This window comes from Akebia trifoliata, chromosome 12 (genome assembly GCF_017979445.1).
Source record: "Akebia trifoliata isolate Shusen 1 chromosome 12, ASM1797944v1, whole genome shotgun sequence".
Taxonomy (NCBI): domain Eukaryota; kingdom Viridiplantae; phylum Streptophyta; class Magnoliopsida; order Ranunculales; family Lardizabalaceae; genus Akebia; species Akebia trifoliata.
Window position 1 is genome coordinate 6,897,103 of NC_141386.1, and position 144,179 is coordinate 7,041,281.

A 144,179-nucleotide genomic window follows, 5' to 3' on the forward strand; every position below is an offset into this window, starting at 1 on the left:
TCAAAGTTTCGAAATTTCCGTATCCAAATACGGCTGATTTTTGACGATATTGGATGAAAAAGAAATTGAAATGGAAAGAGGTTGGGTGGGTTTTGTAGAGAACGCAGCTGCGGATCTTTTTCTCTTTTACGGCGATCATCGAAAATGGACCGTTTGCGAGGGATCTGAGGTGGAAGATCGAAAGAAAAAACGATTTTTTTTTTCGTTTATTATGTCGCGTGGCTGTATTGACGAGTTGGGGAAGATGACATATAAAAAAATTTAAAAATATTATTTAAATAAAATGTGGGACGAATTCCGTATTTTGTCAATTGTTTCGATCGATGATAACTTGATCATCCGGACTCCAAAAATGACAAATGAATACTCTATTTCGCCTAATTTTTCGTTCCGGATCTAATGATATAGTCAATTTCTACAAATTATGTCTCCATAAAAAATTTACACTTTTAGCCTGATGTGACCTCTGAATTTTACGTCGTTTTCATTTTTGACGATAATTCGACTTCCTGATCTCCAAAAATGGCATATAAATAGTCCATATTGAATAATTTTTCGTTATGAACCCAATGGTATAATCAAATTTTAAAAATTATTGCTCTAAGAAAAAGTCACTATTTTAACCTGGTCCGACCCGGTAATCGAGGATTTTGCAACTTTTATATTCGGACTCGCATTTGAGCGTGCTTACAGGCTAAACTATGTTTTTCGATCATTTTGAATCTAATGATGAGGTCATATTCCATTAAAAATGATCAGAAACATCCTAAAGTTTTACCCCTAAATCCCACTTTCAAGATTTTCTTAAAATTCCACTATTTATTTTTTCCTCGAGATACGAATTAAAAATTCGGGGTGTTACATGTAAAGTGCAATTAATGTATTTGAAGATTTTATTTCAAATATTTCTGTTTGAAAGTATTGTCTTGTTGGAATAACGTCTTAATATTATGCTCGTATTGATTTTTTAATTTTAAGAATATATAAATAGTAGTGAATGCTTGATTGGTTATATAATATGATTTTTTTTTTTTAACATTAGACCCACTTGAATCAATTTTCACAGTGAAGACTAGAAAATCAACAAGAAGGATGAAATATGCATTATGCAATTGAATAATGTTAAAATAACTTCAAGGTTTGACCTCACAACATACACCCTGACATGAAAGTATATGGGAACCATAGATGTTTTTTCTCGAGATACGAGTGAAAATATCTATGGTTCATATCTACTTTCACGTCAAGAAGTGCGATATGAAATCCAATCTTGAGGTCACTCCAGCACGACTCTATGCAATTACTTGTAAATAAAATGTTTAATTTTTATATTGGAAAGTCAAAATTTATTATAAATTGGGTTAATATGTTTTGTGATGTTTTTTATTTATTTATCAACTTCCTTTTTTAACCAGATGTCTCTTTGAACTTCAATTGCCATTAGATTTAGAATAGAGGAAATTGCTACTCTTGCGCATTTGAGAAATAGAAAAATTAAGTGGTTGTCGTAAGTTTTGATATAATACATAATACAATAGCTATCGTTCTTCAAGCTCCACTTTATTTTAACTCATGAGTTATATGAATCCCCCTTCTCTATCATTCTTTAAATTTCACCTTATTTTACATTATGAGTTATATGCATCCTCTCTCTTTCTCTCTCCAATCAAACAACTTCAACTTTGTGTAAAAATCCCTTGATTTTTATTTCTAAAATCTATTGCCTTTTATTTCTTCGTAAAAATTCTTGAATCAAAATTTTTAATAAAAATACCAAATTTTTTTATTTTTTTATTTAGTAATATATTTTTCACATTTTAAATTAGGATTCTGTTAATTGGATTTCTCTGCTCTTTAATGGTGATAAAATCATGATTCATGAATGAACAAGTCATGGTTTTTGATGGTTACAAAAATGACCCTTAGAAAATAAAAAGCTTCATCTCTAGCATATCAAAAACTCTCTGGTTCGTTTAGAGGTTCAACTAATAGAGTTAAGGATGTTGTCGAAGTTTAGTTTTCTCACGGCTCTACTTGAAATTGAAATTTGTGGATTTTCGTTTAGTGAGCCTCTCTGATTCGTTTGTAAAATAGTATACTCTATAACAAATTGGTCTACACAAGTAAGCTTTTTCTAAAAAACTATTACACTTTTTTTTTTCGTATATTGGATTAACACTACTCTTTTTTTCTTAAACTAATTTAGTTGGGTATCTAAACTTGAACTCTTGCGCCTGAAAAAGATTTTATAATTTATACAGATGATGTGACTCTAAAACGACTATGAAACTTTTTCTCAATTGGTCCCCCCATTATAACAATTTTGTTTGGAAAATATATGAATGTATGATTATTGATTTATAAGTCTTTTTTTATAGTTTAATCATACGAATTTTATATCTACATAAACATCTTTCTTACCAACATCATCTAAGGGCAATTTGTATCTCAATATGTTAGGATTTTAAATTAGTAGGAGTCCTTTGTAACAAATTTATGCATGTTTAACTCAAGGGAATTTCATTATTTTATATGTAGAAAATATTTATTCAATGTACTCATTTGATAGAAATTGATGATTCAAAAGTTTGTAAATTGATGTCATTGAAAAGAATGGGTAATATTTTTTATTGAATTTTATTTCAAGATTTTGATGCTTGGTTGAATACCTTGTTACAATTTTTTTCCTTTTTCTTTAAGAGGTCTGTTGAATCTTATTTAGATAGTCATTGATTATCGATTGTTAATTTATTTTTATTTTTTATCCCTGCATATCATTTCTTGTCTCTCTAAACCTTAAAGTGTTTCTATGAATAATTTGATATAGGATTAACATTTAGATGGAAGCATTGGAAGTATTACAAGGAGATGATGACCTAAATAAAAATACCCGAGGATGTTTCTTGAGTGAAATTTGCTTGTGTAACCTATGTTGTGTTTTGCTTACTTTCTAATAGCATAACGATTTTTCAATTATTATTTGAGGGATATTTGGGTAGTATATGTGAATATAGGAAGATGGGCCATCCTTCATTTTTGTGCAAAGGTTCTGTAATACAGAATTGCTACCAACTTATAATGGGTCATGCTATCCCTTTGGGTGTTCTTAACCATCATAATCAGTTATATTGAAAGTTGGTTGATGGGCAAAAGTAAATTGTATAGGTTAGATGCCTAAGATCCCCCCTCTATCAAATTAAGTATTGGTTAAAAAACTATCATAATTAATCCTTACTGAGTAGATTGATATGAACCATGTATAACACGTTCGGTGATGATGCTCTTTCATCATTGTATGGGGCGGTCATGGGACAACAATTATGACAACATCTATGACAATGATTTTTGTCTTATATGGGTTAGAAGTTTCGGAATGGGCTGATTTTTTGTCATATATTGTTGGTCGCCGATGAAACACATGTGCAGGTTGTAACCCTCAATGATACATAACTACGTATTGTGCGTGTGTAGATACGTGGATTTCGTAATTACGACAGTCACATCTACTAAGGATTGGAGTCGCCACCATTCATGTTGTAAGTGGGTGTGAATGATCACCCGATGTACATTTTTTGGTATAGTGACTCGCGATGGATAAAGGTCAACCAAACCTTGAGATTCGGGATAAACGACTCAATTGGAGAAAATGAAAGGTGTTAGACACCCTTTTCTCCCCGTCACGTGACGGTAACCTCAAAGAACTCGGTCATTTTAATTTTAAAAAAAATGAAAAATAAAGTGTCACGTGTCGTGTATCTGTACCCTAAGTAAGGATTTATTTTCGACTTGATCATATGGTCATTTCATTGATAGAAATGATCCTTATAGATCTTTAGCTTTGGAGTCCATTCACCCTAAGTTATCTAAAATAAAATGAAGATGAAGGGGATAATAGAAGAAGGAAGAGGAGAAGGCAGGAAGAGAGGGGGAGTGTAGTTTGAACCCACCTTGAAGCTTCAAAGTCACTTTTCTTTCTTTCTTTCCTTCCTCTTCTTCTTCTATGCTTCTTAGGTTCTTAATGAATTATGATAGTGAAATTCCTTTTTGGAAAGATAATATGTGAAGGTAGTGAAGATAAGTAGAGAAAATAGATTTTTTCTTAGTGAAACTTGGTAGAGAGAATTGGTAGGATTTTTCTTGGTGATAATGGGTGGTTGATGGTATTAGAGAATGATGATAGGTTAGGGGGTGCAGGGTATGGGTTGTGATGTGGGTGGTTGTTGATGTTAGAGAATGGAGATAGATTAGGTTAGGGTAGAGTATGGGTTGAGATGATTTTGGAGGGAAATAATGTGGGTTAGATGAATTGTTTAGAGAATGGTGATGGGGGTAAGTGATTAGATGAGGAAAGTGGAAGGGGATGATGACATGTGTCACCTTTTGATGTTGAGGGGTTGATTGGTTGATGTGGGTAGTTGTTAATGGGTTAGGGTTGTGAGTTGGATAATGATTTGGATAATATCTTGTGGGCTTTCAGTGTATTGGGCTTGGTTGTGGGTTATGTTGGTTTGGGTAGGGTTTATTTTTGGGTTGGATTTTTGAGGATGGGTTCACTTTAGAGCTTAGGTGATATGGGATCGATTTTAGGTTGAGGGTAAGGTGAGAAATTATTTTAGGAAAGAGTTGGTGGTTCGTGGGCTTTCAACGGGCTTAGGGTGTTTGCGGATTCGGAGGCAGAGCGGTGGAAAGTAGAGGAAGGGTAGGTATCCCAAGTCTCACATTTTTTAGTTTATTAATTTTTTTGAGATTTTTTGCAATCGTTGATTTGATCAAAAATATCACGTGTTGGCAAATCGGGCCTTTTTGGGCCCGTTGGAGAATTTTACCGATTTTTTGGATACAAGCGTGAAATGGTGAAGGTTGGGACAACGTAGGATAAGTCCGATCCCTTTGATGGATCCCTTAGACCATTGGATAGTCTTAGGAGCATTGATTCAATCAAAAACTACCATTTTTAATGTTTTGGGCCTTAGAGGCCCGTTGGCCTATCTTATTGGAAAATCGATATTTTGAATGGAGCGGGGTAGATGGGAGCTTGCTGGGTCCCTTTAGTGCGGGCCCATTAGACTTTCAGGGGTCTTAGGAGCCTTGATTTTGACAAAAGTGCCACATTTCAATGATTCGGACTTTTGAGACCTGTTGGCCAAATTTATTAGAAAATTACTGTTTTTGGGCCCTTTCGAGTGAGGGCCCGTTCAAATTGGGGTGTCTACAGCGTGCAGTGTGTTTTTTAGTTTTGAATTTTGCACACTTCTGTAGAATGTCTTCCAAAAAAGAGATTTTATTGAAACCAATTACTTAACCAAAGAAGATTTCCAAAATAAGAAGTTAAAAATGAGCAATTTATCAACAAGGTATGTATTTGTTTCATTTTTTTAACTGAACCTTATGATTGTTTGGGTTAATGAATTTTCTTTGTCTGTGTTGTTTTGCTTTCATATTATATTTCTGATTTTTCATCATTTGGGTTAGTATCGTTAGGTTTTCATTGAGTTATTTTTTATATGGTTGTTTCCAAGTATCTGGGTATCTAGATTAATAAGTTTTCTTCACTTGGGTTGCCTTTATCTTGTATTTCAGGTATCTTCTCACTTGGGTTAATTAATTTATTAGGTATTTTTTGAAAATTTTAAATATTTGTTGAGGTTTTCATCTGAGTATTTAAATTAAAGGGCTTTCTTCATTTGAACCGCCTTCATCTTATATTTCAGGTTTTATATCTTTTTTATTAGTAGATTTATTTGGATTTTATTGTTATTTTCATTATTATTTGTTAGGTTATTTCAATTTTTGAGCATTTTGTTAATGATTTTTCTTCATTTGGACTAATTTTGTCTTGTTTTTCATTATTTTTTATCACTTGAGTGATTAAACTCACTTTTTTTTTTTTTAATAATTTAAGAAATTTATTTTTTGTTTGTTATTTTGGTGAATCATCTATTGGGGATTTTCTGGTTGAGCGTACTTTACTTCTTGTTGGGGTCATGTGAGTAAAACGAACATCTTTTTAATTTATTTGAAACGCTCATTCAAAGGAAAATATGTTTTTGTATTTCTTTGTTAATTTCTTCTGATTTTCAAGATCACAAGATTTCCACGTGAATTGTTTGTTTTATGCCATATTCATTCCACTCCAATGGATATACTATCGGTTCAAGAAATGACATACAATCTCTTAAGCATTTTGTGTATGTGTTAAATTTATTTATCCATTTATTTTAAATCCTATCTATCGTCTATCATCCCTCAATAACTTTCATCCCTCTTTCTTCTTTGATACACATTATTTAATATACCACATTCTTTCATCTTCATCTTCATTAATAATCAACATCTTAGTTCTAATCGTTGGTTTCACAAGCATGAAGTGTTTGCAATTCGATTTCTTCATAGGAAGATATGAAAAAAAAATGTGGTTGTATTATCACCCTAAATAATGTAATTATACACCACTCCAAAAAAAAATTAAAATTTTATAGGTAGTGAAAATAAAAACTAAGAATATACCTAGACTATACAACCATAATGGATGATTTTGACATGTCTCATTGATGACTAAAATCAAGGAAATCTATCATGAGTTTGAAAACATGGGAGATGACATCTCAAATTTTCATCGAAACTTGAGGGATGTTTCAAATTGTCAAACTTTAGTTAATTACATGTTGTATAAACTTTTTAAAATAAATAAATTCACTTATAGTGTGATTTGGCAATAATTATTATAAATTTACAGGTGGTCACCATATAATGGTATTATAGTATCACAATTTAAAGAGTACTTAGATTTTGGAATATAATGTATGAACAAAGATCATCCTCACCAAAAATCAGTCCATTCCGAAACTTCTAATCTCATCAAAAGTGGTTTACAAAAAAATTGTTGTTATAAATGTTATCACAATTGTTGTCCCATGAACCGTCCCCATATATATAGTAATTTATTTTGTTCTTCTAAAGTACCATCACCATTATGGGTCTGATACTATTTTTGTAGGGAGGGCTACCTTGTTTAGATTACATTTGTAATATGAGTACTGATGGTTTTCGTCATAATATGACCTTTTTGATGAATTTCACATATTTCTTTATTTATAGTAGTAGAATGTGTTGCCCTTACAAATGTGTATTGGATGGTTATGATATAAATGAAAAGTTTCAACCAATTGTACAAGTCTATTATATGATTCGCACCATTATCCATTTCTATAGTTTGTCTAATGAGGTGAAGTCCTCTGTGGCGTCCTGTTAAAGACACAAATCCCAAGGTCAAATCTCGAGATAGTAAGTGGCATATCAAAATTTGGACATGGCTCCCTCTATTTATGTTAGTGTTTCACGGTACTCGAAAACCTGATAATCCAATATACAACAAATCTTGTATATACAAATGCAAACACGAAATAATAGTGGAAGATTAAATACATCTAACATGCAAATAGATCAGAGTGTGGAAGTTCAACAATATACATGATTACAAAAAATACTCACTCTAACATGAGCCTAACTGTGGCGCCCCGCCGAACACTAACACAAATCCCCATGTCAGATTTCAAGGTACGAGGTGGCACCTCGAAATTTCGGCATGGTCTCCTCTGTTTATGTTAGCATTCCAAGGCGATTCAACCTGCACCTGATAAACGACATACAATCCTGCATATAACAAACAAAATATAATACTAGCGGAAGCCTATATACGTCTAATAATGTTCGATAGATCAGAGTGCGGAAGAAGAAAAATTATATACAGGATTATACAAAATTCCTCACTCTAACAGAATTCCTAACACTCAAGACAAATCCATAAGACTACTTGGAGAAACTGACACCACTAGAGGGTATAGTCCAAGTACTTACCAGGTGACGGACTCTAGTTGTCTATCTGACCAACCAGATGATCCTCATTCATTTTCTACACTTGTTTCGCCAAGCTTCAGATCTGAAACTAAAAAAATGGAGAAGGAAAGGGTGAGTAACAATGGTTACCCAGTAAGGAAGCAACAATTTCTGCCAATAACCTCTCCTAACATGAACGAATAAACATACTGAATCATTTTAAAGTAAACAAAATTTTACAGAATAAACTACGATTAACTGGTACATATAGTCAGGGATGAGCAACTAAACATTGTAAAACTGACATCACATCAATCAGCATTACTCACTATAACATTCTCTTTTTATACAAATCTAATTGATCAAATGGAAACATAAACATGCATTTCATTTTATATCAAAATCAAAACAACAGATACATAATACACAATGGTGGAGTATTGGAATTAGAGAGTTGGGATTCACGACTGGATCGCTCCCAGTCGGGACATGATGTTACAATTTCTCTCTAGTTTTTAGTTCCTGATTTTGTGGCTGGTCGCTGTTTACCACGTTTGGTTGACCATTTATCCGGCTCAGACTGGTCGTTTGACGTGACCGTAAGCAATGGGTCTCTTTTCGATGTGTCAGAACGTTCGACTACTATAGATTGTTAGTGATCACTGACTAATCATCTTCGTCTATGCCTATCAGGCGTACATGTGATTCCCAAAGATACAAACCATTCGTATACGACCACCTTTACATTACAAGTTCACTGGTAAAGATAGAGAGGAATAAACCCGGATTCCAGTTGTGACTCCACTCTCATACGTGTCCCATACCACGTATGAGTTTGGTGGTCCCTACCGTACATCCCAGGATAGTACACCACTCCGGATGATATGATGCACTATCCTTCAGGCATTCACAAACTCTTTAACAACTCACAAAATAGCTACTTATATATATTATTTTCATTTGAAAACAAAAGAGAAATTAACAATACAAGGTTGAGAATAGATATCCAGTTTCCTACCATGCAAGTGTGGCCACCCGGCCTAAAATAAATAACATAACAGAGCGCCTCGCGCTAACAGAAAGTAAATAAACATGCAACCAGTAACATTATCCCTGGATATTCGTTCACAAACCTGCATACAACACAACAACGTAAAATGCAGACATCACCCCTCGGGTGTGACTCTGACATTTTACCGTTTCATACCCTTTTTCCCTTTTTTCGACTTTTACAGTTTTCAATCTCTTCATAAAATATCCATTTTTTGATATTCTTCAACTCAATATGAGTTCATTGAATATTAAATCACATTTTTCAACTATAGAATTTATTTCTATCAATAATATTGAAAAAAAATACAAATTTCATATCAAAACGGGGTCCGAGCAGTGCAAGACCCAATTTATGGCAATAACCCGTTAAAATACCCTACCCACGTATAATTTATTAAAAATACAATTAAACATATCAAACATGCAATTTCTGGCGTAAATTTTTGAAATAACAAAATAATTCTATATTTTAAAAATACATCCAAATTTTTCGATAAAATCCTAAATGCAATTTTCACAATCTAGATTACTAATAGAAATTGAGAGTTCCTTACAATCACTAGGCGACGGAATTGAAGCACGTGCGCGGAAATCGAGACGATTGGCGCGAAAATTGAGACTGACCGAACTTCGAAGCGGCTGATTTTCGAAACTAGCTTGGTGGTTTCGAAGATCTCGATGTACTCGTCTCTTCTCCCTCTACGGCGAAAGACGGTTTGACCCCGAAATCGATGAAAACCGAGGTCGAAGTTACGAAAATCTCCGTATAAAATACGGCTGATTTTTGACTATACGGGGTGAAAAAGACGAGAAAACGGAAGGAACTTGGTTGGGTTATGTAAAGAATGAGGCTGCGGACGTTTCTCCCTTCTGCGTCGGAAAGCGATTTGACCCCGAAACGGACGAAATCTGAGGTCAAAGTTTCGAAATTTCCGTATCTAAATACGGCTGATTTTTGACGATATCGGGTGAAATAGAAAGTGAAATGAAGAAAGGTTGGGTGGGTTTTGTAGAGAATGAAGCTGCGGACCTTTTTCTCTTCTGCGACGATCGTCGAAAGTGGACCGTTTGCGAGAGATCTGAGGTGGAAGGTCGAAGAGAAAAAAAAAATGTCATTTCGTATTGGTCTCGGCTGTTTAGACGCGTTGGGGAAGATGAGATTAAAAAAAAAAATTTAATATTATTTATATAATATTTGGGACGAATTCGGTATTTCGCCTATTGTTTTGATCGACGATAACTTTGTCATTCGGTCTCCAAAACTGGCAAACGAATACTCTATTTCGCCTAATTTTTCATTCCGGATCTAATGGTGTAGTCAATTTCTACAAATTATGTCTCCAGAAAAAATTTACATTTTTGGCCTGACGTGACCCATAAACTTGATGTCGTTTTCGTTTTTTGCGATAATTCAACTTCCTGATCTCCAAAAATGACAAATAAATAGTCTATGTTGAATAATTTTTCGTTATGAACCCTATGGTATGATCGAATTTTAAAAATTATTGCTCAAATAAAAAGTCACTGTTTTAGCCTAGTCCGACCCGGTAATCGAGGATGTTGCAACTTTTATATTCGGACTCGCATTTGAGCGTGCTTACAGGCTAACCTATGTTTTTCGATCATTTTGAATCTAATGGTGAGGTCAGATTCCATTAAAAATGATTAAAAACATCCTAAAGTTTTACTCCTAAATCCCACTTTCAAGATTTTCTTAAAATTTTACTATTTATTTTTTCCTCGAGATACGAATTAAAAATTCGGGGTGTTACACTAACACTTAACCCCAAAATCTATATACATCTTTGACGAAATTGACCCTACTAATGGGTGTAGCCCTAGTGCTCACCATGCAACAGACTCTAGTTGTTGATCTGATCAATCATATACTTTTCACTTGTCGATTTTGTACCTGTCTCGGTAACTACAAGTTCTGAAACTAAAAAAATATAAAGGAATGGATGAGTAACAATGGTTACCCAGTAAGTTCACAAGCAATTCCTACTAATAATCCCACCTAATGTGATCGAGTAATTATAGTGAGTTATTTCAAAACATGCAAAGTTTTTACAAATTAAACAATGATTAACTGGTACATATAATCAGGGATGAGCAATTAAACAGTTTAAAAGTCCACATAACATCAGTCATCAATACTCACTATACATTTCCATTTTTATACAAATATAATTGACAACATTAAAGTAGTAAACATGCTTTGTAGTTTATAATTCAAAATAGAACAACAGGTATATATTACACAATGGTAGAGTAGTGGAATTAGAGAATTGAGATTCACAACTGGATCGTTCCCAATCGGGACATGATATTTCAAAATAAAGTATATTTGTTCTTGAGTTTGTGGCTGATCGTTGTTTACCATACTTGCAGGACTATTTATTCGACTTAGGCTAACCGTTTGACGTGACCGTAAGCAATTGATTTCTTTTTGATGTGTCAGAACGTTTGATTACTACTAGATTGTTAGTGATCACTAACTAATTATCTTCGTTTATGTCTATTAGGCGTGTATGAGATTATCAAATTATACAACTCCATTCATACATAACCACCTTTATAATACATGTTCATTGGTAAATATAGAAATGAATGGACCTGATTCCAGTTGTGACTCCACTCTCATATGCGTCCTGTACCACATATGAGCTTGGTAATCCCTACTGTATATCCTAAGATAGTACATTGCTCTGGATGGTATGACACACTATCCCTTCAGGCATTCACAAGCTTTTTAACAGCTCATAAAATAGTTACATATATATAAATCATTTTTCTTTAAAAACAAACGAGAAATTAACAATACAAGGTTGAGAACGGATATCCAATTTCCTACCATACAACTATGACCACCTGGCCTAAAATAAATAACAGAACTCAGAGTCTTTACACTAACAAAATTTAAATAAACATGCAACCAATCATTATCCCTGAATATACCTTCACCAACCTACACATAACACATCATTAAAATGCAGACATCACCCTCGGTGTGAACATCACCCTCGGTGTGATTCTGACATTTTACCGTTTTATCCTCTTTTCCTATTTTTTTAATGTTTTCACTTCTCAACTTTTAAAATCCAACATTTCTCTTTTCAAGGTCTCCATTTCATTTTGATCATTCGATTGAAAAACTATCCATTTTTTGTTAAAACGGGATCCCAATAAGTATGCGAAGTCAAACTGTCCAAAACTGAAAAAGTTTGTGAAAATTTGACTATGTGTCGAAAACTCGATTTTTCAAAGTTCTTGAAATCAAAAATAGGTTTTTGGAAATGAAAGCCTTGAACACGAGATTCGACACCATGTAATTTTTATAGTTTAATTCAAAGTAACGCGAAAGATATTAAATTTTGAAAATTTATCGAAAACGTTGAAATTTACGTTTTGTTCTTGAAACCCAAAATTCGAATTTTGATCATTGGATATTTGGATCTTGAAACCATTTCTATTATTCCAAAATTGGGGGTAAAACCTTAATTTCATTAAAGAACTTAAAGTAAATAGAATGTTTTTAATGAAATAAAGGTAGGAAAACATGTATAAATCATGAGGAGAGCAACCCAAAAGTCAGAAGTCAGTTTTGATTAAAAATTTCTGACGGTAGCACCGCCAGAATAACCTGCGACAGGTAGCAGTGGCATCGTCAATTCCTGCCAATAACACTGAACAATTGCACGAACTTTTGGTTTTCCAATCATTTTTTTCGCATCTCTCTTCCATTCTTCGAATCTTTCGACCCACTCATTAAATACATGTTCAAACTTGATAAAAAAAAAACACATCAAAACTCTATTTCTAACATGGATTACAAATCAAATAAAGATTTCTACGATTTATGAACTCGACACATGTTCGATAAAATTTTCTAAATGCATATTTCAAAAATTATGGTTACCAATAGGAAGTGATAGTCTCATACTGAAGTTCATGGACACCAAGGGTGATGAGCTAGCACTACAAATCAAGGTTGGATGGCATGAGAGTCGATGTTGAGTTGACTTGGATACAAAATAAACGAGGGTTTACAAAACATCCAACGACGATGCTCTCCTTATCTTCTACAATGAATATGGACCTAACTCTTAACTCGATGAAGCCTTTGGAGTGAATGTGTTGAGGTTCACTCGAACTACACGACTGATTTTTTATGGAGGATGGGGAAGACGAATGAGAATGGACAAACAAAAATGGTGAGGTTGTAACTCTCGTTGTAGCCGACAACTTTACTTTCTTCGTCGAGGTTCAATTTGACCTCGTTTGCACTAGAACTTGACGGGAATGGGTCAAAATCCTTGGGTTGAGAGTGGGCTGGTGTTTGGTTCTTTGGAGAAAAAGAAAAAGAATTAAAAGAAAGCCAACTTTCTTTTAAATAGAAAAGGGTTGAAGGCATCTTTGTAATTTTCCCATTATTTTTAGTTTTGGCGATAACTTAACTATTCGGAATCGGAAAATGACGAATGAGTATTCCATTTTGAGTATTTTTTCGTTCCGGACCTAATGGTGTAGTCGAATTATTCTGATTCTTGCTTTAGCAAAATTTTGCTATTTTATGTGCCACTCAACATAAAATTTGAGGATTTTATAATTTTTTCATCCGAACACGAATTCGAACTTGCTTATAGGCTAAAATATATATTTCGACCTTTTTGGATCCAATGGCGAAGTCGATTTTCATTGAAAATGAATACATCAATATTTGAGTGTTTTACTCTGTAGACATCTCAATTTGAATGGGCCCTCACTTGAAAGGGCCCAAAACCAGTAATGTTCCAATAAAGTGGGCCAACGGACCTCGAAGGCCCGAAGCATTAAAATCTGACATGTTTGCCAAAATTAAAGCCTCTAACACCTCTCAATGTGTTAGTAGGACTACCAAAAGGATTCGGCATGCTCCCATCTACCCCGCTCCATTCAAAATACCGATTTTCCAACAAAATAAGCCAACGGGCCTCTAAGGCCCAAAACGATAAAAAGTGGCAATTTTGAGTAAATCAAGGCCCTAAGACCTCCCAATGGTCTAAGGGACCTATAAGAAGGGTTGCGACCCATCCTACACATGTTCAACCCCACCACATCTATTTTATATCCAAGAGAAACCGAACGATCGATAAAACTCTCCAACGGGCCTAAAAAGCCCAATTTGCCAACACGTGGCATTTTTGATCAAATCGACTATTACAAAAATCTAAAAAAAATTAATAAATTAAAAATGTGAGACTTGGGACGCCTACCACCTCCTATACCTTCCACCGCTCCACCTCCGAATTCGTAAACACCCTAAGCCCATTCAAAACTCATGAACCATCGAATCTACAAAAACCAATTTCCCACCTTACACCCTAACCTAAAGTTAACCCCATGTCTCCTAAACCCTAAAATGAATCTACCCTAAAAAACCCAATCCAAAACTAACCCTATCCAAGCCAAAATAACCTACAACCCTCTAAAAGTCAAAGTCCAATACATCCACAAATCACTATCCATACCCAATTCACTATCCAACCCACAACCCTAACCCATCAACCTTTACCCACATCAACCAATCACCTCCCTCAACATCAAAAGGTGACACATGTCACAACCCCCTTTCACCTCCCTCATCTAACCACCTACCACATCACTATTCTCTAAACAATCCATCTAACCCACATCACCTCCCTCTAAAATCACCTCAACCCATACCCTACCCTAACCTAACCTATCTCTATTCTCTAACATCAACAACCACCTACATCACAACCCATACCCTATACCACCTAACCTATCATCATTCTCTAATATCATCAACCACCCACATCACAACCCATATCTCTACCCATCACCTTCCTTAAAACACTCTCACAAAATCACATCAACCCATACCTCCATCATCATCAACTAACCAACCCATACTCTTCTTTCTAATCAAATAACCACCATCAACCAATCAACCAATCTCATTACCTCACCCTCTTATCATGATTGCCACATGCCATCATCCCCTTTCTCCTCCCCAAAACCAATCTACCCACCTCTTACACAACCCATTCTCCTAAATCTAAACACCTTACCTCTTCAATCAACCTAACACTCCTTCTCCAAACAACCCTCTTACACCCCTACTCCCCTCATCAATCATCACTCACCTCATCCTACCAAACACTCTACCCAAATGGATTTGGGTAGGATCCAAACCATTTGGATTAAAACCTCACCCATTTTCATTATTTACAAAATTACCATCAATCTCACCCCAAATTTCATACCTCTCACCCCTAAAACCTATGTCATTATCCTCCATTTCAAATTTTCACCCCATTATACCTCCAAACCCCCTATAAACATCTATAAATACCTCTCCCCTCATCCCAAAAATAGTTATCAAGTTTACACCAAGTCTTACTAGAAAAAAAAAAGAAAATCTAATCTCTACTCATGTCTCTTCCACTCTACTACGCTCTCATACCACTTTCTAAAAAGTAACTTCACTCTCATACATTCTACTAAGGACTCAAGAGGACATAGAAGTTAAAAGAAGAAGAAGAAGAAGAAAAAAAAAAGAGATTAAGGATACAAGGTGGGTTCAAAGCGCACCTCCCCCCTCTCTCTCTACCCTCTCCTCTTCCCTCTTCTACCATCCCATCATCTTCATTTTATTTTAAATGGTTTAGGATGAATGGACATCAAGGCTAAAGAAAAGGGTCATTTCCATTAATGAATGACCCTATGATGAAATCGAAATCAACCCCTATCTAGGGTACAAATGCACCCACGTGGCACATCTTTTTTATTTATTTTAAATCAAAATGACCGAGTTATTCGAGGTTACCGCCACGTGGCGGGGAGAAAGGGGTGCCTAACACCTTCCCTTTTCTCTAACCGAGCCGTTTACCCGAATCCCTAGGTTTGATTAGTTCTTTATCCATCGCGAGTCATTAATGCCAAAAATATCATTTCTTGGAAAATGTCTATCGGGTGACCATTCACACCCACTTAGTACATGAATGGTGACGACTCCAATTCATCGTAGATGTGATCCTCATAATGACGAAAATCACGTATCTACATACTCTAAGTCCCTTTTTCAGAATTTTTCTTAAAATATCACCATTTGGTTTCTTCGAGATAGAATTTGAAAATTCATGGTATTACACTCTCTATGTTTACAATTTGCTATAATTTTGATATTTTACCTGTCACCTTTCCTGTTAGGTACAATTATACATTTTCTTTTAAATATTGAATGCTGTTTTGGGATGAAACGTTTCAACTATCCTAAACAGTTGAACCATAAAGTGAAAAAAAATAAATTAAATGCACAATATGTGCTTGTACTATCCTAATGATACAACTTCTCTTTTTTTATGATGCAATTCTTGATAACCCATTTAAATGATTTTCAACTCACTTATCTAGAAAATAAAAGTTTTGTATTATACCTTGTTATGAATGAAATAGGATAACTTAGATGCAAATTGTTGACAAATTTTTCTAACATTGTATTATGTATTTCTCCCAAATCTTTTAATTTTGATTTTATTTATTTATTTATTATTTAGTTGATTTGTTTTTTGACAAGTTTAAAGAATTTTACCATAGTTTTCATGGGAAAATAATGATTTTGATGAAATACATCTAGTATTGAAAAAAGAAAGGAAGAGAAGAAATAATGGTGGATTATTGGATGCTTTATTGCAGGAGGTTGAAGCCATGGTGTGTCGATGGGGGAGGGGGAGGGGGGGTGTGAGGAGTGAATGGCCACTATCACCTCTGAAGAAAAAGTTAAATTAGATGGGCTCATTGGTTTGCTCTCATCTTACATGTCATTTTTCAGTGAATGCTTCATCATACTACCATATGATTTACAATCGAGTGGGATGCTTAAAGCTATTTGCCCTTTGGTTTGTTGTAAATGTTTGCCTCTACACAAAAATTCCCATAATCATTTTTTTTTATTCTTGGTTACATCTTTTTGTGGGGCTCTACGTTTCTTTAAATTGTAATAAAGAGAGTTGTAAGGGACTGTAATGAGTCTGATTTGATTTCAATAATTTTACTTATAAGCTTTGTTTATACTTCTTAATTTGTTTGTATTGAGAATCATTTAAGTTCTATGTAGTACTTGTATCATTTGCTTCTTCCGGATATACTTGATCTTATTTTGTTTAACGTCTCAACTCCCCCTCCCCCTAACCAAATTTGTTTATTTGGTTTGGAGCAGTTGCTTCATGTTCAATTTATAAATATCTTCCAACATTCTAATATATACAAAATGATGTGTCGTGGCACATTATATATGTATTTTGTAATTAACAAGGGCACACAATACAAGAATGCAAAGAAATATTATACGTATTTTGTAATTAACAAGGGCACACAATACAATTATTGGTAATTATATTGAGGCTTTGTGTGTAGTTTTCCTCGGGCGGATTTACAGTGGGGGCAATTACCCCCACAAGAATTTTTGAAACTTGAAGGAGCTACTTAAAATAATTTTTTTTTAAAGACTTTGCACCACAAATTTTTTTAAACATTGATGGAGTTATTCATAAATTAATTTTTTTAAAGATCTTTAAATGACATTGCCCACACAAAATTTTGTAAACTTTGAAAGACATACTTATAAATGAAAATATTGAAAAAGTTAATAATAATTTAAAAAAAATTATATCAATAATGTCTCACATTAGAATTTTTTCCTCACGAAGAAAAAATCCTGGCTCCACCCCTAGTTTTCCTTGACGTGATTTTGCATAGTGAAGTAAGATGTGATTAATTAATTAACAATTACTATAAAGTAAATGAAATTAATTTATAATAATTTATTTTAAGGAAAATAAATATATTTAATTTCTCTTTTACATATAAAGTATTTGTAAATTATGATAATTGAAAATTATATAGATGGGTCCTGTTCGGCACCAAACATTTTGGCAAACATTTTGACAAACGTGTTTCGTGCATTGGATAACAAGCACATGAGCGGACGAGATTCAAACAAATTTAAGTGAGAGATTATATGTTTATTTACAACGCCATCCCTCCAAAATATGTAAATTAGTGCCACCTCCCTGGGCAATTATAAAACAACCGAACATAGAAGAGTTATTTATCGAATCGATAGAACTGAACCCTCTCTCTCTCACGAAACCCTCTCTCTCTCTCCCTCTCGCCTGAAACACTCAAATGAGCGATCTCTCTCGTTCTCACTTTCTTTCTCGCACGAAACACGAACGACATTTCGTGAGAAGTCTTGAAGAAATGCAAGGTTGCATCAAGACCAAGTCGTTTTTGGTAGAAATCAAAGTGAAGCATTTCGTTGCTCACATTCCAATATACGAATTCCTCCCTATATTTATTCATGAGACTTTGAATTCGTGAGTTAACGGCCAATCGTAGCTCATCACTTGTGAGATTATGCACCCATGCGAGGGTGTAAATTGGGTCCTCCCAAAAAATGTTGTGGCCCCTAGTGATAATTTTGTTGGCTCGAATGAATTCCAACATCTGGTCAGCTAAGGTGTAGTTGATTTTGCTTGGGTGGGGTTCTGTCGCATACCATTTTAGCTCATTTTCAAAATAACAGAGAGTGAAAGACGATGGAGAGGGTTCCACAGAAATAACAGAGAGTGAGAGAGAGGGTTTGAGAGAGTGAGAGATAGTGAAAAAGAGTGAGAGAGAGGGGTTCTATCGATCGAGAGAGGGTTTGAGAGAGTGAGAGAGTGAGAGAGAAGCGTCTGTCGAGAGAGAGAATGAGAGAGTTCTCACTCTCTGTAAAAATAACTTATGATTTTGAAGAGATAAGGATGGGGCACTAAATATAGGAAAGAAGAAGGGTGGCGTTGTAAATATTACATAACTTACGATTTATATGTTAAATTGAATCTGATCCATCCGATTACACTATATTCGATGGCTTAAAAATGTTTGTCAAAATGTTTGGTGCCGAACATTTCCCATATATATATATATATATATGGGAAATGTTCAACAACAAACATTTTGGCAAAACATGGGTTAGAGGTTTTGGAATGGGCTGATTTTTGGTGAGGATGATCTCTACGGTGAGGAGATCATCATCACCAAAAATCAGCCGATTCCAAAACTTCTAACCCCATCAAAAATGATTTACAAAAAATGGACGGTCCACTATTTTTTAACTTGTAAACTGGGACTAGAAGTTTTGGAATCGGCTGATTTTTGGTGAGGATGATCTCCTCACCGTAGAGATCATCCTCACCAAAAATCAGCCCATTCCAAAACCTCTAACCCATGTTTTGAAAAATGTTTTGCCAAAATGTTTGTTGCTGAACGGGACCATATATATATATTTTTTGTATGTTATGATAATCTCTCACGTGCAACGCACGTGCATTTTACTAGTAATTATAAAACGAAGTTGGGCGTTTATATTGTTGATTAGAGTTGACTCGTCTGAGACAGTTCGGTCTTTTTCATGAACGAGACGAGACGAGAGTTAAAAAAAAAAAACATGTCACTGACGATAACTTCCCCTATTAAACCTTCGATTCTCAAAATCTCAAGTCGCGTCGAGAGAACTCTGCGACCATTTTTAGGCGTTAAAAGCCCGAAGGAGACTCAACCGAAACAACGAGACACCATGAACAATTATTTCTACTAACTTCAGAGATTTTCATCTCTGCAGAGCATCGATCCTTACATCAATGGAGAAAGAAATTGAGTTGCTCTCTAAAGTAACTGTAAACCATCTCTTCCTCGCACAGTTCGAACCCTTCAGAGCTTGTCTGCTAAGCTTACGTAAGAGAAACCCATCTCTTGCCCGAGTGATCCTCCAGACCATCGTATCTCAAGGTGGAAGATTTAATGGAGTACTCTGGTCGGATTCCTGCTCATCTCCATCTTTACTCGCTTGGCTATCAGCTCTCGAGTTACTCGATTTCGAGGACTCTTCATCGATCTGGAATCTCGACCCGGAATTATTTAGGTTAAAAGTCGAATTCCTTCTTTTATTACAGCTAATCTCTTCTAAGGGATCAGAAAGTATTCGAAGACTTGTAGATTTAGAGAGTATCGAGAAAGAAGAATTTCCGAGTTCGAGCGAGAATTTTGAGTATCGGCCTGAGGATTTTGTGAATTTGAAGGGATCAGGAAGTGATTTGAGTGATTCTTTGAATGTTTTAGATCGGATTTCTGATTTAGGTTTGAGGCGATTAAGGGGAGATATAATTGAGGATGAAATTAAGTCTGTTGGTGTATTTGAGGATGGAGAATTCAAGTGTTTGCAGAAGTTGGTTTTGGATCAAGCGGAGTTGTTTAATGCGATATGTTGGAATATTCAGAAACAAGTTTGTTGGTCAAATCCGTATGATTTGGGTTTGGCTATTACTGTTCATAATGAAGTGAGGGTGAAGGAGGAGGAGGATAACGAGAAGGAGAAGGAGAAGGAGAAGGAAGGTTCATTGGAGGAAGAATTGAAAGTTCTCACTTCGATACAGAAGAATGTTCAGATGGCACATTTGGAAGCTTTGAAGGAATGCCTTGAAGAGGATGACAAAGATGGAGCGATTTCTCATATTCGGTTTCTTCATCAAGAATATGGTGTTATGGAGCCCGAATATTGGTAAATTCATTTATTTTTCTGGTGAACCTGATTGAAAAGACTATATGTTATTTCATTTTCACTTTGGCCGATATTAATCTCTACAAATTTGAAAAAAAAATAGTGTCAATGGTATCGGCATGTACCATGCTCTTCTAGCTATGATTAAGAAAATTGGTGGGATTGAAGTTGTTGGACATGGATTTATTTTCTTTGAATAATTATAGATTCGATGACACTTGAGTGCTTTGCAAGATTTGTGTCTTTCCTTGAATAGGAAAAATCATTCTAGAATGACCCTTGAACAAGGATCAGCCTTTCCGCTTGATTCCATTTTCTTACACCCAAAATCTCCCAATTTCATATGATCCATTAGTGTGGATCTTGGGTAGGGCTGTGAGTTTTCATACAGTCATTATATGGAAATATATTATTTTCTGGTAGAGTGGGTAGTGGTTCTACAGTTGGGTTCTTTTGTTGAAACTTGTGGAGAAATTAACTAAATTTTATGTGTGCCCAATTTCAATCATTGACATAGGCGAACTCTTTATATATTTTGATTTTTTAGAAGTAAATTATTTGCATTAAAACAGGAGAAAGCACATAAAAAGTGAAGTGAGTAAGAAACTCACTCTTTCCCTAAAAACAGGGACCCTAGAGCTAATCAGACCTTAGCTCCTTATCCAGCCATCAAAATCTTCAAACTGAAGTCCTTTGAAGTCATCTAAAATGGATGTCCGAGTAAAAAGAAACCCTTTATCTTCAGATAAGTTGAATGCAGGTTTTCTTCCTTTCCTTGAAAAACTGATTGATTCCTTTCCTCCCTTATGGCCCAATAAGCCATAAAAGGCAATACTCTAAAAAAGTCATTCCTCGTCTAGGACTTTTCCAATCCCATCCAATGAAATATCAATAATGCCATTTTAGACAATCCAAAACTATTTGGACTCACATTCTCAAATTACAAACCGTATTCCAGTTCTATGTAAAATCCCCGTTGGAACATTTTGAAAATGTTTACACCGAAAGAGAAGAAAATGTGAGATAAGGATGATGATCTCTTGCAATGGCCTGGAAGCATTTTTGGAGACATGAGCATTCCTCCCCTCCCATAACTCCACGGCAGAAGGCAACAAACTTCTTAAGGTTCTTTTCATTCCCGAGGAAGCCACTCCAAACACATACTTCACCTTAAACAACGACAACAACAATCTTAAAAAAGTCCACAATAAACAACATAAAATTAGACCAAACCTCGCGTGGCAGATTGCAATGCATGAGAATATGATCTGTGGATTCTCCATCACCCTTGCACAATGAAGATCTTCTTTTGAACAACTGCCCAAAAGAAAAAATAAACCTTCAAAAAGAACTTTTGGATCCCAAATTGATGATTCAAGAAACGAGGATCAATCCATCTAATCTACGGAGTGTTAAAGGGATCTAGCTGAGAAACTCCCATCCCGACTGACCTCCCATCTCCATAAATCATATTTCTCTTTACTCAAGGACAGATGGGAGAGAATATTAGAGAGCCTTGAGACTGACGTAATCCCCCAATCGTTGCAGGCTCTTCTAAAGCAAAGTCCCACTAAATAACTGCAGACGATCTCACAATGAAATTTGTTACTAGCAATGACGTATGATAAAGTGTAAACAAAGATGGAAATTGGTCCCTTGAGCTCCTTGGACTACACCACCTGTCTTCCCAAAAATGGACACGTTCCTTTTGCCAACCTTGAAACCAATTGTATTTCAAAATTCAGGGAGCACCTTAGAAATGCACTTCCACATGTCACAACAAAAGGGCAGACTGACTCCCACTTCCCAATCGAACTCCAACTTGCCATACCTTGCTTAGATAACACGGCTCCTCAAACTCTTTAACTTTGCATCAAGGCGTTAAAACCACTTCCCCAAAGGTGCCTTGTTCATGAGCTTCATGTTACAAAGCCCAAGCACCCTTGCTTTTTGGATTTGCAGGTAAACTTCCAGCTAACAATGTGATTAACTACTTTCACACTCCTTGACATTAAGAATAGGAATACCTGAATAAGAAATAAATGGGATAGAATATATTGTACTCTTAATCAAATCATCTTGCTTCCTTTGGATAAATTCCTCGCCTTCCAAGAACTAGGCTACTCACCCTTTCAAGCACATGACCCATTATCCAATTAAATCATAAAAAATTCCTATTCTCTGTTATTTTTTTGTGGCCATTCTTGGCCATCCACATGAATTAAGGTAAGTAATAATAATCTGGATGGGAGCCTCATATGATAATAATAGATTCATTGGTTGTTTGGATGGCTGATTTCCCCCAAGATTGACTTCCTTAAAGAGAGCGCTCAATAAGCCCACTTTATTTCCAACCTTGGGAAGCTTTTGCTGACCACATTTGTTTGATATGCTGAGACAACATCTAGTGGCGTGGTTCTTCTCCGGCTTTTTGTTCTTCTTGTTCACTTTTTCATTTACCTATTAACAAATCTCATTTGTGAACATTAGGAATGCAGTTTCCAAAAATTTACTATTGAATTTTGTCTCTTCAGTTCTCCAATTCTTTATCAACTTTTTGTTTGTCATGTTTTTCCTAGGATGGCTTTACAAGATCTCACTAAGAAGATTTGGTCGCGAATAAATGGTTTTGGAAATACATGGCATGCTATACGAGAAGAAATGCTGTTGATATATGGAGAAGCTCTTTCTTCAAACTGCATACAACTTGTGCAAATGATTCAGGTTGTAGAAGTCTTGGTTAAACTACTCTTTGTAGTAATTTTGATTACTTTAAGATTTTCTGTTATAGCTTTGCTTGTTTCTAGTATAATCCTTTTATAGTGGGGTACATCATTATGTTCCCCCTTGATATGGTTAAATATTTTAACGTTTGGTTTGATCGGAGGGTTTTGAGTATGCTATTGCCCTTCACATAAGAATACAATCTTTTGTAGTCCAATGCTTTCAATGAGATCATCTTCAGTTTTTGTGCAACAAATGTAGTATAACATTGACTTGCAGCTGCAATTAACCTTGGCTCACGTATCTAAAGAAAACAATAGTGACATACCTATGAAGATATTTCAGTTGTGGAATTACTTGATTGAGACTAAAATTTTTTGTCGGAAGAGTTCTTTTTTAATTTAATTTAGTTCTATTGGGAGATGCTGTGTACACTTTTATTCTGACAATTGTCGATTTTATTAAAGTGCAAAATGAAAAAGATGCAGTTTAGGAAGTTGAGGAAACCTACTAAGGGAAGGGAGAAAGCGATATCAATCATAACCCTCTCTCCCACACAATATGATTTCATGTAAAGAAAAGTTATTCAAGGTATAACGAGCAAGGTTTACTATCTCAACTCGATGCAATGTCTTTTTTGTTTTGATGGGTAAGCTGGACTTGAGCCTACGACCTCAAAGCTGCTTTGCGATATGTCAAACCAACTGAGCTGTGGGCCTAAGCCTAATCGATGCAATGCCTTGGTCAGGAGGAAAACTGAGATTGTCTCGACTGAGCATAATCACCAAAGTTGCGACTTTTTCAAAAAGTTATGATTAAATCGTGATTTTAAAGACTCATGATTAAATCACGACTTTTTGAAAAAGTCGCGATTTAAACAAAAAAATGTGATTTCATGGTCACTTTTTAAAGTGTTTTTTCACAGACCATTTATTCTTATAGTTTAAAGTAGGATTTGACGATATAAATGATAACACTACTTTGTAGAAAAAAATAAATTAGCCTAACACTATTTCGATTTTTGTCGTTTTTTCTGACTTTTTCCCTTGCCGACTTATTACCGAACCCCAACTTGGTGACTATGGACTGAGACATATCGAAACATCCGAGATAATAGTCATTCTGTTCTTGACGGAAACATTATGAGACAATATGGAACTTTAAACCATTATAACGTGGACCACATGACCATGTGAGCTTTGATTTTCATGGTACTAGCTTGAGTTTCTTCTTGTTAGGTTTTCAACAATCCGTCAATTCCTTGTCTTCAAAAGGTCCTGGCAAATTGCTGACAGAAGAAGCCTCCATAATGAACACCCACAAGAATAGAAAGAATGAACTGGCCTCAAAAAACATCCAGTCGATAATGTTTTTTTTTTGGGTTCTCAAATGGCCAACCACTAAAATCTTGTTCAAAGAAGTGGTCTAGGCAAAAAAATTCACCTTAGAAGGATTTTAAAATATATTTACTTGCCATCTCTATTCATATCAATATATTGTTTACTTGAAATAACATCCTAGTAGTAGCTGTTTTCATTAGTTTTACCATTCTATTTGGCAGTGTACAGAGTAAAACATGTCTTTTTTTTATTCCTACATTGTTTGAAATTTTATTTACATAAGCAACAATGACAATGCAAAAGATTGGGTAGAGTTCTTGGTATGTAATGTTATATCAATTATTGATAAGAGGGCGAATTGAAAATTGCACTGCTCAAAGGGAATTTACTAGCGGATGGGTCGGCTAGATGATAAAAAAAGGATAAAGGTTGTGATGTTTGACAACTACCCTAAAAGAGATCAAACCTATCCATAATTTCTGTTTTATATCTAAGGGGCATAGGAAAATAGTTTGATGGGCTAAGAAAGTCAATTAGGATATCAGAGAGGGGATGAAAGGCAAGTGTCTGAATGGCTTCCGCAAAAGATATTTGGCTTTCAACAAACTTTTGCGGGTCTCATATGTGGACCACAAAAACCAGTTGAAAGGTCTCGTCAAGGCAATTGGTAGGACTCACAAGGAAGGGATTCAATAGGGAGGTGCCGATTTCGAGAGGTTTATATTGAGGGATTGCTGTGCAGATCTCAAGAGGTTGACATTGAAGGATTGCTGTGCAGATGGGACTAATTCTACCACCCTCAAGGATCAATTGACAAGAACTAAATCAAAATGTCTAGAGGAAATACATAACATGATCTTTATTTTAATTTCATGCGTGGGTGGGAGAGGGAAGTTGTAGTGGGGGAAAATGTTCTCTATTATGGATCTAAAAATTATGTTGTGAAATGCGAGAAGTTTGGGAAGCAGGGATGCATAAAATATTTACAAAGAACACGATTCATGGTAATGCAAGAAAATTGAGAAGATGAAGGGAAGTTCAATAGCTTTTGATTTTGTGTTTCTTTGACCATCTGTTTGTGGGGGAATTTCGGGTATATTGTAGAGGTGAAGGATGGATGTCGTAGATAATTTTGATAAGTGCTTGTTTGGTCTGTTTCATGGTAGGTAAGTAGTTTCTTGATTGCTGATAGGTGTATAGACCTACACATACGAGTTTGAGGTCGGAGTTTTGGGAGGAATTGGATAACATCTATGGTCTTTAGAACATGCCTTGGTGCATTGGGGGATATTTATGCATTTTTTTGTGAAAAGTGTATTTTAGATTCAATTAATAGTAAAGAGAGGTCGGTGGTCGAGATGACCAACCATTTCAAAGAAGCCTTAAACATCCATGCTACAAATAGATTCCCATTTGAAAAAGAAATCTTCAAAAATAGAATTTGATGATGCTAATAACCTCTGTAGAAAACGATTGCTCTTTCCCTTAAAAATTTCAGTTGTTTCTCTTCTTCCAAATCCCCCAACAAACAATAAAAGGGTTAAGGAACCATAATAGTCTCTCGCTCGAATGAGGATAAAACTGACCTAGGGAAACATTTAGAATAATGGAATAGCGACATAAAATGAAACCATATCTTAGAAGCAAACGAGCAATGAAACATGCTCAACTGATTCACCAGAAAACATACACATGCTACATCAATTGACAACAATAATGGTACAAGGCATAATATTATCAAGTTTGCTCAAAGAAAGAATGAGAGGAACATAAGTAAGAGAGATTTTGCACACTTTGTGAATAGAGTCCATCTGGTTGAGAACTAAGAGAATACCACTGTATGAAGTCTAGAAGAATTTCTTGTGTTGGACAATTGGGAATCAATTTTTAGTTGTTAGTCAGATTATTCTTCTTAGACCAGTTTTGGATGGTAGAAGATTATCCAAAATGGCATCTTTGTTCATATCTGAGAACATTTTTCTTGGAGTCAAGTTTTTTGGTATTCTTGTGGTGTATTATGGTAGGGTTCTCTTCAAATTTCAACTAGGGTTGGAGTTATATTCCATACGAAATTGATAATCTGGAAGTTGAAGTTAAAGATGTGGGATAGGGAGGGATCCAATAGAGTGGACTTGTAAAATGAGTGTGGTGCTTGCAGGGGCGGAGCCAGGATTTAACTCATGTGGGGGAAATGTAAGAGTGGAAGGTTTTTTTGTGAGGGCAATGAAGATTGTAATTTTTTTTGTGGGGGCAACATAACAATGGAAACTGTTTTGTGGGGCAACTAAGAGTGTAAAACAAATTGGGAGAGCAATAGGGGCAGATTTCTTTATTCGTCATTATTTTTTATTGCAATAGTTCATTACTCCAAAGAAGGTTTGAAAATTCTTATGGGGGCAAGTGCCCCCATTGCCCCCACTCTAAATCCGCCCCTGGGTGCTTGAGGAGTTTGCTTAGCAAATACAAAGGAAGGAGTGGGTTATCTATCATTTAAAGATGGAAGTAGAAGGGTCACGCAAAGGAGTTTCAAGAGTAAGCTTGCTGAGGAATTTTTTTATTTTTGATTGGTAGCTTGCTTGGAGGTGATTAGTTGGCAACAAAAGTCCAACATTAGATGGTTGAAGGGAGGAAACAAAAACAAATAGGCTTTCCCGTGGTGTAGCTAATTTAATAAGGTGTCTTGAAATGTATTCGGTATGAAATTGATAATATTGATAATGAAGTTAAAGACATGTGATAAAGTGTATCATAAATGGGTATGATACTTAATTAGATAGCGTAGCTAGATATGAAAGAAGATGGGCTTATCTATTTGTTGAAGATGGAAACATAAAATTGATCCAAAGGAATCCCAAGAGTAAGCTTGCTTGAAGGAGTATTTTTTTGGTTTGCCAATCTACTTGGAGGAGATTAATTGGAGACAAAACTTTGGCATTAGATGGTTGAAGGGAAGTTAAAAAAGCACAAGGTTTTTCCATGGTACAGCTAATGCAACGAGGAGGGGCAACAATATTTTGAGATTATGGGCTAGTGGGGACCTTGAAGATGAATATAAGGTCAAAGAATAAGTGTTTTTTTTAGTACGATATTCTAAACCATTTGGTGGAGACAAACCCCTGATGATATTGGAAATTAGGGAAATGAATTGTGCTCTTTAGGGGGAAAAAAGTTGTGGAGGTTTGAGGGGCAAATGGGAGTCTTTAGAGGCCTCTAATTTTGGCCAAATATAGGTTGAATGGCAATGGTTGGGAGAGTAGGAAAATGAGAACTTCATTTGGGTGCAGTGTGTGGAAAGGAAGCGACATATTTCTTTCACTATTTTGGGAAATACTAGAATTTAAAGTGGCAAGAGGGGACAAGGTGCTACTGTGGGAGGACCATTGGTGTGGTGATGGTTCTTTTATGGAGCTGTTTCCTGACCTTTATTTTATATCCTCAAAAAAGAGGAGACCGATCCAAGAGTTCATTATTATGAGGGAGGAGGAAGTGTCTTGTGATTTCGGATTTAAAAGGAATCTTCCAAAATGATTTGGATGTCCAAGCAATTGTTGATGTCATGGATCTGATATCTTTTGTGGATCTTTTGCATTTAAAGTGGGAAGAGGGTACAATATGTCATTATAGGAGGATCGTTGCTGTGGTGATGGTCTTTTTATGTGGTGGGTTCCAGGCCTTTATTTTATATCCTCAGAAAAGAGGAGACCGATCCAAGAGTTCATTACTATGAGGGAAGATGAAGTGTCTTGGAAGGGATTTTAATGATTTGTAGGTCCAAGATTTGAGGGTTTGGGTGTAGTCGTGACAAAAAAACTTCTTGGTAAATTCTCTAATTCCTTAGCTGAGTTAGTTCCTTCCTCTTGTTCAGAGTTATTTGGGGACATAAAGTCCCTTTCAATGTAAATTCTCCATTTGGATTGTGATTTTGAACAAGATACTCACTTCAGATAAGATTATATATAGGGATTTAGTTTATGTAGAGTTTTCTTGCATGTGTCAATCTGGGGTGTGGCGTGGAGGAATCATCTAGTTACTTCTTTTTCATTGTAATTTTGTATATGAGTTGTTTTGGTGCCTTTCTAGTGCAACCCTTTCATTTTCCATAACAACTCTTCAAAGAACCACCTTTTGAATTCTTTGAACACTTTACTCCAGTAGAATAGAAGCCCAAGAATGCTAATTAAAACCTCCTGAACTAAGTGCTCCATTCTCTTCAACACCCTACAATTTCTTTCGTCCATATCCCCCTACATATGGAAGTTTAGGAATCAAAGGTTTTAGGTTATCCAAAAAGTAGGGTTTAAAATGGGTCGGGTTTGGGCCGGATATGAGTTTGTCCATTTCCAAATTTTTTATCCGGATTCGTATGCGGATCTAAATATGACTCGGATCCTAATAGTTAAAACTGTATCTGACCCATTTTACTTTCATTAAATCCATATCCAGATCCGATCGAATTAATTGATTTGGGTCGGGTCAGATAATGTCAACCTGTTCAAGGTTATTTCAAATAAAATTGCTAAAATGTGGCCAAATGATGACTTGAACTCAAAATCTCTCCATTTTGAAGAGAGGCTTTGACCACTACACTCTACCATCGTTGGTTGATGAAAGATAACTTGAAAAATATAAAATACAACTTGCAAAGTAATATATCATTCGGATCTTGGCGGATATAGGGATGGATCCATATCCGACCTGGATCCGACTCGGGTCAAGGGACATCAACTCATATCCGAACCATATTTTAATTCGGATATACTTTAAGGAACCAAATTTGCTAAATTCGGATCACTCGGATTTTAGATAAAATATATCCCATTTTAAGCCCTACCAAAAAGTCATTGCTTGGAAAATTGTTGTGGCGGTTTGAGAGAGAAAAAAATAATTTGTGGAGGAAAGTCATCAAGGCTAAATATGGGGAGAGAATGTTAGGTTGGGAGAGTGGTGAAGTGAATTCTTCGTATGGTTGTGTAGTGTGGAAATGTATCATAAAAGGCTACAATGATTTTCAGAAGTGGATTGTGCTTAAAGTGGTAAGTGGGAATAGTATCCGATTTTGGGAAGACATTTGGTGTGATGAGACAGGTTTATCCGAGCAATTTTCATTGATTTATGAGCTCTCCTCTAAAAAGGAAGAACCCATTTCGGCTCTCCTAAATTACTCTGGAAGTGTTATCTCTTGGGATCTGTGTCTAAGAAGGGCTCTTAACGATTGAGAAATTCAGGAGCTAGTTGACCTATCTTTGGTTTTGGAATCTCAGTGCTTGGCACAAACTGCTAGAGATATGTGGGAATGGACCGGTAACAAGGAGAGAAGGTTTTTAGTGGGTTCTTTCCAGGCCAGTTTACAGTCCCAAATTTCAGTTTTCTTTCCAAATAAAACTATTTGGGGATCAAGGGTTCCTTCTAAAATTTCTTTCTTTGCTTGACTAGTTGTCTCCAACAAGCTTTTGACCTTAGATCATTTCATTTCTAGGGGTTTTACTACTACTAACTTTTGTTGTTTGTGTCGGGTAAGTGGGGAGACTAATGACCACTTGCTATTGCATTGTTCTTTTGCTTCCAAAATTGGGTCTCATTTTATAAGTTTGTACATTTTGGATTGGGTTCTCCTTGCTTCCTTGAATTTCCTTTTTTGGAGTTGGGGCCTTAATGTTTTCATTGGTAGGAAAAGAGTTCTATGGGCTTTGCTTCATTTTACTATTTGAAGGAGCATTTGAAAGAAGAGAAATAGGAGAATTTTCTTGGATAAGGAGGGTTCTACTCATGAGTTAATTTTGATGGTTTTAGGTTATTTTGTTTTTTTGTTGCAAGTTAGATGTAGCTTTTAAAGGGGCTTTCTTTGAGGAGTTTGTATTTTAGTGGGACTCCTTGTGTTCTTTGTAAGGTTTTTTTGCTTTTCTCTCCCTTTGTACTTGCGGCTGGTCATCTCGACCTCTGTCTTTAGTAATATATCTCTTTTACCTATCAAAAAAACATATCGAAAATGAAATCTAACTTCAGTGGATTTGCACTAGAAAGAACTATAATGGATAATGGATTTATTTTGTGTGTGTGTGAGTCTTCTTGTATTCAGTGTTCTGGGAGCTAGATATCCTCGAGCTCCTTTTTTTCTTGCAATAAAATTCCACTTCTTGAAAAAGTAGTATAGAGCGCTAGACTTGGTTGTTAAGAAGAAAAAATTGTAGATTTCTAACCTATTTTTTTCAAGGACTTGTTAACTTATTTTTTTGTTGTTGTTAATAATATGGAAATCTTTGATTAGGCATTATGTCAATTTTATGGTGGTTTTATTCTTATTAGAAGTATTGCGGTTGCCCTCCCATTCTAACTTCTGCATTTTTTTCCTTTTTGGATGTTGTTTGTATTTGGGCTTTGCCACTTCTCTTGTTTTTTTCCTCTCTTCTGTAGTATAGCAATTCATTTTTCTTTAAAAACTTAAACCTAATCAGCTAAACAGTTGAATTACTCTTCTTGAACACGATTGATTCAAGTTTCTTAATTTGGAAAGTTGCATTATTATTTACTCCGCAGGTTATTCAAGATGAATTACTTTCTGAAGAAAGTATTTACTCCACAGGTTATTCAAGATGAATTACTTTCTGAAGAAATTCAGATGTACAGAGCTTCTGATGCCAACTGGATCCCACCTTTAGAGCGTCTTCAAAAGTACTTCATAGAATTGGGGAATGCTGCTGATTCGGATCACAAAACTTTACCCCAGAACATGGCCATCAATTCTTGCATGAGGGACATGTATCACTATGCTCGTGTCTCTGGAGTACACACACTCGAGTGTGTTATGGATACCGCTCTCTCTGCTGTAAAGAGGGAACAACTTCAAGAAGCTAGCAATGTATGTGTTTAGTATCCTACATAAATTTATTGAGTACATCACAATGGACAATGCTTCTATGTTATTCTTCTGTAAATTAGACATTCTTTACATTGAACTAACGGGGTCATGTGTATTGTGTGTGGTGCTCAATGGAATTGTCATTCAAGAGGTGCTAATGGGAAATTATAAGTATTGTATTACTTTTTCCAACCTTCTTGTTAGTCATGATAAATCAATCTATTAAGGTTTATCACAGAAATTTTAAATCAAATAGATAAATTTTTTTAATAGTTCATAATGGATATCATTGGAATGATTGGGAGCTTTCTAATGGATCCATTTTTATATAAAACGGAAATTTTTTTGCGCCTAAGAGGGTTACCAATTCAATTTTTGAAAAGAGAAAATGAAGTACCACACAAGTTTTCTTTAGCAATGGTGAAGACTTCTTTAGTGATGTAGGACCATTAGAGGAAATGAAGGTTTTCTAAGGAGTTTTCAAAGATTTGGGTTAAAGACATACTAAAGGGCTTAAAGGAAGGGATTTTTCTGCAAAAAATCAGAAATAGATATTTTGTGGTTTAAAATAGTAAAAAACGCAATAAGATATGATTTATAGGGTTTCAGGTATGTTGGAGAGAAGGAATGGGTGAAAAACATGGCTAGAAGTGATACCTACAGCTAAAGGAGTTGATTCATTGCTTTTGAGTTGAAAAGACTGAAATTTCCTAAATCTAGAATCAAGGTTCATTTTATGGGTATTGCATGTATGTAGGGGATGTTTTGAAAAATGATAACTCAAGGGTTGGCTTTGGTGAGTGTTGTGTTATTCGCCTCTGCTCCCGAGTGTCACGGGCTCACGTATTGTGCCCCAGTTTGACCTGTGACCTTCTTATATTCATAGTTGTTCCTTCCCCATCCGATCGATCTTTTGGGGCAAATGATTTGTCAACATGGGTTTGAATCTCCTCGAAGGAATTTTCCTCCCTTATGGGTGAGGGGGAGTGTTAAGTGTTGTGTCATCCGCTTCCGCTACCGAGTGTCATGTGCTCACATATCATGCCCCAGTTCAACCTGTGACTCTAATATTCATAGTTGCGCCTTCCCCATCAGATTGGTCTTTTGGGGTAAATGGTTTTGTCAACAGGCTCAAAGTTTTAGTGTTGAGCCTAGTGTAGTCAAAATGTTGGGTGACACCCGAGCTACCATTGTCACTTAGGAAAGCAAAAAAATCAAATAATATTAAAAAGATTATTAATGTGGTTGCCGCAGAATTGGAAAATGTATGCAACATTAGATACCTATTTGGACGACCACATAAACTGGATTTGATAAATTTGTAGCCTGTTGTAGTTATTATTATTATTACTTTATAGAATGGTAGACTTGGGAAAGGCATTCAAACAGTGAGATTTGTTTCCATGGTCATTGAAGACAACTGTATTTACTAAAATATAAGAAAGAAACAAGTTTTGTATATTTGTCTCTGTCAGTTTCTGTGTAGAGCACATTTAACATTGATTTTCCATATCTAGCTGAGGTGAACACTTAAACTCCTAGAGTCTTAGGGCCTTGGAGTGACTGCTTTTTCTACCAATGTCTGCCTAGACCCTTTTTTAGGTGCTATCGATCCTAGCCAGGCAAAGTACTCCCTAAGCAAAGCACAAACTACACTCTGTGAGTCTCATGATAATAGTTGAGATGGGTATCACCTATAATTTCACTGATCACACATCCATTTTATCTTGACAGGTTCTTTCGCTGTTTCCCCTTCTTCAACCCCTAGTAGCTGTTATGGGTTGGGATCTGTTGTCTGGTAAGACTGTTGCTAGGAAAACAATGATGCAACTTTTGTGGACAAGCAAGTCTCAAGTACTAAGGCTGGAAGAGTTTTCTCTCTATGGAAAGCAATCAGATGAGGTATCTCTCCTTTTTGACAATATGTATGTATGTATAAATGTGGGTTTATTACATTGATTTGGTCATATATGCACAACTATGAAGCGTTTGATGATGATTGGTAATTGCCATTGACAGATATCTTGTGTGGAGCATCTTTGTGATATTTTGTGCTATCATCTGGATCTTTCTTCTTTTGTTGCTTGTGTCAATTCTGGCCGTTCATGGAATTCAAAACTCTCATTATTATTATCTAGAAAAGAACAAAAGATGGATGAAGATGATGATGCTCATTCTGATCCTTTTGTTGAAAATTTTGTGCTGGAACGACTTGCTCTTCAGACACCTCTGCGGGTAAAATATATGGTTTTATATTATGTATTTGATGAATTTATGGAATGTTAGGATCATAATTATATAATACTGCTGCAGTTGTACATCATATCTGTCAATGATTTTTCCAATTTGGAGCATTGTGAATGTGCCATGCTGTGATAATTCATGTGCAGTTGTTGTATCCAGTTGTATTTCATATGCTGGTCTCAAAAGTACAATTGGGTGAATGACTTGGTGGAGAAGATTACTTATCAAAAAAAAAAAAAAAAAAAAGACTTGGTGGAGAAGATTGCCTTGTTTGTGACCTTAGCAAACTTTACAAATTTGTACATCTACTCTTGTATTTGGTGGAGATGGGATAGAATATTTTAGAGATTTGTTTAAACATTTTTTGCGCAACTATTTTTTTTTTGGGAGCATGTTTGCTTATTTCTTTCTTCTTTCATGGGGAAGAATTTTTTTTGAAAATGCAAAGAAAGATACTTGACTAGGAGGTCGAGGAGACCTGCCTTCAAGGAATAAAAAAGATACTAAGAAACAGGAGAAAATAGGGGCTAACCATACATCTCTCGCTACAATAGCATCCCATTTGAAGACGAAATCTTTACAAAACCCTACATTCCTTAAAAGCCTACTGTAGAAAATTGATGCTCTGATGCCAAGTATAAGAGATTTCTTTCGTCCCCTGCAAATACTCTCTATTCCGTTCCTTCCATAGTCCCCAACAAACTATGAAGGGTTATAGTCTTCGAAATATCTGAACTCTAGATGAAAAAGTTGTATAAACCAGCTCTGAAGGAGATCTAAAACAAAGCAAGGCTTAATCAGAAAAAACCCCAAACTAGAAAAAAAAAAAAAAAACTCCCACACATCCCTGGGAATGAGGAGCTGATTAAACGATGCCCCAATGTACTTAAACCGGGAAAATTTTGACAATGATTATTTTGCAGCTAATTAAGAGATCAAAACAAGTTGGAGGTGGAGATACCTACTTACAAGCAACAAAGAAAAGGCAAAACCTGAAGCGTATTTCCACCTTTCCTAAAGCACGGCTATTCCTATTTTTTGGGATTCCCCAACACAATCATTTCTGTTTTCCCAGATTCCCCAAAACATAGAATGGGTCATACTCCATGATATTCTTCCTATAGAGCTTAAGGCTATGGTCTGCCAACCCTTAAAAAGGGTGGAACCTGATTGGGAAAGCACCAATGAAGATTGAACACTAATGAAGTGAGACTAAACAACATGGGCACCACTACAATGAATAAACAAATGGTTAACTGATGAGGCGCAGGGGGTGGTGCATCGAAAGAAGAATGAGGGAAAAGCCAATATGGAGCCATTCAATTGTGGTGCCCATAATTTGAGTGATAATGGACTTGATGGAACAGCTGGGCCTAAGTTGAATCAACCTGGTGTTAACTTTACATTTATACTTGAGAGGATACGAAGGGTTTTTGGGTTGGAGGACCCACAATGGGTGGGACTTCCCACCCATGGGAATGTGTTGTAGTCTATGTTTGTTATTTTGTAAAATGTGAAGTTGTAAGGTCTTTGTTAGTTTCTAAGTGGGCTTTAAGTATGTTTGGAGTCCAAGGTGTTGGGGAATCGTCCGAAGTTTCTTTAATGGGATTTAGTTGGGGAAGGGTTTAAATATTTAATGATGTGGAGTCTGTGTAAAGACACCAAGGGGGGATCCGCTGGGCAGAACTCTTAGCCCATTTTATCATATATTTTGTAAGACTTGCTAGCTAAGGTTGATCTTTAAGCTCCCACTTTGGTTTGGGTTGATTGGTCTTGGGACAATCCCCTATCTTGCTTATAATTCGGCTTACTAGTGGGCCGTATCGATATATAAATGAATTTCTGATTTTTGGGTGTTCAATTCCTCCCCGAATTCGCCTCTTTCTCTGCGTTACCATCAGTTTGTGGTGCTTCCGTGGATTGGTGCTACATCATTAACAGACTCATCAATGGCTTTACAAAGAAAGCAAAAGTTCATAGAAATAATGCTTCTAGCAATGCTGTTACCCATTGTTAAGTATTTTTCCAGGCATGCAAATGAAACGAAGATGGTTACCTTAGATGGGACCCTCATGCTCCAATCACAAGGTAGCTAAATCCGACAGTGATAAGAGAAACAAGGAGTGAGAAAGATTTTACTGAGAAGGTTCCATTTCGACTACTAACCCACACCCTTTCAAAACAGAACTAAGTTTTCTTGGAGTCCTAGATAATAATTTGTTTTTGACTTTCTGAATAATTGGGTCCTGAAAGCCCTGGTGGTACAAAACCAACAATTGATGGTAGATCGAAATAGGACATAATGGAGGTTATTCATATTCATTCCAAAATGCTTGATAGAGAACCAATATTCTCAATTGTTCTTACTCCAAAAACCTTTCTTGTAGAGATGTTAGTGCTTAACCCTGAAATCGCCTCAAAACATCAAAAAGAGAACCCCTAAGAAATCATGCTTGAACATGAGAAGCTCCAACAAAAAGGGGGTATCATCGACAAATTGGACATGGGTGATCTTGTGGCTGCTTGCACTCATTTGGAATCCTTAAAGGTGACCCTCCTTCATAGCATTGGAAATCGTCCTCCCCAATGCTTGATCTACTCTAATGAATTTTTTTTCGTTAAATGTCTCTCTGTTTAAGTCCCTAGAGCTTCTAAAATACCTTACGGACAAGCTATTAACCAAAATGGAGAATGAAGTAGAAGAAATTTACGTATGAATCCACCTTCTCTACTTCAATCTGAACCCCATCTTACCTAGCAAGTAATCGATTAACCCCCTATTAATGTAATCATAAGTTTTACCATATTAATTTTCACTCAAACCTGGGATTCCCTTAGCGGATTTGAGAATTAATATGTTTGTTAGCAATCAAGAAACTATCCAATATCTGCCTACCCTTGGTAAAGGCCCATTGCTTTGGGGAAGTCATTGAAGGCATGCTCTCTTTAAGCCATGTCATAGCCTTTTTAGAAATAATCTTTTACACACAACCGAATACACTACAAGCCTCAATGTCAGAGATGTTCTTAACACATTGTTTTTTGGGGATTAGAGTTACAGCACTATAAGAACAAATATCCAATTATGCATCCTACTGTTTGTTTGTGTTGTACAATACATCATACCAGTAGCTTGCAGATATGCTGAATAAGATTGGATATCAATTAACTATGATATGCTTACTAAATACCATCTTTTGCATCTAATTTTGATGTCACTTTTTCTGTAGGTCTTGTTTGATGTGGTTCCAGGCATAAAATTTCAAGATGCTATTGAGTTAATTAGCATGCAGCCAATAGCTTCTACTGCGGCAGCTTGGAAGAGGTGCAAATGCGAATTTACTTCAAATTTCATGCCATTTCAAGCACTAATGTTTCTTTTTTAGGGCTGGTGGACTGAAAGCGCCTTAGCACATGTGAGGTGGGGTAGTGTAAGTGAGTCATATTAAGGCACACGCCTTGATTGCGCCATAGTGAAGCACATGGTGCACCAGCGCACGCCTCACTAAAACCTAAATAAAATAAACGCATTTTGTCTTAAATAAGACACCAATTTCAGATTTGATTGTATAATGTATATATTTTTTTGTTGATAAGTTTAAATTTATTGCCAAAGAAAGAAGGATGTACAAGGTAGTCGAGATGGCCAACCATAAAGAAGAAAAAAGGATATAACAATACAAAAGCTACCTGGAGCACGACAACTCCCACCTAAACACAAAATCTTCAAAAAATACACCTCTGAACTCAGCATAAAGATTACACCAAAAAAAAACAATAACCCAAGGATCGACAATCTGATATCCGAGCCCGAGCCCATTAAGGTTGAGATAGGTCCAATAGGGATATAGGGCTGGTCTAAGGTAGAGGCCTCCTCTTTAGGGCCAGGTTAGGGCTCAACCAAGACATCCCTAGTTGATGTTGTGTGGTAGTCGTGACAACACATGTTGTTGCTGGCCTGCTTATAGCTCTTCCTCCCTTGTTCTTCTTTCTCTCTAATTTTTCTGTTACTGCTGATGATTCTACTCCTTGAATTGTTGAATGCTATAAATTGTTTATAATACTCATATTTATACATGTTATAATTGTAAAATATCTTCAATCCATTTTTCACTGTTTAATTTTTTGATTTTTTAAGTGTGCTTTCACCCTTAAATACACTTAAAAGGGGTTCAATTGGTTTTTGCAAGATTTCCTTATAGATCTCCAAACAAGACCTATATCCACAAGTCCCCTGGTTTCTTCGGATGACCAGGGTTGACAAGTAGTTCGATTGGTTGATAAAAAAAAAAAAAAAAAAAACAGAAGAAGGCAGCGAGAGTAAGGTGTTTGCAATTATCGAATCAAAGAGTTTTGCAATTAAAAAGATGTGGGTAAAGAATGGTTTATTTGTATCTATAGAGGAAAGAAGAGAGGTTCAACAGTTCTAGTTCTTGGTTTCAGTGAGGTTCCATGGTTGCTACGATTTTTAAAGGGAGCCCTAATGAAAAGCCTCTTTGGATGAAAAGCTCAACTCAAGGGTGGGATGAAAATAGCAGACAGGTTCCAAATATGAAAGACCATACTTGAGAATTGCGGAAATTAGAAACACTAGGGGTAATCCATCATATTTACACCTTCTAGTCAAGAATTGTAAGGATGGAAATCTTTTCTTCAAATGTTGGTCTCAGTGGATGTGAGTCCAATTCAGCACCTTCACAAGGGGCTTTTAGGCAGTAGGAAAGGGGATTTAGTGGGTGTCGTTGGGCAAGTTGGGTTAAATACTATTAGAAGGGACTTTATTGGTAGAGTAAGGCTATTCGGCTGAATTCTGAGCTTGTGGATGTGGATAATTAGGAAAATCAAAGGCTTTATTGTCTTTGGTTAGTAATCTAGAGAAGAGGGAAGTGGGGATTGAATTGAGTAAAAAGGACTTTGGAGTCTGGAAGTTTCTAACCTTTTGTGAAGAATCATCGGAATGTATTCATTGGGAGGATGTGGGGATGGCTTTATTGTCTTTTTGTTGTTCCGGGGGAAAAATTACACAAATTAGTGCGAGGAGCTGTTTTCATGTCTACATCAAAATCCCAGCAGGAGTTGTCATGCAAGATGGGTGCAATCACTGTTCATTAAGTTTCAGTGAGGCTTAGAAGTTGGTGGGCTCTATCAAATTCAGTTTCAGAATTATGGTTGAAAGGGCAAACATGGGTATAGATCCTAGAGAAGGATATTTAGGAGTGTGTCTTGCTTTTGAGGAGGTAGGAAAGAATCCCAGATTCAGGCTGAGTTGGTGGGTTGTCTGACATGGATTGATAGCCAAGTAGATGCATTCACCTCATCGAGTGGTCTCTTGGAAATAAGAGGAAATTCTGTGATGGATGATAACCTTTGCATGGGTTGGGCATATGGAAGGGCCTGACCTGATAATCTTTGAAGACCGAGAATGGGGGATATTTGTGCAAAAGCATAGGCTGCTTTCTCATAGACTGGCCAGTCATTCAAAAGAGTTAATTGGATGCAGGTGGAGGATTTCCTTTTCATTGGGTGGGAATGATTCACAATTAGTCCTTATTACTTCAACCTTCTAAATGAGTGCAATAATGAAATTAAATAGAAGGTGTGGGTGAAGACTTTACCCGAGGTACAAACTTGGTAAGTTGGTAAAGTCTGTTGACCAGACCTAGGATCAAAACCACACCTTCGCTCTTATACCTATAAAAACATAATCTTTTCCCCATTTTTGGAGCAAAGAGACATTCAGTGGACATAGTTACATGTTTCTTCATAATAAACAAAATCAATTGTAATTTATTTATGTTAAATAAACCCCAAAATTTTGACTTGCATAAAATTTTCAGCAAGACAAAGGAATCTCTAATCTGCATGATTGTTTCTTTGGTTTGGGTATGCTTGGTAGTATTAGCCTGAAGTCTAGCTGTTTTTGCTCCTACCTGGCATATTTTTGAAGTGGATAATGCATTTATTTGGAGCATTATCCACACAGATTATTTGTTCGTCTGTGTCACTTTCGTCAGCTGGAATGAATATATGTAGCTCTAGCTCTTATGATCTTCTAATTCCATTCACACTAAGTCAAAGGATTTTTATTCTCTACCAGGTTCGTACAAATTTTATACACTGATAGTTGTATTTCATATATGTATCTTGGTAGGATGCAGGATATTGAACTTATGCACATGCGTTATGCTCTGGAATCTGCTGTTCTTGCTTTAGGAGGCATGGAAAAGAGTATGTTTGATGAAGATCAAAATCATCACTGTATGGCATTATATCATCTGAAAGACTTGCAGAACCATTTCGAGGCTATCAGCAATATTCCACGCAAGGTTAGTGGCTTACTATTTGCAGTCTCTAGAAGTGTTGTTATTTATACAGTTATACAGTGCCATTCTTCTTGTTAAGGTTATGCGATTTCCCACGATATTCATTCCTGAATAGAGCAAAGCCAAGTTGCATGACACTAGCATTTGAGCAAACCTTTGAAATACTTAGATGTACCAGGTTGAGAAGTGGAAGGCGTTGGTCTTGTATTATAATATGGAAGAATTTTAAATTTAGATTGATATCCTTTCACTTGCTCTCTCTCTCTCTCTCTCATCCATGATAAAAATATTCTTGGTGTGCTAGCCTGTGATTTATTGTCAATCAATCAACTAAATAGTGAACATACTTGCAGATATTTATGGTGAACATGGTTATCTCACTTTTACATATGGATGAAATCTCCCTGAATTTGACACAATGTGCCTCATCCGGCAGCTATTCTGAAGCGCAATGCACATCTACTTTGGAAAAAACTGATATCACTACATGGGAGGGGGGAAACAAAATGGTGATGTCTTTTACGGGGCTGCTACTTGAGATATTACATCACAATTTACCATCAGTTGGGTTTGATCAAGATCATATGTTGAACAGTTGTATAACTACTGAGGGAAGACAGGCTTTGGATTGGAGAATTTCTAATGCTAAACATTTCATTGAAGATTGGGAATGGCGTTTGTCTATTTTGCAGCGTCTTCTTCCATTATCTGAACGACAATGGAGTTGGAGGGAGGCCCTGACAATACTACGTGCTGCTCCCTCCAAATTGTTGAATTTGTGAGTTCAAATGCTCCTCTTAAACTTCCTACAATGAATATCTCTTTTCTCCAGTTTCTGATTTGTGATTTTTTTTTCCTCAATACTATTCTTATATAGAATGAACTAAATGATAGGTTTAGTGTTGTTGATATTGAAGGCCAATGTATTGAACTTTTTTTTTTTTTTTTTTCTGTTTGTTGGGCCATCTGGAAAGTGAGGAATAATCACATTTTCATTGGGAAGTAGCTAGAATCTATTGGTGTCAAAGTTCAAAGCAAAGGACACACATGCTTTGATACTAAGGATGATGTCATCAATCTTGTTCTCATAAAAAATTCTCTTATTCCACTCTTTCCACTTTCTAGATACCCCTGCAGACTTCAAACTGATCCATTCTCTGAAAGATCCTACAATGAGCAAATTTTTTTCAAAAGTACTCAATTTAAGATTTAATAAATTCCTGCTTGAGCTACTCAGGACTAGTCTCGCTTAGCTTCACTAGTAAGCAAGCCATTGATTCTTGAATAATGAATTAATGATTGGGGCTGTCCTTGTGTGAAAGGGGTGAGGAGTGTCTTGGCTTTTAATTGCTGCTAAAATCTTTCTCATTTGGTGCTTTGAATGAAGCAATGGATTCACCCATAAAAATGAGTGCAAATATTTGACTCTTAACGTGTAAATTAGAGGGTGATTGATAATTCCTCTCTCTGTTGTCAAAAGCTACGCCTATGCCCTGCTTTGCCTGCCTAGACCATCCAAGCCAAGCGCCTAGGCCTTACCCGCTTAAAGCGGGGTTTCAAAACCCGGGGTTAAAATGATAATTTTATGAAATAATTTTGTATAAATTGTGTTTTAAAGGGTATTTACGTAATTTTAAATATAAATGGTGTCTAAAATGTTTAGCTAATTTGTGAGGTGTCATAGATTAAAAAAACTAGTAGTGGCATGTGCAAACGCACATAAATTACAAACTTTAGGTTTTATGAATGATTAGAATTTCTTCAAAAAATCATTTTTTAAAATTTTAAATTGATAATCTTATATTTCCATCTTTTATCATTTAATATATTATAAAGGTCTTTGTGTAATTTAAAGTATTAACTAAGGCTACTTTAAAGATAACATAATAAAAGGATATTTCTATTATTTGAAAAATGTAAAAACTAACAAATGTGGTTATAGGGTCGTGGGATTGTAATTTTATTCATTTTGACAAAGATGACCTTGATAATAATAACTTAGATGTAAAGTTGGGGAGATTTGTTGTCTTCCAAATTTTGGCATGAACAAACACCTATTAAGCCTTATCTTATTATAACAATAAAGATGAGGGGCATCAAATTACTTCAAAATTTGCGGTTACATTGTTTTCATTTTTTTTACATATTAGCCGTGTTAACGTACAAGTTTGCTTAGTTATTGGAAACTTAGTATTATCTTGGTAATGACATTTACATTATTTTTTGCTCTTATTTGTATGGTCTTTACTACATATAAAAAATTGAAACAACAAATTTTTTTGTCGCTTAATCCCTACCTGGGGGCTTAGGCCCCAAGGGCGTCCACTGCTTAGGCCCCACTCAACGCTTTTAACAACCTTGGTTCCTCTATTGGCTTTATTCAAAGTAGAAGTCAATTGTGATTTTTCTATGAGGGAGAGATGGTCAACTGTCAAAATTTTGTTCAAAGCAGTGTCCATACAAAATGTGCCCTAACATTTGATGATAAGGTCAATACATAGTCTATATTAGGGGATAGATACATTTAAGCTGATTTACAGTTGCAATAAATTATTCCCTCCATATTCCTATATAAATGTTGGATAAGTAAGATTCTATGCTCTATAGATGATGTACTAATGGATGTCAAATTGAACGTTTGGTTTTAATGACAAACAAGTATGGGGTGGTGTATTATGGCGAACCCCATTGTTTTGTGTTGATCCAGTGAAGCATCAATAATGCATTCACAACTTACAAATATGATAACAATTCTATTTTGTGTCATGTTTGGAAAACTGTAAACACTTGAAGTTGTTAAGTAAACAATTAACATAGAAATAGTAATTTTTGTATGTAATGAATTTTTACTTAGCTCTAGTTAAGAACCCCTCAACTTTGCAAGCTCTGAGCTGTGGACTATTTAGAGGAGTAGCTTTAGGGGCTGAAGTGAGTGTCTTGGCTTTTCAGGTATTTCCAATTCTGATCTCATTGTTCAAGGCATAAAGTAACAATTGAAGATTAGAGAGAAAAAGTTATTAGATTGATTAGCCCTAATTAGGATATATAAGTATTACATAAGAGAAAGAAGTGAAAAGACTAAACTAACCCTACAGACTTATTTAACACTCCCCCTCAAGTTGGTGCGTGGATATCAACAATGTCCAACTTGGACAAGACATCTTCAAAGGAGGTTTTACTAACACCTTTAGTAAGAACATCAGCAAGTTGTTGAGAGGTAGGGACAAAGGGAGTACAAATCTGTCCAGAAACTATTTTTTCTCTAATGAAATGACGATCAACTTCTATGTGCTTCGTTTCTGTCATGCTGAACTGGATTTGCAGCTATGTTAATAGCTGATTTATTATCGCAATATAGTAAGAAGGGGACCGGCACAGGAAGACATAAATCAGCTAGTAAGATTTTGAGCCACAACAACTCACATATTCCAAGTGCCATGGCTCTGTATTCTGACTCAGCACTTGATCGAGAAACCACATCCTGCTTCTTACTACGCCAAGTTACCAAGTTACCACCAACTTTAGTACAATACCCAGAAGTAGACCGTCTATCAGTCACTGAACCAGCATAATCTGCATCTGTCCGTGCCTCAATGCGAAGATGACCATGATTGTTGAATAAAATACCTCGACCAGGACATCCCTTAAGGTATCTAATAATACGATAAACAACAGTAAGATGAGATGTTCGAGGCGAGTGCATAAACTGACTTACAACACTAATAGCATAGGCAATGTCGGGGCGAGTCATAGACAAGTAGATCAATTTTCCCACAAGACGCTGATATTGGCCAATATCGGACACACACTCCTCCTCAGAATCAGCCAACCTGTGATTCTGCTCAATAGGAGTATCAGCTGGATGAGATCCAAGCTGACCAGAGGCACTGAGTAAGTCAAGAACATACTTACGCTGAGAAATAAATATACCAGACTGGGACCGGACAACCTCAATACCCAGAAAATAGCGAAGATGTCCAAGGTCCTTAATCTCAAATTGACGTCCTAAGTAAGTTTTGACCTCGGTAAGGCCATCGGCATCATCTCCAGTAAGAACAATATCATCCACATACACAATCAGAGCAACAGTTTTGCCTCGGGAGTGACGCAAGAACAATGTATGATTAGCAGAACTCTGATGGAAACCAAACTGATGCATGGCCTTAGTGAAGTGCTCAGACCAAGCACGAGAAGACTGCTTCAGACCATAAAGAGATCGGCAAAGACGACAAACATGTGCAGGAGAAGCAGAAGAAAGAAACCCAGGAGGTTGGACCATATAGACTTCTTCTTGAAGATCACCATTGAGAAAAGCATTCTTGACATCTAACTGAAAAAGAGGCCATCCTCGGATAACAACAACAGAAAGGAGAACGCGAATGGTGGTCATCTTGGCAACCGGAGCAAAAGTTTCCTGATAATCAATCCCATAAGTTTGAGCATAACCTTTGGCCACCAGACGGGCCTTATAACGAGCAATGGAACCATCCGGATTATGCTTAAGCGTGAATACCCAACGACAACCCACAGCTTTCCTTCCAGATGGAAGATGCACAATTTCCCAAGTTTGAGTCTTTTCAAGAGCAGTCAACTCATCAATCATAGCTGCGCGCCACTCAGGATGAGCAATAGCATCTGCAATAGTGTAGGAAGAGAAACAGCAGAAACAGAAGCAAGAAAATTCCGATAGGAGGGTGATAGTGCAGAGTCAGATATATAATTTGAAATGGGATAAGTACAAGTGCGCTTACCCTTACGAGTGGCAATAGGACGATCAACACAGGGAACAGATAGAGGCGGAGCTGGAGGCGAGCTGGTCGGACATAGAAGTGATGGTAGTATCACGTGGACGTCGAGTGTAAACCTGCAATGGAGGAGAGGACGAACTGACGGGGGGTGGAGAGGGAGGAACAGGCAGGGGAAGGGGAAATAAAGAAGGAAAATGATCATCAGGTGAATCTAGAGGAAACCACTCAGATTGAATGCCAACGGGCCCATTATAGTAAGGAGTATGCTCAAAAAAAGAAACATCGCGAGAAATGAAACGTCGTCGAGAAGGAGGATGGTAACAACGGTATCCTTTCTGGGTAGAGGAATAACCCAAAAAGATACATTTGACGGCCTTAGGGTCAAGTTTAGAACGATTTTGATCAAGAATTTGAACAAAACAGACACACCCAAAAACATGCGGAGGAAGTGGAAACACGGGACGATCTGGAGAGAGCTTAGAGAGGGGTGTGACAAACTGAAGAACACTGGAGGGGGTCCAATTAATAAGGTAAACAGTAGTAAGAACTGCATCAGCCCAATAGGATTGGGGCACGTTCATGCCAATCGAAATGGCACGGGCTAACTCTAGAATATGGCGATTTTTTCTTTCTGATCGGCCGTTTTGCTGAGAGGTTTTAACATTGGACATTTGATGCTTAATGCCAGACTCGAAACAAAGTTTCAAGACCTCACTATAAGTGTACTCAGTACCATGATCAGAACGGAAGGTCTTGATGGTACGACCAAATTGGGTTTGAACCATAGCAAAAAATTGCTTAAAGATCCCATAAACCTCACTCTTGTGTTTCATAAGATAAACCCAAGTGGTACGACTGTGATCATCAATGAACAAGACAAAATAGCGAAAACCAAGAGTGGATATGACGGGGGAAGGACCCCACACATCAGAATGAATTAAGTCAAACATAGCAGGTGTAGTAGGATTCATACTAATAGGATAAGAAGAACGCACATGTTTAGCTAATTGACAAGTTTCACAAGAAAAATCAAGCACATTGTTATTATTAAATAAATTAGGGAACATGTGTTTCAAATATCCAAAAGAAATATGGCCGAAGCGTAAATGCCAACGCATTACAAGAGCCTTATTAGATTGACTACTAATACTACTAAGCTGAAGAACAGAATGGGTGCTAGGGGAATCGGGAACATCCAAGAGATACAATCCATTCACTTCACGTCCAGTGCCAATCGTCCTCTTCGACTCCAGATCCTGAAAGGCACAATGAGAAGAATAAAAGGTTACACTACAGTTCAAATTTTTGGTAAGACTACTAACGGATACCAGGTTAGTAGTAAGTTGAGGAACATGTAGTGTGTTAGTTAAGGATAAAGAGGATGTAACAGGTAAAAGACCTTGACCAGCTATGGAAGACAAAGAACCATCAGCTAGGCGAACCTTGCGATGACCAGAGCAAACACTATAGGTTTGAAATAGGGAGGACATACCGGTCATGTTATCTGAGGCACCAGAATCAATGATCCATGGTGAGGAAGTGGTGGAAACACTGTGTGCAGATGCAAAGGTACCTGAGTGAGCAAAGGTAGAAACCGGTTGAGATGAAGTCTCTATCTGATTGAAGAATTTTCTGAACTTGTCAAGCTCGGCTTGGGATAGAGATACCGAGTCTGATGAGGATGTAGTAACTGAAAGAGGTGTTGAATCAGTAGTCGACTGAGAAACTATATGAGCTGAGGATCGTTGAGACTGTTTACGTTGTTGATTAGGATGACCATGAAGTGCATAACATCGAGCCTTCACATGACCTAACTTGCCACAATGATCACACTTATGTCGTTGACGAGTAGGCATAGACCCACTGGGGGGTTGTGTAGAAGATAAGCGAGTAAACATAGCAGAATGATCCCCTGAAGAATGAGGTAGGACAGCTGCACGACGACTCTCATCCGCTAAGCATATGAATAAGAAGTCTGTAGCGACGCAAAAGGATCCATACCCAATAAATGAACTCGCTCATACTCAAATTCGTCCCGGAGACCTGCTAGAAACTGAAAAACCCGATTCTTATCCATAATTGACGAATATAATATCTCATCAAGGGGGTCCTTCCAAGCATAGGATGAGGAATAGAAAGTCAGCTATTCTCACCGAGCACGTAGTTGTGAGATATAAGTGGTAACTGAAGAGTCTCTTTGGGAAAGACGAGAAATCTCACGCTCCAAATTGAAGATTCTGACATTATTCTGACGTTGTGAGTAAATACTCTTTGCGGAATCCCATATCTGTTTTGCTGTAGAGGAAAACATAAAACCAGCCGCAATGTGTGGTTGCATAGAAGTAACCAACCAAGAACGGACCATAGAATCATTAACAAACCAATGGGAGTAAGAACTGTCAGTCTGTGCAGGTTGTTTGTTTGTCCCAGTGAGGTAGCCGATTTTCCCTTTTCCACCAATGAACATTTCAACTGATCTTGCACAAAGGAGATAATTAGGACCATCTAATTTTACGGTAGTGATCTGAATACCTGGAAAATCGTTGAGTTAGAGGGAAGACCACCCGATCCATTACTATTACCAGTGATTGAGGAAGAAGACGTCTCGGAAGCCATCAAAGATTAGATGTGCTTTAGTTTGAAAAAGAAACTGATCGCAAGCACCCTAAAGGTGGCAATACACGATCGTAAGAGGCGTGGAAGATGATTAAACACTGTTGTATGTGACCCAAACAACCATCAAATCAATGGTAGGACACCAAGGAGTGGTTCTGCCGTTGTCGTAGGCCTCAACTAGTGGTCCAGGTGCTGTTATGTGCCCCAGAACTTCCCAAACAGCAACCTGCTGTTGATGTTCCCCACTAAGGATGGCCTGACAGCCACAAAAAACTAGCAACTGTCATTGCTGCAGCCTCTTAAACAGCACCTGCTGTTACCGCAGCTCAATAACCAGCCAACTGCTGTTGTCGCAGCCCACCAGACATGCACCTGCTGTTGCCGCAGCCCACTAAACAGCCAACTGCTGTTGCTGCAACCCAAGAAACAGCATCTGGAGTGATCGCAGCCTCCCGAGAATAAATCTGCAATGATCGCAGCCTCCAAAATAAGGTCTGCTGTGATCGTAAACCACAAACTGCACCTCTGCAGTGATTGTAGGTGTTTGCAGCCTCCAACACAGGGTCTGCTGTGATCGTGAGACCCAACTGCACCTCTGCAGTTGCTGTGGAAGTTAAACAGCATTGCTGCTGCTGTCGTGGAAGTCAAACAGCACTTCTACTGCTGTCGTGGAAATCAAACAGCACTGCTGCTGCTATCGTGGAAGCCAAACAACACTTCTGCTGCTGTCGTGAATGACAAACAGCACCTCTGCTGTTATCGTTGATGACAAACCAACACTATACTATCATGCTGTTGTTATTGTTAACTCCAAACAACAACCTTGCTGATAGAACAGCCTGATCACAGGCTTCAAACAGATCTAGAACCCCTATCGCATGATGCGATTAGGTGTAGAGTGGAGGAAAACCCCCGTAGGGGTGATGGGGATTGAAGACGAGAAGTGTGGAGGTGATTTAAGAAGGAGGAAGATGATGAAGGTGTAGCAGACGAAGCAGTAGTTGAGATCGAGAGAGCCTTGCTCTGATACCAAATTGAAGATTAGAGAGAAAAAGTTATTAGATTGATTAGCCCTAATTAGGCTATATAAGTATTACATAAGAGAAAGAAGTGAAAAGACTAAACTAACCCTACAGACTTATTTAACAGTAACATTGATTGATTCTGAATTATACCATCAAGGGAACAACTCCTCCACGCCCTGCCAAACTCCCCCTTTATTTCTAGAAGATTGATGAGGACCCTACAACCCTATGTATTGCCTTGGTATCTTGTTGGAATGGGACATCTTGAATATGGTGGGCCCGGGTACAGAACAAGTCTTTGTACCAAGGAAGAAACTGGAGTATAATTTACTTAATTGATAAATTAATCTTCTTAGTTTAGACTGTAGTTTTCATATATATATATGATCAAATTGTTGGAATGTAATGTGCACACCAAAATGGTTCTATGTTTGTTCTCAAGAAGCTTTGAGCTTGAGGGGGAGAGAAAATCAAATATTTATGTTTGTATATATGTGATGCATGGACAAGTTTGTTTTTTGTTGTAATTTCTCATTAGATGTATAATGTATTCTTCCGTTATAATTACGTCTAATGGTTTTTTGTATAAAAAGGCCCTAACTACACTAAAAGAAGTAGGCAACGTCAAGCCTACGTGCGCCACTATCAATTCAATAGGCCCTGACTGTGCTACACTTGCTATAAGGCCTACCATACTGGGCTTCAGAGCCGTAGCTTATCTCTAATCCTTCTTCTCCTGAGCCCCTATGACAGAACTAAGGAAATGAAATGGAGAGAGCCACTTTAGTGTCTTTAACAAAACCTTTTAAAAGCCCGTTTATGAAGCCTAGAACAAACCTTAGAGCCCGCTTAGGTCCTTAGGAAGACTGAACTAGAGAGCGGGCCTTGAACAGCTGAACGTCCAAACCAGCAATCGTAGGAGCATGTGCTCACTAGTTGTTTTAAATGATCTCTCAGCTCAGAAAGGAGTGGCAATGTATAAACTTCATTACTGATCCAGGAGAACTACCTTTAGGAACGGAGGCAAGGTAGCCATGCAGGGTCGACCAAATCTTTCCATCTCCATCTACTTAGTAGTCAACCCACTTTCATGCCCTTCATGAGACAGACCGGATAAACTTCCTATTTACTCATCAGATGTATAATGTATTCTCCAGGTATAGTCATGTATAATGGTTTTTGGTTATTATACAGTTGCATGCAAAGAGCGAAGTTTGATATCGGAGAAGAGGCTGTACATCGATTTTCCTTACCTCCCGAAGATAAAGCAACTCTTGAACTTGCTGAATGGGTTGATAGTACTTTTAGAAGAGTATCGGTACTTTTCAAACTGGCTATCCTATTCATATTTGATTTATGCTTTAGTAGGACCATGTTTTCATATTTCATTAGACATCATATTTCATGGCATTATTTTGTGCAAATGTCAGTCATTAGCCATCATCTAAACTTATCTTTAGCCACGAGTCTTGTAGGATTCATATATTTAAATTTTCATGCCCAAATGGTTTTCATGGAATTGGGACTAAGTTTTTCTTGCATTTCCTTTCCAGGTGGAAGATTCAGTATCTCGTGTTGCACATGGAACTTCTAATGCTGTACATGAATTAGATTTTGCATCATTACGTTCCCAATTGGGCCCATTACCTGCAGTAGGTGTTCTCACTATGTTTATTTATTGGGGTGGGGGTTCCATAATTGTATGCTGACATGCAGATTCTCTTGGCAGATTCTTCTCTGCATTGATGTTGCTGCAACTTCTGCAAGGTCTGTGGATATGTCGAAACAGCTTTTAGACCAGGCAAGAATAATTCTTACCCAATTAGTCAACTCATCCTGACCTTAACTGAATCCGGTAATTTATTTTCTCATGTACTTTCAGACCAAGTCTCAATAGCACTGAGATTTCTAAGTTCTCATCAAGGTATTGGTTTTTGTGTCTACTTCGGTCAGTTTGGAAATTGAAATATGTCGTCTAAGTATTTCGATCAGTGTAAAAATCAATACAATTTTCATGAAAATTATGGAAATATTGAGAAAAAATTCATTGGAAATATAGGAAAGGATAAAATAGACAAGAAAACATACTCATAAGTCATTAAATCACAATACGTAACCATATTTAGTGTGTAAATGAAGATCATCAGCATTCCACTACATGTTTGAACAAGTGTTTTAGAGTCCAATTCGCAAAGAAAAAAAAAGGATATTCTACATGGAAATGGGAATACTTATGTCACATTAACTACTAATTTCTTAATATGTAAGTTATTTGCTTAAATGGAAAATTATTTAAGTATTACTACATTCACGCATTATTATACATTTTTATTTTTTTATTTTTAAGTATGTATGAATCAATTACTAATATATCCAGCTAATTATATGCATAGCTTTTATCAACGTGCTAATATGCATACATTATGAAAAAGCATACGGTGATTTAACATCTCCCCTCCTTTCTATCAAAGTTAGATATATACCCGTGTTTTCAAACTGTCTACATGCATCTATTACACAGGCCTCATTGACCTTTACAAAAAGGGAAAAAAAACACAAAGATTTAGAACCACCCCTCCTCCCCCTCCCCCCTCTTTTATTGATATTGGATATATACCCTTGTTTTATTTTTTCAAATTGACGAAACATGCTTCTTTTGTCCCCGATTTTCGAAGACTAATACTAATACTCATAAGAAAAGAGTTAGACTAGCCTAACTTATCTTAGTAAGGGTCTTTGAGTTCACATGGGTTCCCACAATCACGATCCAACACCACGATCCTTGATCTAGATTTCATGGAAAATCTCCTATTAAAAACAAAAAAAAAATCATAAAATGTCTGTTTTGGGCTTGAGACAAGGTGTTGAAAATGGATGGCTACCGAACTCCCAAATTTAAAATTAAAGTTCTACGGTGAAAAATAAATTTTTCTAATTTTTTTTTCCTTTCAAAGTTCTCACAATTTTTTCCTCTATATGATGTAGTATCATGTTTTTGGATGCCACAAGGTGATGCGGTCAAGAAACTTTACTTAGTAAGGAAAGTGTTTATCAATGAAAAATGACTTAAGAACCCTCACCTTCCATATCAATTCAACTTACTTTTTGGGGAAATAGTCAATGATTTAGCATTCTCCCACCCTACCCCACCGATTTCAATCAATGGTAGAGATACCCTTGTGTGTTGCATGCCTTGCAGGGACCCCATTGAACTTAATTTTTTTTTTTTTTTCTGATGATTTAACCCCTGACGTATTGATCGATATTAGAGATAATCCCTGTGTTTTTTCAAATTGACAACATGCATTCATTGGCCTCAATCTTCCCAGATTAATGAAAACTAAGTTAAGGTTAAGGTTCCTTACCTTCAACCGCTATTCATTTTCAAGAAACATAGTAATAAAGTTCTGATTCGGTAATTCTTCGCAGGGGATCCAATTTGGTTAATTCAAAGAAATTTTCATAAAAAAATTGGTTAAAGTATTGAGGGGGGGGGGGGGGGGGGGGGGGGGTATAAAAATGATCTTTCAGAGATTCTTGCCAAAATCCATCATCTTCAAATCCCTAAAATTCTTTTCTTATTCTTGAGATTTTAGTGTTAAAGAAAATAAAATTTTGAAATATTAAACCTAAGCCAAGTTTTTTTTTACAAGTCTAAGATCTATTGTTTGGTGGGAATTTTCTGTCATTCTAATGGCGATTATTGGCCAATCATTGGTTATTGTGACAAGTCCAACATTTTCATAGAAGGAAACCAAGATTATCAGTCGACCACCATAAGCACTTAGCCCCCATTGGCCAAAAATCCTGGCTTCACCCCTGCATCAAATAAAGGGGTACTCCGATACCTAACTAATCGTAATTCATTTCTACTACTAAATGAACACTATGTGTAAATTTGTAATTCCTCAATGTGATTTGTTAGAGTTCTTTATGTTCTTATTTTATTTTATGTAATGGTGGGCCCACAACTTAAGATATGTTTAAGTGGGCCCCACATACTTTTAAGTTCTTATATAAGGTTGAGGAGAGGCCGAATCCTACTAAGTTTGACTCTCTCTCCCATCTTTTCCCTTTCTTTTTTCTTCTCCATCTTTTTTGTCCTTGGTTTAGTGCTCTTCACTTGGTATCAAAGCATCTTTTTTTTCACTCTTTTTTTATCCTTTTTATATCTTATTAAACCTTTTTTTTTTTTTTTTCTATAGTTAAAAAGTGCTTCAATCCATTGTGGTGTTACAAGATAGACCCTAGATGTGTATCTAGGGCTTTAGGTTGTGATTAGTTGTGAATGTGTTTTGGGGCTGCTTGATCCTTTTTTACATCCTTTCAGGCAGTTTTGCTCAAGATTGATCGTGTTTAGGTCATTTTTTGGCCGAAATTGGGTTTTTGATTATCCGTAAATTGTTGAGTGGTTGTGCCTCCTACTCTTGTCGCCCCTCTTTTAGGTGGCTTTTACTCATTTTTTTCTTTCGTTGTTTGCTTGATCTCCTCCATGGCTGCTCCAATGGATGATCGTATCTCTGCAAGTCATGATCCAACTAAATAGATTACCTCGGTCAAGTTGAATGGGAATAACTATCATTCTTGGTCACACGCTATAAAGGTATTTTTGCGTGTCAAGAAGAAAATGTAGTATTTAGTTGAAGATCCACCCGCTGAGGATTCGAAAAATTGTGAATATTGGTGGAGTGAGAACTCGTTGGTCATGACATGGCTATGGCTGAGTATGGAACCTTATGTGGCCTCTTAATACCGCTAAGAAGATTTGGAACTCTTAATGTTCAACTTCTTAATACCGCTAAGAAGATTTGGAACTCTCTTGCAGACATGTATTCTCAAGAGAGTGATGTTTCTTGGATTTTTAAGTTATTTTAGCGTATGTTCACTACCAAATAGGGAGATAAACCCTTGAATGAGCATTATAGCAACTTGAATGTGGGAAGAGATTATGATATATCAGCCTCTGAGCACCAACTTGGAAGTTCAACGTTGTCAACGTGAAGAATTCCATATAGCTTTGCTCTTTTCCAACCTCAATTCTGAATATATTGTCTTCAAGGATCAAATTTTTGTCTATACTGCAGTGAATGCATACTCCCATCTCCAGTGAGCTTCTCTTACTCATCCCACTACCTCATCTCTTAAGGAGTCTTCAGCCTTGGTTTCTAGGTGATACTTGTGGTGGCCATGGTAACACTCGTGGTGGCACACGTCATGGTAGTTCTGGCTGTGGTATCAATTGTTCCAATTGGAAGTGCAATTTCTGTGGTAATTCTGGGCATATTGAGGATTAATGTTGGGATAAATGGGGACGCCCTGGTTATGCTTAACAAGTGTCGGTTGATATATCGGAACATCTCCTATAGCTTGATCGTTGACTCATCTTTTTGACCACTTGTCGCTATATCTATCAAGCCTTGGTTCTCTTGCCTTTCCACGATACCGTTATAACAGATAAATTTTCTGTATCTCAGGATTTCAGCCAGGCATTCCAAACATTTTGCCAGCTGTCGGTTTGGAGGATCCCATCGATGTGGCTTTGTGTGGGCCAAATTATTCAAGTATTTGATCGCACGTGCTGTACACAAATTAACAATTTTATTTGCCGATTTGAATTTTGAATCTAAGGAAAACTTCTGTGCACATTATCTTCAGTGATAGGTGTCTTTACCAGGCCTGCTTTGATATCTCCCGGAACCTTCTTCTCCAGCTGGTTTTCAGATTCCGATAGAACCAAAGAAGGAGATAGGCTAGATTCCGTTGATCGTTTGGATTCCAAGTTCATAAACTCTTTTTCTTTTATAATTACTCCCACTGTTATTTTCCTTTTTTCCTCAAATCTCTCTGTTTTCTAATTCCACCACTGCTCTGAACTTGAAGCCACCATAGAAAAGGTCTAGACTCCTGAGAACCTTCCATGGTAGAAAGCCCACCTTGAGTCTGGCATAAGTGAGATCCTCAATCCAACTTGTTCTGTAATCTACCTCCAGCAATCCCCCCAATTGATTCCCAATTAATTTGAAGGCATATTCATCCCACAAGGGAAATGGAATTCCCACCACCCTAACCCAAGTTCCTGATTTTCTCTAACTTGGATTCAACTTATTAACTCTGCGAACCAACCCATCAATTTTACACTAATCTTTTTTATCATCACCTCTTTGAGATTTCTGATTACTGAAGTTTCTGCTCTATCGTCCAACAAAAGAATTTCCTATTCTGAGATGAGCAGTTTTCTGTCAAAGGAACCTTCAATTTTCAATTCAAATTTACAGTATTTCGTGAACTCCAGCAAATCGAAGTCTTCCGAGATTGTTTCGCAAGCTATTGCCCACCTCCATCTCCCAAAACCCTTACTAGTGCTTTGAACCTTATTTTCTTATTCCACTTTACTATTCGATTTCTCCTTTGTGGTAATGAAATTATCCTTAGGATTTTCATAATCTCCTTTCTTCTCATTGCCGACCTTCAAAGGTTTAAAAATCTCTCTATCTCTTTTAACCACATCTATCCACTTTGAATCTAGCTTTGATAAAGTAGGCACTTTCCTCTCCATTCCAGTCATACTCTACTCTTCTTCCAAAAGGTGGTTGATCAACAATCTGACTTCTCTCCACCCATTGCCCCCTTTACCCTCCGGGAAAAACACTGATCTAGTTTTAACTTTGTCTAAGAATCTTTGGATTTTCAGAAACCTACCACCCCTATTTTCATCTCTCGCTGCCACCAGAGTGCTACGTTCAAAAGAAAACTTGTCTCTGTAGGCCTTGCCGTGACTTCCAGCTTCATCCAAGGCCTTGCTCAACTAGGAACCTTCAGCCTCTTAACAAACTCAGCCATGGTTCTCCTCTTCTACCTGTTTCCTTTACCTTCAGCCCTTTGCAACTCTTCCCCCAACACCTTTTGAATTCGAATCTCTTAGCTTCTATCTGCAAGCCTCACCTTCCCTTCCTCATCGCTTTTTCTTGTCTCATTCAAGTTTACTCTTCTATTTGAACTATCTAGCTAAATAATTAAAGATTATCTGGAGAAAGTATTGATTCCCAATTGGATTTGGAAACTGATCATCTCGAATTGGTCTAGGAGGTCCATTAGGATTGTAATATTTGTACTTTTTCAGCTTGAAAATCATGGTAGGCTTTCTTGCTTCTTTTGTGTGTGTGTGTGTGTGTTTAAGGTTACCAAGTTGCATAAAGACAACAAATAAAGGGATTCTTGTCATTTAAAAGCAAATGCTTTTTGTGAAGGGAGAAGTTGTAACTTTGTTGAAAAAGAAAAGTTTGGAGGGAGTTGTTTGAACTTTAGGGGAATATTTGTAAATAGTACTCGGGTTTGAGGTCTGCCTAGTAAAAAAATCCCACAAATCTTTTACAATATTGTGATATAATTTACTGTATAATGTTCATACACATCTTATAGTTAACCTTTTTTCACTGAGATACAAACTTCCCGAGAACAACAAAACTACAAAATCTCTCAAGATTATCACATCCACAATGACTCCTATGCTCATATTACACCTAGAAAGGAAACACCATTTATTATTAATTTGCTGCTGTCAAAAATGCACTAGCCATGGAAGAAGCTTCTTGATTAGTAGAATCAAGTGAAATGAATGGGATGTATATGCTAATTGAAAGGAAACATGTTTTGAATGTTATGAATTTGTTATTCTTAATGTCCTATTTTTGTAGTTTCTTATTTCAGTTTATATATTCATGCCATTAAACCATAGAGTAATGCTTAATCCAGAGCCTGTTTGGAAGCAGAGAGTTGGGGGGTTGTGACTCTCCAACTCTTCATAACTCTCATTTTTTTAGTACAACTCTACCTATAACCTGGAGTTATGACTTCTTATTAAGAGTTGATAACTCACTCTAGAGCCTGATATGTGGATCACATCATATCATCCAAGCATCTCTAGTATACTGATAAGAACCCAAATCCTATTTTTGTCAAGCTTCTTTTATTCTCCAAATAATTAATAGTGTAATCATAATAGTGGTCCATGGATCTGCACCAACTGATCTTAGAATGTAAATTACATTCATAGGAATATAAGCCGAAACATCTCCTGATTGAGTCTCATCTATTGGTAAAGCTGTCCCACTTCCTTTACCTAAATGGGAACTTGATTTAGCGGCTCTTCCGAAGGGTGTGAACGCAAATGAAAAGCATCTCCTAGATAAGCGCCACGGTTGGATATGTATTTCATAGCATTTACTATTTGGCAATAATGACATTGTCACACCAGCCCATTTTGGATTGATAGTGGGGGTGGGGGGGTTGGGTTGTAATGGTCAAGTCAAATAGTTCTCTTTAGTATATTACTACCATTGGAATACAAATCATTCCCAACATCTTCCAGGAAAATAGTACAAGTAAAACAAGCAAGCACCAAGCCTACTGACAGATCTACACCTTCTAGTCTGAGTAGAGTCTAAATTGACAAAGTATTGGCATTGAAGTTCTCTGCAGCTCGAAGGTGAATTTTCACATGCAACCAAAAAACTAGAGTTATAATTAACTCTCAGTGTTAAGCTTCAGAAGATGAACTTTAGAGAGTGCAATTTCATAAGTTGGACTCTGTGAACCAAGTAGATCACTAATGTTTTTCCATTCTGAAGTTGAAAATGCTGGATGCTTATAAAAAAAACAATAAAAAGGCTCGAGTTACTTGTAGCATCTTAGAACAATTGAGTCCTGGAGTTTTTAAAATCTTATTTTTTACTATTTGAATTCTACTATTCAAATTAAATTTTATTCTATCAGATATGCACATTACACCATTTTCCATTTCTTGGGGAATTTGGAAGGAGCGAAATAGTAGAATGTTGAGGGGAAGGCGAGATCCTTTGAAGACACCTTTACCTCTGTCTTGTCTTTTCTTTTGGTGTAAAGTCTTCAAAGAGCCAATATGGGTTTTCTTTGAGGATTTTATTGTATTGGGAAATAGTTGTTAGTAGGCTAATTCTATTTTGTCTGTGTAAGGGCATTTATGTCCATTCACTATTTATTATTATAAATATCTGCCAAGCTCTTAATTAGAGACTTAGACAATTCTAAAATTCTTCTTGGTATCAGAGCCATTAGAATCCAATGCCCCCTCCTTTGGTTCCCCTTCGATCTCTTTCCTCCTCCTTTTCTCTTCTTCTCTCCTCCATTCTATAGAAAAATCAACTAATCTAAAGTAGCTTCGTTAAGTAGTCTCTCCTTCAGGGGTTTTTTTTTTCCTTCCTTTTTGCTAGGGCTTTGATTACATGATGCGATAATTCTCTGCACTGTGTTTCATGCCCTATTTTTTTTCATCGTTTGCCTTTGGTTGGACTGTTGGATCCCTTTTTTGCCTGCGATAGCAGCATTGCAGTCTTTGGAGGCTTGCAACAGCACCTAAGGTGCCTTTGGAGATCTGCGACAGTGGTTGCAAAACCTGTTTGTGATCTGCGACAACAAAAAGATCTTGCTTGGTAGCTTACGATAGCAAGAAGGTCTTACTTGGAAGCCTGCGACAGCAGCAGTTACCACTGGGGTGCTGTTTAGCAACCTGCGACAACAAGAGAGGTTCTTTCAGAGGCCTACATACCTTGTGATAGCAACTATAGTGCTGTCTGTGATCTGCGACGACAACAATTACCACTGGGGTGTTGTTTAGCAACCTGAGACAGCAAGAGAGGTTTTTTTGGAGACCTACAGACCTTGCGACAACAACTATAGTGCTGTTTGTGATCTACAATGACAACAACGACAACTTGGGTGCTGTTTAGCAACCTGCGACAGCAAGAAAACCTTTTTGGAAGGCTTACAGAACTTGTGAGAGCAACATAGTGTTGTTTGTGATCTGTGACAATAACAACGACAACTTGGGTGCTACCTGGAAGCTTACGACAACAACAAGGGCTTAAGATAGCCATAGAACCCCTGCAATAGCAACTTGCTGTCTTCACAGTCCTGTTACAACACCTCGACAGCATCATTCTTGTGTGGTTGCTTTGATTTGCGGTAGCAAAGCCTGTTACTTAGGTGACCTTCCTTAATTTCGACTGTATGAGATTTCCCTTCAATCCACAAGTACCTATACTTCTTGTTCAGAGTAAGTCATGACATCTACTCAAGATATAAATGACTCCCACACTGCTCTTGGGGCAAATTCTTCTGCTCAACGAAGTACCACCGCTTTGTTAGATGGTCGTAATTTTTAGTTCTTGTCTCGGCTGTTCAACTTTATTTGAGTAGTAGAGGTAAATCTAGTTGGTTATTAGGCACCATCCCTAAGTCACCTCTCATTGATCCCAAATTTGAACAATGGGAAATTGATAACTATACCATTTTTGGATAGTTATTTAACTCTATGGAGCAACGCATCTATACTATATTCATGTACCATGAGACTGTCTTTTCTTTGTGGTCAGTCCTCACTTAGACATATGTGCATGCTATGAATGACTTGAGGATTTATGAGCTTTATCGGGATATTGCCCAAGCTACCCAAGACACTCAGAGTGCGGCGGAGTACTTTGGATTCCTTCAGTCCCGTTGGGAAGAGCTCTTGCACTATGAGTCTATAATTGAGTTGTCTGCAGAGGCAACTGTGTATGTGGTTAAGCAGATTGTTCGACATTAGACATACTAGTTCCTCATGGGTCTATGTTTTAAGTTTGAAGTACTTCAGATACAGATCCTTAACACCACTCCTTTTATTATCTTTATTTGAGACATTTGCGACCATTGATAGTGATGAGCGTCATCACTGTGTAATTTCTTTTCAGACTCAGGCCCTGGGATTATCTCTGCCTTAGCTACAGATTAGATGACTCTCGCAGCCAATTCAAATTTCTTTGGCTCTCGTACTCAAGGACATGGAAGTCGAGTTTGTGGAGGCCGTAGACGTGGTAAAGGGAGTTGCCTTACTTGCAGCCATTGTGAGAAGGTTGGACATGAGAAGACCCGCTACTTTCAACTCTATCTCTACCTTTTGAGATCTTCTGTGGGACAACCTTCTCCCCGTGCCGTTACTGTGGAGTCTGCATAAGTTTCTCAAGCTTCCCTTGGCACTATCAATTTGCAACACCTCCAGACTTAAATTACTGCTATTGTACGGGATCAGATCCATGCTCACACTCCCTCATCCTTGGTTGTTGCGTCAGTTATTACACTCCTAGGTACATCTTCTGCACTTCGTGCTATTCAGTCTGGCTTTCCTCCTCTAACATGGGTAATTGATTCTAGTGCCTTTAATCACATGACTGGTGAGTTTAGTCATTTTACATCCTCTATCTTCCCTACTACTCATAGGGAAGTTTGTCTTGCTGATGGGTCTCTTACACCTATCCATAGCAAGGGTACTATCTCATTATTCCCTAATTTTTCTCTTGACTCTGTGCTTCTTGTTCCTCACCTATCTCTTAACCTTTTATTTATGAGTAGCATTACCAAATCTTTAAATTGTTTAGTAATTTTTTTTCTACTCGTTGTATTTTTCAAGACTTGGCTTCGAGGAGAATTTTTGACAAGGGGTATGAGAAAGATGGATTGTACGTGTTTGGATCTCAACCAACTGCGGTTCTGGCTTCTGTGCTTCTATCTTCTGGGAATCATATACTTTTTCTTCTCAATCTTTAGATTTATGGCATGCTCGCTTAGGACATGCCAATTTTTAGCACTTATGTTCTTTATTTCCTACTCTAAAAACTTCTTGTAGTGGACACAAATTTCAGTGCTCTGTGTGTGAACTCTCTAAACACACTCGTACCTCTTATATTCTTCGTATGCATTGGTTTAATGTAATATTTGATTTACTTCATTCTGATGTGTTGGGGTTTTCCCCTGTTACTGCGTTTAATGGTCATAGATACTATATTACATTATAGGTGACCATTCACGTTGCACTTGGATTTATTTGATGCGTTCTGGTTCTGAGGTGCTTCCTATTTTTGTTAATTTTCTTAAGATGATTCAAACTCAGTACAACATCATTGTTAAATCTCTTAAGTCAGATAATAGGGGGGAATATATTTCTGATGGGCTTCGCTCCCATTTTCATGAGAATGGTATGCTTTATCAGTTGACATGCCCATACACTCCTGAGCAGAATGGGGTGGCGGAACGTAAGTATCGCCACCTTATGAATATAGTCCGGTGTCTTCTTCGAGGCATGCATGTTCCTAAAGCATATGGGAATATGACAGTCCTCATTGCGGCTTTTCTTCTTAACCGCGTTCCGAGTCGCACCTTAAGGGGATAGGTGCCTCTTTATGTTCTTCAACCTGACAACACTCTCTTCCCCATTACTCCTAGAGTCTTTGGGTGTACGTGCTTTGTTTAGGATAGGACTCCCACTCACACTAAATTTGATGATAAAGCCATTCGGTGCGTCTTCTTGGGTTATTCCTATATATGTCCAAGGGGTATCAGTGTTATGATCCAGTTTCTCACTGTGTCATACATTCTTTGAAAATATTCCATATTTTAGTACCACTTCTATTGTAGGAACCTTTTTTTTCGCAGGACCCATCACCTATAGTGCTACCTTCTCCAGTCTTTATTTCACCTCCGTCGTCGGTTAAGGTCTACACTCGTCGCCCTTGTCCCTCTCCACCCTTGCCAACCTCCTCCTTGGACTCAGGTATATCATTTCCTACTCTTACTCCTATACCTGCTCTTATTCCTTCTGTTTCTGACTCTCACTTACCTACTGCTCTCTGCAAAGGTAAGCGAGGGTGTGCTACTGATCATCCCATTGCCTAGTTTGTTTCCTATCATAGTTTTCTTCTTTTTATCGGGCCTACCTTGTTCACATTGATTCTGTTCGAATTCCTCGGTCTGTATCAGAGGCTTTGCAAGACCCTCAATGGACTAGAGCTATGACTGCCGAGACGGATGCTTTGCAGAAAAATAATACCTGGGAGCTTGTTACCCTTCCATCTGAGGAGCGGACCGTTGGTTTTAAATGGGTCTTTACTGTGAAATATCTCTTGGATGGTACTATTGATCGGTATAAGGTGTGACTAGTTGTTAAGGGATTTACGCAGACTCTAGGGAGAGATTTTGGTGCCACCTTTGCTCCTGTCGCCAAACTTTCCGCTGTTCGTCTTCTTATCTCTTTAGCTGCTTGTTACTCATGGCCCTTTCATCAACTCGATGTGAAAAACACTTTTTTGAACGGTGATTTGACTAAGGTTATATATATGGACCCCTCTCCTTGGTTTTGTTTTCAGGGGGAGTATTGTGGGAAGATACGCTGCCTTCTCAAATCTTTGTATAGCCTGAAACAGTTCCCGCGAACTTTGTTTCAACGATTTTCAAAAGTTATTTTGTTTATGGAATTTACTATATGTCACTCAGATCATGCTTACTTTGTTCATCGATGATTAGATGGTCGTTGTGCCATTATTCTAGTGTATGTAGATGATATTATCTTGACAGGAGATGATGCATAGTGGATTGATAGGGTAAAGATGATATTTGGTCGTGCTTTTGAGGTTAATGATCTGGGTCCCCTCAAGTATTTTTTTAGGATAGAAGTAGCTCGCTCTCGTCGTGGTATTTCGTTATCTTAGCACAAATACACATTGGATCTTCTTAAGGACACTAGTATGCTTGGTTGTCGTCCTGTCTTTTCTCCTATGGATCAGAATCATCGATTTCATACCGAATCTGGTAATCTATTATCTGATCATTTTTATCAGAAGCTTATGGGTCGTCTAATTTATTTGACTAATACTAGACCATATTTGACCTTCGCGGTTAGTGTAGTCAGTTTGTTTATGCATGCTTCACGTACGTCTCATCTTGATGTTATTCATCGTATTCCTCGCTACTTGAAGTCATGTTCTGGCCTTTGAATTTTCTACTCATCCACTGCTCAACCACATCTGTTGTGTTTCACTGATGCTGACTATGTGGGCTCTCTTATAGACAGGAGATCTACCTCTGGTTTCTGTACATTCCATTGAGGCAATCTTATCTCATGGAAGAGTAAGAAACAGAGTGTGGTTTCTTGTTCTTCTGTTGAAGCTGAGTATCGTACTATGGCTCTTGGCACATGTGAGCTTCTTTGACTTCGATTTTTGCTAACAGAGATGGGATTTCCTCCTTCTGGTTCTTCCTCGTTGTTCTGTGACAACAAGTTTGCTATTATACTTGCTTCTGACTCAGTTTTTCATGAACGAACTAAGCATATAGAGGTTGACGTACATTTTCTTAGGGAGAAAGTTCGATCTGGTGCCCTTCAGACAGTCTTTGTATCTTCTTCAGATCAGCTTGCCGACAAGTTTTCAAAGTCTGCTCGTTCTTCTATCTCTAACTCTCATCTTGTCAAGTTGGGTTTAGTTGATATATTTGCTCCAACTTGAGGGGGAGTATTGAAAAATAGTAGTTTGTCGTCTAATTCTATTTTTTCTATGTAAGAGGGCATTTATGTCCATTTACTTTTTATTATTATAAATATCTACCAAGTTCTTTATTAGAAACTTGACAATTCTACAATTCTTTTTATTGTACGGTGAGATAGGGTGTGTAATCCTACAGAAGTGACTAAAATTTTTTGTGGTTTTCTGGGGTGACCTTTCCAGTCTTGTTTGCAACTCTTTTCTGCTGGTTATCTCAACTAGCTTTTCGAAGAAAAAGATTCAATGCTGGAGGGTTTAGTGTTTTCTGTTTTGGAGTTCTTGTTTTCTTGGAGCAAACTTTATAAGGTCTTTACGAGGGTTTTCTTTGAAGATTTTGTTGTGAGATGGGATAGGGTTTGTTCGTTGTCGTGAGAGTTTTGTTGCTGTCCTTTGTTGTTTTGCTTTTCTTTTGCCTTGTTTTCTGTTCTTTGTTTTGGGTTGGTCCTCTCGACCCACCTTTTTCTCTTCCTTATTAATAAAATTATCTTTACTGATAAAAAAAAAAAAAAAATACATATATATTTTTTTTCTTGTAAAAAAATGTTAGTTTAGAACAATGTCTCAACAGTGCCTATTGGGATTGCCTGGTTTGTGATTTTGTCATTATTGTAAGGTTTTGTAGCCTTGCCAACCTTGTTCTTCATCTGGATTTCATTTTAAAACTCCCGAGGAATGATGGGTAAAGATGAGGTAGTTAAGAAACGTTTTTTGGTGTTCAACGAGTGCGTTAGATTTTTTCCTATAGCTTTAGATTTAGGTGGCATAGGGTTTTTAATTAGCTATGTATTAGTTGGGCTGGTGTGGGTTTTTTTTTCCTGATTTTTTGATATGCTGTTTTTTTTTTTTTGTTTCTTTTGTTCCTCTTCGATTGGTCATCTCGACCTCATTTTTTTAAAATTAAATTAGAGAGTTCCTATTACCACTCCAATTAATGAGATTACATGTGTCACACCAATAAAAAAGAAAGTGCACACCATTTACTGAAAAAACAACTGTACACACCATTTTTTTAATTACACACCAATACTTTAGGGAAAAACAAAACTGCGATGAAATGAAAATCAGTAGAAGTATTGCCAAGATGATGAAGTGAAAATCTCTTGTGACAAATGAATAAACTTTGGTGATGAAATGCTCAGTGACATCAAACTCCATCAAGTCAACAAGTGGCTCCATAGTGAGACTCATCAATTTCTTTTTCATCAACCATTTTTGCCTGTTTATTAACAAATCTGAAGTTAAATCTTAATGCCATCAAACTAAACTACAAACATAAGTATTTTTAACTAATAGTGCATCTATTAAATCATTCAAAGCTATGAGAAACAGTGCAATGAAATAGAGATTCCTTTGCATCCATTCTTCTCTTACACAATTCATCAAACACCTTTGATGCCTGCTAAATCAAAGGTGTTTGATTTAGTAGGCAATAGTAGCTCTCCTAAATTATTCTTACCTATCAAAAAAAGATAAAAAAGATAAGAATGTGTGCACATTTCCTATACCAGCTTCCCTTCAGGCATCCTTTTATTAAATTCGTAATAGGGTTGTATAAGTTTAACTTGTATGTTGTTCTGTTTGTTGTTTTGAATCTCCATATAAATTGGAGGTGTTAAGTTGGTGGTATTGATTATTGAATTATGTCATGCAGGCTCAAATTATGCTGTCTGAGATCTATCCAGGAGGTTCGCCAAAGATAGGTTCAACTTACTGGGATCAGATTCATGAAGTGAGCATAATTTCTGTAAATAGGCGTGTCCTCAAGCGTCTGCATGAATTCTTGGAACAGGTATGGTATATATGAATTATTCAAGTTCATTGAAGTCATCCTGAACGTTGTTGTATGAAACCAAACCCAAAGAAGGAATATGAAAAAATGGCAGTAGATTTATGTATCAAGTGCTCCAGCATTTGTGAAGTGGGGATGGTGTTAATTCTAATATGGTTTTCTATAACTTCGACATGGGATATAGGCTTAACGTTCTATATTTTCTGAGAGCCTCATTCTGGACTGGTTGTCAACCATACAGTATGTATTCATATAAGTCTCTTCAATGATTTTCCTTCTGTGTACGATAGTCAACTCTTTATATTAGAGGTATTGGACCCATATTTGTTCCATATTTCTTTGGCCCAATACAGAAGAAACAGGTGTACTTCAATTGTTTTTTCCCCTCATTTTTCCTCCAAGAGTGATTTTCTACATTTACTTGTTATCTAGTAAATACTATTTTCCTTAACAAGGACACTCCTTTTTTCTAAGAGATTGTCATACCGTACACTGCACTATCCTCATGTTGGGCACACACAGACTTTTTTTCAAATGAATTTTTATTTATTAAATTTTTTTGGTTGCCTCCTATTTTTTATATATTGGTTGTGTGATTTTTAATGTGTATCAACTTATTCAATAAGTGTTCTCACTATGTTATTTGCATAATATTGCAAAACACGTTTCTTGCATTATGAAATAAACTGCATGACTTCGATGTATGGATCTCGTGTGAGGCAGTGTCTAAGAATTCATGCTTGTATTAGACAACAGCATATGTGCCCTGAAATACTGTTTATCATTCGCTCAAAAAATCCTTCTTGCTAAATTTGGGGATCAGCCATAATAGGGAGAACAATTTTTCTCTATTATTTATTTGAACACCTAGCTTGCAACTCTAAAAACTAAAATGTTTAAAGAAACAAATATTTGAATGTATGACCTAGGTTTGATTGCCATCTGAAAAACTTCATTCCCGCGTTCTCCCCTTCAATACCAAACAATTGTTTCCTTTGTTGAGTTGATGGCAAATAAGTATATCATCTTCTTGTTCGTTATTCATTTGTCAGGGAGATTTGATTTTGGTGCCATTTCCTTTCACAATTCCATACTTAATGGGCCTTTCCTATATTTGTTTTGGAATCATTCCAAAATTGGCAAATTCAGGCCTTTACACAGCGAGAATCCACTGAACAACGATCCCTTTCGCGTTTATTTTTTGTTGGGGTGGTGGTGGAAGGAATATAATTTTTTTTGAAGGGAATGAGAACACAGTTTCTGAGGCGATTGTTAATATATTAGGCAATGCCTGCTATTTGTTCGGTGTAAGTTATTTGATGACTTTAAAGGGGTGGTTTTGGTGATTTTTGCTTAAATGGAACCTTATGTGCTTGGCATGAGGTTAAATAGCAACCTATTGCCAGTATTTAGGTCGGTCTTCTTGACCTCCTTTTATTATTCCTATAATAAAATAATATTTATCAAAAGGAAAATTTTAAACTAGTGGTTACAATTTAATACTGTTCTCTACTTTTGTTGCCCTTATCCTTAGTTATCAGGTGCATAATGATTTTATTATATTCCACAAAAAGGGATAATTGTTTAATTTATGATTTGTTTCTTTAGGAAAAACCTCCAACTCTTCAAGCAATTCTCTCTGGAGAGAGTATCGTTTCTTCTTCCAAGGAGTTCAATCGACAAGGACAAAGGCAACGTGCTCTTGCTATTCTGCATCAAATGATTGAAGATGCTCACAGGGGAAAGCGGCAGTTTTTGAGTGGTATGGCTTTTTGGATTTTGTGTGATGAGTCATCTCTGTATCATATTGATTGTGAAGCTTATTCTATAGGCTAATGATTTCGATATTATTTGCAATTTCAGGGAAGCTTCATAATCTTGCAAGAGCTGTTGCTGATGAAGAAATAGATAGAAATTATACAAAAGGAGAAGGCCCTTATCCTGAACGAAAAATGCTCTTGAACTTTGATAGGGATGGGGTTCTTGGGCTTGGACTAAATGCTAGCAAATCATCATCCATTAGTTCAGTTACTGGAGAAAATAGTTTGCAACCTGCTGGTTACGATACTAAAGATACTGGAAAGAGATTATTTGGTCCTTTAAGTTCCAAGCCTGCTACATATCTTTCAGCATTTATTCTTTACATTGCAACTATTGGTGACATAGTTGACGGGGTTGATACAACTCATGATTTCAACTTTTTCTCACTTGTATATGAATGGCCTAAAGATGTAAGTTTTCTTATTTCCAATACTAATTGCTAGAATGTTTTCAGTTTGTCCGATTAGATTCATGCTTTTGGCCTCACAACATTGAAATTTTTGTGGCCTTAATATGAACATCTAAACTGATGGTTTATGTTGTGTGGGAAGACTCTCTTATGGAATAACTTTGTAATCTTCATATATTAATCGGACAGTGGATAAGAATATTCTCAGCCAAATCTACGTTCAACCTACACATACAACAAAAATTAGGTGCTTAATGGGACCAAGAATTTTAATCTTGGTTGGACACATGTCAATTTGGCATGGGGCATATACAACCATCGGAGGAAAATTTTGACTCTTCAAAGATGAGCTCAGTGCAGTTTTGAATTGTAAAATAATTGGTCGACTTATGCTCCAAAGACAACCTGCGAATTCACTATGGAGTTTGGACACATAAGACTCAACTTGGGGAGTTGATATCCTTTCCTAATATCTACAATAAAATAGGCGAAAAAATCTACAATAACTGGAAGGCAAAGATAGAAATATTTTTCATGATCTAAATAAAAATTCATCTTGAACATAATTGAAGGTGACAAAATGGCTAAAAATATTACAAACTTACTCTTCTTTTCTTTGTGCTAATTCAATAAATCAGTTTGTTTCCTTTTCCTTCAAAAACCAAAAAGTGGGAAGAAAAGACGAGAAATTGACAAAAAGAAATGAACTGTGACTGTGAAAGATAAAATGATATGAATTTGGAAGAATATACAACAAAATTTGTAGTTAGACGCAATCTTGCAGCTAAAGGGTTTCATAACTAAATTTATGTATGGAAGCTGGACTATCCTTTTAATTCATTTATTCAAAGCTTAGTAGTTTGATGCATAATTGTTCTTTATCTAATTATTGCATCTTAACTGAAGTTCTTGAATATCAATAATTATAGGTGTCTTGAATATAAAATACTAGAAATCACAAATACCAGTTGATGGATTGTCTATCTAAGGAATGGGTTCTAAAATTCAAGGAGTTTAGAGAGGGAAATAGAATAGTGCTTGGAAGGAATCTTTTGGGGATTTGGGGAGGAAAGAAAAAATTGTAGAGGAAACTCATTTTTTACTAAGCATGGTAGCAAGAACATATGATTGCTAGCAATACATAATCTACTTAGTACACGTTGAGTGTTGAAGGGTAATTCAAAACTTGTGGAGTAAAGAAGGAATTTGCTTCGTTTTTACAGATCATTTAGGAGACGTAAAATAGTTGGCTTGAGAGACCATTTGAGGTGCAGGGTGGTGGGTGGTGTCATTTTCAGTATGAGTTGTGATAAGTCTCTAGGTCTTGACGGTCTCTCTATGGCGTTCTTTAAGGCTGGCTGGCATTCTTTAAAAGAGGATTTCATGTTAGTCATGGAGGAGTCCTATAGTGATACCTTTTTGGATTATGGGTCTAATTGTCCTTTTGTGGCTTGATTCCCAAAAAGAGCGGTACAAAGGTGATTTTCAATTTGAGGCTGATCAGCTTGGTGGGTGCTACATACAAGACTATTTCTAAGCTTCGTGCGGCTAGAATGAAGGTGGTTCTAGAGAGTGTGATTGGGCATCCCGAGGAGCCTTCGTTATAGGCAAATCTTGCATGGGGTAGTCATTGCCAATGAATGTATTGATCCAGACTAAAAGCAAAGAATTCGGGTGGTGGTTTGCAAGATTGATTTGGAGAAGGCGTATGATTATGTAAACTGGAAATATTTGTAATATATGCTAAATCACATGGGGTTTGAGCAGAAATGAATTGGGTGGATTATGAAGTGTGTGTTCTCGCCTACATTTTCTATTCTTGTAAATGGGACTCCGCATGGGTTTTTCAGAAGTTCGAGAAGGTTGAGGCAGGGTGGTCTATTAACACCTTTCTTGTTCATTGTTGTTTTGTTGAAGCTCTTGGAATGTTGTTAGGTAGCACAATTAAATTTAGGGATATTAGTGGTTTTGTGGTAGGGTTAGCTAGGCAATTGTGTCCAATTTGCAGTTTGCTCACAACATTGGTGTTTTTAGACGCCTCCCTTAGTCAGGAGAGAGCTCTTTGCAAGGACCTGGTGTTGCTTTGAGGCCATGTTTGGACTTCCTATGAATCCTCAAAAGATTAAAGTGTTTGTTATGGGAAATGTGCAGAACATTGAGATATTTGCTGTTGTTTTGGTTTGTTAGAGTAGCTAGTTTCCTTCTACATATCTTGGGCTTCCGTTTGTTTGGGGGGGGGGGGGGGTACTATTCCAAATCACTGTGCGACTCGGTGGTAAAGAAGGTTGGGAGTAGACTCAGCTGTTGGCATGCAAGGTATTTATCCAAGGGTGGGAGGTTGACTTTAATCAATAATACTTTATTTAGCATACCTGGGTGCTTTCTTTCTTTGTTTACAATGCCAGAGCGTGGAGTTGAAATTGGAAAACATATTCCTTGAGCTTCTTTGGCATATCACTTAGTTAATTGGGGGCATGTTTGCAAGCAAAAGAACCAAGGGGATCTTGGCATTTGTAAATTGGGTTGATCAATGTCTCGCTTTTGGGAAAGTAGTTGTGGAGGTTTGGAATGGAGGTGAATAGCTTGTGGAGAAAGGTAATAGTAGATAAGTATGGGGTGTGCGACTTCGGGTGGGAGAGGGGTGAAATGCGGGACCAAGGGATGTGATGTCTAGAAAGGGATCTTTAATGTGGGCCCTTGTGCGTGCTAGAGTTAGGTTTTGAAGTATCAAATTAGGTGCTTCTCAAGGGGCTTTCATTGCGGAGCGAAAATTTTTGGATGGAGTTTTAATTGCAAATGAAAGTATTGAATCCAGACAGAAGTCAGGGGTTCCGAGGCTTGTATGCATAATTGATTTGGAGAAACCTTACGATCATGTAAGTTGGTTTCTTTTAGAGTATGTTTTGAGGAGAATGAGTTTTAGAATAAAGTGGATTAGTTGGATGTTGGAATGTGTGTCCTCACCATCGTTTTCTATTTTTATCGATGGTGCTCTTGAGGATTTCTTTAAAAGCTCAAGGAGTTTGAGACAAGGAGACCCACTGTCTCTTTATCTCTTTTTGTTGATGATGGAGGCACTAAGTATGATGGTCTCGAAAGTCGTAGATCTTGGGAACTTGTCCGATTTCAGAGAGGGTAGCCAAAGATGTCTTATTTTGCATCTTTATTTTGCTGATGATACACTTATCTTTCTAGACTATTCGGCCACCCAATTGAGATTTCTTAGCTGGATTCGTGGGTGCTTTGAAGCAGTGTCTGGCATTCTGGTAAATCTGAAGAAAAGCAAATTTTTTGGAGTAAATGTAGCTATTGGGGTAGTGTTGCTCGCGGCCTCGATTGGTTTTGAAGTGGGAGCTTTGCCAACAACTTATTTGGGACTTCCTTTTTGTGCATCCTACACAAGCAAGGAAATTTGGGATCTAGTTCTTGAAAGAATGGGGAAGAGGTTGAGTACGTGAAAAGAAAAATATCTATCCAAGGAGGGGGGAGTTCACTTTAATCAAAACACACTTGCAAGTATCCCAAATTACTTCCTTTCACTTTTTTCCTTGCCTCGAAGTGTGGAATTGAAGTTGGATAGGATATGTAGGAACTTCTTTAGGCATTATAAAGACAACAATAGGAAGTACTATACGATGATTTGTTTTTCTTAAAACAAAGGGGGTCTGGGGATTAAGAATTTTGCTTTTATGAATACGGCTTTGTTGGCAAAATGACTTTGGAGGTTTGGGGAAGAAGATGATAGCCTTTGGAAAGAGGTAGTGTCTCAGAAATATGGAGTGAAAGAGTTTGGTTGGGAAAGCGATGAGGGGAGAGGGACTATAGCATGTGGTGTTTGGAAAAGCATCATGAAGTTTATTTCTTCTTTCTAAAAGAAGGTGAGGTTTAAAGTGGGAAGGAGTATCAAAGATTCGTTTTTTTTGGGAAGATAGGTGGTGTGGGAAGTTGCGATTATTGGAACTTTTTCTGGATTTCTTTGCAATTTCTATCAAGAAGGGGAGGTAGATTGAAGATATTTTGGTGGGGGATAGCTTGTTGAGGTCATGGGATTTTGGTTTTAGGAGGAATATTAATGATTGGAACCTCACTAGTGTGGGGAGGCTTTTGGAGACGATTGAGGTTACAAATGTTTGTGCGGATAGGGAGGATTGTAGGCTTTGGGTTGGTCCTCAAGATGAGGTTTACTCAGTAAGATCTATGTATACTCAATGTTGAATAGTACTTTCCCTACATCTTTAGTTTAGAGAGCAAAGGTTCCTTCTCAATGGGGGACTCAAGAAATTTTGGTCTTGAGTAAGATTTTGGGAGGACATTGGTTCAAGGATTTCTCTTTGCTCATCTTTCCCTTGTCAAACCACAAGGTGACTTGGTGGAGGGCCAGTTAGGGATTTTGGTCTGACTCAATGGGGGACTCAAGAAATTTTGGTCTTTGGAGAGTCCTTGGTATTATTTAAAAGGTGAGATTGCCTTTCTATGAAGTTGTTGATATTGTTCAACCATTGTTTGTTTGTTTTTTTTTTTTTTTTTGAAAGATTAATGGGGTTAAGGCAGACCCAAACCAGCTACAATCTCAGGTGGAAACCCTTTCATCCTGACTCAGTATATTACACAGCTCAATAGACACATCACTCCTAGAAAGAACGATACAATCTTCTGTATTAGCCAAAGAAGTTAAATGATCAGCAGCTCTATTTGCTTCTTTGTTCCACATTTTCTCAATTCATTCCTGCCATTCTTATGTGTTTGTCACTTCTCAAATTCCTTTTCCTTGTAAAAGTGTGGGAATTTCTAGTTGTGCCCAGCATGTCGTGTTTTTGCAGATGGCAGTTGAAAATAAAATTCTCGCATTTATTTCATGTGTATGGTGGCTGCTGAATCAGTTGATCATTTACTTATTTATTGCTGCTTTTCTAGTGTGGTATGGAGTTTATTTTTTCCATCCATTTGGGTTAAAATGGATTCTCCCTCAAAGTGTGTTTGAACCCTTCTTTGGTTGGTATTCTGGTGCCTTCAGCTTTCATGGCCACACCCTTTGGAGAATAATCCTTTCTTTTTCAGTTAGTTTGGGTATTTTGAAAGAAAGGGACACACTTTTGAAGGCTAAAACACGATGTTTGACGAATTTTTCATAAGGACTTGTTTTCTTGTTTTCTTCATCTCTATTAGGATTTTCTACTAAGTGGGAGAATTTTTTTTATTTGGGTATGTACATCTATATAATAAAACGCAACGGTGGGTCCCACTCCATATACAGTGGAGTGGGGTCCATACTACCTCACTTTATTGCCTTTCCTATTCACTCCCTTCAACTTTATTGTCTTTCCTCTTCCCTTCTCTGCCCTGTTCCCCCCCTTTTCAACGATATCCCTCCAATTTTACTACTTTCCTTTTGTACCTCCTTTTCAATGATACCCTTCTAACTTTACTATCTTTCCTCTTTTACCCCTTTAACCCCAAAGTGCGCAAACTCTAGTACATACACACACATACATTCATATATATACACATACAGCTTTCTCTTTTTACATATTTATACAGCACTTGTCATAGAAAAAAGAATTCTGGTGAGTTGTTACTCATGTTTCTTTTAGTGCCCTGACATTGCAGGGCAGAAAGATTCCCATCGTAAATTTTATTTTTTGCAACATTCTTCTTTCACAAATATGGATCAATTTAGTCTGTAACTTTTTGTATATCTCTATTGCACAAAGCAATATTGTATGCGAGTAAGGGCTCATACTAAGTATTGTATCTGATATCATGAATCTGTCTACAAACTTCAAATATTATAGAGATATTTTGTTTTTCTTTTCTTTCAATTCAACTCTTGAAGGTGACAGTACTCGACTAATGTGTTTGTGTACTTGTTCTATTTGCAGCTTTTAACTCGTCTCGTCTTTGAGCGAGGCAGCACTGATGCAGCTGGAAAAGTAGCGGATATTATGGCTGCTGATTTTGTGAATGAAGTTATATCAGCATGTGTACCTCCTGTTTATCCTCCTCGTTCTGGTGATGGTTGGGCCTGCATTCCAGTGCTACCTACTTTTTCTAAGACGAGCCTAGAAAATAAAGTTTTTCACTCTTCTAAAGAAGCTAAGCCTAGTTCGTACAGCCCTTCATCAGCTACACCGGGAACCCCTCTTTACCCTCTAGAGATGAATATAGTGAAACATTTAGCTAAATTGTCCCCCGTGAGGGCTGTATTAGCCTGCGTTTTCGGGAGTAGCATATTATATAGTGGCAGTGGATCATCTGTCTCCAGTTCCATCAATGATGGATTAGTACCGGCAGCTGATGCCGACAGGTTATTCTATGAGTTTGCTCTTGATCAATCAGAAAGGTGAAGTCAGAGATTATATGCTTTAGAGAAGTAGACTACATGTACCTATTTGATATCATGGTTTTCTGATTTTTTTCCAATTTGAACAGGTTTCCAACTCTGAATAGATGGATACAAATGCAGACAAACCTTCATAGAGTATCAGAAACTGCAATGACTGCTAAACACACTGCTGAGAATGGAAATGCTAAACCTGTGGCAAAAACTGCTGTCAAGCGATTCCGTGAACTTGACAGTGATACCGAATCAGAAGTTGATGACATGGTTGTCACCAGTCACGGTTCTGCAACTTTGTCAGATTTTGGAAGTCAAGGAAATGCAGCTCACGACTCTTCTCAAGATTCCCTTATGTCTGAAAATGTTGAAGTTGACCCAACAGTTTTTCTCTCTTTTGATTGGGAGAATGAAGGGCCCTATGAAAAGGCTGTAGAGAGGTATTATCTGTGTTACCTTGTTTTCTTTTTCTAGTAATTCTGCTACATATATTTTACTGGTCATCTTGTTTACTTTTCTTCTCAATCTATTCATGAGTGTACATGTTGGCCCCAGCAATTATGCTTAATATTATATAAAGAAGTTATTCTTAATTTGAGCTATTCATGTTCAAAACATTTGAGCTTCGGCAAAGATGAAGTAGTTATTGTTAATTTTACTGGTGTTAGAATTATCTTATTAATGTCTCATTATTGTTTATGCTTTGTTTCTCTTATGACAGACTAATAGATGAAGGGAAATTAATGGATGCTCTTGCTCTTTCTGATCGTTGTTTACGCGATGGGGCTTCAGATCAGTTACTTCAGTTACTTGTTGAACGTGGGGAGGAAAACCACTCAATATCCGGACAATCTCAAGGTTATGGAGCATCTAACATCTGGAGCAATAGTTGGCAGTATTGTTTACGATTGAAAGATAAACAGCTGGCGGCTAGACTTGCATTGAAGTATGTATTGCATATTTCTTATTATTATAATGAATGCTATGCCTATGTTAAGCCATATAAATATATTGGTTATATTCTGTTAGTTATTTGAATTTCTTTTTTTCTTTCCTTTGTGGAAGGGATATGTTATTCTCCTTTCATTTAGCGCCATTTCTTTATTAGGGTCTTTGAAATGAAACCCACCCAATATCATATTGTATGATAGCTATGCCAGTTGAACTGCATTCTTTGGATTTAGTCCTCGCATTCTAGTTATCTCTTCTAATGTTCAACATAAATTGTAGTATATTTGGTAAGAAGCTAGCAATTCATTCCCTTGTAACCTAGAAATACCTCCCAAATCAACTAGGACCCAATCTAGTTTTAAGTAGAGATGAAAAGAAAATAAAAAAGGAGAAAAAGATTACAAAAATCTGGTGGTTTGTGCAGCCAGGATTAAGGAGCTCTTCTTTTTATAATATTAAACTCGAATAACTTCAGAAAAGTAAATAGTTCTGTGAATGATATCTGCAAGAATGACGTGAACAGTAATGCTACAGTACATGCTATACTAAAGTGTTGCTCCGGCATCCGTTGATAAAACAAAGTTCCTATTTTAGGTATCTGCATCGATGGGAGCTAGATGCTGCTATGGATGTTCTCACCATGTGTAACTGCCACTTGCTTCAAAGCGATCCAGTTAAAAATGAGGTAGCTATCTTATTATGTTATTTATTATTTATTTTATACTATCTATACATCGTACCATGATGGAGTTTGGTGAAAGTTAAGATGGAATCGATTGTAATTTATGGTTGTTACTAGCATTTAGGTTGCTAGGGGTTAATCTGTGTTTCCTTGATGACAAATTTCTTGGGATGTCATTAGGTCTTGCAAATGAGACAAGCTTTGCAGCGGTACAGTCACATTTTATCTGCGGATGACCACTATGGCAGCTGGCAAGAGGTTATAACTCTTCCTTTTCTTGAATCAGATAAAAACTTAATGTCCAACTATTCTTGATATATTCTACTGATTTGTAACACATCCAATCTATATTTAATGGGAAAAAAATTGTTAGATTTTCCTTCTGACCATATAGCCTTTTTTATTTTTATTCTTCAGGTTGAAGTTGAATGTAAGGAAGATCCTGAAGGTCTGGCACTTAGACTGGCTGGGAAAGGAGCAGTTTCTGCTGCTTTAGAAGTAGCCGAAAGTGCAAGTTTATCTATAGATTTGCGGAGAGAACTGCAGGGACGACAACTTGTGAAGTTACTCACTGCAGACCCTCTAAACGGTGGAGGTCCAGCAGAAGCTTCACGATTTCTTTCTTCCCTACGCGACCCTGAAGATGCTCTACCTGTTGCAATGGGTGCAATGCAGTTGTTACCAGACCTGCGAACGAAGCAACTTCTTGTATTGGATCTTTCCTTTCTATCTAAATTTTCAGTTTTGAATGCAAGCATTGGTTGTTCTGTAATGCTTCTTCCTTGTTTTCTATGAAGGTTCACTTTTTCCTGAAGAGAAGAGCAGGAAATCTGTCAGATGTCGAGGTTTCCCGTCTTAACTCATGGGCATTGGGTCTTCGTGTTCTGGCAGCCTTGCCATTGCCATGGCAGCAACGTTGTTCTTCCCTACATGAACACCCTCAATTAATTCTGGAAGTTCTGCTCATGAGAAAGCAGCTTCAATCTGCTTCTTTGGTATTACTTTTTCTTGTTGAGAACCTTGTTTTTTTGCTTTAATACATAAAAGCCCCCATTTACGTTGTTCATTGCCAATTTGTTATCTCATCATGAAAGATCCTTTTTATGTGGTGAAATGTTTTATGGTATTGATTCCGGTTTGGAGATAGAATCAGCATTAGTCTCTGTCACATCTAATCCATCAACAATGAAAATTTTGATTTGTTATTCCCAGTATAATTTCACATCCCGTATGTGATGCTTGTAGTCTCACATCTTATTCATCAATGATGAGAAATTTGATTTGTTATTCCCAGTATAATTTAATTTCCCGTATGTGATGCTTGTATGTATTTGATTGCAGATCTTGAAAGAATTCCCTCCCTTGAGGGACAACAGTCTAATTCTTACTTATTCTGCCAAAGCAATTGCTGTCAGTGTTAGCACCCCTTCGAGAGAACAGCGGATATCTATCTCAGGTCCTCGACGAAAACAAAAAACAAGAACAGGTGTGTCTAATAGGTCAAATTTTACAAACAGCCTCAGTAACTTGCACAAAGAGGCTCGGAGAGCTTTCTCTTGGACTGCACGTGATACAGGAACCAAAATTGCTCCAAAGGAGGCTTACCGTAAAAGAAAGAGCTCGGGATTGACACCATCGGAAAGAGTTGCTTGGGAAGCAATGGCTGGTATTCAGGAGGACCGTGTTTCAACATATTCTGAAGATGGGCAAGAACGTCTTCCACCTGTTTCAATTTCTGAGGAATGGATCCTTACAGGTGACCCGAATAAGGATGATGCAGTTCGCTCATCTCATCGATATGAAAGTGCCCCTGATGTAACTCTTTTTAAGGTATTGTAGGAAATTAAGCTTTAGCCTTACTGGTACAGTACCTAATAAAATAGGGTGATAGCACGCAATGGTTTATATTCTTCATAGTATGGAGTAAGATACTGGTTTCTTGTCCTGAAACTTGCATATTACTAAGTTGGGAGAAATTCCTTGTGAGGTCTGTAGAAGCGTTGCGCCCATACTTGTACTGTGCATTCTTAATGGATGTGTTTCCTTGTCTCGTATATCACTGATATTCCTAAAATTTTGCAACATATATCTAGATTTCCAAGGAACAATATAAGCCAAAGAAAAACAAGAATTAGGTGTGGTTTAAAATTTCTTTCGAGAAAGTAGATCGATAAATAAGTTGGATTCTTTTTTATTTTTTATTTTTTACTGTCATTGAATGTGAAAATAGTGGGAGTTTCATAAGATTTTACTGGAAGTATTTGTGTTGAATTTTCCTAATTATCCTTAACAATAAAAAAGTGTTTTAGTTGAATGTTTAATTGAAGTAATCGTGAACCACAGAATTACTGCATTTGACCATTGTGCTTGAATTCCATGAATATTCAGTTGTGAATCTTTTGAATTTGGGTATCTTATGTTTCCAGGCCCTGCTTTCTTTGTGCTCTGATGAGTCAGTGTCTGCCAAAGGTGCCCTGGACTTGTGCATTACTCAAATGAAGAGTGTGTTGAGCTCCCAACAATTGCCTCTTCATGCATCTATGGAAACTCTTGGCCAAGCATATCATGCAACTGAAACTTTTGTACAGGTATCCTCCTTGGGTAATGCTATTCTTGAAACCATAGCCCTGGAATACATCTTAAAGGGAATGTGAGCTTTGGGCTTGAGACCCATATTGTCAGAGTCAAAGGTGCCATGGTCTACCTAGTAGTGCCTTGGATTCTTGGTGGTAGTGGTAACTACATACTCTTGGGGCTGTGGCAGAAAGCCATCTGCTTTTATAAATTACTGGAAGGTGGCATGGGCAAACACACATGAATTAGAATGTCTTATTTGTAATTTAATATAGTAATTAAAGGGTTTTTGAATAATACATACTAAAAAAAGGATATTTTTGTAATTTTGAAAACTAATTGACGTGATTTTAGGTTCGTGGGAGTACAATTTCTTGGGTTTTGACCAAAATAACCTTGATTATATTAAGTTTAATTGTCAAAGTGCGGGCAATTGTGGGATCCAAAAACTTGGTATCGAACCACTTCTACTCCGCCTTCTCTCTTTATAATAGTAAAGATAATGGAATCTGTTGTTCTGAAAATTGCAACTCCATGTCGATTGCTGCATTTGTAGGCACTGCGTCATACTAAAGGTCAGCTGAGAAAACTTGCTGGGATTGGGACTGCAACTGTGACTGGGACCGCGTCTGGAAGTGGGACTGGATCCAGCAGTGGGAGTGGTGAATTGCCCCATCAGTCTGAAAGAAGTAGGGATACTGATGATACATCTTCAGATGCTGGCAGCTCTAGTGTTAGTAGCCAGTACTCAGATGAGCGATTTGAAATTTTTTCACAGGCAGAAGTCTGGCTTGGACGTGCCGAGCTGCTTCAAAGTCTTCTTGGTTCAGGAATTGTTGCTTCTCTTGATGACATCGCTGACAAAGAATCATCTGCACGTCTCCGGGACAGGTTAATTGAAGATGAGCGATACAGCATGGCTGTATATACTTGCAAAAAATGCAGGGTAAATCCATTCAAAGTAACCCAGTGGTCTATTCTGCTTTATTGTGTGTATGACTTCGTTGTTCATTTGTATACCTATGAAACTGTTTGTTTTTCAGATTGATGCTTTTCCAGTATGGAATGCATGGGGAAATGCTTTGATTCGGATGGAACACTATGCTCAAGCTCGTGTGAAATTTAAGTATGTGGCATATGTTTATAACATTGTTTCTTGTAGATGGCTCCAGACTGGTAGGCTATGAAGGTGACAGCTTGCCAGTTGTATGTGCTACATGACCCACTGTCTTAGTGCCACAATAGTTTCCTCTGTGTGTCTTTTTACCTAGGCATGCCATGTGGGTGCCTGCGTGTCTTTTCCTGTATGCATGGGCCAATTCTTATCTCAATGTGATGGCTGCATAGGAGCCTTGAGAGGGAAAGGTTTAGATGTCATGGGGACTTGGGGAGAAGATGTTCACAGGGACCGTCTCATGCCTAAGATATGGCACCTTTATCTCAATGTTTGTTATGCCAACCAATTCTGATAAGTGTCAGTGCTAATAAATGCAGATTTTCACATGGAACCTCTCTCCCCAACTGCCTGGGCTCCTGTACCTTTCCTCTCATGCATGGTTCATTGAGAAGTATCCCAACAACTATTGACATGGCTTCAGCTGTAACTGGGCTCACCTTAGCCATTGTCCCACTTATTCTAGCCATTGTGCTTCTGCTCTTCAATTTGGTTAGATGGCTATGGTTAATTGATAAAAGGAAACTGGAATATTTCTTGCAATTAGTTAAAAGTTTGTGGTGCTTGGCTAATGTTTTGTTGATGGTGCCAGGCAAGCTCTGCAATTGTACAAGGGTGATCCTGCACCTGTCATTCTGGAGATCATTAATACAATGGAAAGTGGTCCACCAGTTGATGTTTCAGCAGTTCGTTCCATGTAAGTTGTATTGTATTGTAGTGAATCAGAAATTTATCTATACAAAACTATTAGGGAAGCACCATCAGGGGTGCTTATGGTTCCTGCTAAACTGACTGAGTTTCACCCCAGCCACTTCTCATCATTTCTAGTTCCCTATCAAAATTACTTAAGGTCATCCCAGCAAGGTCTTTTTTTGGCTAGTCACATGCTGCTTTGCAGAAACCCCAACCCTGATTTAGAATTCTGATTTTAAATGGGTTTATCAATGTTATCATTTACAACCTAGTGTAGACAATATAAGAGGATGAAAGAGGAAGAATAATAAAGTCGGGTATTATTAAAAAAAATTGAGGTTATGGGAGTGAAAGAGGAGCAATAATAAAGTTGGAGAGGTGTTATTAAGAAAGGAGGAGATGAGGAAAGACAATAAAGTGGGTTAAAGGGGTAAAAGAGGAAAGATTGTAAAGTTAGAGGGGTATTATTGAAAAGGGAGTAAAAGAGAAGAGGTAGTAGAATTGGAGGGATATTATTGAAAAATGGGAGGGGGAGGAGAAGAAAGTCAATAAAGTTGAAGGGGTAAAAAGGAAAGGTAGTAAAGTGAGTAGGGTGACCTTACAAAATATTAGTTGGATGGTACGTTTATACTCCACAAAAATGTTGCAAACTGGGCCTGACAATTGTGTTTTATTATATAGATTAGGCTCTTCACTGAAACATCCAACTCTGGCTCATCTTATACAGGGAAAAATGCACTGTTTAACATGTTTCTATTTCTTTTTTCCTTACATGATACAATATGCTAATGGCTAGGCATATTCTCTAGCCAAGAATGGAGTACATGGAAACTTCTTTTTTACCTTGGAATTTCTCTTCCCTAATGTACTCCTGTTTACTTAGAAGTGTCTATTTTTTTTTTTTGTTTTTTTTTTTGCTGATCTGAGGAATAGCTTTAATTTGACAAATCAACTGCTTCCACAGGTATGAACATTTGGCGAAAAGTGCACCAACAATCTTGGACGATTCTCTTTCTGCTGATTCATACCTTAATGTCTTATACATGCCATCTACGTTTCCACGTTCTGAGAGGTCCAGACGGTCTCAAGAGTCTGAAAATAGTCATTCTGTGTCATCTAGTTTGGATTTTGATGATGGTCCTCGTAGCAACCTGGACAACATTCGATACCTCGAATGTGTTAACTATTTACAAGAAGTAAGCTGCAACATGACTGGTCTTCTGGACCTCTTTTTTTTTCCAATAAGTTTATACTTAATAAAAAACAAATAACATTGGTCCTATGGTTTTGTAAATTCTAGTCATATCCTATAAGCCTATTAATCCAACCAAGGTTCAAAATCTTATGGTTGGGAGAAAAAACGAGATTGTCTCAACCGAGACATTCTGAGACAATCCAAAACATTCCCAAAACAGTCAATATTTTGGGTTAATGTTTTGTTCTGGTCTCAGCCAAAACAGGAATGTTTTGCCCAGACATTCTGAAATGGAACAAAACTTTGAACCATGATCTGAAGTATACTATTTGGCATTGATCCTTTTCTTTCAGTTTGTCCATGATAATTTTCATTGATGAAATCTATGAATCTTCTCAATTGTTCATTTATTGGTAACAGTATCATATTTCACTATTATGCATGGCATCATGGCTTAATGCCATGAAGGTGCCAACTTGCTAAGTTGGTTAAAGTCCAAGCGTTGATACCACGACCTGGTGTCAAAACCTGCCTTCACCTATTAAATTACAGCACTAATTTTGCTTTCCTAGCAAAGTTAAAAATGTGTACATTTCTCTTGTAGAAAATAATTCATTAAAAAAAGATAGAGATATAGATGGTTTTGCAAATAAAAAATATTCCTTGTTTGTGCTTTTCATTGGGTTCTTGATTTTAAAAAATTTAAGTGAGTGTAGTTAATCAGTTGAGTATGATCTCTGTCCATGTTACTTTTGCGGTAGCCCGTTCTTTAACATGTGTTCATTTCGTTCACTTTTGTAGTATGCTCGGCAGCATATGCTTGTTTTTATGTTCAGACATGGTCACTACAATGATGCTTGCCTTCTGTTCTTTCCTCCAAATGCTGTTCCTTCACCTCCTCAACCATCAACACTTGGGGCAGTTACTACATCTTCGTCCCCTCAAAGACCTGATACGTTGGCAACTGATTATGGGACCATTGATGATTTGTGTGACATATGCATTGCTTATGGTGCTATGCCTGTTTTGGAAGATGTAATTTCTGCTAGAATGTCATCTACTGGACCACAAGAGGTAGCAGTGAATCAGCATACAGCCGCTGCCCTTGCTCGTATATGCATCTTTTGTGAAACTCATCGGCATTTCAATTATCTTTACAAGTTTCAGGTTGCCTCCTTTCTTTTTCAGAAAATATTTTTCCTCACGTGTTCTTTGTATGATGTGCTAAAAGATTAGATTTTCAGATACTGCTTGTGTGTTCTGTGCTTTTTATTCATGTACCACTATTTCTTTTAATACGCCCACAGTAAAAATGTGTGAAACGGAATGGTTATCAAGGTATGCTTGTGTCTCTGTTCTCATTCTGTAAATAATTTTCCCTGGAGTTATTGTGGGTAAAATATAAGAATTCTGTTATCCTATGTGCATGTGCATTTGGATTTCATACCCCTTGTTCAGTGCTTCTACATACTTTGACATAATATTGCTGAAACATCAAAATGACCCATCTAATTTTCATGTGTATGTGCATATGGGTGTGCATGCTTTTGAATCTGGGTTCCTTTACCTTTTGTCTTGATGTGACATTGCACATCTGGTAAATTCTATGTCATAGAGACATGACACTCATTAACATCGGTACATGTTAGAAGAGGGTTGACCTCTCATTCTTTTGAGCATATATTATTAAGGGATCATTTCAAGTAGGGATGCTTCTAATATTTTTTGCATCTATGAATAAAAGCGATTGATGCATTCTTGGGAATGAGTGCTTTCATTGGGTTAGCATTATGTGTTAGGCTTGATACTACCCTGAAAAGTCAACTGTAAATAAAATAAAAATGGATAGATAATAATCATCACTACTATCCTTATTTACGCCTTATCCTAATGGATATATAGATAATATTGTGCTCACGGGTGAGGTACTCTTAGGGTTGAGAAATCCCCTGTTTTGGCGTTACCTGTACAGAGGATTCAATGCATTATTCTTCATCATCAATTACCTTAGTCACCCGAGAAGCTTTTCCAAACTTGATGCATAATGAATAAAAATGGTCTAGGAGATGTCAGTCACTTATTCATCCGTTTATGTTTTTTATTTATTTAACAAGGAGAGGAAAAAGAAAGTTCTTTGGGTAGAATGGAATCAGATCTGCCCCATGAAGTATGGAGGGCTTGGAATCATATGGCTTGGAACAATGAATCAGGTGCTATTAAGAAAATGGCTATGGGGGTTTGGGTAGGAGAGGTAATATTTATGGAAGGAGGTCATCAAGGCTAAATGTGGAGTTGCAAGCTATGGGTGTAGACTTTGGAGAGGGATTTGTAAGACTATCCCAGATTTTCAATGTAGAATATCTTTCAGAGTTGGGAAGTGTCAAGAGTGGGATTCTGGGAGGTTCATTGTGTTAACATATTTAATAACGTGTCTTTGTCCTTTTTGGTCTTTTCCTATTTCTATGTATCTCATATAAATAGGAAGTCAAGGAATAAAGAAAAGAACTTTTTCTCTGGAATTTTTTATCTTCTCTCTTTCACTCCAAAACTCGAGATTAAACTTCTAAATGGTATCAGAGCACGAGAAGATCAAGAGGGACCGAGAATCAAAGAGAAATGCACTCGGAAGGAGCCCTAGAGTTGTTACCTTCCTTCTCTATCTGCCGCCCAACCCTAGAGTCGTCGCCATCCATTTTCCAGACAGCAGGGGCTGTCGCCCTCCATTTTTCAGCCACCAGGGGCTGTAGAACTTGGTTCCCCAGCAAGTTGGGGTTGTTGCCACCCAGTTTTTCTGCCATAGGGACTGTTGGCACCCAGTTTTCAGCCAGTCAGTGTTGTTGCCACCATCAATAGGTCTGTTGCCCTCTATTCTTTGGCCAATAGCAGATCTGTAATTTTTTGAGGACTGTCTCTCCTCTAAATCCCTCAAAGTCAGATCTCCTCTTCTTGGGCTTTGTCGGGCTGGTCTGAACCTTTTTGTTTTTGGCTGTTACAGCCCATGTCATGGTTGTTGTAGTCCTAAACGTTAGTAAACAATTTTCAGTTACCTAGAAGGGAGAGTAGAGCCCACTTTAATGGTTGAGTAGTTGTCCAGTGTTTCTGAGTTATATTTCATGTGCTCTGAATTTTTTTTGTGAATTTTTCTGGTCTCGAAGTCATCTTAGAAGTCACTTCAGGACAGTCTAGTAATAGTGGGTTTGGATTCCCACAAGTTAGACATGAAAATCCCAATCTACAGATCACCACATTCAAACTCGATGGCACAAACTATTTGGAATGGGCTCAATTTGCAAAGTTGGCCATTCATGGGGGAAGAAAAGCCGGTTATCTCAATGGGAAAGAGAAACAACCTTGTCTTTCAGATCCCAAGTATGAACAATGGGATGCTGAAAATTCTTTGGTTATGTCTTGGTTATTGCACTCAATGCAACCTCAGGTTAGCAAAGGATATTTCTTCTTGAAAACAACAAAAAAAATTTGGGATCAGTGATTCAGACTTATTCCCAGGCTCAGAATAGTGCTAGGATTTATCAGGTGGAACAAAATATATCCTATCTCAACCAGGGAGAGAAGTCATTATTAGGCTTCTTTTTTTTTTTTGAGTTGTGTAGTATGTGGGAAGAGTTAGATCATTACTTATCTTTCGATTGGGAAAGTTTGAAAGACTCTGCACAATTCAACAAGCATGTTGAGACACGTTGTATTTCTAGCAGGTTTAAATCCTGAGTTTGAGATAGTTTGAGTTCATAATTTGAATAGGGATCTTCTTCTTTCTTTGAATATAGTTTACTCATATGTTCAAAGTGAGGAAAGTCGACGTTCGGCTATGGGACAGTTGAATATTCCCGTGAGTGATAGATCTGTCATGGTAGCCAATATACATATACAAGGTGGAGGACAAACTTCATGGGGTAAGAAATTTGGTAAATCCACACAGGGATTCAAGGGTAGAAAGTGACTGGAATGTGATCATTGTGGCAAGTTTGGTCACATTTGAGCGAAGTGTTGGGACTTAATAGGTTGTCCTGACTCGTTCCAGCCTAAGCATCGTTCTTATGCAGCTTATCATGCTTCTAGTGCTGATGTGACAGTTCTGATATTTCAACTCCGGTGGTCCATGTACTGTTCTCTCAGGATGATATTGTTCGTCTTCAGGCTCTGTTGGATGGTTTCACTACGACTTCTTTTGCACACACAAGTATCTCTGCTTCTGCTCATCATGGTTTCTCATCTTAGTCCACCTCTTGGATTCTTGACTTGGGAGCTTCAGATAACATGATAAGTATATTATCTTTGTTTCAGTCTTATAGCTCTTGTTTAAGTAGGGACAAAGTTCGTCTAGTTGGTGGTTCCTTATCATTCATAGCTGGTAAATGAACCATCACAGTTCCCAATAGTTATCTTCTGTCTAATATTTTACATGTTCCTAATCTTACTACTAATCTTGTGTCTATTAGTAGTGTTACAAAAAATCTGAATTGTTGTGTTACCTTTTTTTCTTCTCACTGTATCTTTTAGGACTCAATGATGAAAAGAGTGATTGACAATGGTCATAAAGCATATGACTTGTATCTTCTCAACATTCCAATATCTCAACATCTTTCACAAGCATGTGCATCTCAGAGTAGAAGTAGGGAGGTCAACAAATCCTGGATAATGCAATGGCATATTCGGTTGGGTCATATTTCTTTTCAGTATTTACGACGTTTATTTTCTTCTTTGTTTCAGTCCATGTCTTTGTTAGAGTTACACTGTGAAGTTTGTCAGTTGTTGAAATATTGTCGCTCATCTTATCCAACTAATTTGAATAAAAATAGTTCTTCATTTTCTCTTGTGCATTCTGATGTTTGGGGACCTTCTCCTGTTACTTTTTTATTGGGTTTTCATTTGTTACTTTTGTGGATGACTATAGTAGATGTACATGGTTGTATTTGATGAAAATTAAAGATGATGTTTATTCAATATTCAAAGACTTCCATGCTATGGTCCTCACTTAGTGTGGAACAAAAATCAAGGTCCTTGATCAGTCAAAGTGGGTGAATACTCGTATGGAGATCTTCAAGAATTTTTTTCTGCACAAGGGATCAAACAACAAACCTCATGTGTCTCTACACCTAGGCCTGTCAACGGATATGTATCCGATCGGATACTACTATATCCGAATTCGAATCCGAAAAAAAACAATACTATCCGAATTCGAATCCGATCGGATATCCCTAATAAACATTCGAATTCGAATCCGAAAAACATATCGGATATCCGATAATATCCGATTCGAAAAAAAAACCTGCAAAGTACCATCGTCTTCGATCTGTCGGAGTTCGCACAGTCGAAACCCCCGAAAAATCACTCCGACTGGTTCGGAGAGAGAGAGAGAGAGTGAGTGAATAGGTACCTGTAATCTCGTCGGCCGGAGAAGATGTGTCGGAGTTCGTACGGTCGAAACTCGAAACCCTCAAATTTTATCCTAAAAAATCACGATTGGTTCGAATCAAATCGGAGAGAGAGAGAGAGAGAGAGAGGGGGGTACTTGATGATCGCCGGCCGGAGAAGACAGTGTTGCGGAGTTCGATCGAAATTCATCGTTCCGGTTCCGAATCCGTCCCTGTGGTTTGTCTCGTCTGGTTAGAGAAGATGAAGTTTAAAAGAAAATATTTCGTTGTATAACATGAATACGCATCACCATATATACATATGTAAAACTTTTGTTGTAAAACATAAATACATGGTATATATATTATATCGGAGCGGATATTATCGAATCGGATATCGCGATATCCGAATTCGTATCCGAAACGCATTCGAATATTCAAATGACATCCGAATCCGAATCCGAAAATTTCGGATAATATCCGATTTTTCGAATTCGAATTCGGATTTCGGCTATCCATTGACACCCCTATCTACACCCCAACATAATGGCATTGCAGAAAGAAAAAACTTCATTTATTGGAATTAGGGAGGGCCTTGTTGGTTGGTATGCATGTCCCAAAACATTTTTGGTCTGAAGCGGTCCTTATAGCTTGCTATATCATTAATCGTACTCCCTCAAGTGTCTTAAACTTTCAACCACCTTTGACAGTTCTCAGTCCAGATCGTCTTTTGTTTTTTATGGTTCCACGAGTATTTGGATTTACTTGTTTGGCCCATTTCTTTGGCCCTACATATACTAAACTTGATCCTAAGGCTTTGAAGTGTGTATTCCTTGGTTACTCCAGTTCCCCAAAGGGTTACAAGTGTTATCATCCGTCTACTCATCGTCACTTTGTAAATATGGATATCACATTCTTTGAGCACCAACCTTACTTTCCTAGTTCTGAGCCTCATCTTATTCAGGGGAAGTGATTTCTTCCATCCACTAACCGAGAGTCTCTTCTTGAGGTATCGTCTTCAATTCTATTGCCAATTATTCCTGACTCTACTGTAGAGCATTTGCAACTAACAACATCAGGGCCTAATCTATTTGGACGCACCTACACCAGGAAGGGGAAACAAGCCATTGCAGATGTACCACGTCACACTCTTGAGGAGCCAAGTCATGTTCCTAATGTCAATGATCCGATTGCTCACTGTTAAGGTAAATGTACTTGTGTATCGCACTCTATTTCTCAGTTCATTTTGTATCATAGTGCCTCCTTGTCGTTCTTTGTAGCTACTTCGTCTTTTATTTCCATACCCTCTAGTGAAAGAAAGCTCTCTCCAATCCCAAGTCGAAACAAGCCATGGACGAGGAAATGAAAGTCTTAGACAAAAATCATAATTGGGAGTTAGTGTCGTTATCACGGGGGAAGCAATCTGTTGGGGCAAATGGGTTTTCACAGTGAAGTATAAGTTAGATGGTTTGGTAGATAGATACAAGGTTAGGTTGGTTGCTAAAGGCTATGCACGGACTTGTGGCATACACTATTAGGAGACCTTTGCTCCATTTGTAAGGATGAATTCCATTCGTGTTCTGCTATCTTTGGCTGCCAACTTCTCTTGGTAACTTTATCAGCTAGATATGAAAAATGCATTCCCGTATGGTGAGTTGCAAGAAGAAGTATACATGGATGTTCCCCCAGGAGTTAGATTTCATAATGATGATGGAAAAGTGTCAGTTAAAGAAGTCTCTATATGGTCTCAAGCAGTCACCGCGAGCATAGTTTGATAGGCTCAAATCTATAATGTAGGATGTGGGCTACAAACAATGTCAAGCTGATCATACATTGTTTGTGAAGCATAGTGGTGACAGGACTATAATTCTTATAGTCTACGTTCCTAATATTGTTATTACAGGGAACTCTCCCCCTGAGATGTAGAATTTGAAAAAACTTCTTGGAGAACAATTTGAAGTTCAAGATCTTGAACCCCTCAAATATTTTCTGGGTATTGAGGTGGCTCGCTCAAAGATGGGCATTTTTGTTTCCCAACAAAAGTATATGTTGGATCGACTTTAGGAAGCTGAAAAACTTGGAGTTAAACCAGTACTCTCCCATTGAGCCAAATCATCGATTGTAAGAAAGTGATGGCGAAGTTTTGGAGGATATTAGTCATTACCAATGTCTAGTTGGAAAATTGATATGCTTATCTCTTACAAGACCAGAGATTGCCTATGCAGTGAGTGTAGTCAGTTAGTTCATACATGCTCCTCGTATGACCCATCTAGGCGTTGCTTTACGTATTCTTCAATACCTGAAAGGGTGCCCGAGAGAGGGATTATTATTTTGGTTGCATGGTCATATGAGAGTGGAGGCATGGACTGATGCAGATTGGGCAGATTCGGTTACTGATCGACGCTCAACTTCGGGGTTTTGCACTATGATAGGTGGTAATTTGGTAACTTGGCGAAGCAAAAAACAGTTTGTGGTTGCTCGCTCAAGTGCAAATGCCGAGTTTTGGGCAATGACACTTGGTATTTGTGAGTTGCTTTGGCTACGATTCTCACTTCGTGAGCTAGGATGCTCACTTCCTCAGCCATTCCAGTTATACTGTGATAACAAGGCTGCCATTAATATAGCTCATAATCTAGTATAACATGATAATACAAAGCATATTGAGGTTGATCGTCATTTCATCAAGGAGATGGTTACATCCGGAGTCCGTTTGCTGGGGAGGATGAGCGACGGCAAGTTTTGACCATCTTATTGGCAAGCTGGGCATGTTTGATATCTTCGCACCAGCTTGAGGGGGAGTGTTAACATATTTAATAATGTGTTTTTGTCCTTTTTGGTCTTTTCTAATTTCTATGTATCTCATATAAATATTAAGTAAAGGAATAAAGAAAATAACTTTTTCTCTGGAGTTTTTTCTGTTCTTCTCTCTCTTTCTCTCCAAAACCCTAGATTAAACTTCTACACATTGGTGTGAAGTTCTCTCCCATATAGCTCAATTTCCAAATTTAATTTAATTTTGTAGATTGACCCATTGGGAGGACATTCAAGGCTGGGTCTCTTGTAAGGAAAAAAGTAGTTATCTGTTAAATCGTTTTATAAATCATTGATCCCGAGTAGCCTAAGTCACTTTCTGAATGTAGCCATTTGGAGGCCAAAAGTTCCATTTAAAATCTCGTTTCTACATTTGGTATGTTGTCCTTGTCAGCAAAAAAGACCTCTTGTCTGGGTTTTTCATAGACTATGACTGAAGTATTGCTAAAGTTGAATGGTCAAGCTTCTTCATACAAACATTCATAGTTGTGCCCGTTGTGAAGAGATAATCATTACTTTGTTATACTTTGGAAAAAGTGGATAGCAGATCCTCCCTATAAACTGAAAACCTCTATAATTTGGAGAAAGGAGATCTCCAAAATATTCTTTAAGGAAGCAAATCTTATAATCTTGGAAAGAAGATTTTATGTTGTTATTGCCGTGTTTTCTTGAACATCTATTTCACAAGATAATTCTTGAATGACATTCTTGTTTACTTGCGGAGTGACAGGCTATATCTGGACACAAGTAAGAGCATCTGCAATTTTTTTATTTCTCTTTTGTGTGCATGTCTCTGTGTCCAACAATCTAACAATCATGCACACACTTTTCTACATGGATGTTTAACAGTATCAGGCATTTCTGCTTTGCATTGTTTGATGTTTTCCAGTAATTTCTTCCATGCTTTCATGCTTAATGATCTTACTTTTAGAAGTATATTCAATTTAGTGTTTTAAACCTTGATGTTTCAGGTAATCAAGAAGGACCATGTTGCTGCTGGACTTTGCTGTATTCAGTTGTTTATGAATTCTTCATCTCAAGAAGAAGCTATAAAACATTTGGAGCATGCCAGGGTTAGTTCCAATTTTCTCTAATGAAGTTCTGGATAATCAGTATGTTTCTTCTAATTTAGAGTTTAATACACCTTAGTTACCTATATAGATTTGGTTATCTGTGCCTAACCTGTTTCTTTATGTGATTTGGCATTTCCATTCTTAAGCTATCCTGTAACCTTGTTTCCATTTTTTTGGAAAATCTGTGAAGTTAAATAAGTCAGCATGTGCTGCACAACTAAAACAAGTTCAATGTGCTGCACTTATATATTGTAGGTAGGCCTTTGACCTTGTAAATTGCAATGTCACGTGTGTATATGTTTGCTGCTATAGCTGCTCCATGGAAAGGCTGCTTTCGATGCATGGGCAGCTTGCATATTCTATTTGCAATGAAGTGGGGGGCACTCTTGTGTACCATGGGAATCCTCACATGGCTGCTATGCACAAAAGCATCCCTTGCATAAGTTGTGGATGGCATAGCAACCTGTGGCTTCACAAGCACAGAAACAATAGAACGGTGGATGGTGGTAGATGTTGATTTTAAAGGGGTTTTCTTTGAAGAGATTGTTTTAAAGTGGGACTCCTTGTGCTCTTTGTAATTGTTTTTGGTTCCCTTTGTACTTGCAGCTGGTCATCTAGACCTCTATCTTTATTAATATATATTTCTTTTACCTGTCAAAAAATGTGTGTGGTCGTTATGTGTCTGTCTCACATTGACTACATCAATGGTCCGTACTGCCCAAGGTGTTAAATTTCCATTTCAGTGTCTATATTGGTCAGCCTACAAATGGAAATGTTTCACTTGGTGTGAAAAACAAAATACAATATTTGCAGAAATGACGGAAATATGGAAGAAATTTTCATTCAAACTATAGGACATGTTATAGTAGGCATTAAAAGACACACATTATGTCATCAAAATATAACAACCAACCATATGGAGTGTGGAAACAAAGATCAACAACATTCTGCTATGTACGCACGCGAGTATTTGAGATCTCAACAGTGCATAGTGGGGCTTCATGGGATTTGTGTGATTTTTTTTAGTTAATGTACGCTTTAGATGATGTGTGGTTTTTTCTTCTAATCATCCTATTATTAAATCTTTTTTTCATCTACTTGTAGATGCATTTTGACGAAGGGCTTTCAGCGCGATATAGAGCAGGAGAATCAACTAAGCCTGTCCCCAAGGGCGTCCGTGGAAAAAGTGCCTCAGAAAAGCTTACTGAAGAAGGGCTTGTCAAATTTTCTGCTCGAGTTGCAATCCAGGTATGAGATATCTTCCACCAAAAAGTGTATAATCAACTGCTTTTAAGGAGAGATTTTCAATATATTTCAAGATATTGGTTGTGATGAAGGACGATGAGGGGAGATAAGAAAATATGGGGGTTTTAGGAAATTTGGTTTAGGATTGGATTAAGGATTTGTGTTAGAATAGGGTGAATCCATAGGTAAAATATATTTTTTTCGCAATTACAATGGGATAGATGAAAAGGGTTAAAGGTTAAGGTTTATAGGATAATGGGTTGAGCTTTGTAGGTTTCAAGAATTAAGAAAACTAAGAACAAGAAACTAAAAGAAAAAAAAAAAAAAAAAAAACAAAAGAACAGAAAAAAAAAAAAAATAAAGATTAGAATAGAAGAATATTTTATTAGACTCACTCCAAAATGGCCTCACACCACATCCATTGTTGGGAAGATCCAGCTCAAGCTTTCTTTTTATTCATCATTCTCGTTCATTCATTGAATAAAATTACAGCAAGAAACAAGTATTTATAATGTTCTCTAAGACCTAAATCCAATCTCGACCATCCAACTAAAATAATGAGATCAAATAGTTGTAAATGAAACTTAAAACAACTTAAATAAAACAAAAACAGAAATATCATCTATGTCCCAATCCCGTAATCTTATTTCCCTTGAATTTTTTGCTTATAAAAACTTATTAAAAATCAATATAAAGTTACCAAATTGTTCCTAAACACCTATATACTAATAAAACATCAAAATAAGCTCAAAAAACATAAATTAAAGTTCTAAAATAGAAAATTAAATAAAAACAAAAATCTACTCTTCAATATTTGATGTCCCCGACAAGTTGGTTGCCTTGTGTCTGGTGTGTCATTATTTGCAATGGCTATTTACTAAGGCGATTGGAATTATGCAGAATGATGCAATTAACTTAGAATGATGAATTTGAAATCTCGAATAAATTATCAAAAACAAATAAAAGAATGAATAGATTAAATCTACCATATAATATAAAGAAAATCTAATGAGCAATTAAATTAGGACCCTAGGCTTAGTTACAATCCTACAGGGAGGTTTTCCAAATATCAAAGTGAAGGATCCTAAGGAAGTTTCAATCCAATAGCACTTTAAATTCTCATGATCCTTTCAAAGATTTTAAGAATCAGTTTTGGCTCTAAGGTTTTATTTGGCCATGTGAAGGTTTCAAAAATCTTAATTGGCCATATGTTGAAGGAATAATTGCGAGTTTTGCACTTATGAACATATAAATAATGTTCAGCAAAGAACCCAAGGATAACTTTTTCAGGAAAAAAAAAATGTAATATGGTTAAGTGGGGGTTGTGTTTAGGGAGGTTTGGGCTCATATAACAGGGTTTATGACCAAGTTTTATAGGGGTTTGTGGCTTCGGTTGATATTAAACAGGCTTAGGGTGGGGTTATAACAAAGTTGAAGGGTTAGTATGGGGGTCGTATGCAGTAGGGCAGCAAAGTAGGGAGGTGGGGTAGGGTTTCTTGATGGGTTAGAGGATTCTTGATCGGTTCTTGATGTGTTAGGAGGGTTATAGAGGGATAAGGTGAGGTTTGGAATAATTGGGCAGCAAGAATTATAGACAAAAATAAGGTCGTGAGGGGGTAGATAAATGGATTAGCCAGTAATAGTGTGATATAGATTAGGGGAAAGCAGAGTTCTTGATGATGGAATTAGGGTTTAGAAAGGGTTCAACAATGAGAATGGTGGTCGTAAAGTTCTAGACAGCATGTTCTAATGACAAAAAAAGGAAGAAAGAATCTAGAGAAGAAGTTCAAGAAGATGAAGGTGAAGGATTATTACCTTTGAATCACACCAAGAAAAGCAATGTGGCTTCACACTGCATCCAATATCTGGATCTTAAGAAAAATCTGTAAATTTTATTCAATCTTTCGTAATAAAAAAAAATTGGAATAATGTCTTTACAATAATTTATATGAAGACTCAAAACCCTAATCTAATATCAACCATTAAAACAATTAAGGGTCGAGTAACCCTAATTAATGTGGGCCACAACTTAATAAAATAAAATAAAATAAACTAGAACTAATTTTAATCATTAAGTTAACCTACGGTTAATATTAAAACAGAATTTTTAACAATTAAATAAAATACTTAAACCACCAAAATAGCCCTAAATAGTAAAAAATAACAAAACAATCCTAACTAATAAGTTGGTTGTTCAGCCTCTTATTGGACTGAGTATATGTAATAAAATTAGCTCAATAAATGGTCCAAATGACTACAATGATGTCCTCATCATGGAATCTTTATATTCCGTACATATTCATTATTGTGCTTCTTAAAATAAATGAAGTGAGTGAAGTTTTTGGAATGACAATTTATATTTTTATTACATTAGTTGGAACTTATTCATTTTTGTTCTTTCCTATCAAAGCAAGATGGACTTTACCTGGGATCAGAATGGAGATGGACCAACAATTAAATCTTCCATGGAAATTTCTTGTACATGTTTCTTATTGTAATCTATAATTGGCAATTTCTTGCCAACTCCTTTTGCTGTAAAGGCACATGATAATCTAGATTTGTCTGTGTAAGAGACTAGCAATATTAAATATTTGGTTATTTTTCATCCTCATGTGGTTAGGTTATTTTGTGTATCAAGAGGTATTTTGTACATTGGGAGCTCTCTTCCCTAAATTTTGTACTTTCTTACACATTCAAATTATAACAAGACCACCACCACTCATAAAGAAAAGGAGAAAAGAATGTGTTCATTTCATATGTTGAATATTTGTTCTATCAAGTTACATCTTGTTAATGAAAAACATATCTCACTCATCTGGTTTTTCCTTTCATCCATTCACTTACCTGGTTTCCTCAGAAGCTTCTTATGAACATCCCCAATCAGTATTTCAGGATCTTTCATGTCGACTCCTAAATCTTATATTGAAGCCTGGGATGTACTGGTCTCTCCTCCTAGTTAGCATTTTGATACATTTATCTTAGTTTTGTTTTCATTCAAGTGCTGAAGTCTTGTGTATAGTGTAAGCATGATAACAGATAAAGATCATAAAAACAAATAATTGATAAATCACTCTTTAGCATGTTACTCAATTATTTTTTATGTTTTGGGTCAAGTATTCACTTTGGCCTTCTATGGATGCCTAATATTTTTCAAAACTTTGTAGGTGGATGTTGTGAGATCCTTCAATGATGTAGATGGATCACAATGGAAGCACTCTCTTTTTGGAAATCCAAATGACCCGGAAACTTTCAGGTTCGTATTAACCTTGATTGAATTATCAATCTAATTTTCCATGTTGTTTCTGTTTTTATACACACACCACACGTCCATTTTTTTATATTTGGAACTATGATTCCTTCTTTTTTATCAATATGACCTTGATTTCTCACCCTGAACTCTCCAAGAAACTTCACGTCAGTGAAGGATAAATAATGGTAAGACTTTGCCAAGGGCATTTGCAAACTAAAAACTACCAGCACAGATGATGGTCAATTGTGATTGCCTATTTCTGTGGCCCCAAAACGATGAAAAGATGACAGAGTTTCAGTTTTAAATATAGTGAACAATAAAAATCAAGATTTTCCTTCATTTCTTATATTCCTTTCTAGCTTTATTCATTTTAAATGCAATCTGCTCTACAATATTACTGTCTTGTGTGCCCATACAAGTTGATTTTTATGGTGTTTTATTCATCCTGCCTTGCAGGAGGAGGTGTGAGATTGCAGAGACTCTCGCTGAGAAGAATTTTGACTTGGCTTTCCAAGTGATATATGAATTCGATCTTCCTGGTATTAATAAGACCCTGGACTTCATGCTTCTTTGGTATTTGTTTATTCGGTCACATCTTAAGAGTTCCTTAGAATCATCTTATGCTTTTCCAACTTCAATTCTGTATTTCAGCTGTTGATATCTACGCTGGAGTTGCAGCATTGCTTGCCGAGAGAAAGAAGGGTGGTCAATTGACAGAATTTTTGAGGAATATTAAAGGCACAATAGATGATGATGATTGGGACCAGGTAATGTTTATTTCCTATACATATAAATATATACACACATATAGAGTCGTACTGGAGTAACATTAAAATGTACGTCATGAGGGACATTTCTAATGTGGATGTGTGTCAGAACCATAGATGCTTTTGATCGAGATACGAGTGAGATCTCAATGAAAGCATCTATCATTCTGACACACATCCAAGTCAGAAATGTCCCCCAGGATGTACATTTTAATGTTACTTCAGCACATATATTATCCACTGACATTTGGAAAATTGGTGTCTATGTTCACATGTCTCCATTGGACCCACATGGAGATGAGTCAATGGCCGTTTTTGGTGTTGATCATCAGAAACAATGAGCAAAGATTGTTTCCATTAATGACAGAAAATGCAATTTAAATTGTGATTGGATTTTTATTTTTATAAATGGGAACAAGTTTTTCCATATCAAGAGGAAAATTATTTCATAAAGCCATTTGGTTCTTTGTTCTTTTTCTTAGCTTCAGTCAGTATTGTGGATGTTTATTGGAACTAAATGGAGAAACAAAGCACAAAAACTTTTAAGGTGACTTAATTTGATTAGATGTTTATGTAAACTGATGCAACTTCACTCTAACAGACACTAAGTTGATTCTTTTTATATAAACAATACATGGTTTAAAACATTTCAATATTGGTTGAGACCAAGAAAAAATTGACTACAAAACATTCAATGTTTTGATTTTATCAAAATGTTTTGATCTTTAACAGTCCCAAATTTTCTCTTCCTTCGAGACAAGATTTTAAACCTTGAAACAATGAGTCTCTTGGTATTATTCACTGTAGAGATGTTTTTATACATGTACATTTTATAACATTCAATTTTGTTTTGTTAAACGTGTTTTATAATTTTGCATCAGTGGGCTTAGACCTATATCTCAATTGGTTGACGTATTGCAATGCCACTTTTGAGGTTGGGGATTCAAGCCCAGCTTCAATATAAAAACATTGGACACATGCTCTCTGTGCTAGTTGATAATTTTGGATGCGGCAATAAGTAAGGATGTTCATTCAAAATTTGGGCAAAAATAAAAAGCGATTAGAAGTATAGGGAAAAAAATGTGATGTTATCAAATATTATTTTTCAACACTATGGAACATTACAAGTATTATATATTTCTCAAAATTTTCCTTGAAAATCTTGTATAATACATCGACTTATCAATTAGGACATGAGATAGAATATACTAAATAACATTTCTCCTATTGGATTGCCCATTATTTCTTAGTTCACCTTTTTATGTTTGCAATCTGTGAAGAATGACGATGCATGTTTTATAAAGTTTTAAGCATGTTTTAAATTGTGTAATATATTCCTTAGTTGTTACTTGATCTATGGAAGTTTGTGCCATTCTGGAATTATGCAGGTTTTGGGAGCTGCCATTAATGTATATGCTAACAGGCACAAAGAACGACCTGATCGTCTCATTGATATGTTAACTAGTAGCCACAGGTACTGGTCCCTTTTAGTGCCATATCTCTTATCTTAATTTTTACTAAAATACATACACAAGGACATGGCACTTTATGATTAGTCAGACACTGATTAACACTTGGAAACACTCTGACATACATCATTGCAGGAAAGGTAGTGTCACTCTTTAGTTTAATGATTTTCTATTAAAAAAATTACTTCTAAAAGAGGGTTGGTTAGTCATCATCCACATTATAAAGTTTTCAAACACTACTGTAGTTTGATATTAGAAATTTACTTTTATTAAGTTCTGGTGTACACCAAGGAACTATTTTACTTTTCATATCTTTTTCCTTATTACAATTTTAGATGTTCTAAGTTAAACATAGCTAAAAATTATTTCAAAACATGTGTATCGGTGTATTGATGCTTTGGGCTTTTCAAAGACACTCGTATCCATCCGTGTTCTTGCCCTTGTCCTTGTTACCTAGCCAGAAACAAGGTAACTTAATCTAATATTAGATGGAAGGATGGAACAGTGAGCCTTGAAGTGGTATGGGAAAAAGAACACAAAAAGAAAAATAAAAGATAAAGAAGGAAACTAAGGGCGTATAGTTTTTCTTAGAAACATTTTTCTTGGAAGATAATTTTTTTTTTACTTTGAAAACTATTCAAACTAAATAAATAGGAATTGAGAAGTATTCTTTATGTTTTGTGGCAATAAAAAATTCCATTGATAATGTAGAAACTTTCTAAAAAGAGTGCTGATAATTTGATGTACTTTTGGCGCACGCACCTGACTCATGCTGACGTGGAAGCACATAACTTATTAAAAAAAAAAAGAGAGTTTCTCTCTCTTGCCCGTTCTCTGCCCACATATTTATATTTTTAGATTTCAAATCTTAAAAAGGATCGTTGGGCCCACATTGATTATCATAGTGATAATCCAACAACACAGCCATCTAAATTTCATGAAAATATTCCTATTAAAAAAAAAAAAAAAAAAAACAAATTAAAACAATTGTTTTTCGAGCTTGATCCAAGGTGTTTGAAACTGATGGCTACCAAACACCCAAATTTAAAAATAAAATTCAACGGTGAAAAATAACTCTTTTTTTTTTTTAAAGTTCATATAATTTTATCCTCTACAACCCTATTTCATCGGATCATGATTTTGAATGTCACTAGGTGATCAGATTTGAGAGTTTCTTTTTTTCACTATAGGCAGGAGAGAGAAACTCTTTTTTTTTTTTAATAAGTTATGTCCTTCCACATCGGCGTGCATCAGGTGCATGTGCCAAAACTACGTTAAATTATCAGCACTCTTCTAAAAATGGACATCACTAAAAAAAATTCTCTATTTGAACAGCATATTTATCTGGAAAATGTTTCTGGGCATAACCATATGGAGTCTAACTGAAAGCTATGTCCATTTTCATTTCCTTATATATTACCCATACATCTACATCCTCATGGATATGAAAATATGCATCCCATAGATGAGCCCTCTTCACACAAGGTGCTCCAATAAAATGGTATCCAGTCTGATACCAATAATGATATCGATAATGTAAAAGGAAGAATACCACTAATTTTACTTAGATTTATATATAATGATGGTATGGAAAATACTGAAGCGAAACGAATAAAAATATCCTTGTTTATCCAGGTCGAACTTCTTACGTGAGGTCGATTTACTTGGTGAAAGCAGCAAATTTCTCCAAATATTTTAGTTAGGTTATACGTTGAATGCGTGGCAAGATAAGATTAATGGGGAAATATGATTAATGTTGCGCAACCCAAAATTTGGGATAAGGCATAGATGATCATGAAATTGATTACATGGGATTATATTGTGCACAGCATTTCATGTAAATCAGAATGCAGTTTTTCATTTATCTGATCAAATGGGTTTATTTTCCTCCCATTCTTTTATTTTCTTGGGATATTATGTGATTTTTCTCACAATGTCATGATCTTGAAATTCCTTTGCAGGAAGGTTCTGGCCTGTGTGGTATGTGGTCGTTTGAAGAGTGCCTTCCAAATTGCTTCTCGAAGTGGAAGTGTAGCTGATGTTCAATATGTAGCCCATCAGGTTTTTATCTCAACCAAGTTTCTTACTATTGGAATCTTTTTCTCTAATACTCTCTAGAGTAACTTGCCAGTGATTAGATATTCCAATATACTTTTATCTGTTACTTAGCATGTTATTAGAGAGAGAACTTGTACTGCAACCTCTAAAGTAATTGGTTCGGGGATGTTTCCCAATCTCTGGTTTATTAAGGTAACAACAAGGTTAATCTCTGTGTTTTTGAACTTCATGGTTATTGTTCTTGTTAACCCATAACCCAAATTTTTGGAACAAGGTTTTGATGTTGACGTTACACTTATTAATGTAAACATCTCCAAACTTGTTTCTCTAATCTGACATAATTTTTACAATTTAAGAGGGTTCGGGCAACATCAATTCATTTTTTAGTGTTTCCTCTATTGATCCTATGGTGTATGTATTCTTCTTCTAATTTGGAGTAAATCATAATGCAACTTCCAAACTTCCCGTGAAGTAAGCTTGGCATGATCTTTCCGAATAACCTCACCATCTGGAAATAGTTTTTATTTTTATTTTTATATATATAAATAATTTGACTATCCAATTGCAGACATTATCGGTTTAGTTTTTCTCACCATTTCTTTATCTAATTTTTGGTAATGCAAACTCATAAATTACTTAAAGCTTTCCTTTTGATATTTTGCAGGCATTACATGCAAATGCACTCCCTGTGCTTGATATGTGTAAACAATGGTTGGCTCAATACATGTAATTTGTAATTTTGTCTTAATTGTTGTGAAAAAAAAAAAAAAAAAAACCAAAGTAATTAAATTAGTACGGTCTGTAATAAATTTTTGAGTTTTGATCCAAATGAAAATATAAAGTTCCAATGGTAAGTTCTTGTGCAGTGGCTGTACCTAACACAATTTTTTTTTAATCAATAGTAAATGGGGCCTTGTATATTTTTTCTATCAAAATTGTAATGGAAGATATGGAGAACTATGTCTAGGGGACAACCCAGTGTTCATCTGAAGCCACTGATGGTGATGGACCAATTATTTGATATTTTTTTTTTTTTGGCTAATTATTTGTTGATCTGTATTTGGATGTCATCTTTCATGTCCATGTATGGTTTTAAAACCTGGTATCTCTCATCTTATCCGTCGCAGAAGCCAAGTTGACTTGTCTGATATGGTGACGAGACAAGACTGCTTAAATAAGTTCAAAATTATATCTTATTTTTATGTGAACAAATATTTAAATGAGTCCACGAATTTTATGATCGATCAATTGTCTTTAAACTCAATCCGGTTGGCTCAACTTGATTAAGTTTAGGGAGATAAATATGTTATTGCCATCCGGAGGAGGCTGCCTTCCTTATGAATTATGAAGAAATATTGATAAAATTTGTAAATGCATGTAGGAGCTGGATTTGTTGTTAAACCAGTTAAGATCTTTTCAACATCAATTTTCGTAAACTGATTTAAAATTTGAAATTAATTGATTTTCTAAAGAAAATTCAAAATTAGTAAATTTATATATTTTTAAAACCAAAATCGATCAAAACTTGATAGGTTGCATTGAAAAAATGGACAAGACTTGATTGATATTTTTCCTAATCAACGCATTTGCAAAGCTGATTATGATACTAATATCCATGGATCTCCATCATTACCAACAAAGTGTTACCCCCAATATGCACACATATATAGGCAGGGACGGTGCTAGTAAGGAGAGGCAGTAGGGCACTCGTCCCACAACTTTTGATACCCCTTATTTTCAGCTAATTACATGCCTTATTTGCCTCCACTCCCTTCCCATTTGTCCCAACCCACTCGCCTCTCCAATTTTTGCACCCCCTACACCCAAATGTTTTGTAGATGAAATAGCCTCTTGACCTAGCCTTCTCTCACAAACTAATTGTAAATGGCCTAAATATCATTTTCTTCAACCTCTAACCAAAAACCTTGGAATTTCTTCCTAAAGCTATTCATCTTCAAGCTGTTAAGTGTATCATTAACTATAGTTTGATCCCACAACAAAAAAAATCGTTGCTCCCTCACTGTATATAGAGTCAATCTTGACTACTAAGAATGACTCATGAAAAAAAACACATGATCCCAATCCTTTAAATACAAAATCCAATGGTTGAGATTTATCCTTAGGATAAGTATCTCTAAGATTTGTGTTATCAAGATATTCATAAATCTCATCCATTGGATTTAAATTTTAAATCTAAGAGTTCAATGATCGTCCATTTTTAAACTTAAGATCTGGCTCTAAAACAAACTTTACCACAAACAAGAGGGCTGAGTTGTCATTTGGACCAACGGGGTAGTCCAAATGACCCGAATGTGGACCTTAGTCCATGCAACCTTTGGTGGATGGAGGCAATTCCACTTGCCTAGGTCATGAAAAATCAAGGTTCAGAAGCTTCTGTGCGAGCACATTGTTTGTAGATATGGTATCCCATATACCTTCATTTTGTACAACTGGAAACAATGATAAAGTCTTCTATAAGGTTTAGAGACCAAACAGTTATTTTCTACAAAAGGTATGCACAATGAAATGGATATATATATATATATGAACCCGTGGCACATGGATGTAGGACATAAAATTTTATGATTGGAGACTGAAAACAGATACATTTTACATCAATGGATTTAAATTTGGGAGTTCAGCAGCCATCCATTTTCAAGAGTTAGATCTAACTAAAAAAAAAACATTTTTGAAATTTTCTTCAAAACTAATTCAGATCATGAAATCTAGAGGAATGAAGTGTCATTTGGACCAACGTGACAGTCCATAAAGCCCAAATGAGGTCTTTGGTCTAAGCTCTACATATTGGGTGTGGGTGGGGGTGGGGGTGGGGGTGGGGGTTTCCTCTTTGCTTCTTTAGAACATTCAAATTCACATTTCTCCTAATCATGGTGGCATACAATCTGCCTTTGCTGCACAAGGCCAAATCATCTCAATCTAACTTTCATTTTAGGCTATGTTTAGATTGAGAGAAGTGAAACTCATTAATAGAAGAGAAGATAAGAGAAGTTCAATTTCTCTTCATCATGTTTGAATTGGCAGGAGAGAACTTGGAACAACTTTGAAATTTTAAAATATCTTAAAAATGATCTAGGGGCAGAGTTGTAATTGTAAAATATTTTATACATTTCTCTCCTCTTCTCTCTCCCCACTTAACAATTCAAGCAAGAGAAATGGAGAGAAACTCATTTATTTTCTTTTCTCTCCATTTCTCTCAATCCAAACATAGCATTATTTTATCATTTTTCGGGATTACCTTTTTTTTTCACAAATGCGTTCATTTCTAATTTTATCATTCTCAATCTTTCAACTCATCCAAGAGCTGAAGACAATCTTTATTAACTTCATAAATATGAAATGCAGAATTCAAGAAATCTAAGAAGATGTGCAGGTCCTGTGCACATGTTTCTTGTCTCTGTGCAAATCCAATAGAAACACCACTAGAAAGCATGAACAATGGGAAGAATCCTTGTTCAGAACTTCCACTACATAAATAGTGGGATACAGGTCCATAGTCCTTATTCACATCTACTTTTCTGCTAAAAACCTCTATATAAATATTTACAAAAACCTCATCTTCAACTCAATCCTCCCAAATGGCAGATATTACGAACTTGACTCCTCCACAAGTTCCTCAAATGCTGGTTTCTCAAAATCAAACACTAATGACTACTATTTTGTAAAATTAAAATAAAATAAAATCAGGAGTTATATTGTCACAGTAAGTGACTGATACTATGACATGGATACACATGTTCAAGTAGAACAATGTGCATTTCCAATAATCTACATTTAGATGCTCACCACTTGTAGATCATAAAATGAGCTAAATTTGCTCACAAAATTTTAAAAACTCTTATTTACATATTTGTTTGCTTGGTACAATACAAGAATAACATTGTAAAAAATGTCTTGAAATGAATATAGTAGAAGTCTACTACTAGAATAAGATCTGATTCAGTCTATAAGCAGTGTAGTTATTGTAGTAGTGAAAATGTTCATAGTTCATTCAACTTATCTCTTTGTTGTTCAGCATATGTAGAACGCTGTAAGCAGCTTCTTGGAAACGTTCCTTCTCTTCATCCATGATTTTCTTCCTTTCAATTGCAGACTCCTTGCACTTATCTATCTCTTCCATTATTCCAGCAGAGTTTTCATCTATTTCACTGTGTTTTTATTTGTAAAATTGGACATTTCTATGAGTAGGGTGATAATATAGAACGTAACCGCATTGTTTTGAAACAAATGGCTTGTTTTCAATCCCAAATCCCTATTATCTTAGTGGCCAACATAAGTAGATTTTTCAAGGTTAATTCTCATAATCAACTCACTTTAAATGGCTTGTTTTCAATCCCAAATCCCTATTATCTTAGTGGCCAACATAAGTAGATTTTTCAAGGTTAATTCTCATAATCAACTCACTTTATCATCTTGAGCATGTTTCCCATTGCTGCTTGCACCTGTTGTGAGACATCTGCAATTCATCAAAGAAATAAAATAAAATAAAAAGAATGTAATAACAGAACCTTGTGAAACAGCCCTAAATTAATTTAAAAGAATTTTTTATAACAAACTAATCTAATCTGTTATTAAAAGAGGATGAAATTTGTGGATTGCCACATTGCACCACAAATCTTAACAGTTGCACCTACTATCAAGATTTTTGGAATGAGGTTACAAAACATTCAGGCATTTGATAAGATCATGTGGAATTTCACATGATCAAGTGAGAAAAATTGGATCTTTAAGCATTTGACAAGATCAGGTGGGATTTCTCGCATCTTAAGTGAAAAATCATTAGAATTCTAGTTTCAACAGCAATCTAAATAATTTCATGTCCTATCAAATTTCAGGGAATATTTTTTCGAAATTCTAGCATTTGTCAATATATGATGAAACTTTTCGATTCTTTAAACGAGAAACACTAAAGAAACACAAATAATAAAGCCAATTCCAATAGAAATCCATATAATACCATGTCAAGAAAAATGTTTTCAGAATTCCAAAATTGTTTCAACATAAACACAAATCCAGAATTTCAACAGATTCAGAATTCAGTGAATCTTCTAGTTTCAAATAAAATCTAAAAAATTTCATGTCCTATGGAAATATCAGGGAAAAAAAACATTCAAAATTCAAGCATTTGACAACATATGATGAAAATTTTCGGTTCTTCAAATGAGAAACACAAATAAAACTAATTCCAACAGAAATCCACATGAAAGAAAACACAATTCCAGCAGAATTCAGTGAATCTTCAAGCATTTAAAAAATCAAACGATTTTCAAATCTCTATGTAAAAATCTTGATTATAAATCTAACTTCAACAAATATCCAAGTAGAAGAGAATTTTTCAAGAAGAAATTCATCAAATATTCAAGCGTCGTACAATACAGAATCATCTAGTAATATTGCTACTCAACATAATTTAACAGATTTGCAGAAAATCGATATATTTCAAAGCCAAATCACAAAAGAAACATTCATTTAGAGAACAAAAGTAGAATCCAAACAAGGTTTCTAAAATAAAAGCTTACCGTAAATGAGATTCGAAAGCTGAGACTCAACTTCTGCAGGTAGAATAGCTAGGGTTTCAGATGGAGAAGAAGCAGACTTCGAAGGCTCCATTTTGCAACTCGCAATTGAAAGACTAACGATGAGAGCAGCAGAGGTTCGCTTATTTATTTTTGGAGGGAAAACACGAATATTTCAACTTTTCAATCAAGGACAACTGTCGTTCGCCACGTGGATTCCCCTTGAGACTTTCGAGGCAAAGACCACACTAGAAACGAGTACAGTACGATTTTGGAGACGCTACTCCCCCATTGGTCCACGTCGCATTCACACTAGACTGCGCCCACCTAATTAGAACAAAAAGCGGCCACGTGGAGCACGTATTGGAGCGTTACAATGGGATCACCGCCTAACTAACTACACTCAAAGTCCCAAGTCGCAACATACTTCCCCATGAAGTTGATTAATCATTGGCATTTTGAAAAAAATTCCCTGGATCACCTAAACTTTAAAAAAAATTAAATTACAAAAATACCCTCAATTCTTGTTATAATATTAAAATATCCTTCGTGAAAGAATTTGATTTAATTATATATTAAAATTATAAAAATACCCCTCATAATTAAATTTTTTAATTACGAAAAATAATTCTCAGTACTTGCTACCATAACCTGTATATTAAATCACAAAAATAAATCTCATCAATGATACATTCACTTGCATATTAAAATTACAAAAATACACCTTATCAATGTTTTTGTAAAAATATTTGTTGTCATAGGGGTATTTTGTAAATTCATATGGATGATATTGTAATAAGTATTGAAAGTATTTTTGTAGTTTGAATAGTTTTTTGTTTTTTGTTTTTTTTGTTTTTTTTTTTTTTGTTTTGTTTTGTTTTTTTTGTTTTGTTTTTTATTTCATTTTTTATGATAGATATTTTGTAATTCCAATATATAGGTTTAGTGTTTTTGTAAATGCATATGTAAGTTAATGTAACAAGTACTAGGGGTACTTTTGCCCCATTTTTTACTTTGAAACAATCCAAGATATGTTTCAAATACATAAAACAACATTTAGGTTTAAACTGGATCCTAAAAAATATCAAATTTTGGACAATGATGAAAATGCTCCTAACCGGATCTATCATTTAGAAACTAAGGGCCCGTATGGATACATGAGCTAGAAGTACTTAAAACATAAGTACTCCCAGAAGTACTATCTAGGGTAGTTCTAACAAAGTTGTGTGTTTGGATGCAGGTTCTGAGAAGTACTTCTAATAGGATTTTGTGTTTGGGAACTATTTTGGATTCTGTTAAAATGATCAGAATGCCCTTATACGTAACACTTACACAGATCGAAAAATACATATAGATTGTAGATCAAAACACAAATTTATAATGGATCTACCATCTAAACTATCAAATCTTCGTAACAAGTTCTCAATCCATTTGTTTTAGGGTTTTCATAGGGTACCTTACGAGCGGTGAAGCAACTACGAATGAAGATCGATAAATCGCCTTAGTCAAAGAAGATCGCAACTTGAAAATGGAAATTGAAGAGGGGTTTGATCAACAGTTCTATGATTTGAGGGCTACTTTTATGTAACAGGTTGATTTTTGTGAGGAGTTGCTGCTACGTGCTCGATCTTTGTGAGGAGGAGTTGATGCTGTTGAGGAGGAGCTGCAAAAATGGATATAGGTAGTCAAGAGGGAGAGGAAGTTGATGGCAGAAGGTTGTGATCGGGTTTTGGGGAATAGGTCGTGGACATGTGGTTTGAATTTACAAATTGACAAGGGTATTTTCGTCATTTGAATCACAAATTTGACGGGATTTAGTGCTCCCCGCAAGCACAATTTTGAGAAGTAACTGTGTTGGTACTTGGTGGACAAGCACTAAAACTACTTTAAACTAAAATTACTTTTCTCTAGGAGTTATTTATCCAAAATACTTCTAGTTCAAATGAGGAACTAGAAGAACTAAACATGTGTTTGGATGGGATGAGTACTTCAAAAAGTTGCTTTTTTAAGAGCCATTTATTGAACTTTTTGTGGAGCCCCGTAGTAGGTACTTCTTGAAAACAAGATTGCGAGGAGAACTTCAACAACGTTGAAGTAACAAACTTGGGACAAGTATGCCCCTCATCAATTTCAAAATTTACCCCAAATGTCTCCAATCACAATTTCATTTCGTTTCTCTCTAATCACAATGCACGATTACAAGTTGGTTTGTTCGTGCAACATTGTTGATCATCTTTCCCATTGTTTGCAACAATCATCTTCTTAAGCTTGCGTTGTTGAAAGTGCCCTCGATCCGCGGGATGTGCGGATCCGCTTTTGACCTTTGAGGTTTGGGAATCGCCACCTAGTTTTTTACGGTCTAGGAACCGAACACTGACTCTAAAAGACAAATAACACTAATATACGAAAGAAAATACGGGTCAGGGGATCACATTACGGGATTGGAAGGTGTTAGGCACCAACCCAGCTCGGCAAACGCCGGTTTCTACTTTTTCCCAAAGAAGATTACATTGCTAAAAGACCTAAAACAAATAAATAAAATAATAAAAAAATAAAAAAGTTTACCTTGATGATTACAATAATGGTTCCCTCAGAATTGGCGGAGAGTATCCTCGTATATTCTGATATCCAAGTTGAGGTATCTTCTTTTTAAATCTTTGAGTTTTCTGATTTTTTTTTTATGGATTTCAAGGTGTTTTAGAAGAGTTTTTGGGTGTTTTTTTTAGTTAAAGTTGGGGTATGGATGTTAGGTAAGGAGTTAAGGCTTCAAAATTAGGGTTTTGGGAAGGTTGGGAAGACTCATTGACCTACTTTTTCTAAGGTTTTCTCTTGGATACACAAATATGCTGTAGAGACCATTATTTATAGATTTTTTAAGAGCTTTTTAGATAGAGTTAGTGTTTAATTAGAATTCTTTTAGATAGTTTTAGAGTTTAATTAGAATTCTTTTAGATAGTTTTATAATTTAATTAGAATTCTATTAGGGTTAGGGTTTGACTTTGGTCTTATTAGATTAATTAGGGTTTTGACTTAAGTCTTACTCGATTGACTATGATTTTGACTTAAGTCTCACTTGATTGACTTTAATTTTAATTAGGATTTGACTTTACATTAATTAATGTTTTAATTATTAATTTCAGAATTTTTAATTATTAAAATTGTAAAATTACCGTTTTATCCTCGTAGAGGACTTTTTGCATTTTAAGTCATTTTTCAATGTTCCAAGATGTTTTGGAATCGATTTTTCATAAGAAATTCAATGGGAATATTAGTTTTTATGATTTATGAAATTTTTTTGTGCAAAATGATCGTGAATTTTATGAGGGGTATTTCATAATTTTGTCAAATTTTGTGAAAATTGGCTAAATGGTTTATTTGGTTTCAACTTGTTATTTTATGTGTTTGAAAGGGTTTTCCTAAGCATAATGTAGGCTCTAGGGATATTTTGAGGTTATGGGTATTTTGATAATTTGGTCATTTTTTAGTGATTTTTATTATAAAACTTCTTTTTTTCTGCAAGATGATGATTTCTATGTTTTTGCAATTATATTTTCCTAGAGTAGCACGATTTTTATAGTTTTGTTAGTTTGAGATACCTCATCCGAATTTCTGAAACATATCTAGTGACAAAATATAGCATTGGAATAATCATTCATCATTGGGAACCATTGCAATCGAGTTGACGAGTTGATTAATCAGGTAACTACAAAAATGGGGTGTCTACAGATACCTCTCTTTGGCAGAGGGTTGAAGCAAACTAGATAGCAAATCTATTTCGGTAGATAGTGCGATATCCGAATACCAAAGCTAGTGACAGTTCATTTTGCAGCCTGATTTAGCAATTCGTCTAGACGTTCGGATCCTTGAGGGCAAAACTCCCCCAAACTAAAAGTTGTTAGGTCCTCGAGCGCGAGCTCTCACTGACAGCGTTAGCTCATTGAATTTTTAGAAAATTCTCATTGACTAACGAAACACATGTGCAAGTGTGTGCACTTAAAATCTAAGATAAATTTCGAAGAGTTTAAGTGAGAACTGAGTAAAATCTGAACATAAAGTGAGTATAAACTGAACATAAATCGAACATAATCTGAGCATAATTTGAACATAAACTGAGTATAACTGAGCATAATTCTGAGAAAATCCTCGGCGGCATCTGAGCATAATTCCGAGAAAATCCTCGACGGTTTCTGAGAATAATTATGAGAAAACCCTCAGCGAATCTGAGCATAATTTCGAGAAACCCTCGGCGGTATCTGAGCATAATTCCGAGAAAACCCTCGGCAACATCTGAGCATAATTTTGAGAAACCCTCGACGGTATCTGAGCATAATTCCAAGAAAACCCTCAACGGCATCTGAGCATAATTCCAAGAAAACCTCGGCGGTATCTGAGCATAATTATGAGAAAACCCTCGGTGGCATCTGACTGAGTAAAATTGGGAAGGAAGGAATGAATCTGGGAACGAATGATTGAAAATGAATCTAGAAAAGAGTAATTGAATTTGGGAATGAATAAATCTAGGAAAGAATAATTGAAAATGAATCTGGAGAATAACGATTGAATCGGGAAACGAATGATTAAAAATAAATCTAGAAGATAATGAATTTGGAAGATAATGAATCTAGAAGAGAATGATCGAATGTAGGAATGAATAGATCTGGAAAAGGATTAATGAATTTGGGAACGAAAAAATGCCCTATCTCCTGTTCTAGGTAAATGAGTTATCTCTGGGCAAAAACCAAAATATGATATCAGAAACGCTTTTATTTGAACCTCAAGGTTTTTTCAAAAAAATTTATGAATTTAAAATCAGAATTTTAATTTTTTTTGAACCTCAGGGGTTCTCCAAAAATTTGCTATCAAGAGGGTAACCTTGCATTCAGGGTTCCCATTATCCTTTAGGATTATCATTGATCAACCTTGGAAACAAAATGCCACTAGTTTAATAGAAAACATTGCATTAGAGATAATTGAACAACTCGAAAAATAAATGCCCCTAGTGTAAAGGGGAAAACTACATGCTATAAAAAAATGCCCATTGTTTGAAATATTTGATTACCACAAGTGCAATAAAGATTCAACTTTTAATTTTGAATTTTTTATATTAAAGATTTTGAGTCAGGCTCAAGAGAACAAAACATTTTCTTTTGAGATTCATCATAGAATTCACCTTTCTCCCTTTGGTTCACTTAGGGAAGCAAATTTTTTTCAGATCAATCGTAGACAAGATACTTGTTGATCGTTCGGACTTTAGATGTTTTGGCTCGGACCGCCTTTAAGTTTTTCAACTCTATGGAGATTTTCTTCCATTTTTCTTTGTTGCTCTAACTTTTACCTAGATTGCCCTTTCAGGTTTTCAAACTAGCGAGCATGCTCTAGCTTTTGCCTAGATCGCCTTTTCAGGTTTTTGATCTAGCGAGCTATCTCTTTTTTATTTTGCTCTAATTATTGTCAAAGTCGTCTTTTCATATTTTCAACCTTGTGAGCTTGCCTTAATTTTTTTGCCTAAGTCGCCCTTTTGAGATTTTCAACCTAGGTTTTTTTATTTTGCTCTAATTGTTGCCAAGGCTGTCATTTCGGATTTTCAACCTTGCGAGCTTGCCTTAATTTTTTCCTGAATCGTCCTTTTGGGTTTTCAACCTAGCAGGCCCCATTTTTTCTTTTTCTTTCCTTTTTGAACTTCTGGAGTTACTGTCTGATCATGCTTTCCTACTTCCTTGACTTTTTCACACGGTACTTAGGAGGACTTTTCTAGGTAGGCTTAGGACTGGGCATAAAAAAAAAGGAATTTTGAGGCTCAAAAACCTAAATGCCCCTTGTGTGGCATTTCTTTTAAAAATTTCCTTTTTTTGGATTTTTCCCCCACTTTAACAATATTTCTTTTTTTGGAATTTTTTTGGGGAATCTATTTTTTCATTTTTATGTGATCGGGCCTGAAGTAACTTTTTAGGTTGCCTACGTACCCCAGAATTTTGGGATCAAACCAAAACGTAGTTCAAAATTTCCCTCCCCTGGGTTTGGTGATCGGGCTGAGAAAGAAAAATGTTTTTTTTTAAAAGGTTGCAAAGGGTAGAGAAAGGAAATATTAAATTGGGTAGCAGGAAAATTGTTTCAGCTAAAGATGGCCTCCTTAAATGTAGTACCGTTTGATCTGGTCAAAGTTGGTTGGTTCTGGTAGTTCAATTCTATCATGATCTTGAAGTCTGATGGTTAAATCCAAGAATATTTCTTAATGAATAAATTTCTCCAATTAGGTTCAGACTTTCTCTTATAGTCAATGAGGGGTGCTCAATTTTCTTTGAAGTCTGATGGTTAAATCCTTGACTAGTAAGTGGTGAATTTTGACTTTCTTGTAAGTGACTCTTCTCTGATAAGTTTACACGTGATACAGAACTTCTAAGTTATTTTTTTTCAATCTGGTTTAGCTCTTCGTACCCAATGACGAGTCTAGTCCATTTTTAACAATTAAATTTTCGTCAAGACCTTGAGATACGAGATTTCCATTTCAATTGTTAAGTCTGATTACATATCATATACTAGAGAGTAGGGAATAACTCCAATGGAAGACTAATATGCCCATAGTGTGAATCGTAACTTTTCTGACAGATCCTGGTGCGATTGACACATTTTCCTGATGATTATCTTGAGATTTTTTTTATTGACTATTTCAACCTTTCCATTACTCTGAGAACGTGAAGAGATGATTTGTGATGTCAAATCCTGAACTTTGAACTGGGAGTAATGACCTAAGCTTTGAAGTATGACCTATTATCAGATAATAGCTCAAAAGGTACCCCCATATCAACTAATAACATGTGCTTAAATGAACTTTTCAACTTGAGATGTAGTGGGGATAGCGCTAATATATTTTCTAACATCTTCTTTGATTCCATCGATATAGACGAGTATCTATTCTGTGTTGAACAACACCCAAGCGTGTACCTAACATACCCTCATATGATCACACGAATAAGTCTTTTGAAATTTCTGAGTAAATTCACTATCCCCTCGTGTTTCTCTAGGGATAGGATAGTTTCTATCTGAATTTCTTAGAAATTATTTTTTTATTCTAAAGTTTAAAGACCTTTGTTTTCTAATTAAAGGTTGAGCCCGACCCTTATCTTCTTGTTCAGGAGAGAAATCTATCATTGAAGTCAGATTATTAGTTAATTTGTTAATATGCTCGATGTATTCAAAATTTTAATTTATTCAGATGGAGCGATAGATACGTCTATAAACTTGACAAATTAACCTGACTCAATAGAAAAAGAGTTGACTCGATCTAAAGAAAACATGACCTTGCTGGATTGATAAAAAAAATAGACTTGAGCTAACCCAAATGACTCATGAAAACTCAAGACAAGTACTCACAATGGGCTTGATTATGGACTAAAGACTCGAGACATTGCTTATAACAGGTAAGGCTGAAGCACTGTGATCTTCAGGGAATAACTGGGCAATGTTGAGAAATTTTAAGGCCATTCTAACTATTGACTTGGTATGTTTATTCTAACTGACTGGACTTCCAACCCTAACTAGGCGGTGGAAGATTGAACTTAGGTGCAATGATAACCTAAAAACCTAATCGAATGTAGATTTAATCAACTTCAGTGTTACCCCCTTAATAACATTTTAAATGAACCCTGAGATTTTATTGAATTCTGTGCACCAAACCATTAAACAATTCATTAATATAATGATTATTCAGAAGGAAAATAATTTTATTGCACTCTTGAAAATTATTGAAAATAATGTTTTTATTGAATAATAATTTTCACAAATCTGATTATTTTTTGCAATCATTTTCTATTTTAGAAAAATATATTTTAGTAATTTTTCCAGGTCCATGTAAAAAAAATAGATCTTTTGTAAATCATTTTTCCTTCCTTCTTTTCTTTGAATTTTTTTTTTCTGGAAAACATTTTTCTTCTCTTAAAATGGATTGAAACCCAAATTAGAAAATAGTTTGAATTCCATTTTGATTCAAATGGATCGGCCCATAATGATCGTTGGATCGAGATGGATTGGGTTATTATAAATCATTGCCAAGTTTAAAATGGATTCTTTATTGGGTCGGTGCACCCATTTTAATCAGGTAAAACAAAAAACTTTAATCCTTGAGGACAACCTGAAAGCGCCCTCGATCCGCGGGGTGCGCGGATCTGCTTTTGACCCTTGAGGTTTGGGAGTCGCCACCTAGTTATTACGGTCTAGGAACCAAATTGACCCTACAATGGATAAAAGAACTAATCTACTATAGAAATCTGAATCCGGAGATCATGTTACGGGGTTGGAAGGTGTTAGGCACCAACCCCGCCCGGCCAATGCCGGTCTCTACTTATACCAAATATAACTACATCGCTAATGATAAAACCTAGATTTAAAACCTTACCTTCGATCTGCAAAAATACTATTCCCTCAGATCTGAAAAACAGTTCCTTGTACCGTACTCCTTGCTTCGCTTTGTCTCCGGATCTGATTTCTGATCTCCGAGGCAAGGTGTCTCTTTCTTGGATCTGGATGCTTCGAATTTGTGGTGGATTTTTGGGGTGTTTTTGAAAGGTTTTTGGGTGTTTTTTAGGCTAAAATCGGACTAGGAGTGTTAGGGAAGGAGTTGGGGCTCCAAAATTAGGGTTTTGGAGGGGTTGTGGGGGCTTCTTCACCTACTTTTCCTAGGGTTTTTTCTTTGATACCAAAATAGGGTGTGGAGGCTCCTATTTATAAAGTTTTTAGAAGCATTTAGGGTTTGATTAGGGTTTCTTTTAGGGTTTCAATTAGGGTTTTGACTTAGTCTTTAGGGTTTTAGGGTTTTGACTTTAGTCTTATGAGATTGACTTGATTAGTTTTAGATTAGGGTTTGGATTTAGGGTTTTGACCTTAGTCTTATGAGATTGACTTGATTAGTTTAGATTAGGGTTTTGATTTAGGGTTTTGACCTTAGTCTTATGAGATTGACTCGATTAGTACCTTGACTTCAGTCTTGCTTGATTGACTTTAATTTTGACTTCAGTTTCACTTGATTGACTTTAATACCTTGACTTCAGTCTTGCTTGATTTACTTTTAATTTTTGAAAAACCCCCTTCTATTATATCTTTAATTCTTGGACCCCCAAATGGAGGGGTCCTTAAAGAAATATCCCCGGAACCCTCAACAATTTTACCCGAAAGTCCGATTGATCAATTTTTTAGGTTCAAAATTTTAAATTAATTTCATTAATGTTTTACTTTAATTATTTAATGTTTTACTTTAATTATTTATGTTTTATTTATTAATTTCGAAAATTTTATTATAAAAATTGTGAAATTACCATTTTGCCCTCGGAGATGATTTTTTACGTTTTAAGTCGTTTTTCAATGTTTCAGGATGTTTTGGAATCAGTTTTTCATAAGGAATTTAATGGAATGTTGGTTTTTGTCATTTATGAAGTTTTTTGTATGAAATGATTGTGAACTTTATGAGGGGTATTTTCGTAATTTTATCAAATTTTGTGAAAATTGGCGAAGTGGTTTACTTGGTTTCGATTTGTTGTTTTAATGTGTTTGAACGGATTTTCCTAAGCGTAATGTAGGATCTAAGGTTGTTTTGAGGTTAGGGGTATTTTGGTAATTTAATCATTTTTAGTGATTTTTATCGTGAAGCTTCTTTTTGGTTTGCAAGATGATGATTTCTATGTTTCTGGGGTCGTATTTTCCTAGCGTAGCGTGGTTTCTAAGTTTGTGTCAGTTCGATATCTCATCCGGATTTCTGAAACATATCTGGTAACAAAATAAAGCATTGGAATAGACATCCATCATTGGGAACCTTTGCGATCGGGTCGACGAGTTGATTAATCAGGCGAATGCAAAAATGGGGTGTCTACAGATGCCCCTCTTTGGCAGAGGGTTGAAGCAAACTAGATAGCAAATCTATTTTGGTAGATAGTACGATATCTGAATGCCAAAGCTAGTGACAGTTCATTTTGCAGTCTGATTTAGCAATTCGTCGGGGTGTTCGGATCCTTGAGGGTAAACTCTCCCCGAACTAAAAGAAAATGTCAGGTCCTTGAGCGCGAGCTCTCACTGGCAGTGTCAAATCCTTGAATTTAAAAAATTCTCATTGACTGATATAACAACTATGCAAGTGTGTGATTTAAAATCTGAGATAATTTGAGTAAAATATGAGTATAATTTGAGCATAATCTGAGCATAAACTGAGCATAATTCCGAGAAAACTTTCGACGAAAACTGAGCAAAATCCAAGATAACCCTTGGCGGCATCTGAGCAAAATCCAAGATAACCCTTGGTAGAAACTGAGCAAAATCCAAGATAACCCTTGGCGGCAACTGCGCAAAATCCAAGATAACCCTTGGCAGAAATTGAGCAAAATCCAAAATAACCCTTGGCGGCAACTGAGCAAAATCCAAGATAACCCTTGGCGGTAACTGAGCAAAATCCAAGATAACCCTTGGCGGAAATTGAGCAAAATCCAAGTTAACCCTTGGCGGCAACTGGCGGAGCATAATCCGAGCAAACCCTCGGTGGCATCTGGCTGAGCAAAATCCGAGATAACCCTCGGCGGCAATTGGCTGAGCATAATCCGAGCAAACCCTCGGTGGCATCTGGCTGAGCATAATCCGAGCAAACCCTCGGCGGCAACTGGTTGAGCAAAATCCAAGATAACCCTTGGCGACAACTGAGCAAAATCCGAGATAACCCTCGGCGGTAACTGGCTGAGCATAATCCGAGCAAACCCTCGGTGGAATCTGGCTGAGCAAAATCCGAGCAAACCCTCGGCGGCAACTGGCTGAGCAAGATCAAAGATAACCCTTGGCGGCAACTGAGCAAAATCCGAGATAACCCTCGGCGGCAACTGACTGAGCATAATCCGAGCAACCCTCGGCGGCAACTGGCTGAGCAAAATCAAGATAACCCTTGGCGGTAACTGGCTGAGCATAATCCGAGCAAACCCTCGGCGGCAACTGGCTGAGCAAAATCCAATATAACCCTTGGCGGCAACTGAGCAAAATCCGAGATAACCCTCGGCGGCAACTGGCTGAGCAAAATCCGAGCAAACCCTCGGCGGCAACTGGCTGAGCAAAATCAAAGATAACCCTTGGCGGCAACTGAGCAAAATCCGAGATAACCTTCGGCGGCAACTGGCTGAGCATAATCCGAGCAAACCCTCGGCGGCAACTGGCTGAGCAAAATCCAAGATAACCCTTGGCGGTAACTGGCTGAGCATAATCCGAGCAAACCTCGGCGGCAACTGGCTGAGCAAAATCCAAGATAACCCTTGGCGGCAACTGAGCAAAATTCGAGATAACCCTCGGCGGCAACTGGCGGAGCATAATCCGAGCAAACCCTCGGTGGCATCTGGCTGAGCAAAATCCGAGCAAACCCTCGGCGGCAACTGGCTGAGCAAAATCCAAGATAACCCTTGGCGGCAACTGAGCAAAATCCGAGATAACCCTCGGCGGCAACTGGCTGAGCATGATCCGAGCAAACCCTCAGCGGCAACTGGCTGAGCAAAATCCAAGATAACCCTTGGCGGTAACTGGCTGAGCATAATCAGAGCAAACCCTCGGCGGCAATTGGCTGAGCAAAATCCAAGATAACCCTTGGCGGCAACTGAGCAAAATCCAAGATAACCCTTGGCGGCATCTGCGCAAAATCCAAGATAACCGTTGGCGAAAACTGAGCAAAATCCAAGATAACCCTTGACGGCAACTGAGCAAAATCCAAGATAACCCTTGGCAGCATCTGAGCAAAATCCAAGATAACCCTTGGCGGCATCTGAGCAAAATCCAAGATAACCCTTGGCGGAAACTGAGCAAAGTCCAAGATGGCGGCATCTGAGCAAAATCCAAGATAACCCTTGGCGGCAACTGAGCAAAATCCAAGATAACCCTTGGTGGAAACTGACTGAGTAAAACTGAGAACAAATAAATAAATCTGGGAGAGAAACGACTGAAAATGAGTCTGGAGAAGAGTGGTTGAATCTGGGAATGAATAAATTTGGGACATAATGGATGTCCTATCTCCTATGTGAGATTCAGAATGCATTTGTTTGAACCTCAAGGTTTTAAAAAAGTTTTGTAAATTTAAAATCTGAGTTTGAACCTCAAGAGTTTTTTGAAAAACTGCTATCAAGAGGGTAACCTTAAGTTTGGAATTCTCATTTTAGGATTAACATTGCTCAAAAACAAAATGTCCTTAGTTTGACAATAAACATGGCATTGAAAATAATTGAACACATCATAAAGAAGATGCCCCTGGTATAAGAAGGAAATTACATATCTAGATGAAAAAGAAAAATGCCCCTGGTATGAAGATTTGAAATATTTGATTACCACAAGCGCAATAAAGATTCAACTTTTAATTTTGATTAATTTTATTAAAGATTTTGAGTCAGGCTCAAGAGAACAAAATATTTCCTTTTGAGACTCATCATAAAATTCACCATTCTCTCCATTGGTTTACTTGGGGAAGTAAGAATTTTCAGATCGATCGTAGACAAGATACTTGTGGCTTCTAAATCTATGCCTGGTTTAAGCTGAGTATTGAACTTGATTATTCGGATTTCTGACGTTTCGGCTCAAACTGCTCTCAGCTTGGGATTTTCTTCTATTTTTTTTTATTGCTCTAATTTTTGCCTAGATCGCCTTTCCAGGTTTTCAATCTATCGAGCTTGCTCTAACTTTTGCCTAGATCGCCTTTTTAGGTTTTCAATCTAGCGAGCTTTTTCTTTTTTTTCTTGGCTCTGATTGTTGCCAAAGTTGTCCTTTCAGATTTTCAACTTTGCGAGCTTGCCTTAATTTTTGCCTAAGTCGCCCTTTTCGGGTTTTCAACTTAGCAGGCTTCATCATTTTTTTTAATCTTTTTTTCTTTTCCTCTGACCTTCTAGAATCACTGTCTGATCATGTTCTACTACCCTCCTTGACTTTTTCACACGGTACTTAGGAGGACTTTTATAGGTAGGCTTGGGACTAGGCATAAAATGAAAGGGATTTTGAGGCTCAAAACCCAAATGCCCCTTGTGTGGCATTTCATTTAAACTTTTTCTTGAATTTTCTTCCCCATTTTGGATGATATTTTTTTGCATTTTTTTTTAGATTTTTTTCTTCATCGGGGAATCTATTTTTTATTTTGATGTGGGGGTCGGGCGAAAGTAACTCTCAGGTTGCCTACGTACCCCAAATTTTTGGGATCAGACCAAAACGTAGTTCAGATTTTTCCCTCCCCTAGGTTAGGTGAACGGGCTGAGAAAGAAAAAGGCATAATTTTTTTTTTTTTTGAAATTATAAAAACTGCAAAAGGGTTGAGAAAGGAGATATCGAACTGGGTAATAGGAGAATTGATTCGGCCAAAGATGGCCTCCTTAAATATAGTACCGCTTGATCTGGTCAAGGTTGGTTGGTTCTGGTAGTTCACTTCCATCATGATCTTGAAGTCTGACGACTTTTCCAACAGTATTTTCCTTAATGAATGAATTTCTCCAATTGGATTCAGACTTTCTCTTATAGTCGAGGAGGAGTGTTCAATTTTCTTTGAAGTCTGATAGTTAAATCCTTGACTTGTAAATGATGAGCTTTGACCTTTTTGTCAAATGCACGGGTGACTCTTCTTAGATAAGCTTGCACATGGTACAGGGCTTTAACTCGTTTTCTTCGATCAAGTTTAATTCTTCATGCTGCTGACGAACCCAATCTGTTTCTAACAAATGATTTTCCAACAAGACCCTGAGAGACGAAATTTCCATTTCAACTGGCAAGACTGCTTCCATGCCATACATTAAAGAGTAGGGAGTAGCTCCAGTAGAGGATCGAATTGAAGCTCGATATGTCCATAGCGTGAATGATAATTTTTCTGACCAATCTCGATGTGATTGACACAATTTTCCTGATGATAGTCTTGAGACTCTTACTAACTGCTTCAATCGTTCCATTGATCTGAGGACGGTAAGGGGATGATTTGTGCTTCCGGATCTTCAACTTTAAACATAGAGTAATGATTTATGCTTTGAAGTACGACCCATTATCAGATATCAATTCAAAAGGTACCCCCATATCGACTGATAATATGTGATTTGAAACTCAAGATGTAGTAAGGATAGTGCTGATACATTTTATAACATCTTCTTTAATTCCATCGATATAGACGAGTATCTATTTCGTGTTGAACAACACCCAAGCTTGTACCTAGCATACCCTCATATGATCACACGAACAAGTCTTTTGAAATTTCTGAGTAAATTCATTATCCCCTCGTGTTCCTTTAGGGATAAGATGGTTTCTATTTGAATCTCTTTAGGAATTATTTTTTGTTTCGAGGTCAAAGACCTTTCCTTTCTCGATTAAAGGTTGAGCCCGACTCTTATCTTCTTGTTCAGAAATGAAATCTATCAAATTATTAGTTAATTCGTTAATGCGCTCGAGGTATTCAAAAATTTCCTTTATCCGATCAATTTCAGATGGGACAACAGACACCTCTATAGACTCAATGAACTAACTTGACTCAATAGGAAAGAGTAGACTCAATCTAATGAAGACATGACCTTGCTGAAAAAAGGGATTCGAGCTAACTCAAATGACTCTTGAAAACTCAAGATAAGTACTCATACGAGTTTGATTAGGACTGAGGACTGAGATATTGCTTATAACCGGTAGGATTGAAGCATTATGATCTTTAAAGAACAACTGGACGATGTTGAGAAATTTTGAGGTCATTTCTGACTGTTTGACTTGATATTGACGTTTACTCTAACTGACCGGATTTACAGCCCTAGCTAGACGATAGACGATTGAGTTTAGATACAATGATAACCCTTAAACCTCTTTAAAGGTGAATTTAACCAATTTCAGTGTCACCCCCTTGATAACATTTTAAATGAACCCTGAGATTTTATTGAATTTTGTGCACCAATCCATTAAAAAATTCATCCATTCAATGATTATTCAGAAGAAAAATAATTATGTTGCACTCTTGAAAAATATTGGAAAATAATGTTTTTATTTCACAAATCTGATTATTTTTTTGCAACATTTTTTGGTAGTTTTCCAAGGTCCATAAAAACTTTTCATGCAAAAATATATCTTTTGCAAATTATTTTTCCTTCTTTTTCTTTTCTTTTGGAAAATATTTTCTTCTGGAAAATATTTTTTCTCTGGAAAATAGTTTTTAATTTGAAAAGTATCTTCTCTTGGAAAATATTTTTTGGAAAACGTTTTTTCTTAGAAAACATTTTTTTTTAGAGAATAATACCTTTTTGGAAAACACTTCTTTTGGAAAATATTTTTTCTGGAAAATACTTTTCCTTTGTAAACTATTTTTCTTCTTTGAAAATTTGATTTCTATTTCGATTTAAATGGCCCGGTCCATCAGGATTGTTGGATCGAGTTGGGCTGGGTCATTTGCAAGAGATGGATTTTTTATTGGGTCGGTGCACCCATTTTGATTTTCAAAAATAACATTTTTTATCCTTGAGGACAATCATACACTCTGATCTCATCATTCACATACATCCATTTCATCATTCACATGCATTCTGATCTCATCATTCACATACATTCATATCAATCACAAAGTCTCATAAAATTCCATTCAATGAACAACCCGGGAACATCCAAGATAAGTTCGAGTCGTGACCTACTGGGAAGGTTTCTAGACTCTAAGCTTACTACGTGAAATACATTTTTATCTAGCCACCCTTGCCCAAGCACACCTATATACCTTTCGATACGTGGTGACTTGGTTTGATATACCGTGTAGGTGATAATCTAAAACCTCAATTTACTTCTCTGAAGTCAAAAATAGTCAGTTTGATCTCCAGTTGAGAGGTGGCGCACAATGCTGAGCAAGGACCCACTTAAATACCTCTCGTCTAGAATAGACGTAGTCTATCCCCCTCGTACAGTAGGGTACAGTGGGGCAAGATCTTGCTTAGGCACCGGTTTTGACCAAGAAGTGCAATTGATATACTTAGACTATCATTTATACATACGGGTACGAGCCAAGAGTTGTAGCTTTCATAAATGGTTTGGCATCCCACGAGGGGACCGACCACGTACTAGTACTACGTTGGCAATCGAGACATGTGACTGTGTGGCTTACAATAGGTCAAAGGCTCAGGTCGCTCCAGCCTGGGTGCATCAACATACTTCTCAGAATCACCTGATCAGATGGTATTGATGCCCCCAGTTTGATATACCCTAAGGTACGTGACTGGAGTTGTGGGTTTCATGAATGACGTCGCATCTCCGAAGAGACCGGGCCACGCACTAATGCCACGTTGGCTAAATGGGACGTGTAAGTGAGTAAAACAGTAAACGTGCATGTGGTGTGCGCAAAACAGGGTGGGGTGTGCCCGGGACCCTTTTTCAAACAAATGGGCCCATGGATCCAATCAAACCAATCATATATTTAATCAAAACCAAAATCATTCAAATCATATGAATATTCAATTAAGATCACATTATTCCCAGCACATAAGCACATTAACATTACGATCAACATCAATCATGTATTTCAAGCAAGATCATGGTAAATTAATCAATAAATATGGCATATGATAATGATCAAACAAACATTGCAATAAGCATAATTTTTATAATTTTTAAAGTCCAATCAATGATCACTTTTAGGTGATCCAAAATAAATCGAGATTCCAATAGGTGTTACATTGATGATAGAATGACAATGGTTGAGATGAGCTCACTCTCAAGAACATTAATTGTGCCAACATTAGATAAATTCAGATTTTCTGTGAATTAGGAAAATACAATCTGAACTTGCATCGATGATATCTAAGGCTCCCGATAACGAAATCGAGTGAACTCAAGTTCTAAATTAATGTACTCGATGAGATCTACATTTTATTAATAGGTGTCCAGACTTAGTTCTCACCAGAATGTTCTGTAAAAACGTTTTAACGTTGCTGTCCCAACTTTCATATTCAGAAATAATTCCAGATTTACAGATTGAACTTGCATCGATGATATCTAAGGCTTCCGATAACGAAATTGAGTGAACTCAAGTTCTAAATTAATCTACTCGATGAGATATACGTTTTATTAAAGGTTTCCAGACTTAATTCTCACTAGAATGTTCTGTAAAAAAGTTTTAACGTTGCTGTCCCAACTTTCATTCAGAAATAATTCCAGATTTACAGATTGAACTTGCATTGATGATATCTAAGGCTTCCGATAACGAAATTGAGTGAACTCAAATTCTAAATTAATCTACTCGACGAGATCTATGTTTTATTAAAGGTTCCCAGACTTAATTCTCACTAAAATATTCTGTAAAAAAGTTTTAACGTTGCTGTCCCAACTTTTCATCAGAAATAATTCCAGATTTACAGATTGAACTTGCATCGATGATATCTAAGGCTTCCGATAACGAAATAGAGTGAACTCAAATTCTAAATTAATCTACTCGACGAAATCTATGTTTTATTAACAGGTTTCCAGACTTAATTCTCACTAAAGTGTTCTGTAAAAAAGTTTTAACGTTGCTGTCCCAACTTTCATTCAGAAATAATTCCAGATTACAGATTGAACTTGCATCGATGATATCTAAGGCTTCCGATAACGAAATTGAGTGAACTCAGATTCTAAATTAATCTACTCGACGAGATCTATGTTTTATTAAGTCTCCCAGACTTAATTCTCGCTAGAATATTCTCTAAAAGTGTTTAATTTCTGTCCAACCTTCATCATTCCATCATTTTCATAGGTCAATTTGAATATTTCATTATTTAGGGGTCATCAAAAAGTGATCCTTAATTGGAGAAAAAAAAATGCAATACCCAAAATCATCTACAATCAAGATAAAAAATAAATAAATAGAAAAAATAAATAAAATAAATCCAACTAAATAATAAAAAAAAACTAGGTCATCTTGGCAATGCTCTCATACTTGGGGTTTTTCAAGTTTGATCCTCAATAGTCCCCAGTGGAGTCGCCACTGAAAGCGCCCTCGATCCGCGGGGTGCGCGGATCCGCTTTTGACCCTTGAGGTTTGGGAGTCGCCACCTTGTTATTACGGTCTAGGAACCAAATTGACCCTACAATGGATAAAAGAACTAATCTACTATAGAAATCTGAATCCGGAGATCATGTTACGGGGTTGGAAGGTGTTAGGCACCAACCCCGCCCGGCCAATGCCGGTCTCTACTTATACCAAATATAACTACATCGCTAATGATAAAACCTAGATTTAAAACCTTACCTTCGATCTGCAAAAATACTATTCCCTCAGATCTGAAAAACAGTTCCTTGTACCGTACTCCTTGCTTCGCTTTGTCTCGGATCTGATTTCTGATCTCCGAGGCAAGGTGTCTCTTTCTTGGATCTGGATGCTTCGAATTTGTGGTGGATTTTTGGGGTGTTTTTGAAAGGTTTTTGGGGTGTTTTTTTAGGCTAAAATCGGACTAGGAGTGTTAGGGAAGGAGTTGGGGCTCCAAAATTAGGGTTTTGGAGGGGTGTGGGGCTTCTTCACCTACTTTTCCTAGGGTTTTTTCTTTGATACCAAAATAGGGTGTGGAGGCTCCTATTTATAAAGTTTTTAGAAGCATTTAGGGTTTGATTAGGGTTTCTTTTAGGGTTTCAATTAGGGTTTTGACTTAGTCTTTAGGGTTTTAGGGTTTTGACTTTAGTCTTATGAGATTGACTTGATTAGTTTAGATTAGGGTTTGGATTTAGGGTTTTGACCTTAGTCTTATGAGATTGACTTGATTAGTTTAGATTAGGGTTTTGATTTAGGGTTTTGACCTTAGTCTTATGAGATTGACTCGATTAGTACCTTGACTTCAGTCTTGCTTGATTGACTTTAATTTTGACTTCAGTTTCACTTGATTGACTTTAATACCTTGACTTCAGTCTTGCTTGATTTACTTTTAATTTTTGAAAAACCCCCTTCTATTATATCTTTAATTCTTTGGACCCCCAAATGGAGGGGTCCTTAAAGAAATATCCCACGAACCCTCAACAATTTTACCCGAAAGTCCGATTGATCAATTTTTTAGGTTCAAATTTTTAAATTAATTTCATTAATGTTTTACTTTAATTATTTAATATTTTACTTTAATTATTTAATGTTTTATTTATTAATTTCGAATTTTTTAATTATGAAAATTGTGAAATTACCATTTTGCCCTCGGAGATGATTTTTTACGTTTTAAGTCGTTTTTCAATGTTTCAGGATGTTTTGGAATCAGTTTTTCGTAAGAAATTTAATGGGAATGTTGGTTTTTGTCATTTATGAAGTTTTTTTGTATGAAATGATTGTGAACTTTATGAGGGGTATTTTCGTAATTTTGTCAAATTTTGTGAAAATTGACGAAGTGGTTTACTTGGTTTCGATTTGTTGTTTTATGTGTTTGAACGGATTTTCCTAAACGTAATGTAGGATCTAAGGTTGTTTTGAGATTAGGGGTATTTTGGTAATTTAATCATTTTTAGTGATTTTTATCGTGAAGCTTCTTTTTGGTTTGCAAGATGATGATTTCTATGTTTCTGGGGTCGTATTTTCCTAGCGTAGCGTGGTTTCTAAGTTTTGTCAGTTCGAGATACCTCATCCGGATTTCTAAAACATATCTGGTAACAAAATAAAGCATTGGAATAGACATCCATCATTGGGAACCTTTGCGATCGGGTCGACGAGTTGATTAATCAGGCGAATGCAAAAATGGGGTGTCTACACAACCATATATTCTGATCTCATCATTCATATACATTCTGATATCATCTTTCACATGCATTTATCATTCACAAGGTCCATTCAATAAACAACCAGGGAACACCCACGATAAGTTCGAGTCGTGACTTATAGGGGCGGTTTCAAGACTCTAATCTTATTAAGTGCAATGCAATCTTATCTGGCCACCCTTACCCAAGTATACCTATATACCTCTCGAGCGTACTCAATCAGACGGTACATGGTGACTTGGTTTGATATACCGCATAGGTGATAAGCTAAAATTTCAACTCACTTCTCTGAAGTCAAAAGCAGTCAGTTTAATCCCCAGATCAGAGGTAGCGTGCGATGCTTGAGAAAAGGCACTCTTAAATCACCTCTTTTCTAGAATAGACGTAGTCTATCCTCCTAGTACCGTAGTACATCGGAGCAGGATCTCGCTTAGGTACTGGTTTTGACCAAGAAGTGCAACTGATGTACTTGGATCATCTTTACCTATGGGTACGAGTCAAGAGTTATACCTTTAATAAATGGTTTAGCATCCCACAAGGGGACCGACCATGTACTAGTACTACATTGGCAAACGGGACATGTGACCGTGTGGCTCACAATAGGTCAAAGGCTCAGGTCGTTCCAGCCTAGGTGCATCGATATACCTTTCAGAGTCACCTGATCAGACGGAACTGATGCCCCAGTTTGATATACCCCAAGATACGTGACTGGAGTTATGGTTTTCATGAATGATATCGTATCTCCGAAGAGATCGGGCCACGCATTAGTGCCACTTGACTATATTGCGACATGCAAGCGTGCAAAATAGTAAATGTGCTTGTAGTGTGTGCAATACAAGGTGGGGTGTGCCCGGTGCCTTTTTCAAACAAATGAGCCCATGGGTTAGATCACATTATTAATGGGCCACAATCATAATGAATGCAAACGTCAGAAGATTGTCAAAAATCATAACATGCTAATCATAAGAAATTAATCAATCGATCTAAACCAATCAAATAATCAGAATCAAGCAATCAACATGTTAGACTTAAGGTTCCATCAATCAAGATATCCATAGGGTATGATCATATCAATCAGGTATCAAAAAGGAAACTATGCACTTTAATTTATCACATAACCTACTCAAACATGGACTCATTGAGTTAACTCGTCTCAAAGCATTCGACATCATACAACATGGAAAAATATCACATGAAAACATTAGCATGAAATATAAAAGGAATGCATTGAGAATAAATATTGAATTGCATGAGATCCAACCGAGTCGAGCCGACTCATCACATTCAAAATCAGATTATTAAAACAATGCGTATTGTGAAAACACATAAAATAATATGTTATGACCAAACCGCATATTGAGCACAAGTAGCATGTTACGTGATGTAACACGAGTTCAACTAAGTTGACTCGACCAATATTTTTTCAAATGGTTGATTTTTGAAATCCAACCCAATTTTTTTTATATTTTTTTAAATAAACTAAAACAAAATGATTTTTTTTTAAATGGTCCAATCAAAGATCGCTTTGGGCAACCTCAAACAAATCGGGAGTTCAACAAATATTGAATTGAGGGTAGAATGATAGTTGTGGAGAATGGAGTGATGACTTTGATTTGATTTGATTTTTTTATTATAAATAAATTGATTTTTTCAAAGAAAAGAAATATCTCTTTTTTTTATTATTAAAAGTAATTTTATTTTTTTATTTTTATTTTTATTTTTAAAAAAACTGCATTTTTCTTGCTTGCTGTCAAAACTTAAAAGGGTATCATTCTCTAGACCATTTATCCCTCATTAAAACCTATGTGAAACCATCCTCTACTTACTAACATCACCCTCAAGTGACTAGTCAACCTCAACACCCTTCTAACCCATCAGACCTCTACCATAATGGCTGTACAATCTCCAATTTCAAATACTCACCAAATACTGACCTGAGCTAAAGGTTGTACTTTTAAACCAAAAACAAAACTATCACTGTAAACAAACCTTTTCACAGAACGTCTTAAAATAGAGTCTATCTCGTTCCAAGCTCTCCAAAATTAAGGCCGTGGAGTTTAGTTGAATGTCCATTTGATTTTCTCATGAATAGAAAGAAATAGATTGTCTGGAGTACCCAACCATTTTTCTAAATCTGTATCATACTCCCAAGTTGTTCAAGTTTTAGATCCCTCCCAGCTGCAAATTGCACCTCATAGCATCTTCTCAACTGATCCACCTTTCCACGGACAAGGCCCACATACTTGTTTGTCTCTACCAGCGTAAGGACACTAAGTTGCTTTAGCTTGCGAACTTGATCGCGTACCAAAGGTGGGAGACAACTAGCATTACTCTTGTAATCACTCCATGTTCCGTCAGCAAATAAACGTGGCAGATCAAAAAATATAGAATACTCAGTCCATTAACTAGAGACTCTCATTTTTGATTCTCTACTTGTTTAACGAAGTATTCGATGAACTCCGTTTGCTACTGAAATCTGAAATCTTTCCATAACATGCTGCGAAGGCAGACAGGCGACCCCGCCATCGCTCATGGAAATCCAAAACTGCAGACAAGAACTCTAATTCTCCCCTTCCTTGGGGCTATCGATGGTCACACAGTAATTTCTTCAACCGGATTAATTCAACCACCAACCTTGAAACCAACGACAATCAAAGAGCCCAATTAAACGGATCTAGAAAAGGCTTCAGAAACTTCAACTACAAATCACAAACAGACACAAACCTGCTTGTGCATCGATTAAGATATTCTATGGATGAATTCGAACGGATCTCTGTGTCTCCTTCAATACTTCTCAATTTTTTCTTTTTCCTTCCCTCTCTCTATCTGAATTTTTTTTATTAGTCTCCTGTGATCCTCTTTGATCGATCTCACGGCCTACTCATTACAAAGGAGACTAATGGATCTCCAAACATAAACCCAGGGCGCAAAAAAATAGCAGAATATATATATATATATATATGGGAAATGTTCAGCACCCTAAGTTTTACCATACATTTTAACAAACGTTTTTTGTCCTACAGGGTTAGAAGTTTTGGAATGGGCTGATTTTTGGTGAGGATGATCTCTATGATTAGAAGATCATCCTCCCCAAAAATCAGCCCATTCCGAAATGTTTAGCCCCATGTTTTACAGTTGAAAAATCGTGGACCGTCCATTTTTTGTAAATCATTTTTGATAGGGTTAGAAGTTTTGGAATGAACTGATTTTTGGTGAGGATGATCTCCTCACCATAAAGATCATCCTCACCAAAAATCAGCCCATTCCGAAACTTCTAACCCATGTAGGACAAAACGCATTTGTTAAAGTGTGTGGTAAAACTTAGGGTGCCGAACAGGACCCTATATATATATATATATATATATATATATGGGAATGTTCAGCACCCTAAGTTTTACCACACACTTTAACAAACGTTTTTTGTCCTACATGGGTTAGAAGTTTTGGAATGAGCTGATTTTTGGTGAGGATGATCTCTATGATTAGAAGATCATCCTCCCCAAAAATCAGCCCATTCCGAAATTTTAGCCCCATGTTTACACGTTGAAAAATCGTGGACCGTCCATTTTTTGTAAATCAATTTTGATGGGGTTAGAAGTTTTGGAATGAGCTGATTTTTGGTGAGGATGATCTCCTCACCATAGAGATCATCCTCACCAAAAATCAGCTCATTCCGAAACTTCTAACCCATGTAAGACAAAACGTGTTTGTTAAAGTGTGTGGTAAAACTTAGGGTGCCGAACGGGACTATATATATATATATGGAGGCGTTCGGAGGCATCAGTTTTATCAGTAGTTTTAACAAAAGAAACCCGACCGTTGGATATTGTTGAATCAGACGGTCGAGATTGCTGAGAACAGACGAGTTCTCTCTGCTGTTTTTCATTCAGGGAGGTGACACTAATAAGCTCAGATATGAGGGATGGCGCTGTAAAAAGCCCATAAATTTAACTTAAACGCATTCAGCAATCTTGACCGTCCGATTCAACAATATCCAACGGTCGGGTTTCTTTTGTTAAAACTACTGATAAAACTGATGCCTCCGAACGCCTCCCATATATATATATATATATATATATATATGGTATCATTCAATCCTATATATATACGGATCCTAATCCTATATATATATATAGGGTAGCGTTCAATGACTAACTTTTTGGCAAAACATTGTTCAAAACATGAGTTAGAAGTTTTGGAATAGGCTGATTTTTGGTGAGGATGATCTCTACGGTGAGGAGATCATCCTCATCAAAAATCAGCCCATTCCAAAACTTTTACCCATGTTTACAAGTTGAAAAATCGTGGACCGTCCATTTTTTGTAAACTATTTTTGATGGGGTTAGAAGTTTTGGAATGGGCTGTTTTTTGGTGATGATGATCTCCTCACCGTAGAGATCATCCTCACCAAAAATCAGCCATTCCAAAACTTCTAACTCATGTTTTGAAAAATGTTTTGCCATTGAACGGGACCCTATATATATATATATATATATAGGGGGCGGTTCGAGGGACGTCCTCAAAACCATATGAAAAACAGATGTTTCTCAGCTGTTGGATGGAGAGAAAACAACGGTATAGGGGTGTTCTCATGTCAATTCCATATAAGAAATAAGTTTTAGTTTATTTAAGAAAAACTCCCTCGTTTTATTTTTTTTTAAAACAAACTCACTCCTTCGAACATTGAAAACCCAACCCAACCCAATTCTCGACAGAAGATGGAGAAATCACGGTGTTTAGTAGCCAATCAGACAACTTTATTTCAATAGAGAGTGAGATTGAAGAGGAGCCTTGTAGTGAGATCTTCGAGACCAAACTTGGGATCCCAGCAACAATCAAGGAAGAATTTGAAAATGGAGAAGAAGATAACCCAACCCAATTCTCGACAGAAGATGGAGAAATCACGGTGTTTAGTAGCCAATCGGACAACTTTATTTGAATAGAGAGTGAGATTGAAGAGGAGCCTTGTAGTGAGATCTTCGAGACCAAACTTGGGATCCCAGCAACAATCAAGGAAGAATTTGAAAATGGAGAAGAAGACATTTACGTTGCAGTTGGAAAGAGTAATTCCAGCATGGAAGCTCTCTTGTGGGCACTCAAGCAATATGCGACCAAGCCTTCTTCTAGCTTTATCTATCTTGTTCATGTCTTTCCCGAGGTTCGCCACATTCCCACTCCATGTAAGTTCAGATCTTTTCTCTCTGTCTGTCTATCTAGAATCTATTGTTGGTCAACCGAGTTGGCCCATTCGATCTTTTGTGGAGACGAAGGGTTTTCTGTCGAGAGAGAGAGAGAGAGAGCATGAGAGTTCAGTCGATTGAGAGAGAAGAGACAGTGAGTTCAGTGGAGACGAAGGGGTTTCCGTCGAGAGAGAGAGAGGATATGTTAAGAGAAGCAGTGAGTTTGTTTATAAAAAAAAAAACAAGGGAGTTTTTTTTTTTAAATAAGCTAAAACTTGTTTCTTATATGGAACTGACGTGAGAACGCCCTTATACCGTTATTTTCTCTCCATCCAACAGCTGAGAAACATCTATTTTTCATATGGTTTTGAGGACGTCCCTCGAACCGCCCCCATATATATATATATGGTCCCATTCAGCAACAAACATTTTGACAAACATTTTGCAAAACATTTTTCAAAACATGGGTTAGAGGTTTTAGAATGGGCTGATTTTTGGTGAGGATGATCTTTACAGTGAGGAGATCATTCTCACCAAAAATCAGCCCATTCCAAAACTTCTAGCCTCAGTTTACAAGTTGAAAAATCGTGAACCGTCCATGTTTGTAAACCATTTTTGATGGGGTTAGAAGTTTTGGAATGGCTGATTTTTGGTGATGATGATCTCCTCACTGTAGAGATCATCCTCACCAAAAATCAGCCCATTCCAAAATCTCTAATCCATGTTTTGAAAAATGTTTTGCCAAAATGTTTGTTGCTGAACATTTCCCAAATATATATATATGGGAAATGTTCAGCAACAAACATTCTGGCAAAACATTTTTCAAAACATGGGTTAGAAGTTTTAGAATTAGCTGATTTTTGGTGAGGATGATCTCTACGGTGAGGAGATCATCATCACCAAAAATCAGTCCATTCCAAAACTTCTAACCCCATCAAAAATGATTTACAAAAAATGGACGGTCCATGATGTTTCAACTTGTAAACATGGGGCTAGAAGTTTTGGAATGGGCTGATTTTTGGTGAGGATGATCTCCTCACCATAGAGATCATCCTCACAAAAATCAGCTCATTCCAAAACTTCTAGCCCATGTAGGACAAAAATGGTTGGCTGAAATGTTGGCCAAAATGTTTGGTGTTGAACGAGACCCTATATATTTTAGCCAACCATTTTTGTCCTACATGGGTTAGAAGTTTTAGAATGGGCTGATTTTTGGTGAGGATGATCTCTACGGTGAGGAGATTATCCTCACCAAAAATCAGCCCATTCCAAAACTTCTAGCCCCATGTTTACAAGTTGAAAAATTGTGGACCGTCCATTTTTGGTAAACAATTTTTGATGGGGTTAGAAGTTTTGGAATGGGCTGATTTTTGGTGGTGATGATCTCCTCACTGTAGAGATTATTCTCACCAAAAATCAGCAAATTCCAAAACTTCTAACCCATGTTTTGAAAAATGTTTTGCCAAAATGTTTGGTGCCGAACATTTCCCATATATATATATATATTTAGAACCAATTTGATCTTCGAAATCAGAGAGGTTGTTAAATGGCGGAAGGACAGGGGGGTGAGAGTGAAGAAAGAGAGAAAGAGAGGAGTAAATTAGCGTGTGAGAGAGAGAGAGAGAGAGAGAGAGAGAGAGAGAGAGAGAGGAGGGTGGGGGGAGGGAATAAGCATTTTTTCCTTCTGCTGTTTCTTCTTTCTCAAGTTGAGAAGAAGATAAAAATAAGAAAACCCACCTTCTTCTAATAGCACACCACCTATCAATTTAAGACATTAAGGGTTTGACACTTAAAAGTGAGTTTCTGCTGGGGGCACACCATCCCTAAAACTGATTTTAACACAACGAGGGGGTGCTGTTTGCTAATAGCATTAAAAAAAATACCTTTTTTTTTTTTGCTTGCTTTTCTGTTTGCTATCAATGGACAGCATGACTTGTTTTTTTTTTCTTTTTCTTTTTTCATTGTTTTGTGCTTGTTGTCAATGGACAACATAACTTGCCTATCTAAAAAAAAAAATTGAACACATAAAAGTAAAATAAACAAAATTTTATTATTTTTTATTTTTTTAATATTTAAAAAGAAAAAACATTGTCAAACGACAGATCAAACACACCTAAAAAAATATATATATCTACATACGTAATAAAAAAAATCATGGTCCAATAATTATTATCCCTTCTTCAATAAAACTATCTTGAAATCTCGTATTATTTGGGGTCATTCCAAATGATCCTTGATTGAACCGTTAAAAAAAAAAATTAAAAAAAAAATAATAATACTTACATGTAAAAGCAGAATATTCATAATTCAAACACACGATCAATAATTGAATTGAAAAAGATGTTAAAAATAAAAACAAAAAACAGATAACCTAACAATAAAAACAGTTTAGGTCATTTTAGCAATGCTCCCATACTTGGGATTTTTCAAGTTTGATCATCAATAGTCCCTAGCGGAGTCGCCACTGAAAGCGCCCTCGATCCGCGGGGTGTGCGGATCCGCTTTTGACCTTTGAGGTTTGGGAGTCGCCACCTAGTTATTACGGTCTAGGAACCGAACACTGACTCTAAAAGACAAATAACATTAATCTACAAAAGAAAATACGGGTCCGGGGATCACGTTACTGGGTTGGAAGGTGTTCGGTACCAACCCCGCCTGGCAAACGCTGGTCTCTACTTTTTTCCAAAGAAGATTATATTGCTAAAAGACCTAAAACAAATAAATAAAATAATAAAAAATAAATAAAATTTTTCTTGATGATCGCAACAATGGTTCCCTCAGAACTGGCGGAGAGTATCGTCGTATGTATTTCCTTGTTATTTGCTCGTCACCGGATCTGATTTATGATCTCTGAGTTGAGGTATCTTCTTTTTAGATCTGTGAGTTTTCTGATTTTTTTTTATTGATTTCAAGGTGTTTTTAGAAGAGTTTTTGGGTATTTTTTAAGCTAAAGTTGGGGTATGGATGTTAGGTAAGGAGTTAAGACTTCAAAATTAGGGTTTTGGGAAGGTTGAGGAGACTCATTGACCTATTTTTTCTAGGATTTTCTCTTGGATACGAAAATAGGTTGTAGAGACCCTTATTTATAGATTTTTTAAAGAGCTTTTTAGATAGAATTAGTATTTAATTAGAATTCTTTTAGATAGTTTTAGACTTTAATTAGATTCTTTTAGATAGTTTTAGAGTTTAATTAAAATTCTATTAGGTAGTTTTAGAGTTTAATTAGAATTATTTTAGACAGTTTTAGAGTTTAATTAAAATTCTATTAGGGTTAGGGTTTGACTTTGGTCTTATTAAATTGATTAGGGTTTTGACTTAAGTTTATCTTGATTGACTAGGATTTTGACTTAAGTCTTACTTGATTGACTTTAATTTTAATTAGGATTTTACTTTACATTAATTAATGTTTTAATTATTAATTTTGAAAATTTTAATTATTAAAATTGTAAAATTATCGTTTTACCCTTGGATATGACTTTTTGCATTTTAAGTCATTTTTCAATGTTCCAGAATGTTTTGGAATCGATTTTTTGTAAGAAATTCAATGGGAATATTGGTTTGTGTCATTTATGAAATTTTTTTATACGAAATGATCATGAACTTTATGAGGGGCATTTTCGTAATTTTGTCAAATTTTGTAAAAATTGGCGAAATGATTTATTTGGTTTCGATTTGTTATTTTATGTGTTTGAAAGGATTTTCCTTAGCGTAATGTAGGCTCTAAGGATATTTTGATGTTAGGGATATTTTGATAATTTGGTCATTTTTTAGTGATTTTTATCGTAAAACTTCTTTTTTTTGTAAGATGATGATTTTTATGTTTTTTGAGTTATATTTTCCTAGCGTAGCACGGTTTCTATAGTTTTGTTTGTTTGAGATACCTCATCCGATTTTCTGAAACATATCTAGCGACAGAATATAACATTGGAATAATCATCCATCATTGGAAACCGTTGCAATCGAGTTGACGAGTTGATTAATCAGGTAACTACAAAAATGGGGTGTCTACAGTTGCATAGAAAGAGCATCTTCCCCATCATTTTATCATCTACTCAAATATGCCATTTTTTAGGGTAAATTTGCAAGACCCCACTGTGAAATAGTCGAAATTTGTTTATTTGTTTATGAAATTTCATATCTCTAGGTTTAGAGGTTTAGACTTTATTTATTTATTTATTTGTGAATTTGAGCATAGTTTCCTTTTTTTTTTTTTTTTTATATATTGAAATGAAATGCTTAGGGTTTATGTTCATTTGTTTACATTATGGTTAATTATTTATTTCTTAAATTTTTTTTAGGTTTAGAGTTTATGTTACTTATTTTCATTTGAGCTAATTGTCTTTATAAATGCTGCTAGTTTTTTGAAATAGTCATGTCGTACACTGTTGTTGATATTGTCGTGCATTATCGAGGTAGATTTTCTCAAGATGCCATGATCGAGAAGTATAAGCGTAATAATTATATTAGTAGAAGAAAGAAATATATTTCTGGACTTGATGTAAATAGATGTTGTAGACACCCCATTTTTGCACTCGCCTGATTAATCAACTCTTCAACCCGATCGCAATGATTCCCAATGATGGATGTGTATTCCATTGTTTTATTTTGTTACCAGAAATGTTTCAGAAATCCGGATGAGGTATCTCGAACTGACAAAATCTTAGAAACCACGCTACGCTAGGAAAATACGATCCCAGAAACATAGAAATCATCATCTTTCAGACAAAAAGAAGCTTCACGATAAAAATCACTAAAAAATTATCAAATTACCAAAAAACCCCTAATATCAAAACAACCTTAGAGCCTACGTTACGCTTAGGAAAACTCTCTCAAACACATAAAACAACAAATCGAAATCATATAAATCATTTAGCCAATGTTCACAGAATTCGACAAAATTACGAAAATGCCCCTCATAAAGTTCATGACCATTTCACACAAAAAATTTCATAAATGACAAAAACTAATAATTCCATTAAATTCCTTATGAAAAATCGATTCTAAAACATCCTAGAACATTAAAAATCGACTTAAAACGTGAAAAGTCCTCTCCGGGGGCAAAACGGTAATTTCATAATTTTTATAATTAAAATTTTCGAAATTAATAAATAAAATATTAAATAATTAAAGTGAAACATTAATGAAATTAATTTAAAAATTTGAACCAAAGAAATCGATCAATCGGACTCTCATGGAAAATTGTTGAGAGTTCGTGAGATATTTCTTTATGGACCCCTCCATTTGGGGGTCCAAAGAATTAAAGATATAATAGATGAGGGTTCTCCAAAAAATTAAAGTCAATCAAGCAAGACTAAAGTCAATGTATTAAAGTCAATCAAGTAAGACTAAAGTCAAAATTAAAGTCAATTAAGCAAGACTAAAGTCAAGATATTAAAAGTCAATCAATTAAGACTAAAGTCAAAATCTTAAAAGTCAATCAAATAAGACCAAAAGTCAAAATCATAATAGAATTCTAATTAAATAATAACTCTATCTAATAGAGTTCTAACTAAAAAACAATTCTACCTAAAATAATTCTAATTAAAACACAATTCAACATAAAACAATTCTAACTAAAACACAACTCTAACTAAAAGAACTCTAATTAAATACTAACTTTATTCAAATCAACCCTAAAAATAATCTATAAATAGAGGTGCTCACACCCTATTTTCGTATCAAATCATAAACCCTAAGAGAAGTAGGTCTAGAAGCCCCCATAGCCTCGCATAAACCCTAGTTTTGGAGCCCCAACTCCTTACCTAACATCCCTCCTTCAATTTTAGCCTAGAAAACACCTAAAAGCCCTCCAAAAACACCCCAAAATCTACAACAAACTTGAAGAGTTCAGATCCAAAAATCAGGAGATACCTTGATCTCGGAGATCCGAAATCAAATCCGGAGACAGAACGAAGCAAGGGAGTACGGTACAAGGAACTATTTTTGTCAGATCTGAGGGAATAAAGTATTTGCTATCGGAAAGGTATAAAACTTTTATTTATTTATTTTTATCTAGGTTTTTAGCAATGTGATTTATTTGAAAAGTTAGTAGAGATCGACTTTGGCCGGGCGGGGTTGGTGCCTAACACCTTCCAACTATGTAACATGATCCCCAAATTTAGTTTTTTTTTTGTTTTAGATTAGTTTTTATCCGTTTAGAGTCATTGATCGGTTCCTAGACCGTAATAACTAGGTGGCGACTCCCAAACCTCAAGGGTCAAAAGCGGATCCGGGTACCCCGCGGATCAAGGGCGCTTTCAGTGGCGACTCCACTGGTGACATTGAGGATCAAACTTGAAAAACCCCAAGTATGGGAGTATCGCTAAAATAACCTAGATTTTTAAAAAAAATTTATTTGTTCTTTATTTATTTGTTTATTCATTATTTGCATCTTTTTTTTTGTTATTCTTTTATTCTATTTTATTTTATTTTCTTTCGATTATTTAGCATGTGTTTGGGCTTTAAATATGTGGTTCCGATATACTATTCTTGTGGGTTAATTAAGGGTCATCTAATGTGATCCTGAATAATGAAGGGTTGTGGAATGGTTGATTTTATTGAAGATAATATGATGATTGGTGGACCATTGACACTAAATTTTTACGTGTGAAGTTTTTTTATTTTATTTTTTAGGGGTACGTGCCATTGATCATTGAACGATGTTTTGTTTTTTAGTTTTTTTTTTTTTTTTAATTTTCAAAAAAAAAAGAGTGTGTAATTAGTTTCTTCAAATAAAATTATTTTTTATTTTTTTTTGTGGGTTAGGAATATAGTGCTGTCCATTGACAGCAAGAGGGAAATTAAAAAAAGAAAAAATTTAGCAAAAAAAAAAAAAAGGGAAAAAACTGTTTTCATTTTGAGGTTCTGTTAGCAACATATGTGGGTTGGTGTGTCATTAACAATAATGATTGGTTTTCGGTTTACACACCCACTTAATGACAGCGTCTAAGAATATAGGTGGTGTGTAATAAGTAAAATGTAATTTTTCCTATGCCCACATCGTCTTCTCCAAGAGAAGACGCTGGTTCGTATAGAGACCAGCAAAAATCTCTCTGTTCAACCGTTTGAAACCAGCAAAAATCATCAAAACAATCGATTGTTTTAACCTACATCATCTTCTTAAATGACTGGGGTTCATCGAACCAAATCAAAAACCAATCTAAACAAGCCGTTTAAGAAGAAAACCGACCAAATCAGAGAACGAAGTCTCATCTTTTTCAATCGAACCAAATCAGAGACCGATCGATTTTGGTCTCTTAATCCAGTCGATAATTGATCAACTTGATCGGCTTCCTCCAATGGAGAGCTATGGAGCTTCAAACCGATGGCTCCTCCACAGATTCATTCAATCAGAAATCGTTTGATTTAGCCTCTCAAGCCCGGTCGAAAGTTTTATTCCAATCGATTTACAAAAGAATTTTCGATTTAAAAAAAAAATGAAGAACAATTGAAGATTTTCGTAGGAAATTTCCATGGATTCAACCGCTCAACTTCGCTTCAAAGCCATTTAAGGCCCTCTTCTCTCCACCACCTTTAATTCAATCGCAAATTCGAATGAGGCTGCTGGAGAGCTTGTTTCTGGGCAGGGCTACAGTATAGTTCTTCCAGAAAAATTGCACACTGAGAAGTGGAATGTTTAGATCGGCTCACTCACCTCTGGAGCTTGTGATTAGATTTGTTGATCATCCTGACTTTGGAACTTTGCACGAAAGCTTTGTGCATGCGGTTGAAACTTTCCGAGATTACAAGTATTTGGTTATACGAATCGGAGTGGATGGAAACATGAGAGTTACACACAGAGGTTGAGGTGTTGTGGTGTTGGTAACAAAAATATTTAAAATTTTTGAAAATCTGTGTGCTGGCAGCAACGAGCAAAGTGTTTGCTTTATAAAATGTTTTATTTAACAAATTATGGATGGGGCTAGCCTAACTAACTTAGTAAGGTTTCTTTGTTAGTAAGAGTCGTTGGACTCATCATGTGTCGCTTGAAATCATTATCCAATGTCATAGGCTTATGGAAACCAAAATTTTAAGAACTTTTAAAAGAAAATCTTCAAGAAAATCACTAATTTCTATTTTTGATTTGAGATTTTGTAATCACTCATTTTCAAAATATTGGATCAAAGAAAAAATGTGAATTTCACTTTTAAATTCTAACTTTTCTGTTTAAGCTAGAAATTTGTGACATTGGATTACTAATATGATGAAACATGTTGGTTTAGTGACCCTTAGCTAAATTTGGAACCTTGAGTTCTTTAAGTTAACCTATGTTCTCCAAAGGTTTGCCACGTATATTTTCAAAAAAAAAAAAAAAAAAACAACAACAAAATGTGTTCATTGCACCTTATCTCGACAATGATCATGCTATCTTCAATCTAATACTCATTGGGACCTCGAATTATTCGGGTTGCCAAAGGTGATCCTGATTGAACCATAAAAAGATCCTTGTGGCTTGGATTAAAAATTAGGTGTTTGTTTATGATTATTAGTCTCTATGTGATCCCCATTGATTGTATATCTAACATGCCATGATTAACACATGTGATTTTATTACTTTAATCCTAATTTCGATGTGATTTATTTTCGTATTATCTTGATTAATATTTCTATGAAATCCATGTTGATATTATATGATCAAGCCCATGGGCCCATGTTGTTTGGAAAAGGCCCCGGGCACACCCCACCCTGCTTTGCACACACCACATGCACGTTTACTGTTTTACTTACTTACACATCCCATTTAGCCAACGTGGCACTAGTACGTGGCCCGGTCTCTTCGGAGATACGACGTCATTCATGAAAATCACAACTCCAGTCACGTACCTTAGGGTATATCAAACTGGGGTATCAATACCATCTGATCAGGTGATTCTGAGAGATATATTGATGCACCCAGGCTGAAGCGACCTGAGCCTTTGACCTATTGTAAGCCACACAGTCACATGTCCCGATTGCCAACGTAGTACTAGTACGTGGTCGGTCCTCTCGTGGGATGCCAAACCATTTATGAAAGCTACAACTCTTGACTCGTACCCGTAGGTATAAAAGATAATCTAAGTATATCAATTGCACTTCTTGGTCAAAACCGGTGCCTAAGCAAGATCTTGCCCCGCTGTACCCTACTGTACGAGGGGGATAGACTACGTCTATTCTAGACGAGAGGTATTTAAGTGGGCCCTTGCTCAGCATTGTGCGTCACCTCTCAACTGGAGATCAAACTAGCTGTTTTTGGCTTCAGAGAAGTGAATTGAGGTTTTAGATTATCACCTATACGGTATATCAAACCAAGTCACCACGTATCGAAAGGTATATAGGTGTGCTTGGGCAAGGGTGGCCAGATAAAAATGCATTGCATGTAGTAAGCCTAGAGTCTAGAAACCTTCCCTGTAGGTCACGACTCGAACTTATCGTGGGTGTTCCCGGGTTGCTCTATTTAATCCAACCAAAAGGTAAGTGGGTGGACCGGTTCACACCGCTCCAATCAAACCCGTAATATCGGTCCAACCCAATAAACTTAATTGGTGAAACATACTGGTCAAAGTTAAACCAATTAGGTCAATTGGTAAATGGATCTTATGGATCAGTATATAGGTTGGTTGAACTAATTGGCTTAAAAATATTGGATGAAGTGATGCAAGTAGAATATTCAGATCCATTGGGTCGAACCGGCCCAAACTTAAATGGGTACATAGTCCCAATCACCTTGCATCGGCCAGTTTGATTTAATGGACTGAATATTACATACTTAACAAGATCAGTAAATCATATTCATGTAATATTTCTTGATCGAAATATTTCATTGGTTAGAGATTTTAAATCTAGGGGTTAACTTAACCCATGCTATCAAGAGAAACCTCTATTTATTAAAAGTCTACTCTAGAATCCATAACAAGTAATCCTCCTTTGATGGGGTTTCAGGATTATCATTGCGCCCAAACTCAAGCGTCCACCTCATAGTTGGAGTCGTAAGTCCAGTCGGTTAGAACGGGCCACAATACCAAGTCAACAAGTAGAGATGGCGTCAGAATCTGAACTCACAGAGATCCGTAAGATCTTGGCAGCCTTTGCTAATGATATCAACAATATAAAAGGCAAAGTGAAAATGTTAGAACAGACCTCGGAATCGACGGGAAATCCTCTAGATGATCCAAAAGGAAAAAAAAGGTAGAAGAGAAACGTCCACGTGAAGTCTTCGAACTCGACGGAGATGAAGAGTATGTTGATGAAAATTCGGCGTTATTTAACAGAATGTCCCAATTGGAGTCAGCTATGAAGAGTATAAAGGGTATTGATGAAATTGCAGCGGGCATTGAAGCTCTGAACCGTATCCCTAGAATCCATTTGCTGGAGAAGTTTGTGATGCCTGAAATGGATAAATTTAGTGGGACAGGATGTGCGAAAACACATCTTAAGGTGTATGTTACTAACATGCGCACTATGGGGCTTAGCGACGAACAGATGACATTATTGTTCAAAAGAACTTTATCAAGATCAACACTACGTTGGCTAATGTCTCAAGATCCAGTTACTGTGGGTACATGGGAGAACATGTCAAAGGCCTTTTAGCATCAGTATAAATACAGTACTGAGATTGAGACCTCAAGAAGGGATTTGAAAGCAACTAAATAGAAAAATGGGGAGACATTCACTGATTTCATTGGTCGCTGGAGGGCCAAGGCTGCACAAATGTGGGATTGACCTTCAGATAAAGAACAAGTGGCTATTATCTTAAAAAACCTCTCGCAAGGGTATGCCCGACATCTAGTTTCCCAATACCTTCCTACATTCGAGTCTCTATTGCAAGCTGGTAGCCAATTGGAAGATGCTTTCGCTTCCGGAATCCTTTCCAATCCTTCTGACAACAAGTTCAAAAAGCCTTTTACCAATTCTAAGTCTAGTACTGATCACGCCTGTGTAGCCAATACGTCTACTACACCCGTCCAATCTACTATCTTGCATAGTAACCAAGTTAACCCTAATCAACCTGAACCGCGTAGGAAATTCACCAATCTTGGTATGCCTTTGAGCATTGTCCTTCAAAAACTATTAAGTAAAGGGCTCATTGCACCTCTCCAACCTCGATCTTTACCAAATACACTCCCCACTTCTCACAATCCCAACCTATCATCTTACTGATCATTGCTTTGCTTTACGTCATAAAGTTCAAGACCTCATTGACGCCAAAAAAGTTACTGTCCCTGCCCCTAAGCAGCCAAATGTTACTACTAACCCTCTGCCCATTTACCAATCTCCTCAGACTTTGAACATGGTATCCAATACTCAACTCTCGTTTGACCCAATCCTTCTCATCCAATCAGTTAATCATAAACCTCCTAGCCCCCTCTTACTAGAGTGACGGTTTCACCACCAAATGCAGTCTTGGCCAAGACAGAAGAAGTAAGTTTGAAGAATGTAAAGAATCTGAAGAAGAAGATTCAATCCAACCGCTTGGAAATAGTTTCTCAAATTCTCAGTCTGTAATCAAGCCCATTGTGGGTAATTGTCTTTAGTTGTTTATGAGTCTTGAGTCCAGTTCTTTCTATCAAGTCAGTAATCAAGTCTGTCTTTTTATTTCTTATTTTGTTCTAGTCAAGTTAGTTTGTTGAGTCTGCAATGGTGTCAGTCGCCCCATCTAAATTTAATTGAATAAAGAAAATTTTTGAATACCTCGAGCGCATTAACGAATTAACTGATAACTGGCTTCAAGGAGAAATTCCTCTAATAAGGAACCCCCTCTTGAATGAGAAGATAAATGTTTTGCTCGAGGAAGCAAAGGTCATTGACTTCGGAACAAAAATAATTCCCAAGAAATTCAGATTGGAACTAACTTATCCCCAGAGGAGCACAAAGAGATGATGAATTTATTCAGAAAATTCAAAGACTTGCTTATATGGTCCTATGAGGATATGTCGGTTAAATTTGGACCCATCCTGTGAGAACACCAACAAAAATAGACTGACATAGCTAGAGGAGGGATTATAAAATGTATCAGTGCTGGAATTTTAAAATCGATGGAATAGTTGAAGCAGCTCGTAAGAATCTCAAAACAATCATCGTGAAAATGTGTCAATCACACATCACACCGGGATTAGCCAGAGAAGTTACCATTCGCGTTATGGACATATTACACTTCAATATAGTCTTCCACTAGAGTCACTCTAGTGTATGATATGGAAGTAATCTTACCGGTTAAAAGGGAAAATCCTATATCTCAAGGTCTTGATAGAAGTCAATTGTTAGAAACAGATTGGGTCTGTCAATGGAGAGGAGTCGTTCGCATGTTTGACAAGAAAGTCAAAGTTTATCACTTATAAGTCAAGGATCTAAGCATCAGACTATCCAAAAAAAAATTTCCTCGATTATAGAAAGTTTGAACTCAATTGGAGAGATTCAATCATTAAGGAAATATTATCTGGAAAACTGTTAGACTTCAAGATCAAGACGGAATCAAATTACCAGAGTCAACCAACCTTGACCGGATCAAATGGTACTACATTTAAGGAGGCTATCTGTAGACATGAAATGTTCACAATGAACCTCAATACTACATTGTTTGGAGTCGCCACCATTCTTTTTTGGAAATGGGTGTGAATGGGCACCCGAATTGATTTTTTGAAAACCATTTTTTCCATGGCATTGTAGTGACTCTCATTTGTTGGAAAGGGCAAGGTCTACCTAAGATCTAGGTAAGGAGGTCCGATTAGAGGATGGGGAAGGTGTTAGGCACCCCATCCTCTCCACCAAAGGTGGTTACCTTGCTTGGCCATTTTATTTTGTAAAAAATTCAAGAAAACAAATATTAAAATGCATGAGAATGTATGGTAAGAGTGGTGTGTGCATTAAGTGGAATATTCCCTTAACAAAGGGTTTTTGATTTTTAACATGACATTAGGGGCATTCTATGGAAAAGAATGACCCATGTAGCCACATTAAATTATGAATATGAATGTAGGTTTGAACTTTTAGAGAGACTCCATGATGGAGTTCCCTTAAGGCCACAACCATGATGCATGTATGCATGGCTAGAAACTTAGTGTTTCACCCCATCAAGAGGGTGACACTTCTTCATCATTGCCATGCATAGGTGAGTGTGTGCATTGTGTACAATATGATGCATGAGATTGAGGTGAAAAGGGCTTCAACCCCCATCCTTTCGATCGAACCTTAGTCCAATCTACCGGGGACGGGAGAGGGTATACATTACATCCTAAGGCTTTCTAAAAATAAAATAAAGAGAGGGTTAGAAGAAGAGAATGCAAACTTTGAAATAAGTAAACTACATCTTAAACCCTACCTTGTCCCTTGATGGTGAACTTGGACCTTGAGAGTAGGCTTGAGAGATGAATGAGATGGTTAAGGGTTGAGTTGAAGTTTAGAAGATGAGAGAATGAGTAGGAATTTTTGTAGAGTTTTAGGTTGAGAGATGGGGGCTTGAGAGCATGAGTTGTTCATGGAAATTGAGGGTATTTATAGAGTTTTTGGAAGACTTTTGGGGATAAAGTGGTCCAACCCTAAAAATGAAAATGGACATGAGATTTAGGTTTCTTCTTTTTGAATTTTTCATTTGTATGGGGGTAAAGATGACATTGTGAAGAAACCCTAAAAGCATGCTTTGATCCTTGGTTTTTTGGTAAATAGAGGTGAGAGAACAAAAGTACTTTTGGGAGGGTGAATGGGGGAGTGACATGTGTAAAGGTGGAGTGGTAGGTAAAAAGTAGATCTTGGTTTATTTGTAAATAACTCATAAAGCAAGGGTGGAAGTGTAGTTTTGAAATGGACCAATGGGAAAACAAAAGCACATTTGGGAGGGTGAATAGGAGGATGACATGTGTAAAGGTGAAGTGGTAGGTGAAAAGTAGACTTTGGTTCATTTGTAAATAACAAATAAAGTAAGGGTAGAAGTATAATTTTGAAATGGACCAATGGGAGAACTCCATGTATGTACTTGAAGATTCCCACCTTTTGAGGGTATAATGGGAAGTTCCCTCACCTTTATGGATTATTACCAAAGACCAAACAACCTTTTTGGTTTGACTAAACCTTTTGAGAAGGCATTCTTGAGTTTTCACAAAGGGAAAGTTGACCCTCCAATTAGATGATGCATTGGGTATTGGGGGCTTATGAGGTATCAACATGTGTCATCATATAAGGGGTGAGAGAATGGACTTGGGTTTGGGTTTGGGATATGGACTTGGATTTGGGCTTAGGATGGACTTGGTTTTGGGTTAGGGATGTGGACTTGGGTTTGGGCTTAGGATGGACTTGGTTTGGGTTAGGACATGGACTTGGATTTGGATTGGATTTGGGTTTGGGGTTGGGTGATGGGCATAGGTTTAAGTGGATTAGGGACAAGGCATGGGCATGCAATGATATGAGATGATGCATGTATGCATGAAAATGATGCAAAAATAGCATGTGGGTCCGTCGAAGAACTTGAGTTCTAAATCGAAATTAATTCGAGAAAATTTGGATTTTCCTATGGGTTCGTGCAAATTGGGGTGTCTACAGCTGCCCCTCTTTGCAGGAGTTGCTTGCAAAGAACTGCAAAGAATAAATTAGACCCTTTATTTGCACGAATCCGAAATAATTTATTGCATGACGATTAACAACGCCGGATGGATTGAAGAATTTTTGTAAAATGTGGCTACCCAAGCACGGGGTCTGACGTAGCCTCTTGATTTCGTGGCACGGAGCTCTTTCTTAGATACCATTTTTTATGATTTTTGGAAGTGATTGACGTTTTGAACCATGCAATGCAATTTTGATATATTTTTCTTTTTCCCTCATTGATTTTGAATTTCAAACTTAGTTTCCCCTTCATGGAAGTTATAGGATCATCTTGAGAGAGCTTAGTGTGACGTGACCATCCTTGAGAAAGACTTGCATGATGGTCTGATATTTGAGTATTTTGGTATGTGTCAAGCCTCGGATGTGAAGAGAATCATCGTTGACCAAGCTGCTCAGGTCAAGCCCTAGAGGATGACTTGTGCCTTTTACGCTTTGCCAGAGAAATGCTTGAGTGGCTCTTTGCCCGTTATTCCTTCTTGTACCCTGCTTTTAATGAGAATGATGTACACTATTTGAAATGAATGAAATAGTTTTTTTTACATAGTGGCCTCAGATATATCTACTGCTTTCAAAAACACTTGATTTTAAGAAAAGTCCTAGATTCTTCGTCATAGGCCAAGAATAGTAATTTTGATGATGCATTTTTTTTGTTTTAGGTTTTAAAAGATTCCCTTTGTCGAATAATCTGTGACAGACTGTGTTTGAAAACTCTGAAAGTTAACGATCATGGTGCCTTTGCCAAATGTCGAGGATACAAGTGTCAGCTAATCCTTAACCTCTTTAG

The 144,179-nt window shown here is 36.6% G+C and overlaps 2 protein-coding genes across 3 annotated transcripts; one reads left to right on the plus strand and one right to left on the minus strand.

Moving 5' to 3' along the window:
* The first annotated feature begins 19,420 nt into the window (after positions 1-19,420).
* On the plus strand, positions 19,421-99,207 carry LOC147388815 (zinc finger FYVE domain protein). Of its 2 annotated transcripts, XM_086419114.1 has the most exons (36): positions 19,421-20,497; positions 23,077-23,221; positions 31,142-31,417; positions 33,152-33,319; positions 33,437-33,652; positions 36,892-36,986; positions 39,813-39,987; positions 40,338-40,762; positions 49,568-49,691; positions 49,927-50,025; positions 50,103-50,174; positions 64,412-64,549; positions 66,158-66,311; positions 66,413-66,780; positions 72,659-73,119; positions 73,209-73,553; positions 73,835-74,059; positions 74,659-74,749; positions 74,927-75,004; positions 75,164-75,454; positions 75,544-75,741; positions 76,088-76,576; positions 77,173-77,334; positions 77,877-78,266; positions 78,364-78,446; positions 79,087-79,191; positions 80,152-80,383; positions 81,184-81,549; positions 89,537-89,638; positions 90,743-90,886; positions 94,048-94,136; positions 94,590-94,672; positions 94,785-94,900; positions 96,289-96,374; positions 98,331-98,430; positions 99,092-99,207. In XM_086419114.1, exons 1-36 carry the CDS (start codon positions 19,581-19,583, stop codon positions 99,155-99,157), a joined length of 7,674 nt encoding a protein of 2,557 aa, XP_086275240.1. In that variant the 5' UTR covers positions 19,421-19,580; the 3' UTR covers positions 99,158-99,207. The 2 variants fall into 2 exon arrangements, with proteins under 2 accessions (XP_086275240.1, XP_086275241.1); XM_086419115.1 differs by lacking the exon at positions 19,421-20,497 and having other exon boundaries at positions 23,084-23,221; positions 31,096-31,417.
* Positions 99,208-101,268: 2,061 nt separating this feature from the next.
* Positions 101,269-104,248, minus strand: LOC147388816 (polyamine-modulated factor 1-binding protein). Its single transcript, XM_086419110.1, has 3 exons — positions 103,965-104,248; positions 102,850-102,901; positions 101,269-102,593 (listed from the first exon to the last, which is right to left on the minus strand). Exons 1-3 carry the CDS (start codon positions 104,053-104,055, stop codon positions 102,437-102,439), a joined length of 300 nt encoding a protein of 99 aa, XP_086275236.1. The 5' UTR covers positions 104,056-104,248; the 3' UTR covers positions 101,269-102,436.
* Positions 104,249-144,179: the final 39,931 nt, after the last annotated feature.

What these genes read in the sequence shown, in the direction of transcription:
- LOC147388816 (XM_086419110.1), bottom strand. Translation starts at nt 104,055, where the DNA reads ATGGAGCCTTCGAAGTCTGCTTCTTCTCCATCTGAAACCCTAGCTATT. An exon ending in GCTTTCGAATCTCATTTACG is followed by an intron (nt 102,902 to 103,964) that starts GTAAGCTTTTAT and finishes GATGAATTGCAG; the next exon opens with ATGTCTCACAACAGGTGCAA. An exon ending in AACATGCTCAAGATGATAAA is followed by an intron (nt 102,594 to 102,849) that starts GTGAGTTGATTA and finishes ATAAAAACACAG; the next exon opens with TGAAATAGATGAAAACTCTG.
- LOC147388815 (XM_086419114.1), top strand. Translation starts at nt 19,581, where the DNA reads ATGGAGAAAGAAATTGAGTTGCTCTCTAAAGTAACTGTAAACCATCTC. An exon ending in AAAGCGGCAGTTTTTGAGTG is followed by an intron (nt 66,312 to 66,412) that starts GTATGGCTTTTT and finishes TTGCAATTTCAG; the next exon opens with GGAAGCTTCATAATCTTGCA. An exon ending in GCTCTTGATCAATCAGAAAG is followed by an intron (nt 73,120 to 73,208) that starts GTGAAGTCAGAG and finishes CAATTTGAACAG; the next exon opens with GTTTCCAACTCTGAATAGAT.